Genomic DNA, 144,179 nt, shown 5'->3' with positions numbered 1-144,179 from the left:
CTCCAAAAATAGAAATATCAATGCCTGCCTCTACCAAATGCCACTTCACCCAGCAAGTTAAGTCTTTGAAAAAAATTGGACAAATGGTTTTTGAAGGGACACTAATAATTGACCTGCATGGTCTTTGCGCAATTCACGCGTAAGATCTTCACTTTAATGCATTTAACCACACACAATTTAGGATTATCCGGAAAAGCAGGATAACTTATACATTTATATTTGGTTTTGGTACACTTAGAAATATGAAAAGATACTCCTAAAGGTGTAAATACTCTACCTGCTGTGTCCAGAGCCTTGGCGTCAGATCTCGTTGTCAAGAGATTAAACAGAGTAAAAAGGTCAGCTTGTCAGGCCCCTGTTTCTTAGAGGGATCCTCATTGGCAGGCCAATCTCATAAAAACCTTAGAACCACATCAACATCCGAAAGAACTGAATACTTAGGACTTGGGGAGTGCACCATCCTGACCCCGCAAAGTAATTTACAAATCAGGGGATGTTCTCCAATCAGTTTACCATCTGTCTGGCGATGTGGTGCTGAAATGGCTGATCGAAAATTATTGACCCTCCTATAAGCAATGCCCCGAGCTGCCAGATGAGATAAAAAATTAACCACCATCTGCACTGTTGTCCTGAAGGGATTCATACTCCATTCACTGTATCAAACAACACATCACCTCCATGCTGCTACATACCTCTTGTGAGCACTGGGAGCTCAAGATTGAAAGAGGAAAATTTTGCTTGATCTGAAATGCCAGGCATTTGTCAATATCTCCCAAAAGTCTCCATGTCATGAGGGAAAAGCGTTCCTCCAAAACTAAGGGATGAGGAAGGCCCATCGAGTCCAAGAGTAGGTCCGAAGATGAAAGGATCGGCGGGGCACAACATAGTGCCATCGCTACTGGAAACCAAGACTTCACTTTCCAGCAGAACCACCTCTACCAATTTATTACAGACTTGGGACAGAACTCTGTGGATCATCGCAAAGGGGGAAAATGCATACATCAACCACCGACCAAGATTGAAGAAAGGCATTTGAACTAATCGCTAGGGGATCTGGTCTCCAGCTGTAAAATCGTAGGAGATGGGAGTTCAGGCGAGATGCAAATAAATCTGCCTTGTGAGGGCCCCATAACTGGTTCAGAAATTGGAATATGCGAGGGTGAAGCCTCCAGTTGCTGGAGTTGCAGAGCAATCAAGAGTTCCAGTCCGCTACAATGTTCACTCTGCCCGGGATGTACTCTGCCATCACCAAAATCTTGCGCTCCAGGATATAATGCCAAAAATCTTTGTATGTCTCTGTTAGAAGAAGGGTCCCAGTTCCCCCTAGTTTGTTGATATATCTCACAGCTGAAATGCTGTCCATCTGAAGAAGGATGCAACACTTCACTTTGACGCGGATAGAGTCTTCACCACAAAGGAGCCCGCTAGAAGCTTGAGACAGTTGATATGAAATTTGAGTTCCTCCGGGGATCATCTGCCCCGATCTCCACTGGACCACATCTCACTCCCCAACCCAATCTGCTGGCATTCGACTATATGATCATCTCAGGGAACAGAGGTAAGCATTACCTTGCAGTTCCAGGCGTCCATATCAGTTAGCCACCAGGAGATCTCTGCCCTCGCCACCAGGAGTTCTCTGCCCGGGTTTCCTGAGACAATGTTATTTGTTCTGCATATGATAATCCTATGCAGAGATGCATAATTTTGAGACCCTGAAGAGCCCAATAATAGAGGGGGCCAGGGAAATGGCCTGAATGAGGAGGCTAGGAAGACCATCAACTGGGCACGGACCCTCAAAAATATAGATAGAGCTGACAACGCTTTCCTCAGTTCTTTCTTTATAGTAAGTCTCTTTGTCAAAGGAAGTTTAAGCTGGGCTGCTCCCGAACTACTGGAAACCCCAAGAAATCTAATGATTGGGTTGGAATTAATTGAGTCTTCCTGTTGTTTATAACAAACCCTATGTCTTGAAGGAGCTGCTGTCCACGAGAGCACTGTTTTTTGCTATTGGGTCATGATGAGGGTATCATCTAAATAAATGATCAGACACACTCCTTTCTCTCTGGGACATTGCACAATTGGGTGCATGAACTTGGTAAAACACCAAGGGGCCAACAATAGACCAAATGGCAGAGCTGTAAACTCATAGCACTGGTCCCGCCAGAAAAACGGAAGGAATCTCCTATGAGGTGCAAATATTGGGACTGTTAAATACACGTCTTTCAGGTCTAGACGTACCATCCAATCCCCCTCTTGTGACAAATCTCTTAAACAATGTATGCCCTCCATCTTGAAAAGCCTGTAGACAATCCAAGAGCTGAACTGACAGAGGTTGAGAACTAATCAGAAAACCCCACCCTTCTTTTGGACAAGAAAAATGGTACTTACAAAACAGTTGGGATGTTCGCAAGACTGAGTTATTGCTCCCTTGCGGAAGAGAGACCCAATTTCCTGATCCATAAAAAGACTCTCTTGTTGGGAAAAATGGAGAAGGAAGGGGGGATTCTCCTTAACAGGAGTTGCATAAAATCCCAGATGGAACCCCTGAACTGTTTCCAGGACGAAGCGTCCTGTGTAATCAGTTTCCAATTGTGTAAAAGCATATTCACTCTGCCCCCCAAAGAGATCACTGTACAAGGAATGACTGTTACCTGAATAAGAGGAGTCTTGAGCTGATTGTCCTCCTCTGGCATTGTTTCTGTGGGAACGGCCTCTTCCTCATCTGTTGCGGGATAGGTAGAAAGTGTTGGAACCTGCGTAGTTAATTGTTCCTCTTCCCCTGCCAGAGTGATAATTTCTGGGGGCAGTCTGAGTGGCAATGCAGCCTGACGCACGACCTCTGTAGCATAAACCATTAAATACCTTTTTAATAGAAGACTGGCTTTATCGAAAGCCGAAAAGTGGCCACAGATTTACCTAAGTCCTTAACAAATTTATCCCCAAGGAAGAGAGCGTTTGCCAATGGACCTGCCTCAAAGTGGGCCAACTCAGCCAATTTAGGATCAATGCAGATGAAAAAGGATTTGCGTCTCTCTGCTGAAATGTCACAATTGCTGTTGCCAAAAAGGCAAATGGCCCACTGTGACCATTTTAAAAAGACATCTAGATCCACCATGAAATTTGAATCATTAGCTTGATCTGCCTGGTCCAGAGTTTTAGTAGTAGTCTTTCAATACTCTTTTTTGGGTCTTTGGTGAATTTTTTGAGGAAGGTAGCCATATTGGGGTCGAGTTCCAGAGTATCAGCCACCTTACCAGGCAGGGAAGTCCGAGGGCACTCGGATCACAAGGTACTACTCACCTCTCTTTCAAACCCCTTTCTCAAGTGTGAATGAACAAAATCTGCTATCTCTTGGCACGGAACCCATTCTGGGGATCTAGGATGAATGATCTTGTCTGGGTTAAATTGTACATTTTTCCTTTGCGTGGTACCAGACACCTCATTAGGAGTGTGACTGTTGCATTTGCCGCAAGCTTGTGGACCCATTTGAGGCTGATCAGAGTATTAGGAATATGAGTCATCTGATGTGGGATGGGGTTCTTGATATGAACCAGAAGGTCCCTGAACTACTGTAACTCAATATCCATGGTCAAGAAGGGCTGAGTCTGTCACCTTATCTAGGGGATCTCTGTGAGAGGGGCCAGCCACTGCTTGTTTTACCTCTACAGGGGGGGGTTCCTGAGCCAGCACCATATTTCCTCCTGACAGAATTAAAGATGGGTTGAGCAAATGGCCAAAGGGCTCTTGTTAAAGCGTTATTCACTGAATCCTGCACTTGGAAATCCAGAGTCTCTACCAGGCTTTCCTTCATGTGCTGGTCATAAAAAGCCTCAACGTAGTCTCCATATTGGTCATCACCATTGCAGTTCTGAGCCATAATGCTGAAAAACACAGCAGAAACTCCAGAAGAATGTAAAAGTAGAGGTAAGGTGAGGAACTAATGGGAGTGGGCCCAGCAGGTGAAAAAGAGCAAAGGGATTGCTCTGGTTGGCTTAATTCAAGCTGTCCGCTGTTGGGGGGACCCGGAAGAGATACACAGCTTTTATGCTCCAGACCAACTTTCCTCTGGTTGCAGCCGAGCTCGCGAAGCCAGCATTCTGAAAGCAGCTGAATCGAGCATGCGCAGCATTCTGAGATGGAGAGAGGACAGGTTTCTCTAATCTCAGATGCCGGACTGCTGCCACTGTCCCCACTCCACGCTGACCAAATCAAGCAGGAACGTGTTCCTCTGAGGGTTTTATATGTATGGACAGTACCTGATTGGTGGGTCACTAAGAGGGTGGACCTTGGTTCATGGAAAATGTAGTGTTTGTTTTCCTTGAATTAATTGGCTGCTGTTTTTTGGCAGTAAACGAAAAAGAAGCATAATCCGAAGGCTCTGTTCCTAACATATAATCTGGCCATTACGTGGAAGACGCTTACGACGAATATGTGGATGACGAGTATTTTATGGAGGATAACCTCATTGAGGAATTAGGCAACTCTGTACAGCAGTCCATGAATAGAGCAATGACAGTGGCCCTACAGCCTTTTACCTGATAACTACACAAATACACTTTAAATGTGCCTTTAATTGTACCCACGACTGATCCCAGTGTGCAATCAAACAAAAAGGGGAGTGACCTCTCCTTGTCCATCACAAACCAGGGGTGGTGCCTAGAGCTCCTCCAGAGGGTCCCTGGGTCCTGTCATCTTGTTTCTAAGGTTGGCAGGGAACTCTGGGAGTATCTGAGTGGCCAGGCCAGGCAGGTGACGTCAGAGTCCCCTCCTGATAGGTGCTTACCTGGTTAGGTGACCAATCCCCCTTTCAGGGCTATTTAGGGTTTTTCTCTTGGACAGGCCCTCAGATTCGGCTTGCAAGATCCACAGTAAATGGAGGCTGAATACAAGAATATTTCAACTCCCTTGAAGAGTGATGGGTCTCAGGCAACACAGATCTTTTTACCTCTGGCTTGAACAAACAAATAGACACATTTTTCAGTTGTAGTCCGGATCTGATGAGTCTTGCCAAGAAGGCCTTTCTTCAAGACTAGCACACCCTCTACAGTATGTATTTCCCCCATTTGTAATGACTCCTTGGGTGACAGCTCAAGTGAGGATTTAATAGGCGGTGATGATTTTGGTGATAGCTTAATATAAGGGTTTCCGGTACTTCTAGAGGTGTCAGGAGAGTCACAGGTGGAATTTCCAATAGTTTCAGACCTATTGTTGGATCCGTTTGGACATTCAGCATCAGTTGATACTTCAAGGCCACTTACGTTTCATGGCATTGAGAGTTTCAGACGTTTCTGTGCTGGTTCTTGCCAGGACCACTGCAGCAGTCTGAATCCTTCATCAGGCAGTCTTGGTTCCATTCTAGCCATAAATGTATGCTTCAGCTGGGAAGGAATGAATGGGTTGTTGAGACAAATGGGATTTGAATCCCATGGGAGGACCATTAAAACTCGTATTTAATTTTTGTCAGAGTTAGCCTCGAAAAGCTTGGCCTACACATCAGTGAATAACTTTAGTTTTGTTTTTCAACTGGACACTCTTCGCTGGATGGGGGCTGACTGGAGAACATCCAGTGCTTAGCTTGTGAAACAGAGTGCCGGTGTCCAGGGCTCCACTCAGAGGCCTGTAGCAGCTGAAGTAAAATGTCAGTGTGCCTAATACCAAGGCTTCGTAGTCCTAAATGCATTTCATGCTTATTTAATCCACTATCAGGTAATCCCTATCCATTTTGTTTCACTCTTGCAGGTTCCTGCTTTTTGCCATTTGTGATGATTTTTCCATCCTTCTCTTCGTTCATCTTTCCGTTTTGTGTGTTTTTCCCTCTCTTGCTCTCATAAATGTCGGATGCTTTAAACTAAGTGCAGATCCCCAAAAAAGAGTGCCAATGGCACCCACCGGCAACCACCAGCTCAAATTAAGCACTGAGAAGATCCTCTGGTTAATAAAGTTATGCAGGCGATATGTCTATCTAATCCCCCTCAACCACTGTACACTCAGCTATGGGATGTGAAAACTGTCTGAGGTTCCTTCATGGTTGGCCTGATAATTCATATTTATCAAGGGAACAAATTCCTGCCATATTGACGATGCTACACTGTTTGAATTCATGCAGACGTTTGACAGGTGTATGGGCTTTGGATTTAGCACATAGGACATTTTCCTCGAATGGGGTCTCTCTTGCGATTTCTAGACATGCTAATATGTTTTCTAAGCATGTGTCTTATCCCAGATTCCAAGAAAGTGTGCGTTTTTCAATATCAAAAAGTGTATGAAGACTATACAAGAGAATTCAGTCAAGATAATGGGGGTCAGTAGTTGATTGCACTGCGAAAACCTTGTAAGCCAGTTTTGTCAGCTGCATTGGCTAGATGGATGATAGAAGCAGGAATCGATGTCAGTAGATTTAGAGCACACTCAGTAATAGAGACCTTGGCTTCTAAGACGTTTCTGCTAGAGTCCAGGTTAGAAAATATTATGAGGTCTATAGGCTGGTCTGCAAATTGTACCTTTAAGACTTTCCATTACAAACCAATAACAGATGCTGCCTCTGTGGCGATAGAAAAGCTTAAAACCTGCCAAATCTGAGAATCTCATCAAGAAATTTCGATTTTATAAAGTACTTAAAGACGTGGATTAGCCTACCCAGAGAAAGTGTATACGACTATGCTTTTTCTTACTTATGTTTGATTCTACCCACCCATTGATTATCGGATGGGCTTATTTGTGATGAGTAACTTATTGTTATATTTGAGTCAAATGATATTATGGTGTCAGAACAAAAACAAGAATAGAGTCTCCTGCACAATGGGTGTTGACACTGATAATTATGCCAGCAGAACTGGTTGAAAATATAGAATTGATCCAGGATCTCTGGGATGATTGGTATCAAACAGTGTTGGTGTGTGCTCAGCCATTACAGCGCACAATGGTCTGTTGCATGTTTCTTCTTTGATATTGGCACAGTTAAAGTTTTGATGTTCATGAACAAATAAGTTGATTCTTATGATGTAACCACGGTCTGCAAATGAATTGACACTAAGATGGTTGGGGGTTATTTCATGAGCATGGTTCAAGGTGATTGCTGCATTGGACAGTGACTCATACAAGGGTTAAGGGAGAGATAGGCCCTCCTTTTAACCCTGGTGGTCTTTTGACTGCCAGGGTTGACATGGCGGTATTACCACCAACAGGCTAGCAGTACATACCGCCACATTATGAGCGTGGCGGGTCGGCTGCAGCCAACACGCCACTTCTCGACTCATACCGCGATGGCGGTATGAGCCGCCAAGCTGGAGATGTCAATCTCCGACCCAGCAGCCCACAGTGTACCGGCGGCAGCATTATCAGCTGGCCTATCGCCATAGTTTCTGTGGCGTTAGCAATGCCACGAAAACCATGGTGATAGGCCCTACTGGTGACAGGGAATTCCTTCCCTGTCACCCGTAGGTGGCTCCCTTACTCCCCAACACTCACCTGTCACCCCCCACCCCCTCCGATACACGCATTCAGCCTCCACCCCCATAAACGCACACACACATCACACCACCTCCCCCTACCCACACTATAGTCACAGCGCCCCTCCCCACATACACCCATACACACATCGCATCACCCATTCACGTACACTGGCATACACGCATTCACATACGCATTCATGCAGACATACTCACAGACATCGTTACACACAGACACACTGACATGCAGACATGCACTCACTTCACCATTCTTACACGCGTTACTCACACGCATACAACACAACCAGACGCGGCCCGCCATTTGCGCAGACTTCTGGCTGCCTGAGCTGAACTTTGCTGGGCTGAGGAGGTCACAGCTCCTATGGGCATGACCTCCTCAGCTCAGCAAAGGTGCCTCGAGGCCCTCCCCTGGGTGACGAGGAAAGCGTCACCCATTGACTTCGCCCTGGGCGCTTCAGGTTTAAGCCCTGAAGCGCCCAGGGCGAGTGTCAATCAGTGACACTTCGTCACAGAGTGGGGTGGGGTGGGTTCAGCAGTCTCGCTGACCCCATCTCACTCTGTGACAAGGCTGGGACTGCTGCCTTCCCTCAGTGGCTGACCTAAGAGCAGCCAATGAGGGAAGGCAGCAGCCCAACCCTCCTGGGACCTCCGAAGCTGAAGGTAAGTGTGTGTGTGTGTGTGATGTTTTAAAATGAATGTTTGGTGCGTGCATGCATGTTTGAATGTTATGAGTGTTGTTAATGGATGTGTGTGAAAGAATGAGTGTGTGTGATCTTTTAAAATGAATGTTTGGTGCGTGTGTGCATATTTGAATGTTATGAGTGTTAATGAATGTGCGTACGTGCGTGAAAGAATGAGTGTGTGTGATGTTTTAAAATGAATGTTTGGTGCATGCTTGCATGTTTGAATGTTATGAGTGTTGTTAATGGATGTATGTGCGTGCGTGAGTGCGTGTGTATGTGAAAGAATGAGTGTATGTGAACTTTTAAAATTAATGTTTGGTGCATGCGTGAATGTTTGAATGTTATGAGTGTTGTTAATGGATGTGCGTGAGTGCGTGTGTGGAAGAACGAGAGTGTGTGTGTGTGTGCTTCCCGCCCGCCCCCCCTCCCTCACAAAAGCTGCCAGCTGCCAGCTGCCACTGAATACAACACACAGACGCATTCACACATGCACTCACACACACACACAAAATACCCTCCCTTGTCGAACGCCCGACTTACCTTGGGATAGGAGGTTGTCCAGCAGGGAAGGGGCGCTGCTACTGCCAGCAGCACCCCACCAGCAGGACACCGCCAGGCTATATTTCTGCTCAAAATACGGCTGGCGGCGTTCTACTGGCAGGGCGGTGCAGGTGGTAGCAGCGTCAGGTCACGACCATCCACCAGTTTGAACACTGCCGGATTTCCGCCTTTATTGTGGTGGAAGTCAGGCAGTGCTCATAAAATGGCAGACGGATGGTATGGTAGAGGGCGTTACCTCTAATGTTAAAATGAGCGCCATAGTTTTTTATTGTTTACTGTGATAGGCTCGAAAATAAACAGCAAACAAACAGAAGTACAAATCTCCCCTCCGAGTCCTTAATAGAATTGAAAATTCTTGATGCAATAGGTAGAACATTTTTATTCCACTTCCAGTTGCTCTAGTCAGCAATAGATTTGCTTTTTTGATTTGTGGAATGCAAGAACCTAAAGCAGAAAATCTAATTCTCTAATTAATAGTTAAAATAGCTAATAATCATTTGGGGAGTAATTGAGACCTTAACTATTACCTTAGCAATGCAAATGGCCTCTGCAGAAGGCTCTCAAAAAATCTGCATAAGGCTCTCAAAAGTTTATTTGGAAAGCTACAAGCAATCCAGCACGTGGCAGCCAGACAAATACTAAACGTTAACAGAAGAGACCAAATTAGCCGTACACTGTCTACCCGAAGCAGGAAGAATCTCTTACAAACCACTCTGTGTTGCATGCCAGGTGATCCATGGGTCAAGACCTGGCTTCTTACAGTTGAAACTCAAACTGTACAGGCATAAAAAACTCCTCAAATTTCAAACATCTTCTCTTAAACAAAGACAGGCATTGGTGGGAACTCCTCCATTACGAATGATCAACAGCGATCTAGAATTCAGAAAAATCATGAAGGCGTGGCTGCTCACAAAACCACAGCTCTCCTACCACACAGACAAGAAGTACCTCCAGTTTGTAGATGCAACATATGAAACTATCCTTTACATTTAATTCACATACTAATTCAGATGTAGGATGCTGCTACGTGTTGCTGCATTAAATCTGGAATACATATTTGAGCCTCTTGCGTGACCAAACCACACCACTCACAACTGACTTATTCTCTTCCAACAATGCTCTTCCAACAACAGAAGCTACTTTACCAAAAAAAACAAAAAGCGCTTCGGAACCTCATCAGCGGGTCGCAAGAGCTGTAGTAATGTTATCTGTAAAACAAAAGGTCGTGATCAATCATTTACTGGATCCCAAGGCTATACCAGTTCCAAAAAGTAAATGGACTTTAAGGCTAGGGACCAGCAGTGACTTTAAACAATATTGTGTAGATTTTTTGATTTGTGAAACGTAAGGTTCTGTATATGAATGTATGTTTGTTGGTATGTTTTACGTGTATGCCACTTGCACGGAGGAGGCACCCATTGTTAAGTGTTCGGCATTTTCAGTGGCATTTGGAGAAACTCATAATGACAAAATGCCAGAACTGCCGTAGCCCTGAAATATTGAAATACTTGCTGATTTTACAGGACATGACTACATGGATTGGCATTAGTCACGAGACTGCTGCCTTCAGGTATGGAAATAATATGGGCATGAGACGGAGATGAACAGGCTTAACTAATTTGGTTCATGAAAAGACATTCGCATATTTCCACAACAACATTGAGTTTTCATGCTGAAAGCGCGCCGATTACAATGACAGTATGAATATGCCCAGAATCACTACTGCAACTGGGACTTTTAAACTATAAACAACACATGTTAAAATGGCAGCGCTCTGAGCAGAGTGATTTATGGATGAATTGAAGTCCTTTCTCACTGATGACTAATATCGAAACTAACAATGAAGGGAAACTATTTAAACAGCCAAATACGAGTGTCTTTTTATTTAGCTGGCATTTGAGAAAGGCATTTAGCTGAAACGCGTCATGCCGGGGAAATGAACTTAGCTGCAACCTGGAGAGTGCCCCTTTATGGCTTTGAAGGAAAGCCGGTTTTGTTGGTATATATATATATATATATATATATATATATATATATGGCATTTCCACAAGGTGTACAGTTCCACTACCTTACGATCTGCTGCATTATTCCAATCTGCCATTATTATGGGTTTGTTATCAAAGATTATTCATCCCTTATTTTCTTTCTACTGAATGCAACTCGAAGAATTATTTTACAGTTATTTTTATAATCGTTTATTTTATCTTAAATAACACTGATTCAAAAATACAAATGTTGTCTGTTTTCTGTATAAACCTAATAAGTTTTCCTCTTTATTTTCACCATGTTTGCATTTTTTTCATTCTATTTCATTAGTGTTTATTTCTGTGACTGTTGTAATCATCGCTGTTTCCTATTCCAACGTTTATTTTTGACGGGAGACAGAAAAAAGTATTTCACCCATTTTCTGTGTTTAAGGGCCTTAGATATTGGCGGATGAGTTACTCTGTCACAATAGTCATGGATATCCTGTCCACCAATATCTAAATCCCATTATATCCTATGGGATTTAGATATTGACGGACAGGATATCCATCACAGTTGTGATGGAGTAACTCGTCCGCCAATATCTATTTTCAGGTCCTAAATCTCCTTCTGAGGTCTTTGCAAATATTGGCATATATGGAGAGCTACCCTAAGTCGAGTTGGGGGTTTACTTTAGGTGAGCTTTTTACTCCCCCTCCCCGCAAACCCGTCAACAGACTAACACAGAAAAGGTTTTGAAAACATAAAGCACACTAGCAGATTATCGAGTACACGCAAAAAGAGGCCAATGCAGTACAACATCCATGACAGAACGGCACAGCTTTTCCAAGCCATGAGGATGACTTTCAGTCCAGCACCTCTCCAAAACACACATTGAGAGACACTGTCTCCAGACCCAGAACGACTGTCCTTGGCCTTAAACTTCCAGCACGAGTGTCTGCACTACACCTGTATTACAACTATACATTCTGTCTATTTATCCTCCATGTGAAGTGAAGATATAACATGGGTCTCCTGGTGACTATGGGCCACATGTAGAGTATGGGAGGCAGGAAGATGTACGTCACAGTGACAGAGACACACCCTGACTAGACTACCACCCACCATATTTCTAGATCTCAGCCAGTCCTGTGGAGATCTCTGTGCCTTCAGAGGAGCCACCGCCACCATGGGAGTTTGTTTTTGAAAAACAATAAACAATTGATCCTCTGAGTTTTTTCCCAGGGTGTGGGGGTCATTTCAGGTTTTTTTTGTTTGGGACCAACAGAGTGTCCCTGGCGTTTCTAAACTGAAAAAAATTACATCAGACTTCAAATAGGGCAGTTAGTCATCAGACCATCTGCTCTACATAGAACAGACGGTCTGATGTATCTACACCAAAAGCTCCAAGTCCATGGGCCAGACTGTGTAGAATTTCTTCCAGCAGAGGCACTGCTGTCAAAAACATGACGGTTCATCGACTCTAAATAGAGCAGGCGGATCGTCAGTTTGGTGGATCTGGTATGCCACTATGTTTGTGACAGAATACCATGTTACCCAAACTCTAGGTCAGGACTTACATTCTCATTATCGTATATGCACTCCATTACTTGTGTATGAAATGGCCACTTCTCCATTTGTTATAATGGACACTCCATCCAGTTCTGTGCCTTTTCACCTATAAATCAATGCCCGTACATGTGTTTGTCTGGTCCAAGAGAGGCAAACCAAATAAAAGCACCAAGAAAGCATCAGGATGCCGCACAACAACTGAGGGCTGGAAACATGGTATATGCAATGAAAAGGATTGAGTGAGATGATCAGCTCTTGGTATAGCCCTGGGCTGCAACAATGTAAACTCCATCAACCCAGAGGACATTGTGCACCCCAGGTCAGCAGATTGTGTTTCTTGCCCTGCATTTGCACCATATGTTACAAAGGCTTTTGTCAAGGAGGCGTGAAACAGACTCAGGGCAGAGTGCCCAAGACCTTCTTTGCAAGGCAAAGTGTCGGATACCTCTGCCATGGATCGGAACATGATCACGTTTAGGCGAAAATTCACAAAGTAACCCAAAAAAAGTATTGACGGGTTGTAGGGTCAGCAGGTTGGTTTTACCTATTTTTTCTGATCCTCACTTCCATTTTTTCAAACTTGTTCTTTTCCTGACAGCTTCTTTCTAAAAGTGTATTTTCCGGTCACTATCATTTTGCCATGTTGTTTCTTCCTCATCTTGCATTTTCTGGTTATCAACCCCTTTCATATACCTCTTCTGCTTTCCCTATATTTCTCACCTGCTTTCATTCTGGTATGTTATCCCAGCTCTTTTATTATTTCCCTTTAGGTGTTTTCCAATCTTTTTCTTTCTCCTTTCTCTCCCCCTGTGACTCTCTGTCTAAGCGCGAAGCAGGAATAGAGCAAACTTCTTGCTCATAGAATAACCCAGACAGGGTCAGTTCAAGTTTCTCATGCTCACAAAAAGCGGTGCATAAGCAGCAGCAGTGAAACCTTCACTCACACACCCAGAGAAGGTACTATACAAGTAGTAGGATTACAAAGGAGAGAAAGATTTCCTCGTGCAGGTTATGCAAGAGCAGGACCAGTGTAATTTTCCTGCAGGCTGAAGAGAACTAGCACACAGAGCAGTGCTGCAAGCTTTTTCCCTATCATGGCTGTATGTCCTTCCTATGCCACATTCACCAATTTATATCTTAGTGACACTGGTGTTATCACGGCATCTCCATGCACAACCATCTTCTATTGTGAACTCCTGGTTATCTTACAATAACGTTGCAGATTCATGTTCAATGTTTTCTCCTTAGGCCAATCTTCCACAATCAGTTTCATATTTTCTGTGTGCTCAGCATCTTCCTCGAAGGCATGTGCCCATCTTCTTTCGCTAACTGTTTTACTTCTGCGTCATCATCTGCCACCAGGCCATAGCTACATCAATATCATTCATTTCATTCTCACAAGGTGCAGATGACAAGCAATCCACTACAACATTTTTTGTCTGGTATGTATTTCACACTGGAAGTATATTTGTGTAACTTTCATGTGAACTTGGCAATCCAAACAGACACATTCCTAGTACCACTACTTTTGAAAATAGGGTTTCTAGTTGGCTTGGGTATGCACCTAAGTCATGCAGAACCCACTACTCTAGTCAGGGCAAGTAAGTTACACACCAAAGATAACATGTGCTGTCCCCTGGTAGCTTGGCACAGAGCTGTCAGGCTTATCTCCAGAGGCAATGTGTAAAGCTTTTGCGCAACACCATCACACTAGTAATAAATACACTACAAACGAGACTCCACACAGGATCTATACAATTATGTTTCTATAGTATATATATCATCAGACCAAACAACAGAAATCATAAATACTGTGCCTGATATGCCACGACTGTAGTAAGACTCAGCACTCTGATAATGGATAGTGTCAGTATGATTGGCATCAGAAGATCAGGAAATAATTTGGTTATAACCTGCATCAGGCTAAGAATAGAAAGATAAATAAATCATTGCATTAGCGTATACGATGTGCAAAAACTATGCCTGGTATGCAACCACTGTGGTAAGCCTTTGTACACTAGTAGAGCAAGATACCATCATGCGAGACATCAGGCCATAGAAATCAGGTATATGTATCACCACACTAGGGTAAACAAGGCAATGTGGTTAGGGAAAACACATGAATCACCAATCCGCATAAAAATCATAAATATGTTATAGAAAAGGTTGATTTGTGTGGTGGTTAACACCTGGTATCGACATATACACATAAGACCCTAGAGCCCAGTGCACTTGCGCTCCTATCAGCAGAAGTATGGTGTATTTCGGTGACTCATTACAATGGAGGGAGGTATATATAATTCAAGCGTAGGCAGCAGAAAATATGGCCAACTGTGGGCGAGGGAGAGGCCTCCCGCGGTCCCTCCTGGTGTGGAAGGAAAAAGAAGGCCGCCTGCTGGGAACAGTCCAGCCTGAACCACCAAGCCATAGTGAGCAGGGTCAAGACTGGTTTGCATATTGCTGGGTCCAAACTGGAATGGCATAGCAAGCAAACCCAGATCTGTGACTTAGGTTGAATGTTTGATTTGTTACGCATTCCGTTTATCATCTGTTTGTTTTTGCATTTGTCACCCTAAGTAGGAAGGGTATCCTCAGACGTAGCCCTGTGCACGCTATCCCACCAGATTCAAGCTAGCCTTGTTGATGAAATGTGATACCCTGAAATCGGTTCCAGGCTATTTGTTTCTGGTCCAGGGGGGGCCTGGCCTGGTAGTTTTGGCTGGACTGTTCCCATGGGGAGCAGCATCAAGACTGGCATGGCATGGTGAGCAAAAAAACTGATAGATTAATCCAGGCCTGTGACTGGTGATGAATGATTGATTTGTTCTGCATTTCATCCATCATTTGTTCTTTTTGCATTTGTTGCCCTAAGTTTGAAGTGTATTCCTAGATGTTGGTCCAGTACTTGCTAAGCCAACACATTCAAACTAGCCTGGCTGATGGAGGGATGATACCCCAAAACTGATCCCAGAATCCTTGTTTCTGGTCCAGGCAGGACTTGTCCTGGCAGTTTGAGCTGGGCTGTTCCCATGGGAAGTAGGGTCAAGACAGATTTGCATATGGCTGGGTCCAAACTGGAATGATGTGGTGAGCAAAAAAAACGGATGGATTAAACCCAGATTTGTGACTGGGGATGAATGTTTAATTTGCGCCACATTCAGTCCATCATCTGTTCCTTTGGCATTTGTCTCCCTAAGTGGGAAGGTTATGCCCAGATATTGGTCCTGTGCTTCCTATGCCACCAGATTTAAGCTAGCTTGGCTGATGACGGGTGGTACCTTGAAACCGGTTCCTGGATGCTTGTTTTTGTTCCAGGCATGACCTGGCCTGGCAGTTCAGTGAGAACTGTTCCCATGGGGAGCAGGGTCAAGACTGATTTGCATATGGCTGGATCCAAACTGGATTGGCATGGCAAGCAAAAAAACTGATGGATTAAACTCAGATCTGTGACAAGGGGTGAATGTTTGATTTGCTCTGCATGCATCTGTCACCCTAAGTGGGAAAGGCAGGCCCAGATGTGGGTCCTGTGCTCGCTATGCCCCAGATTCAAGATAGCCTGGCTGATGAGTGTGGATGTCTGGAAACCTATCCCAGGATGCTTGTTTCTGGTCCATGGAGGACCTGGTCTGGCAGTTCGGGCAGGACTGTTCCCATGGGGGGCAGGGTCACAACTGATTTGCAGGTGGGGGGGGCGAACTGGAATGGCATGGCAAGAAAGAAATGATGGATTCAACACAGATCTGTCACTGGGGGTGAATGTTTTTTTTTTTTTCCGCATTCCGTCCATCATCTGTTCTTTTTGCATTTGTTGCCCTAAGTGGAAAGGGTATTCGCAGATGTTGGTCCTGTGCTTGGTATTCCACCAGGTTCAAGCTAGACTGCCTGATAGGGGTGATACCATAAAACCAGTCTGGGGTGCTTGTTTTTGGACCAGGGAGAACTTTGCCTGGTATGTCGGGCTAGACTGATGCCATGAAGAGCTGGGTCAAGACTGATTTGCATATGGCTGGGTCGAAACTGGAATGGCATGGCGAGCAAAACAACTGATTGATTAAACCCAGATATGTGACTGGAGGTGAATGTTTGATTTGTTCTGTATTTCATCCATCATCTGTTCTTTTTGCAATTGTCACCCTAAGTGGGAAGGGTATTCCCCAGACATGGGACCTATGCTTACTATGCCTCCAGATTCAAGCTAGCCTGGCTGATAAGGTGTGATACCCAGAATCCGGTCCCAGACTCTAATTTCTGGACCAGGAAGGACCTGGCATGGCAGTTCAGCAAGGACTCTTCCCATGGGGAGCAGGATCAAGACTGATTTGCATTACACTGGGTCCAAACTGAATTGGCATGGTGAGCAAAAAAATGGATGGATTAAACCCAGATCTGTGACTAGGGGTTAATGTTTGATTTGTTCCACATTCCGTCCATCAGTTCTTTTTGCATTTGTTGCCCTAAGTGGGAAGGGTATTCCCAGAAGTGGGTCCTGTGCTTGCTATGCCACCAGATTCAAGCTAGCCCGGCGGATGTGGGATGATACCCCAAAACCCATCTAGGGTGCTTGTTTCTGGTCCAGGGTGGACTGTTGCAATGAGGAGCTGAGTCAAGACTGATTTGCATATGGCTGGGTACAAACTGAAATTGCATGGAAATAAATAAAATTTAAGGATTAAACCCAGATCTGTGGCGGGGGTGTATGTTTGATTTGTCCTGCATTCTATTCATCATCTGTTCCTTTTGCATTTGTTGCCCTAAGTGGGAATGGTACTCCCATATGTGGGTTCTCTGCTTGTATGCCATCACATTCTAGCTAGCCTGGCTGATACCTTGAAATCGATCCATACCTTGAAATCGTTCCAAGGAAGCTTGTTTCTAGCCCAGGGAGGACTTGGCCTGGCGGTTCAGCCTGGATTGTTCCCATGGGGAGCAGAGTCACGATGAGTTGCATATGGCTGGGTCTAAATTGGGATGAGCATGGCGAGAAAAATAAATTATGGATTAAACATAGATCTGTGACTGGTAGTGAATGTTTGATTTGTTCCACATTCCATCCATCATCTGTTCTTTTTGCATTTGTCGCCCTAAGGCTCATATTTGTAGTTTTTGCCACAAAACTGTGTAAACCCAGTTTTGCGGCAAAAAGTATAGCGCTGGCTTATGCCATTCCACAGTGCCAGCCGGGTGCTGTATTTATGGAATGGCGTATGCTGGCGCTAAACTTGGGCTAACGTTTTAGAAGAAGACGCTAGTCGGGTGGGGCTGGCGTTAGGGAATGGAGGGGGCTGTGTGCCAGGAAATCGCGCTAGCCTGGTTTGAGGCAAAAAAAAGATCTGTCACTGGGGATGAATGTTTGATTTGTTCCCCGTTCCGTCCATCATCTGTTCTTGCTGCCCTAAGTGGGAAGGGTATGCCCAAACATGGGTCCTGTGTTCCCTAAGCCACCAGATTCAAGCTAGCCTGGCTTATGAAGGCTGATAACCCCTAAACAGGTCCCAGAACACTTGTTTCTTGTCAAGAGAAGACCTGGCCTGGCAGTTCGGCAAAGAGTATTCCCATGGGGAGCAGGTCAAGACTAATTTGCATACGGCTAAGAGTAAACTGGTACGGCATAGTGAGAAAAATAAATGATGGATTAAACATAGATCTGTGACTGGGGGGTGAATGTTTGATTTTTTCTGCACTCCGTCCATCATCTGTTCTTTTTGCATTTGCTCCCCTAAGTGGGAAGAGTATTCCCAGACATGAGTCCTGTTTTCGCTATGCAACCAGATCAAAGCTAGCCTGGCTGATGAGGGGTGATATTCTGAATTTGGTCCTAGGATGCTTGTTTTTGGCCCTGAGGGAACCTGGCCTGGCAGTTTGGCCTGGATTTTTCCCAGGGGGAGAAGTGTCACAACTGGTTTGCATATGGCTCGGTCAAAGCTAGAATGGCATGGTGAGAAAAATAAATGCTGAATTAAACATAGATCTGTGACTGGGGGTGAATGTTTGATTTTTTTCTGCATTCCATCCATCATCTGTTCTTTCTGCACTTGTCGCCCTAAGTGGGTATTGTATGCTCAGACGTGTGTCTGTGCTTACTATGCCACCAGAATCAAGCTAGCCTGGCTGATGAGGGGGTGATACCCCGAAACCAGTTCCAGGAGGCTTGTTTCTGATCGATGGAGAACCTGGCATGGCAGTTCCACCTAGACTGTTCCCATGGGGAGCAGTGTCAAGGCTGATTTGCATATGACTGGGTCCTACCTGGACTGGCATGGTGAGCAAAAAAAAATTTGCCCATATCTGTGACTGGAGGTGAATGTTTAATTTGTTCTGCATTCGTGGAGGTTGGTTTTGGCGGTGGCGGAGTCCTTGGTGAGGGAGAGGATAGGCTGGGTGTCGGCGGCGTATGAGATGATGTTGAGGTTGTGTGATCGGATGATGTTTGCGAGCAGAGCCATGTAAATCATAAAGATGGTAGGACTGAGGAACGACCCCTAGGGTATGCCGCAGATGATCTTGGTGGCTTCAGAGAAGAATGGAGGGAGGCGGACTCTCTGGGTTCTGCTGGTGAGGAAGGAGATGATCCAGTCCAGGGCTCTGTTGCGGACCCCTGCGTCGTCACGGCGTGTGCATAGGGTGTGGTGGCAGACGGTGTCAAAGGCAGCCGAGAGGTCCAGGAGGGTGAGGGCCGCGTTTACACCATTGTCGAGTAGGGTCCTGAAGTCACCAGTGGCAGCGATGAGGGCGGTTTCGGTACTGTGGTTGCTGCGGAATCCAGTTTGGGACGAGTCCAGAGTGCTGTTCTCCTCGAGGAATCGGGTCAGTTGTTTGTTGACAATTTTCTCTATTACTTTTGCCCAGAAGGGGAGCACGGAGATGGGCCAGAAGTTCTTGAGGTGGTCTGGGTCCGCCTTGGATTTCTTAAGGAGGACGTTGATCTCGGCATGTTTCCAGCTCTCTGGAAAGGTGGCGGTCTTGAAGGAGTTGTTCATGATCTTACGGAGTTGGGGTGTGATGACGGAGCTCGCTTTGGTGAATATGTGGAGAGGGCAGGAGTCGGATGGTGAGCTGGAGTGGATGGTTTTCATGATTTTGGTGGTGTTATTGTTGTTGACCTGGGTCCAGGAGAGCAGGAGGTTGGTGTGGCTGGTGGGCGGTGAGTCTGTGGTGTCGGTGGTTGACAAGGGGGTCTTAGTACTTTCTAAAAGTGACAATTCTAAAATAGTATTGTAAAATTCACATACACCAGTAAGCAGGATTTCTCACTACCATTCCAAACATACCCACACTGCTCCTTTCAGAACAGACATTACCACTTAAAAATATATATAAGGGAATTCTCAGTGTTAACCTATGAGAGGAGCAGTCCTCACAGTAGTGAAAAAACAAAATAGGCTGTTTGTCACTACTAGGACATGTAAAACTTAAAAGTACATGTCCTACCTTTTACATACACAGCACCCCTCCAATATGGCTATCTAGGGCCTCCCTTAGGGGTGACAGGTGTCGTAGAAAGCACTGATTACCAATAGTAAAGTACCAAAGTCCTAAAGCCAACAAAAGAGGATCAGGAAAATAGGAGGACGGCAAAACGTTTGAGGATAACCCGGCAGAAAGGGCCATTTCCAATAACTACATAGAATATTTATTAAAGGCTTGTGTCAGAAACTTTTTTTTGTACTGGTTGATAGCCCAAATACACAAAGTTGGTTTCCTTTGGATTACTGAATACTTTTGCTCTGCCCCTTTATATTCTCTTGAAGCAAATGTGATGGTATGTGTGTGCCTGCCGTCTTTTTGACCCACCATTGCCACTTCCCCAATTAGGCTACCATCCAATTCACCACAGATCTCAGTGTTTCGTCAAATGTGTATCGTGATTGTGCTGCTTGTAACTCTTTCTTTATTTCATCTATACTGACATCAGATGTATTAAAAAATCCACACCCTTCTTGACCAACCTGTTCAAAGGCTCAAATGTCTCTATGTATTCCTTAATACACTTCCTGTAAAATACACATCAGGCAACGTCATTAATCTTCCTTGTTATGGGGTGCTGAAGAATTAGCAAACTCAAGGAAAGTCTTTGGATATCCACCAGCAAACAAGATAACATGCCATTAAAATATTATACTTAAATGCATATGTGTCCTTCTTTTACTCAACTGACTTTGTTCAGTCTTTTGTAAGAATTGGTTTATTTCAAAATATGCTTTCTCAGTTTCACTTAATATTAGTACATGATGCTGGAAGGTACAGACATACCCCTTTCATTCCTTCAAACATATTATTCATTATGTGTTGAAATAAAACCAAGTTCAAACAAATCCCAAAGGCAAGTTACAAAACGTATTGAATCCTTGAGGAACTTATAAATGCTATCAGGTGCCTCTATTTCTGATCTACGTTAATTTGGTGAGAGGCTGCCTTGAAATCCAGGGCAGAAAATATGGCTGGCTCATCGCGTTTCATAACAATTTTCTCTAATAAAGGTAAAAAATTGCCAGTTTACAACCACTTTGTGAATTATGTGTCACAAGACTATGCACAAATGAGTTCCCTTCCTTTCTTTCATACCATGACAACTGGAGAAAGCACCAGTCCCCCAACATGGCCTTCACTTTTCACACAAAGGTGAATTTTGCACATCTTATGTTTTATTGGTTGTGCTCTTCCTCCAACATTAACCTGTGCAGGAAACATTTAAGCAATCCCAGTTATGTTCTAAACATTGGACATTTGGATACAAATCTTGAGAATGACTTCCGCAACACTGAACGCATAAGCCCTCAGAGAATGTGTAGCTTGCTCTTCTCGTATCTTCCAAGGATGATAACTACATTTTCTACCATGTTTTTTTTTCATCCTCTGATGCCTTTATTTTTTGGAAATCCAAGGATTCAGGGGCTGGGGGACACTCCCATTTTTTCAGGCACCGTTGGTTTCGAGTGTCTATGTCTGTTCCATCGATCACTCACACCTGTGACAGATTAGCCATGCAAAAAAACAAACTAAACTCAACACATGCCCAATTCCTGCATACCTAGGCACATATTTATACTTAATTTGCACCGAATTTGCATAATTTTTTTACACAAATTTGACGGAAAACCAACTCCATATTTATATTTTGATGCTAGATCTGTCTTATTGGAGTTTGCACCATTTGAGAGATTCATTAACCTACCTTGTGTCAATAAGATGCAAGGTAGGTGTTCCCATCTAAAAAATGGTGCTATTCCCTCCCCAAGGCCCAGGAACACCCCCACCACGCCAGAGGGACACCAGAGGAAGGGGGATCCCATCCCGGGTAAGTATAGGTAAATATTTGTTTTTTTAAATTAAAATGCCATTGGGGGCCCAATTTGGAGCCCCCTGCATGGCACTGGGTGCAATGGCCATGCCCAGGGGACCCTTGTCCCCAATGCTGGCCATTGGGGTGGTGGGCATGACGCCTGTCTTTTATAAGACAGAAGTCATGTGGTATGGATGGTTTTGCGTCGGGAAATGACGTTACGCTGGTTAAAGGCATTTGTTGCCTCTAACCAGCCTAAAGTTATTTTTTGGTGCAAAACCACCTTCTCCCACATCACCACCCCCACCCGGCTAAAATCGTTTTCCCAGATGCTAGCCCACCCTTTGTACCGGCTTGCAGGATTCCAATAATTTGGCGCCTGGCTGGCGCTCTGGAATGACGCAAACCAGCGCTATACTTTTTTACGCAAAACAGCGTTTTCATAGTTTGGCGTCATAAAGTATAAATATGGGCCCTAATGTCTTTCTCCGAAACTCCTGGAGCAATTGTTTATCTCTAGCTCAACTGCTGTGGTGTTGATGGATGGGTGGGGTTCTGCAGCCCAAAAAGGTGTCAAATGTAACCCAGGCTACTTGCCTACACTATATTTTGAGTGACCGGTCTCTGTGTATTGGAGAACTGGGCCCCCGCCCGCTTCTTTTGACCTGCCCAATTGCTGGGGTGTTTCTTTCACAGACTTCCCTTAGGCTTGACCCCCCCATCAACTTTTGGATATTCCTATAAGAGAACAAGCTGAATACCCCTCCTCCCACCCCCTGCTTTTCAGGATCCCTGGCCATCATTAGGGTTAAACTCCCATCCAGGGCGTAACACTCCCTCCTAATAAATGCATTTTCTGATTAATAGTTCGGTATAGGTGCCTTCAGTCGGGTAAAGTTAGGTGTCTGTTGGATTTCACCTGAGATTGTTATATGCAAACACTGACAAAAATGCACATACACTCTCTTCCTCTCTGTTTTGAGAGTCCTTGTTAATGTTGATTATTTTACAAAATATTGTGTTCTCTCTCTTTGTACTCCTACCAATCCACATTCCTTTCCCTTTCCACTGCCTTTTAAGCCCTCTCATGCATCCTGCTTGTCGTATAATGTATTTTAACTTTATATGCCAGCATGATTGTCGGGAAATATGAAGTTCACACCCACCCAACCTTATTGACTAAGCTACGCCCCTGCTCCCACCCTCAATAACCCTGCTTCACTGGCCTGCCAAGGACAGGATATGAAATAGGTCAGTCAAGCATCCTTCAAGATTGCCCAAGGAAAGAGGAACTTGTCTCCGTTGTTACTCCCAGTAGTTCTTGTTTACCCATATGTGAAAAGATGACAGATGTCTCCTTTAGATTATCAAGCTAGGAGGCAACCACCCCAGAGGGCGTAAATTTCCTTTTGCAATGTATGTTGTTATTGATTGAAGGTATAGACTGTGCTGGTGAAATCATCAAGGCTTCCCCTGACATCATGAAGGTCAAAAGAGTTGAGCAAGGTACCAGTTCAGAATCAGACGATCCACAAGGGAATTGATCCAAACTGTTTGAGAAAAAATGTCAACAGTAGCAAAAAAATGCTAAGCAACACAAAAGATAAATAGAATATTCCAAAAGAAGGATCCAATCTATTAAAGAAAAGACAGACAAAAAAGTACAAGGCAGCGAAGAGTGTCATGGCAAATTAGCGACTTAGGGCCATATGTACGAACACATTTTCCCATTGACACAGAATGGGAAAAACCCTTTGCTACATCTGGCCCCTAGTGTGTTAGGGCACATCTTCCATAACAGATCTCATAGGGACAGACTATGCCCCATCTAGGATTGTGAAATCTCAGTAACTCCCATTAGAGAAACCACACTCTTGCAACAGCACTTTGACTGGTTAAGCTACACCTTAAAACAAGAACGTGTGGCATGAAATACGCACAACTTTGACATTGACATGTGGGAGGGCTGCACTCAACGCCATCCCCATTTGTATGAGAATTCCCCACTTCTCTCGGGGTTTCTGCATGAGTGGAGGCATGGGAGTGGCTCAGTCAATCAGAAGCCCCCACGCTCAACATGGCACACATTAAGCAGTGTGGATAAGTAGCATGTAAGAGACTTCTTCCCTTACCAAAACTGCATTAATAAGCTCTGAACTTTTGTTTAACTCTGGGCATGAATGTGAAAGGGCTGGGTGCACACCATAAGCCAGCATTTGTGGCACTGCCACCCACCAACACCACTACCAAAGGCGACCATTCCAAAAAAAACAACAGAGCCCAGATCTTTATTAGTGGAACAAAAAGGCTGAAGTTTTATTACATATTTGGTAAATTAACAAAGTACAATTAAACCTGCGAACAGTTGGTCAATTAGCATTTCAGCACAGAAAGCCTTAGAAGCAAGTGTTGGTTTAGCAAGAAAACCCACTCGTCCACCATTTTGTGCTCACAAGCTTGACCCTTCCATCACAATATTTGGCAATCCATTCAGGTGTCCCATTGTTGCTGACTCTAGGTGCGAGTGGGAGTGCTATTCCATTAGTCCGTAGTGTGATGCTCATATCCATCCTTCGATATTCCTGCCATTTAGCATACCAAGGAGCCAGGGGCATGTGAAGAACGCCCCCCACCACCTTTTCCAGGCTTTGCTGGTTCAGAATGTCCCCCATATCAATTGGAGTAAATGTCCTGTTATAACCCTACTCTCACCCACACCCTACTAGCTCTGCAGCTGCAGCAATGTACGGGATAAACAGGTCTGGCCCACATTCAACAGGTGCACCTCATCCGTGAGCAGTTCCCTGGATAATTTAGGCTGAACAAACAATGGCTGCACAATTAATTCCCCCGCAGAACTTCGCTTTTGCTATGAGGTAATCGGCAAAGTGTTAAAAAAAAGTTACCAACTGACTCCTTATCATTATTGGGCACATAATGTTCAAGCCCTGGACTTTCTTTTAACAACCCAATGGATCATGGGATTTAACGTGGTTATTTTCTTCTGAACCAATTGGACCACCTGGTCTGAAAACAATTGTTTACAAAAGGTTAGCCCAGGACTGCACCGTGTTGACTCTGATGACAGTCATATGGTAATGTTATATTTCAAACCCACAGTATTTGCAAGTATTTAGGTTACACTGTAAATAATCAGGACCACTGTAATTATGCAGCGGGGAGGACCAAATTATGTGGTCGTGTGACTATGCGGCAAGAAAAGGCAAATTAAGGGGGTTATTCTAACTTTGGAGGAGGTGTTAATCCGTCCCAAAAGTGACGGATTTACCACCAGCCGTATTACGAGTCCATTATATCCTATGGAACTCGTAATACGGCTGGTGGTATATCCGTCACTTTACCGTCACTTTTGGGACGGATTAACACTCCTCCAAAGTTAGAATAACCCCCTATATGTCATAACAGGGCCTGTTTTGTGCAAGTATCACCTAATTATTTGGCACTTTTACGCATTAATCATATCAAGGCAAATGTTTTACCTAATTAGTACCAATGTGACATCCAAATTCTTAAGCAAGCAACAGAAAGGTGATGAGCAGCGTGTTGCTGCATATTTAATATTAATATTTAATATTGTTTGATCCGTTGGAGGTAGAAACACATTTTTGGGATGCCATGTGACGTCTACAAATTATGCAGTAATGCATTTGATCGTTACACTAAGGACCATGACAGGCAAATAATGCCTCGTGGCTAGGTGACGTGGAACAATTCGGCAACACGAACAAGGGCGTGGTTAGATGCTCTCTTAATTGCCCTCTCTATTCTCACCTAACGATAACACTCCATGCGCGTAGGTTTGATGTACTGTGGTGGTCTAATGGCCTTACTGGCTAAAGCGCATGCCATTCTAAAACCTTGTCCATCTTGGGACAGGTAGCGAGGGGAGAAGCTTTCCGTTTTGTTCTTGACCGTTGGTGGAGGAGGCTCGGTTTCCGTAAACTGACGCGACTGTATAGTGTTCCAGATGGCTGTCTCTAGCACACCAATAGGACAATATCCCAGTCAGTAAGGGTAAGGTATTCCTCTCTGATTGGGTTAACTGTTTCCGGTAGGAGGGATTTCCGGTGGGTTGTTGTGGTGACGCGACCGAGAATGGATGCGCGAAGTGTCCGGTGGCTGCTGACTGGCCCTATAGGACTCCTATTGCTATTCTTCGGTGGTGTTACAGGACGGAAACACCAGCTGCATCTTACGGTTAGTCCCGAAATTGCTCTTCAACATCACTCCCGGCCTCATGGCAGGAATGGTCCGCTTTAAGTCTCACTTCCTGGTTTTGATGCGCTGTCTTCCGGATACTGTGGCTGTACTTCCGTTTGCTAAGTCTAAGTTCCGGGTTTCAAGTTTTTAGTTTTTCACTCTGTATGCATAGCCCCCTTCTGGTTGTTTGAAGTTATCTGTGTATTTATGTCTCGATGCAATATTTGATGTCACTGACCTCTGTATTCTGGCTAGGTGTTACAGTCATGGGTGTGGAATTAAATAAAATATCTACTCGTCCATGGGACAGGTTGCTTCCTAAATCTACTCCTGTTAAAAAAAAAGTCTGCTTGTCCCTTTGGTGCCATGTAGTGCAGCAACAAATTATGGCAGCTTTCTCATTATATTATGTAAGAGCTCTGGTAATAGCCTTTCTGAATAAACGAGGGCTAATACTATAGTAGGGCTTGTATAATAGCAATTCCAAGCCCTACTATAGCAGTTTGCTTATTTTGCCACTTTTCCACAGATCCACACATGGGTTAGAGGATGCAGTAAGCAATAGTTCCATGGCTGGAATACCTCTGAGTCTGAGCAAACCTACTAACTTGCATGTTTTAAGGATTTTCACCAGCTCTTCTCTAATCTTTTCCCATACTGAGAAAGGTTAGAAATGTACGTTTGACAAGGGCAGAAGTATAAGTTCTTCCAGGGTTGGGAAAAAAAGTGGTTGGAGGGAAATTGAACTTGTAAACGCTAAATACATTTTCGCATGAGTAAATCTGCACATGCATATATACTCATGCTAAAATACAGTTCACAAATATTTGGTAAGAATACGATTGCCTTGCCTACTTCTGGAAATTCTTGTGAATTCACGAAATCCACTAATTCAAAGACCTATACCAGTGGTTCCCAACCTTTTGATTCCTGTGGACCCCCACTTTAACAATAATGGAACCGAGGGACCCCCACTGAATCATCATGAGAATCCGGGGACCCCCGTCTGAGTAATTACTGGAAGCTGGGGACCTAATTTGTTAATATTTTTTAATTTTCTAGGCTCTCGTGGACCCCCTGAGAAGGCTTCGTGGACCCCCAGGGGTCCCCGGACCACAGGTTGGGAACCACTGACCTATACCATGGGTGCACTTTTTGTGACTTTCTTTAGGAAATGGGCCCCTATTTAGATATGATGTTAACCAAGGCATTTTTATACTTTTTGGTGAAAAACTGTGCTAATGCAGTTTTGCGCCAAAAAGTTTACCGCCAGCATGCATCATTCCAAAGCGCCAGCTGGGCGCCAGATTTATGGAATGGCGCAAGCCGATGCTATGCTTGGGCTAGCATTGGAAAAAAAAAGAAGCTAGCCGGGTGGGGTGGCAGTAGAGGAGATGGAGGTTAAGCGTAAAAAAAAAAAAAAATGCCGCTAACCAGCCCAGTGTCATTTCCTGATGCACAGCCATCCATAACACATAACTCCTGTCTTATAAAAGACACGAGTCATGCCCACCACCCCAATGACCAGCACAGGGGACCAGTGTACCCTGGGCATGGCACGACCATTGCACCCAGTGCCATGGAGGAGGCCCCATGTCATAGCCCCCAATGACACTTAAAACATTTTTTACAAATATTTACCTATACTTACCCTTCTTACCTGGGATGGGGTCCCCCATCCTCTGGTGTCCCTCTGGTGTCCCTCTGGTGTGGATGGGGGTGTTCCTGGGGCTTAGGGTGGGCACTTGTGAGCCTGTGTTCACCCCATGACGTTTAGCCATGGAAATGGGTACACAGGTCCCCTAACGTCTGCTCTGACCCAGGCGTTAAATAATGGCACTAAGCAAGGTTAGTGCCATTATTTGGGGGCGCCTCCCACGCGTACGTCATTTTAGCACAGGGGATAAATATGGCGCAATGGGGATAGTGTAATTTTTGGGATGAGAAAGCCTACCTTGCACCTCATTGACGCAAGGTGAGTTCATGCATCCAAGAAATGGCGCAAACTCCAACATTTTGACGCTAGATGTGTCTAGCGTCAAAATATAAATGTGGGGTTAAGTGCGTAAAAAAAATGACGCAAGTGAGGCACAAAGAATAAATATGCCCCTTTTTTATATTAAAATTCTATTTATCTCTCTATCAGCTGGCTTTACTATGAGCGATAGCATTCTGCTCTTCCACAAGGAACATGTTGGCACATAAAGTAGTTTTGCTCAGTGCCAGAAACTACTGTAGCACTGTGTGCTTTTTTAGATCAAAAACCTTTTTTTTGTGCTTTTTCCCAATGTTTGTTACAATGGTGAAGGCCTGGGAGCTTCTACACCAATAAAGTGTTACAAAAGCCATGTCAAAACAAGATACATGTTGACAAAATCAAAAGACTGATAACTAATGTTGGATCAGTTGGCTTTGCCAGTGCTTGTTTATTTTCATGTTTCCCACAATCTTGTTGTAAATGTTGACACTGATTTTCCAATATGAATATTGTTTGGAAGCACTAGCATGCATCAGCACATCTTACTTAAGGATGCTTCAAAGAAAGAGTGCCCACAATTTCACAGTAATTTAGCAACACCTTTTTGTTCATACTTGCATTTTTTTCTAGACATTTTATTTTGAAATCAAGGAATCAACAATCTTCCTTACCAGCTTCTGCAAACATTTGCATCTAATCAGAGAGCATTCTCGGAGCATTATACAAAGCATCAAATTGTTAAACTTTTCAAACATGTTTGTACGCTTTTTTATTTACTGCAACCACTGTCCGTAGTAGTTACAGTATTTATTTAGAGTGCTCACCCTAGTAATAAAGGCTTTGCATTAACCCCTTAGCTGCTGGGCTATCACCCAGTGCTGAGCCATTATTTGGCTATTTGGGGTAGTTCGCACTTAGGCCTTCATAACTTTTTGTCCACATAGGCTATCCACGCCAAATTTGTGTCCTTTTTTCCCCAACATATTAGGGACTCCAACGGTACCTAGAGTTTGTGGTTTCCCCTGGAGGAGACAAAGAAATTAGCCAAAATACCGCAAACATTTTGTTTTTTTCCCAAAAATTGGGAAAAGGGCTACATAAGAAAGCATGTGTTTTTTTCCCTGAAAATGGCATCAACAAAGGCTTTGCAGTGCAAAAATCCTTAACTTCCCAGCTTTCAGGAACAGGCAGACTTGAATCAGAAAACCACATTTTTCAACACAATTTTGGTATTTTACTGGGACATATCCCATTTGTACTATTTTTTGTGCTTTTGGCCTCCTTCCAGTTATTGACAGAAATGGGTGTGAAACCCATGCTGGATCCCGGACAGCTAAACATTTTGGAAAAGTAGACAAAATTCTGAATTCAGCAAGGGGTCATTTGTGTTGATCCAAGGTTTTCCTACAGAAAATAACAGTTGAAATAAAAAAGTATTGATATTCAGGTGAAAAAAACAGCAATTTCTCTCCACGTTTTACTCTGTAAAGTTTTCCTGCGATGTCAGATTTTCAAAAGCAATACCCCGTTGTGTCTTCTGGAATCTTCTGGTTGTGGGGATATATAGAGCTTATAGGTTAATCAAGAACCTTAGGTACCCAGAGCCAATAAATGAGCTGTACCTTGCAGTGGGTTTTCATTGTATGCCGGGTATACAGCAATTCATTTGGTGAAATATAAAGAGTGAGAAATAGGTGTCAAGGAAACTTTTGAATTTCCAAAGTGGGTACAAGATAAGGTGTTGAAAAGCAGTGGGTATTTGCACATCTCTGAATTCAGGGGTCCCCTTACTTGGATATGAATTACAGGGCATTTCTCAAACACACTTCTTTATTACACACTGTCTTACATTTGGAAGGAGAAAATGTAGAGAAAGAAAATGGGCAGTAACACTTGTTCTTCTAGTCTGTGTTCCCCCATGTCTCCCGATACAAATGGTACCTCTCTTGTATAGGTATGCCTAGTGCCCGTGACAGGAAACGCCCCAAAAAGCAACACGGACACCTCACATTTTTACATTGAAATCTGACTTGTTTTTTGCAAAGTGCCTAGCTGTGGATTTTGGTCTCTAGCTCAGCCGGCACTGAGAGAAACCTAGCAAACCTATCCATTTATGGAAAGTAGACACCTAGGGGAATCCATAATGGGGTGACTTGTGGGGCTCTCACCAGGTTCTGTTACCAAGAATGCTTTGCAAACTTCAAAATTTGGCAAAAAAACAAACACTTTTTCTTTCCATTTAGGTGATGCAAAGTTCTGGAATCTAAGAGGAGCCACAAATGTTCCTCCACCCAGCATTCCCCCAACTCTCCCGATAAAAATGGTACCTCACTTGTGTGGGTAGGCCTCGTGCCTGCCACAGGAAATGCCCAAAATCACAATGTGGACACATCATATTTTCCGAAAGAAAGCAGACCTGTTGTTTGCAAAGTGCCTAGCTGTGGATTCTGGCCTCTAGCTCGGCCGGCACCTAGGGAAACCTACCAAACCTGTGCATTTTTGAAAACTAGACACCTAGGGGAATCCAGGATGGGGTGACTTGTGGGGCTCTCACCAGGTTCTGTTGAGCATAATCCTTTGTAAACCTCAAAATTTGGCAAAAGAAACACGTTTTTCTCACATTTCGGTGATAGAAAGTTCTGGAATCTGAGAGGAGCCACAAATTTCCTTCCACCCAGCATTCCCCCAAGTCTTCCAATAAAAATGGTACCTCACTTGTGTGGGTAGACCTAATGCCCGCAACAGGAAATGCCCCAAAACACAACATGGACACATCACATTTCCCCCCTAAACAGAGCTGTTTTGTGCAAAGTGCCTAGTTGTGGATTTTGTCCTCTAGCTCAGCAGGCACATAGGAAAACCTAGCAAACCTGGACAAATCTGAAAAGTAGACACCTAGGGGAATTCAGAATGGGGTGACTTGTGAGGCTCTAACCAGGTTCTGTTACCCAGAATCCTTTACAAACCTCAAAATTGGCAAAAAAAACTATTTTTCCTCACATTTCGTGGTGTAAAGGTCTGGATTCTGAGGGGAGACACAAACTTCCCTCCACCCAGCGTTCCCCCAGGTCGCCAGATAAAAATAGTACCTCACTTGTGTGGGTATACCTAGTGCCCGCGACAGGAATGGATCACACAAGGGTCAATGGTAGTCCTTGCATGAGGGCTTCTGTTGACCCTGGAGTGATCCATTCCTGATGCAGACACTAGGCACAGGCACACAAGTGGGGTTGTGTTTTTATCAGGACAAGTGGAGAAACACTGGGTGGTAGGAATTTTGTGGATCCCTGCACATTGCTGTAGTTTCTGTGATGAAAAAGCAAGGAACAATAAGTGTTTTTAATCAGCATTTCACTTTTGCAGGGTATTCTGGGTAAGAAAACTTTGTGAAATCCAAACACGTCACACTTCCGTGGACTGCCTCGGGTGTCTAGTTTTCAGAAATGTCTGGGTTTGGTAGGTTTCCCTATATGGCCGCCAAGCCCAGTACCACATACTCAGTCAGGTGAGTCTTACAAAACAAGGCTGTCTTACAAAATGAGGCTGTTCGTAACCTGCACCAGGGAGGTAGTGTGGGTGTTGGCCAGTGCCCGGCGTCCGCACCAATGAGGTTAATGAACCATAACTACAAGTTCGAAGAGCATTACCATATGGGCACAAATATTACCTCAGCTGCAGACAGTTCCCTTCCCTGTAAACTGACAGCCAAAGGGTTTATTTTAAAGGGCGTTGGGCCTACTTATCCCAAGGATAAAATAAACATGAAAACGTGTTGTCCTTGACTCCAAACAATATGTCCTGGGCGACGGGCTATATGAATTCGACACCCCTATACAGTGCTTTTTGTTGACAGATGACCCTTGTGTGGTTTGGCCATCTGACTTCTACCTTACCAGGTCATCTATTTCCAGATATTTTTAATCAAACTCACAACAAGTTTCTTGCTAATTGAATGAGTTAGACTAACCAACACAATAGTTTAAACTCCTTGAGTGGAAGCATGATTTTCCTAGAATTGTTGGATCCTTTAGTTTTTTGAGTTTTTAACACATCTATGGAAACAACATAAAGAGGCAGCAGTTGGCGATTTTTGTTTTTGTAGACATGAGGAGCCCACCTCCTATCTCCATGAACTCCAAGCTGCAACTGACTAGAGCAGTGGTTGGAAACCATGGAAAAGGAATGCTGAACAGAGTTTCAGTTTTTTGTGTGAACATAAGGAGCCCACGTCCTGCACCTCCCATCTCCATGAACTCCAAGCTGCAACTGACTAGAGCAGTGTTTGGAAACCATGGAAAAGGAATGCCGAATGGAGAGGCCCCTCAAACTTAAATAAAGTGCGATACAATACCAAACATACAAACTAACTTTAAATTGTGCAACACAAAAGAAGCACCAAACATAAGAACGTTACATAAGGCAACCATTACTTTACATACCACTATGTTGGTTTGTTCACCCCCATGTGCCAAGCCTTTATTTTGGCTATGTGGGGTAGTTGAGCTTATGCCCCCATAACGTTTTGTCCACATAAGCTACCAAATTTGTGTACATTTTTTCAACCTCCTGGGGATCCTATAAGTGCCCAGGGTTTGTAGATTCCCATGGAGGGGACAGAGAAATTAGCCAAAATACATCTAGATTTTGGGGTTTGGGGGAAAATTGAACAAAAGTGCTGCAGAAGAAAGCATCTGTTTTTTCCCTGCAAGTGGCATCAATGAAGAGTTTGTGGTGATAAAATAACCATCTTCCTAGCTTACAGGAACAGGCAGACTAGAATCAGAAAAACACATTTTTCAACACAGTTTTGGCATTTTACTGGGACAGAAACCATTTTTTCTATATTTTGTGCTTTCACTCTCCTTCCAGTTAGTGTCAGAAGTAGGTGTGAAATCAATGGTGAATCCTGGAAAGCTATACTGAAAAGTAGACAAAATTCTGAATTCAGCAGGGGGTTATTTGTGTAGATCCTTCAAGGTTTTCCTACAGGAAGTAACAGTTGAAATAAATTAAATAATGAGTTTGAGTTGATAAAACAGCCACTTCTGTCTACGTTTTCATCAGTAACGTTTGGCAGATTATCGAAAGCAATATACCGTTACAGCTGCTGGACCCTTCTGGTTGCGGGATATATAGAGCTTGTAAGTTCACTGGAGGAAAGCACCCTTTTTGGCTTGGTTAGCCCCCACATTTTGCCTGGTATCTGATGTAATTTCGACTGAAAGTGTTCCTCCTAACAAGGTTCCCAGTGGCAGATCTCTTTCCCCAAAACTGCACAGTCATTTCCCCCAATTGGTAAAACCTTTAACAGCCTCTGTAAGTCCCTAGTAAATGGTACCTCTGGTACATAGGGTCTGTGGTACTAAGGAGGGCTCTTAAGGGCTGCAGCACGAACTGTGCCACCCTAAGGGAAACCTACCCAAGCACATGATAGGCTGCCATTGTTGTGCCCCCTGAAAACATACCAGCTTCTAGTGTGTCGACTGACCGGCCCTGACCAGTTCAGACATCTGAGCCACGTTTCTGACCCCCTAGGGTGAGAGCCAGCGCTCTCGGGGTCCAGAGACAAAAACCTGGACTGGGTGGGGGTGATGTCACTTCCTCCAGGCAGGATGGACATTCCAGGGCGTAAAGCTTCAAAGGCGTAGCTGCCTTTGTAATGCGACGTAGGTCTTCAATTGTTAGCGATGACTAACCCCCCTGTCCTATTCCCACTTTTGGTGGCAAGACAGGCGGGAACATTTGTCAGATTAGGAGGTGTGCCCACTTCATGCCAGTCCCACCCCTAAGTTGGACGAGTAGAAGTGGACACCACTTTTTAAATTCCTCCATCTTGTTTTGGATGGAATTAGACCTTTAGGGTCAGGGTTACGCCCACTTCCCAACGGAAGTGGTCATAAGAAGGTTGTAGTCACCTTAAAGGTGGACAACCCATTGGCTGCCACTTGGCACTCCCTGTAATGCCCCTAAGTTGAGTATTTAGGTGGACCCCCTGAACCCAAGGACTCAGATCTTGACGACCTAAGAAGACCAAGGACAAAGAAGAGTTGCACCCTCAGAAGGGGAGAAGAGAAGCAGCTGACCTGAAGCTGAAGCCAACCCACCAATGAACCACTCCGACCGCCATGGCGGTAGCAGGCGCTGGGCTGGAGATAAGAATCTCCAGCCCGGCAGCTGCCATTGTTCCGCCAGTGGTATTATGTCCCTGCCTACTGCCATGGTTTTCGTGGTGTTACAAAAGCCACAAAAACCATGGCGGTAGGCCCTATCAGTGACAGGTAATTCCTTCCCTGTCACTGATAGGAGGCCCCCTCCCTCCAAACCTCCCCAGACATCCCCACCCCTCTACAGCTACGCCCCCCAAAACACACACACACGCATGCAGACACACACTCATCCACACATACATACATGCATGCATACTTTAATTTACGCACACACATCCTAACATACATGCCAGCAAGCATACACATTACCATACATACACTCACACACATCATACACACCCTCACACACACATTCATACACGCACTCACACACATTCATACACGCACGCAAACAACACTACACACACACTCACATTCACGCACACACTCACATATACATGCACACCCCCCCCACACACACTTATAACACCTCCCACCCCCCTCGGAGACCTGACTTACCTGAATCCAGTGGGTCTTCTGGCAGGGGACGGGACGGGGTGCTGATCCCGCCAGTAGTGTCCACCAGCAGAACACCGCCAGGCGTATTATTTGTCATAATACGGATGGTGGCGGTCTACTGGCATGTCGATGCTGGTGGTTGCAGCGCCACCTTACCGACATCCACCAGTATGGCCACAGCCGGATTTCCGCTCTTCTTGTGGCAGAAATCTGGCTGTGGTCATATTATGGCAGACAGATGGTAGCGCGGCGACGGTCTTTTGGCGGCCGTCGACGCGGCGGTAGGTGGTTTTTATCGCCACTGTCAAAATGAGGGCCATAGTCCCTTACACGTTTTCAGACCTAGCAGGCCTACTGCAGTACTAAGGCCCTCCTTACAACACAGACTACTCCAAGCTGAAAAATAACGTTCCAGCCATAAGAGAGCTTAAAAAGGGACTGAATGGTGGTAGGGATTATTATTTTGGGGTCCCCACAGTAATCACACAGAGATGACATAAACAGAAAGAGTGTGATCATGTTGAATGTTTTGGTGGTGGTCCCGTTGTCCTAAGAGTTATGGGCAAAAATGTTTTGAAAAAGAATGCTTGCAGAGCGTTATGGGGCGACTTTTCCCAAGTGCAGTGGATAGTGTAGTATCGGCTCTGTGAATTTTTGTGTTTTTTACATAAAGCATTTATCAACTATAAGTGTTTTTTTAAAACTATTGAGCGTGAAGGGGACAGCCAAAAGAAATGATTCTGATTAGGCAACAGTGTGAACAATGTGACCAGCCCTCCAATACCGCCAATGGAGTTTGTGCTATTGGCTGCTATGGAGCACGAAGGGGAGAGACAAAAGATAAAAATAGTTCACCCGTGCTGCAGTAAATAGACAATTGTGCAATTATCCATGTAATATGGTCAGTCTGCAAGGTGGTAACAAAACCGCCCCAGGGCAGGACAAACGTAAAGTAATCACCAATGACATCAAGGGAGTTTTGAAAGCCAAGCCCACAAACGAGTGAAAGTAATGGGTGTGAGTTGGGCATGGTTAAAAGCCCACAGTACTTACAATGGGTCAAAGCGTCTGCATGCTTGACCTAAAAATCACAAAATAATTAGCTAACACTATCATAAAATGTGTCGCATTACACCACATAATTTGCTTTTTCTTGCCACATTATTCAGTTGACTCTGCCACATAATTTGGCCCTCCCCTGATGCATAATTCCAGTTGCCTTGGCTATCTGTAATCTTACTGGAACATTATACTTGTATGGCAAATGGGCAAATGCTGTGCAGGTTAGATTAATAGAGCGCTTTCTGAAATTTTTCAGTTGAATTAAGGTATTTAACAACATTTTAGTGAGGTGTAAATCAACTGTTATGACTAGGGAACAAGCTACACCCCGTGGTTGGCAACAACATGACTGTAGCACTGTTGTGAACAGATATGGATGTGATGTGCAGTAGCTGTTCAGTGCTAGTTTCATCAATAGCCAGTCATAATTTCAGCAATCTGTAGAGCACAAATGTCTACAAACATATGTGATGCAATAACAACAACATGTACTAAATATCTACCTACCGAAGTAGCTGCATGGAAAGAAGGTAGCAATCTGTCGTAAAGTCACCCCTACCCGGGCTCCCTCAAATGCACTAGGGCTGAAGGCAGAAGTGTAAATTAAAGCATTTCTAGAATAAGTGCATTTTTTTGTAGCTATTTTAAAACTGTTCATATGTTGATTTACTTGATGAAATATAACAAGTGCATTAAAGTGCCATGGGCTACATAGCTTTCACAAGGTGTACCCCCTTGTTTTTTTCATTTCTATATCTTGTTGCCATGGCTGCTTTGGATTTGCAATGCCACAGCGATATAATGCTTTGCTCTGACAGACTTGTGCTAAATGGCGTTGGCAGCTGTCTGGGCAGAACATTAATAACTGTTGAGCCACCTGTGGATGAATCCTGTAAAAGGTCCAGCTTGTACAGCCTCCTACTGCTTAGTTTTCCTTCTCCTGTAAGTTTTTCTCCTTGTGAAAACATTGTTCCACATTTAGTTTGTCGCACTGACAGCTGCCATTAAGATTCAAATTTCTTTCATCCTCTCACACTTTTGATTTTTAATAATCGATATGTCACGACTTTTATTAATCCAAATTAGTTAATACAGTTCTCCTTACATCTATTTTTTACGAGAAATTCAATTTGGAAAGTAGATGAAACAAGGAGCGACATGGAAGAGGTGGTGGGGACGGCAGACATGAACAGGAAACTAAGGGACGGGTGGAAGGTACTAGGGTCGGTAGTGCAAGCGGATTCAAAACCCCATGGCCACCATGAGCGGAAAGGAGGGACACAAAAGAAAAGTAGTTTGCTCGCCTCAAACATATCAGCGATCAGGCAATAATCCATGTAACAGAGGCAGTCTGTAAGCGGGTAACAAAACCGCACCAAGGCGGGACGAACATAAAGCATTTACGAACACCCTCAAGGGATTTTTGAAAGGCAAGTCCACGAACGAATGAAAGTGATGGGCATGAGGTGGGTGTGGTTAAAAGCCCACAATTCTTACAACAGATCAGAAGCGCTTGCGCACTCACCCTAAAAACTGAACCGGTGACTCACAGCTCTTGAGCTGTAAAGCCCTGTCAAGGCACCAACTGCTTTACAGTCCATTCCCACACCTTTCATACGTGACACACACAAGACCATTCACGGCACCAGCCGCAGGCCCAGCACATTCAACACTCACATCAACAGACAGCGCCATTCAAGGGCCCATCACTTTCATATGCCAACATGCCTGGCACAGCAATCCGACTGGCTGACGGAGTGTGTAACTGAGCTTTGGCTAGCAGTGTGTGTAGTGACCAGCAGCAAGTAACTACTCACACACACCACCAGCCAAGCGCCAGCTCACTGTTAGCCAAGCACCAGCTCATGCACACTGCTAGTCAAGCGCCAGTCCACGCACACCACCAGCCAAGCGCCAGTCCACGCACACCACCAGCCAAGCGCCAGTCCGCACACACCGCCAGCCAAGCGCCAGTCCACGCACACCAACAGCCAAGCGCCAGTCCATGTACACCGCCATAATTTTTTTTTTTAAACAAAAAATAAATACAGATTAGTTGTAAGTAAGTGCAAAACTAAAAACACCAAACGCTAACTAAATACACAACACTAATGCAAACCATGAAACTGAACAAACATTATAGAACAGGCAGTTTACTTCTACGCTCACAGTAGCTCCCAAATATTCTTTTGGGTGTGCTACATTCTGAAACAGGCAGGCATACACAGCCCAGGTTTGGGACAGTAGGGCAGTACATACGACTCTCCTTCCACACACTTCTTTGCATAAAGACTCTATATCTCCTACTGGTAACGTCTTTTTTGGCCGTGGGAGGTATGTGATCAGCAGATTGGTGATCTTTCATTCTAGCCACATCCTTCACCACTCTAACTCTAGGAACGCACGCCTGTTCCACTACAACAAGGCTGCCTATCGCAGACTGCTGAAACTGAACAAATGTCCGCTTTGACTCTGGAGAACAGTCCTTGAATACACAAAAGCATTAGAGGTTGCTAAGTAGAATAAATGGATAGCCAATGTTTTATACCAAATGGAAGCCTTACGAACAGCAGTATAAGGTTTCAACCTCTGATCTACTTTATCAACACCATCCATGTGCCTATTATAGCCTAAAGTGCACACAGGTTTGCACACTTCAGCGACCTGACCCCAAACAGTCGCAGGTGAAGTACTTCATCATGGATGGTAGTCAGCATGTACACATCACTCCTGTCTGCAATTTTCACAACAAGATGTTCATCACTATGCAAAACGCTGCACTGTCCCCTTTCAAATTATTTTTCTTAACAAGCTCTCTTGGGTCCCCTTTACAGTTAGAGGGGATTATGGCACAAGAAACAGTGTCCACTTTGACCAATTTCCTGAACAATTACTCACCAGTGTATTAGTTATCTACATATAAATGGCGGCATTTGTTAAAAAGACCTCTACCAAGTTCCCACACAATCTTCTCATTAACTCCAAAAGTGGACGGACAAATGGTGGGGCCAATACTGCAATCCCTACCAGTGTACACCCTGAAATTATAGACCTATCCAGTCCTGCTCTCAAATAGTATATACATCTTAATTCCATACCATGCTCTCTTGCTAGAAATGTATCGCCTAAAAAACAAACAGCTCTTGAACAGAACCAAAGAATCACCTAAAGCTAATGTTTTCTCTGGAACATAGATCTCTGAAAAACAATCTCCAAAGGGATCAAGGACAGGCCGAATCTATAAAAAACGGTCACAATCAGGGTGATTTTGTGGCAACGCCAAAGCATTACCAACAAAATGCAGCATCTGAACCAGAAGCAAATACCGATCATGAGTCATGGTTTCAGAAAAAATAGTTGTTGCCATCCAGGGACTAGTAGACCAATATGAACACAGGGACAGCTTCCTTCCCAAGCCCATCAAAAAAGTTAAACCCAAAAACTTCTTCATCTCGTCCAAATTTGTCAGAGTGCACTGGGTAACTCTTGAGTGGGGCCTATGCCTGGCACTGCTGTCCCTCAAATAATGTTCAGCATTCAAATGAGTCTGTTCAACAATCTCGTCCAAAAATACATCACCCATAAACAACTGAATTTTATAGGCAAAACGGTTTCAGTATTCACTCTATACCCTGCGACACCAGTAAAGGCAGGCAACGCCGGCTGCACAATGTTTGGGGCAGCCCAAAGTTCAGCTCTTCCATTGGGAAGCTTTTCAGCTCAAGGCTGCAATGCAGATGCCTCTTGCTGCACATCAGTGTCCTCCTCTAAAAGAGGCTCTTCATCCACACTGAGAATGGCTTCATCATCAGATGATTCTTCTTGGACACAAAATTAACTGCCAGAATCTTGCACTTTCTCCTCTGCTTCAGATGCAGAGTAAGTCTCATAATCATGGTCTGAGGAAGATTCAAAAAGCATCCCAACAACCTACTGAGTGGTCATCTTGTGGTTAACCATAATCCTGACTAATAAAAGTAACTTGACAAATAAGTCCACAACCATCAACTCTGTGTAAAATAAGTAGTAAGCAAAGTGTGCCTTTAGCACAAAGACATATATACTCAATGATACCACTCACTTGCCAAAGTCAGCTAGACACATCAGCACCTACTCTACACAGACACAGCAAGCACCAACGATATCCCTCTAGAAAGGAAAAACAAGAATAATTACTTACAAAACAACACAATACGCATCATGCACAAATGGAAGGAGAATTTCACACCAATAAAACAGAAGCTAAACATGCAGTTATTATGACACAGTTTACAAAGAACACATTTACGTAGGGAAATGATACTCATTTAGAGTAAATAGTAAAAAAAACATTTCCTTACCAAACCCATGTAACTCCACAAACGGCAGATCTACCAGTGACAAAACCGCAAGCAGGAATCACAGCAAAGGTAATCAAAAGCTTTTCACTAGAATACAAAGGAGAAATTAAACATTACAATCACAATGCAAATGACAAGAATTAAAACTTTTAACATTATAAAATGCTATGTAACTACCCAAATGCCAGTCCACACACACCGCCAGCCAAACGCTAGTCCACACACACTGCCAGTCGAACTCCAGACACACACACACATACTTTCTCTAGTGTCTAGTGCTTTTCTGTCCACCTTGGGGGCAGATGGGCCTAAAAATATTGGCCAATCTGCTACCAAGGGGGACAGAAAAAACAGCCAAAATTAATTTTAAAAACTTTTATTCCCCATAGAGGTGACCTTTACCCAAGGGGCCACCCCCAGACATAATACCAAAAAAATCGCTGGCTCTAGTGGGTTATTTGCCACCTTGGGGGGCAGAAAACGACCAAAACATTGGGCGACCATTGCCTAAGGGGCCGCCCCCAAAACATAATCTTAAATAATCTCTGGCTCTAGTGGGTTTTCTGCCCTCCCGAGGGCGGATGGGCCTCAAAATAGGTCCAGTCTGCCCTTGAGGGGAGGGGGGCAAAAAATGGGCAAAAATTGCCCCCTTTCATTTGAACAGCTCTTGTCCAAGGGGCCGCTTACCATTCTCCAAAACAAATCTCTGGCACTAGTGAGAAGCATTCCTGTTACACATTTATGACCCCATGGGCTATCATGCAGCAGGAATGCCCTACAGAGAGACATCGGGGGAGAGGAAAAACTGTTTCCTCTCCCCCAATGCCTCTGTGCACCAAGAAGCCCCCAGAGGGAAGAACCTACCTTGTCCGATGCGGCTGGAAGCCAAATGGCTTCCAGTGGGTTGGGCTGCTTTTGATGACGTTGGCACATGTTGTGCGTGCCAACCTCATCAGATTGCTGGGGTGGGGAGGTTGGGGGTGGCAGCGGAAGAGCTTGTGCTGCCATCCCCTGTGGGAGGTGAAAGTGGGCTGCCCACAAGGTGAACACCAGTGCTTCCCTCGCGGGCCAGTGTGAGGACAGAAAGGTTCCATCTTCCACACACACCTACCAGTGCACATGATGAAACCATTCCGTCATGCACACCGAAGGGGTTAATACAAAGCCTTTATTATTAGGGCAAGTGCTCTAAATAAATATTATAAGTTCACACTGCACTACTGTTGATGGTTCCAGTAAAAAAAAAAGTGTGGACACATTTGAAAGGTTTAGCAATATGAGGCTGTGTATAATGCTCCCAGAATTCTCTGATTAGATGCATATGTTTGCAGAAGCTTTTAAGCAAGATTGATGGTTCTTTGCTTTGAAAATAAAATTTCCATTAAAAAAATGCAAGTCGGAAAAAAAAGGTTTTGCTAAAGGACTGGGAAATTTTAGGTACTATTTCTTGGAAGCATCATTTAGTAAATTGTGTTGATGCATGCTGGTATTTCCAAAAAAATATCCATAATGGAAAATCAGTGTAACCATTTTCCACAAGATTATGGTAAACATGAAAATAAACAAGCACTGGCAAAGCCAACTGATCCGACATCGGTTGTCAGTGTTATGGTTTTGTCAATGCTTGTCTTGTTTTTACATGGCTTTTGTAACACTTTATTGTTGTGGTAGCTGCCAAATCCTCACCATTGTAACAAACCTTGGCAAAAAGCGGAAAACGTTTTTGGGGTCTCAAAAAGCACACATTGCCACTGTAGATCCTGCCACTGAACAAAACTACGTTGTGTATCAATAAGCTCCTTGTGGAAGGGCAGAATGCTGTAATTCACAGTAAAGCCAGGCAATAGATAGAGAGAGAAATAGAATTTTAATAAAAACAAAGGCCCTGATTTGTACTTTTTTGACGCAAAAAGTATAGCGCCGGCTTGTGCCATTCCAGGACGCCAGCCGGGCACCATATTAATGGAATGGTGCAATCCAGTGCAAAGGGTGGGCTAGCATCAAAAAATTGATGTTAGCCGGGTGGGGGTGGCAGTATTATGAGAAGGGGGTTTAGCTTTAAAAAATGACGTTGGGCCGGTTAGAGTAAAAAATGAGGACTCTAACCAGCCTAGCGTCATTTATTGACACTGAATCTACCATACCACATGACTCCTGTCTTATGAAAGACAGGAGTCATGCCCACCACCCCAATGGCCAGCACAGGGGACAAGGGTGCCCTGGGCATGGCCATTGCACCCAACGCCATGTAGGGGGGCCCATTTCAGGGCCCCATAAGGCACTTTAAAAATTAAAACAAAATACTTACTTCTACTTACCTGGGATGGGGTCCCCCATCCTCTGCTGTCCCTCTGGTGTGGGTGTCCCTGGGGTCTGGGGAGGGCACCTGTGGGCTCTTTCCAAGGTGTTCTACCATGAAAATGGGCCCACGGGTCCCCTAACGCCTGCCCTGGCCCAGGCGTTAAATAATGCCCGCCTTCCTCCCGTGCACCATTTTTGTACGGGAGGATAAATAAGGCGCTAGGGCCTTAGTCATTTTTTGGGCGGGAACGCCTACCTTGCATCCCATTGACGCAAGTAGGTTCACGCATCCAAAAATGACTTTAATTCCAATATTATAATATAAGGAGTTAAGTTTGCTCTGAATTAGCGTCCAAAAGATTGATGCTAATTCAGCGCAAACAAAGTATAAATATGCCCCAAAATGTCTTGATAACGCCAGACCTAATAAGGGGCCCAATTCCTAAAGAAAGTCATAAAAGTGGACCCATGGTAGATGTCTTTGAATTCGTGATGTGCATGACTTCACAATAATTTACAGTAGTAGACCAGGAAATTGTATTTCTAGAAAACATTTGTGAACCGTATTTTAGCACAAGCAAATATGCATGTGTAGATTTGCACATTCAAAAATCTATTGAGCATTTACAAGTTCACTTTCTCCCCAACTACTTTTTTCCTCAACCCTGGAAGGACTTCTACTTCTGCCCTTGTCAGGAGTAAATTTCCAACTTTTTTCAGTATGGGAAAAGATTAGAGAAGAGCTGGTGAAAATCCTTAAAACATGCAAGTTAGTTGGTTTGCACAGACTCAAAGGCATTCCAGCCCTGGAACTATTGCTTACTGCTTCCTCCAGCCCCAGTATGTAGATCTGTGAAAAGGAGGCAAAATAAGGAAATTGCTATACTAGGGCCTCTAATTGCTAGTATTCAGCCCTTCTATGGTATTAGCCGTGGCGTTATTAGAGAGGCTATTATCAGAGCTCTTACCATAATGCAATTGTGCCATAAATTGTTGCCGCTATACACTGGACAAGTAGGATTTTTTTACAGGACAACTAGATGTAAGAAGCAACCTGTCCAATAGACAAGTAGATGTTTTATTAAATTCCACACCCCTTCCCATCCACCCAACCTTGGTGCCATAAAGGGGTCTGGCAGTCCTGACTTCTCCTGTTTTTTTGTTTCTTGTGATGGGATGAGGAAGTCCCTGCTGGGCTGGGGCCTTGCATGCTGTGGGGTCTGTCTCACCTGTCCTGCTGGGGTTGGAAGGTGGCAGGCCTCCGTTGGGAAAGGGTCCGCCTCTGGGTGTAAGGACCTGTTGCAGAGTCCTCTCCTGTACCATCCTTGGATAAAGCCTTTCCTGTAGGGCAGGACTTTGGGATGGAACCATCTGGGTTCTTCAGTGTTCTCTCCGGTAAGGTGGGCATCTGAGGGAGCATTCGGGTAAGTGCCCGGTGTGCGTTGCATGATTAAACCTTGCCCATGCATGATTGGTTGGGTTCGTGCATGTGGGTTTAGTGCTGTTCATGTATGCATGGGTAGTGTCAGCATGGCACATGTGTAGCAGGCTCTTCTCTATGGCGCAAATGCGGAGCATGAGCATCCCTGAGGTCCGCATGTGCATTCCTTACAGCTTGGACACGCAAAAGGCAGCTCACTTCTTTTCAAAGATATGAAGAGCCCAAGGTGAGTGGCTGCTCCAGCTGTGTTGGCTGGTTGCTGATCTAGCTTGCTGTGTTTGCTCTGGTGAATATTGGGAAATGACTAAGAAGAGGCATGCTTCCCCCTCTCTCTCTACTGCATCTTCCTCTCCTGGGCAGTCCCCTTTACCTAAACATAGAAGAAAGCATGAAGGGACAGAAGAGGACAAGATAAGGTGGATTGTATTAGAGACCCTGCCTGCCTTTAAGGACAAGTCTCCCCCTTCCTTCTACTTAAGCCAAGGGGGTGCAGAGAAGCTTTCCTTGTCTTAAGTCTCATCTGCTGATGCACCTGCCCCCTCTGATCTAAAGAGGAAATATTTTTCAAAAGACATGGTGGGGACTTGTTGACCAATATAAGAGAAAATACAGGTTTTCCTCCTATCTACAAGCCTGGATCCTCTGATGAATCCCTGCTGAGGCAATTCCAAAGGCCACCCAGTTCAGGGCTACTTCAGGATTACCTATTCATCAGTTTGTTAAAGATGTTATCAAAAAGGAATGGAGGTATCCAGATAAGATCATGTTGCCCAGGTTTATTTTGAAGCTGTATCCTTTTGAGGAAGTGGACTCTGTGTTACTGGGCACTGTTCATGTTGATTCTCTGGGAGCCAGCCTGGTGGGTCGCTCTTCCATGGCAGAGGAAAACATTTTAAAGGATGCATCAGATAAAAACAGAGTGCCTTGAGATATGTCTTTTCTGGGGCCCATGTGGCTAGGAGAGGAGGACATTATGGGGCATACACATCGCAGTCCCTCATTACTGATTTCAAAGCTTTTTTTTGGCCATTCAGCATGGAACATACTGTCTCCCCTTGTTGAAAACCCTGTAAAGTCAGATTGAATTTCTATCTGATATTTCTTTTGATGTGGTGAGACCATCCGCGCTCCCAGGGAGGGGGGGGGGGAATTGATTGCTGCAAGGCATAAAGTCTATTTGAAGGGCAAGAATACTGATGTCATTCTAAAAGCTGTTGTTTCTAAGATGCTGTTTGATAGACTTTATGGCTCCTCCAGTATCTGCATGGATCATATGTACTCCATTGCCTCAAAACCAGATCAAAAAGAAGGCATTGTTGGAAGGGATTTCACTTCCTTAAAAAAGGGCATAATGATTCCTGTCCCAAGAAAAGGAGTGAGGTCAAGGGGTTAACTCTGTTGTCTTCCTTGATCCAAAGCCTTCAGGGGATTGCTGCCTGGTCATCAATTTGAAGAATCTCAATTCCTTCATTCAGGATATCAAATTAAAAGAATTATTCCTCTGATCTCACTCAACCACTTTCTGACAACCTTGGATCTTATGGACGCCTACTTGCACATTTACATTGCCACCCAACATCACTGGTTCGTGAGGTTTGCGGTGCGGGCCCTTCATAGACGGTTCATAGCTGGTGGGATCCATGGGCCGCCCCAATGTCCCCGGCCCGACAAGTACTGCCATGGGGCCTGGAGGCAGAGCCTCTGGACCGCTTACCCAGATCTCACGAGACACCCCTGAGATTTGCTTGAAGCCCCGTCTATAGTGGACCTCATATAGAGGACTTGGTTATTGTTAGAGGAGCACCTGTTATGCCACCCTGTTAACAATAGTGTTCGCCTCCCGCATGAGATGCCATAAGACACAACTGCCCGCAGACTCCTACATAGCCACACAATACAATATTACCCCTGGATCCTGGCTACCCACAACACACAGATGTCCTAGCTTTCCCCCTCACACTTCACACACTTGACACTTAAGTGCCTGAGCCTCAACATCCGAGGCCTCAACAACCCCTCAAAGCGGCTAGCGATCCTCTCCTTCCTCAAGCGGTAAGAGAGCCACATATGCCTACTACAAGAGACACATTTGCTATGCGCTCCAAGTGGTTCCCTCAACAATACTGGTCCTCATCTTCCACGAAACACGGGGGGGTTAGCGATCTTAGTTTCCAAAACATTCCCTGGGGAATTCCTCACCAAAGTTCATGAGATAAAAGGTAGATATTTAGCCTACAGGGTGCGGATAGAATCATTCCATTTCACAATAGCTAATATTTATGCGCCTAACACACATCAAGAGGCATTCATGACACAGGCTCTCTCTCCACCGTTGACCACCCCTGACACAGCAATACTTGTGGGAGGTGAATTCAACCTCATTATGGACAATGATCTAGACCGGTCAGGGCACCGACATGGGCAGACGGGCACTCTCTCCCCAACAGGACTTCACTGGCTCGCAGACTGTGGCTTAGTGGATATATGGAGGAATGCACATCCAAACCTCTGAAACTATACCTTTTACTCAGCAGCCACAAAAACCTATATGCGCATAGACTACTTCCTAGCCTCTTCAGCGTTCCGAGCTCACGTCCAGGCGACTGCAATAGAGCCATGCACTTTGCCAGATCATGCACCTATAACTTTAACAACCCAAATTGATATGAATTGCACCTGAGGCGTTGGATGGAGGTTCCGGGACACAATCCTACAGACGCAGGATACAGTGGACTCTTTGAGATGCACGATCACAGACTACCTTAGCCGAAACGATGATGGGTATACCTCCTGAACCACACTATGGGAATCTCTCAAAGCAGTGGTGCGCGGAGAGGTGATCTCTCTCTCTCTCTCTCTCTCTGCGATGGAAAACAAAGCCTGGAAAGAACAGAGGGTGCTGCTAGAGCAGAAGGTAGCAGAACTGGAACATTCCCACAAACGCACGGAGCCCCAAGAGTCTGTAGGGAATTCAAGAAAGCCCACCTCCAACTGAGACAATTGAATTGTGATCGAGCTGAGTATGCCATAGCGCGGCTTAAACATAAATATTATGTTGGGGGCAACCGCTGTGGGAAGCTTCTTGCCCACAAACTAAGAGCACAACTCCATGCCAACACCATCAAGATGGTACGCTCCTTATCTCAGGGAGAAGCGCGTACAGATTCGCAAATCGCAGAGGTGTTCTCCAAATTTTACCAAGCACTGTACACAACGGACACCTCCATCACCACAGATCCCTCCACATACCTCAATAATTGCACATTCACTCCTCTCTCACAGAGAGACACAACTCTTCTCGACAAACCAATCCAGACAGAGGAAGTGATATCGGCCATTTTCCGCCTCAAGACAGGGAAGTCGCCGGGCCCTGATGACTACACCCCCCCTTTTTTTTTTTTACAAAACTTTCTGCCCGAGGTTGTCCCAATACTCACTAGGCTCTTTAATTCCTTCTCAGAGACCAACACCCTCACCCCCAGTATGCTGGACGTGACTATCACTGTAATTCCCAAGCCAAGCAAGGATCCGGAGGAGTGTGGCTCCTACCGGCCCATCTCACTCCTAACCATAGATGCCAAGCTGTTCACTGGCATCTTGGTGCAACGCCTCAACCCCTACATGCCCAGGTTAGTGGACCCTGACCAAGCGGGTTTCATACCACACCAACAATGTGGGAATAACACAAAGCGACTCGTACACCTTATAGACAAATCACATGGGTCGCACAGAGAGGCTCTACTCTTCACTATAGACTCTGAGATGGCGTTCAACAGAGTGCACTGGCCCTACCTCTTTCAGGTGTTGGAGCGATTCGGTGTTGGACCGACACTCCTGAAATGGATAAAATGAGTATATAAAGAACCCAAAGCGGCTGTCCAGGAAAATGGTATGCTGTCTTTGCCATTCTCGTTTCAGCAAGGAACAAGACAGGGCTGCCCACTCTCCCCACTTCTCTTTGTTCTTTACATGGAGCCCCTGGCACAGAGACTATGGGCCAGCCCCTTGTAACTGGCATTAAATTCGGGGGCGATTACCACCTCAGCCTCCATGCAGATGACGTGATCCTCACGCTGTCAGAACCTATGATCTCACTACCAGCGCTAACTGACGCTCTACACGAATTCGGATCCACATCAGGCTTCAAAGTGAATATACAAAAATTGCCAATTTTTAATCTTTCAGTCCCGCCCACCCATGAAGCGGAATAACACTTAAAACTCCCCTACGTTTGGACGTCATTGCATGTCCCGTACCTTGGTATTGAACTAGCCAATACGACCACAAAAACAGCTCACAGGAACTACGCTGTCCTCTCCAATGCCGTATTCAAGGACTTGGAGGTCTGGAGTAAACACAAACTCTCATGGTTAGGCAGAATAGCAGCAATAAAAATTACAATCCTACCACGCATTCTCTACTTATTTTAAACAATTGCCCTTGCCCCGCCACCTAAAACCCTAGCTATACTGCAGTCGTCGATACTCAAATTCATATGGGATTGGAAACCTGCCTGCATCTTGCGCCGAACCTTGTATCTTCCTAAGACAGAAGGGGGGGCTGGCGATCCCTTGCCTTTTGAAATACTACCAAGCAGCCCAACTGCGGTTCCTGCTGGAATGGAGCCGCCCACTCACCGAGAAACACTGGTGTTTCATGAACCAAGCAGTTGCAGGGTCACATATATGGAAAGAGGCCTGGCTGCAGCGCAGACACAGTGCTGTAGGGCTGTACTTCTCCCCTATCACTAGCATGACATTCCGGGTCTGGGACTTAGTAGCGACTAGGAACGGTTTGACGTCCCTTCCCTCCCCCTGACACAGATTTGCGCTAACCCAGACTTTGCCCCCGGCCTGAAGGCTAAGGGCTTTCAACAATGGCATGACATGGGATGCAAGAGAGTGGGGAGCCTATTTGACCCAGATGGCATCATACCCTTTGACTGCCTAAAAGACACTTACGGGCTCACGGAGGTAGATAGAATTACATACTACCAGGTTAGACACTAGGTGCTCCAACCAACGGTCAAGCCCCTAGTGACGAGACCACTCACAGCATTCGAGAAGTGGCTAATGCTTAAAAAAGATGATAAGCGGCTGATTATCCGAGCTCTATAAACACATTACAACCGCCACATCAGTACCTAAAACCAAGGGACAAAAAAGATGGGAGGCTGTAGTGGGGAGGGATCTAACAGAAGAGGAATGGTAAGAAATACACTACAGGGCACCTCACACAGCATGTCAGGCGCTGAAACAGCATATAAGGTAGCAACATATTGGTACTACACCCCTGCGAGAATTCATTCATGGAGTCCCACTAAATCTTAACTTTGCTGGAGAGGGTGTGGCAGCACGGGCACACTCATACACCTGTTATGGTACTGTCCCATGCTGAAAAGATACTGGAGTAGCTTCCTAGATGAAATTCACAGAGTATTCCCCACAGAGATTCCCAGACTCCCAACATAAACCATCCTTGGCTTATCCAGCCCTCTCACCTTCCCTCTCCGATCTTTAAGAGGACGGCAGATTGCTCTTGCCCTCAATGCTGCCCACCAGACAATATTAGCCCATTGGGGCACGGACAGGATTCCAAACCACACATCATGGCTGCACAAACTGTGGTTCATTCTGGGGATGGAGAAACTTTCTCTGGCAGCGTAACCGCGAGCAGCAGAAGTTTAAACATTTTGGGAACCCTTTATACAAATCTTGGCTACAGAATTCAATGAAATCACTTGCCATGCATACCTTGCGTCTGCTGAGGGACAAGTGATGCCCTTGATTACAGCTAGAGCTACCTGCCTACCTTCTGGGTTGTGAGGGGGTCCGGACAAAATGGCTTACATACTTGTGGGGGTAGGATTTGGGGAGATTCTTGACATACCCATAGGGAGGAGTGCTTAATTTTCACCACTTGTTCTTGTTGATTGTTTTGTATCTAAAATGCTTACGGGACAATGGTTATAACTTGATCCTCTGAAGAAACCTTCACCAGATTACATGTGGAGGGAGTGCTATTGACGCTGACGGCCTGTAAGGTTGTAGGCATATAGCTGTGTAACGTTTCTTTCTTTAACCAAAATATCAATAAACAGATTTGATCCATAAAATACAGTTCACGAATATTTTCTTAGGAGTATGATTCCCTGGTAGAATTCTGTAAGTTACTTTGAATTCATGAAAGCCACTAATTTAAAGACCATACCATGGGTGCACATTTGTGACTTTCTTTAAGAATTGGGTCCTTAATTAGGCCTGGTGTTAACAAAGATCTTTTATTCTTATTAAACTTTTATTTCTCTCTCTATCGGCTGGCTTTGCTGTGAGTGACCGCATTCTGCTCTTCCACAAGGAGCATATTGGCATACAAAGCCGTTTTGTTCAGTGCCAGGAACCACTGTAGAAATCACATTGGTTGCACAGAGAGGCTCTACTCTTCACTATAGATGCGGAGAAGGCGTTCAACTGAGTGCACTGCCCTACCTCTTTCAGATGTTGGAGCGATTCAGGGAGTGTTGGAGGGCCCCGCCTGCAAAGAACATGGAGGGCCCATCCCTCCAGACTCACTCGGGCAGGTGCTGTGCTGAGGGGCCCACTGTAGGGGGCTGCTGGGCCTTTGTTACACAACTGGTGGCAATGTGTGTTTTTTTAGCAAAAACTTTTTTTCTTTTTGCCAGTGTTTGTTACAATGGTGTGGGCCTGGTTGCTCTCACAACAATAAAGTATTACAAAAGCCAAGAGTCTAAACAAGACATGATTGACGAAACCAAAAGATTCACAAAAAATGACATATTGGTTGGTTTTGCCAGTGCTTATTTATTTTCATGCTTCCCATGATCTCATTGAAAATGGTTACACTGATTTTCCAATAGGACTATTTTTGGGAAATACTAGCATCTATACTATGCATCAACACATTTTACTAGATGACTCTTCAAAGAAATAGCACCTAAAATTTCATAGTAGCAAAAAATAATTCTTCCTGAACCTTTTATTTTGAAAGCAAAGAATCGTCACTCTTGCTTACAAGCTGCTGCAAACATTTGCAAGTAATCAGAGAGCGTTCTGGGAGCATCATACTTAGTCTCATATTGTTAAACGTTTCAAACATGTGTGTATACTTTTTCATTTTTTTACTGGGATCACTGTCAGTAGTGCACTGTGACCTTAAAACGTTTATTGACAGTGCTCACCCTAATAATTAAAGATTTTAATTAATGAACCATAAATAGAACTTCGAACAGAATTAACATATGGACACACATAACCTCAACGGCAGACAATTCCCTTCTGTGTAAACTGGCAGCCAAAGGGTTTGTGCTGCAGGGGGTTGGGCCTACTTGTCCCAAGGACAAAATGAAAATGAAAATGTATTGCCATTGACCCCAAACAATATGTCCCGGGCGTCGGGCAATCGGAATTCCACATCCCTGATGGCACCAGTGGTGGCTCACCTGCATCTTCAAGGAAATTACATGTTTTCCTTACTTAGACGATTGTCTCTTACATGTGCTGAGCCTGGCCAAAATTAATCTCTCCTGAGATCAGACAAAGGGGGTTTTCTCCAGTTTGGGCCTTCTCCTGAATGTTCCTAAGTGCCAGCTGTCTTCCTCAAATACTTTTTTCTCCATAGAAGGTCTTTTCAGAATAGAACTGGGGAGAGTTTTTCTGCCGAAGATAAGGACTCTATGCTTGCAGTCACCAGAATCTTCTGTCCAGAAAGCACGCTCCAGTGAGGCTTTGGCTGGAGGTTTAGTTATATTGGTCGGCCACAGTGTAAACAGTACAATTGGCAAGGCTTTATCTCAGGCTTCTTCTGTGGCATTTGAACAGTCATTGGTCAGTGACACTTCATTCCCTGGACAAGTTGATTCCTCTGTACCAGGAGGTCAGACACAATCTTCTTTAGTGGTTGGACATGGAGAATCTGTCCAAAGTAGTACAGTTGCATCTGGATCCTCCCGCAGTCTTGACAATAGATGACAGCAAACTGGGCTGGGATGCTACCCTATCGAACAGTTCCTGACAATTAAAGTAGTCCTTCCTGGAGAGTCGCAGATCATCAAATTGGAGGGAGTTGATGGCAATTTGTAGGGTGTTGAAGTTTTTCTATCACCATCTGTATCAGAGGAATGTGCTGGTAAAAAAAGGACAACACCGTTGCAGTCCCTTACAATAGCCATCAGGGATACTTTCAAAGTCCCTCAATGCAATAGCAATGCAATTGGGCTCCTGGCAGAAGTCAACTTATTGCATTTGGCAGCATTTCACATCAAGGGCTCCGAAAATGTGACAGCAGACAGCCTCAGTAGAAAATGTCAAAACTCAGAAGAGTTGACACTGTCCAAATCCACATTTCAGAATATATGCAGCCGGTTCAGGAGTCAATTTCTGGATCCCTTTGCGACCAAAGACTATGCTCATCTTCACAGATTCTGCACCAGATTCCTTGAACAAGGAGCTTGGCCAATAGACACATTGGTGATAAAATGGTTGCAACGTCTTCTCTGTACATTCCTTCTTTTTCCGTTGATCCAGAAGGTTCTCTCCAAGTTTCAGAAGGAGACGGGGGACTTGATACTTGTGGTTCCTTAGTGGCCACAGAGGTAATGGTTTCTGCTTCTAAAGTCCCTTGCTCTTCTTCCTTGGGTGCTGCCAGTCTCTGTCTCTCCTCAGAACTTCATCTCTGGCCTTCCGATTCCAACCAACTCCATTGGTTTGCAGGTTGAGAAGTCTGGACTTCTAGCAAAGGGTCTTTCCTTTTCATTGGTGAAGGTAATTCAGCACTGCAAATGGCCTTCCACTCTGAAGTCCTGTTCAAAGCACTGGAAGTCTATTGACTGTTGTTCTGCTCATAATCCCTCAGCACCCAAATGTGGTGTGTCTGATGTACTGCACTTTCTTCTGGATGGTTTTCACTTGAATCTTTCTCTTTTCATTCTAAGAGCTCAATGGTTTGCGATCAAGGCATTTAAGGACTTCTCTGTACCTTCTTTGATGTTACAGTTGCTGGTATCTAGACTATTCGGGAGTTTTTCAGTGGTGAGACCAATGGGAAAAAACATTTCTTCCACTTGGGACTTTCCTACTGTTTTGCAGGCTTTGCAGTCTCATCCCTTTGTACCACTAGACACAGTAGGCTTAAAGTTTCTTTCCTATAAGGTTTTTTTTTTTCTAGTAGCCATCACTTCGGGCAGGAGATATGGGGAGCCGGGATCCTTAAAATTCTGCCATCCCTTCAGTTGGGTTTTGGTTAATGGGGCTCTTTTGAGACCTGATCATGACTTTGTTCAAAGTTTTCATAGAGCCCGTGAAAAAATTCTCCCTTCTTTCTTTCCTTCTCCCTCCTTTGTGGTGGAACATTCCTGTTCACGTACGGTCTATAAGAGGAATAGCCACCTCCTGGGCGAGGTCCAGTGAGTATTGATCCAGGAAATCTTTAGGGTGGCTATTTAGCCCTTAGAAAATACTTTTGTTAAACGTTATTGCCTTAATAATACTTTATATTTGACTTTGGGTACATATTTTTTAACTCTGCATTATCATATTTTTTTCATGTTTTTTCTGTTTCTGATATTTGCAGTTATTAAACCCGAGTTGGTGCATTAATACCATGATTCATTCCTTTCAGTTTGTCAAATGACTTTTGGCTTTGGTATACTTCATGGTGTAATGACTGGGATGAGGACGAGGGATGTAGGGGTAATGCCCCGGTTACTTACTGGTAATCTTCATTACCTTTAGACCTTTGTGTCCTTGTCACAGTCATTACTTCCCGCCCACCCTCCATCCTCTGGCCTTCGACGATAGCTTGGATATATACAGGAGGAGGCAGGAGTGCCTGCTCACTTTATGGCACTCCGATTCGGTGGGTGGGGATACCCTTCAAGGATCCTCCTGTTCTTTGTTCCTGTCACGAGGTGACATCACCTCATGTTGTAATGACTGTGACGAGGACGAAATGAACTAGGGGTAATGAAGATTACTAGTAAGTAACCGGTGCATTTAAGTTAATCCAATTGAATTGTCACACCAGAAAACAAACGATAATTTGTATTAAGAAAAAACTCTGGCTTGAATGTTGTGCCGTTGGCGACATGGAGACATCTTCTAACTATATATGTATATGTAATCTGCAAGTTGCACTTTTTAAAAAGGCATGGAAGCACCTATCAGAGGAAGAAATATTCCACTTTTTTGCTGCAATTGGAGACATTTCAGCTGACTCTAATTTAGTGATGCCTTGCTTGATGAGCAAACCTTGCATTATTTATTATTTTTTGCTTTGCACTGTGTATACATATTTCTTTCCTGCCACTTTGCAGGGCCTAGTATTACATGTGGAATACTTAGAAAGTCTTGGGTTAGCATGGAAATAATATAGGTCAATGTCTCACATTGGTGTATCCACTGCTTATTTTCTAGATTACGGTGTGCGTTTTTGAACGGGTCAGCATTGTTATGAAGTTAATTGATTAGGTTAGGAAGAGTCTTTAAGTACTAATTCAGTATGTTGAAGCTTGGTGCTCACCTGCACCATAACTCTCCAGTGTTTCTTGCTGTTCGACTGGACAATACGCTTGTGTTTTTATGTGGGGCATAATTGTCAAGTGACATCATTTGCCAGTCCATGATTTTGAGCCTGGAACACTTTGCATTATGGACATTTTGAAACCATATTTAGAATTGTAAACACCAAATAAAAATAATCCAAGTGCAACATGTTTAATGCTAAAAAATATAGTACTGCCTGAAGGTATAACTCACAACAACAGACACCCCCCCTGGCAGCCGTGCTTGCATTGTAGAATGGGGTAAGTTGAGGAGCCACAGCAGGTATTGTAGTTGACATCTTTAAATTCAGGCATAGTATGACTTCTAGCATTTTAGATTCTTTAGACTTTTCTGATCTCTTATGTTTTTGGCTGCATTGTAGATTATTTTGCACTCGGTCATTTGGGGGTGGTAGCAGAACGGACGAGTTTGAATCAGTGCTTCCTTTGGAAGGCATGTAGTAACTTTCTCAGCACCATGAGCTGTTAGCGCCCTTTGTGCCTTTTGTAAGTAGGAGAGGCCCTGATTTCTGTGCTGGGGATTATTGTACTCCTGCTGGTTTTCTTGTTTAACAGAAATGCTCCTTGTGATACACTAGAGGAAACGTGGATATGGTCATATATGTTTCTGGTATGGACGACCTTAATTTCTTTGCTGCTAATGGCATTCCCGTGAGTTGAAGGGATCTGGACATTCTTCTTGTCGGACCAATTACATTTTGAGTGTGAAATGGAAAGGTTCTCAAGTTTCCAAATTCCGTATATGAGGAGGTTATCCACTTATGGTTTTTTGTAATTGTAACTCTAAAATCAACACTCCTAGCAACCGTCTGAAAATAAAAAAAAAGTAGTCTTTCTCTTTGAAGAGAATTTATGTATGGTATGAAGTCAGGCTTTTTATACTTTGAAAGAGGGGCATCGCTGGTATTTTGGTTGTAACAGTGGTGTAAGGTGGTCGTCATCCTTAGAGATGCACATACATAAATAGTTTGGACAAACTGTCAATAGTATAGTACTCCTGTGGGTACAATAACCCCAAAATCCTGCTCTGTGGTGCCCTAATATTCCCTTCAGTCAAGTGGCTGTTCAATCCTGCGCAACATCATAATCTGCCTAGATTATCTGATGGGATGTACAATCACCGATCATGCTCTTTAATGTCGTAAACCCATTGGAGTTTCTCACATGGGTCACTTTGGATATCATTACCCACGTGTGCACTCTGCTATGGTTCACAATATTTGAGATCCTTCTCTGCATGATGTTCTTATTAACCTGCATTGTCTCCCATGGTTCCGATGACTTCCAAATTATGTTGCATGTTGTCATAAACCACCTGCATAATGTCTCATGTGACCACCAAGGCATGGCCTGCTTTCGGTGACTTGACTTTGCAATCCTGCTACATGATGTTGTAGTATATCTGCATTAGCTCCCATTTCTCATGGTACCATTGAGTCATTCTCTTTTACGTGATGACCCACCTACATTGAACCTCTTAGATTATATGAACACCCAAATGTACTCTAACTTTATAATCCAACAGCACTGTCTCCCATGATCCTGAATTGTAACTACGTTGTCATAATCTACGTGCATGATCTCCCATAGGTTAGATGACATCTGACTTCTGGTCTGTGATTTCCACTTGTATTGTCTCCCATGAATACTTAGCTTGAAATGAAATGAGTCCCTGCATAGTAAGGCCTAATGAAGCTCCTATGTCTACCTTCGTCTCTGCTGTGGACTAAAGCACGCCTGTTTCTTCACTATTCTGGCTCTCTCATTATTTTCTCACCTCACTATACTCTCCATTACAGGACGAGAAACGCTCCATTATTCAGGTCAACAGCTTTGGCTTTTTTGCCAATGGAACACTGGAGGTAAACATGAAACTCAGGCTCGTGGGGCCTCACATCAGCCTTCACCCGGTAAGTTTGTTAATTAACACTACATAATTTGTGGCAATGTCGGAGGGCTATGAGGAGGGATAAGGGTTTCTGGCCATCATTGAATGTCCTACTTAGAATATGAGCCATAGCAATCTCAAATGTAGTTTAATATTAGACACGCAGGTAGGATGTTTTCGCAGAAAAATGCACAGCTTCTCTGTTTGTCAGTTGGCGGTGTTGTTTGAGCCATAACATTGCACATGGCAATTTACGGTGCTCAGAAAGTACAGTGGATGCCATCTATCTTCAGCCTTCCACCAGGAGTATAACTTTGGTTTCCCTTAGGGAAGTCATGCTTGAATTTTAGCAATATGGGTACTTGTCTTTTCCCATCTCATATGCCCCACCAGTCTTAAAGTCTTATACCGTTATGTGTTCTTCCCATTGGTGACATGTGGATCACCCCTCTCTTAATGCCTGTCCACAAGAAGGGCAGTTCTAGGACCAATCTCATGAATTAGTGCCTGATCCCTACGATCAGTAAAGTGACAGTGGTTTACACTGAACTCACTCACAATATGATAAAGTATACAAAATAGAAAAGTTACTGTGGGTTATATGATTTACCATAATGGCATCCTGCAGGCTCCAGTTACAAGAATTGGTTTGTTTGCAGCATAAACCACATACCTACGTGGGTATTTCAAACGCATAAGTGCAAAGTGCCCCCCCCCCGCCCCCTTGTGAGGAAACCGCATAACAGTGACTAAGCAGTGCACACGGATTCAATGCTATGATGTTATACAACCAACTTCATAATAATTAGTCCATTAAAACAGGCCCATGGTTCCTTTGTACATTTGAATTATGAAATGACGAACAGTGTGTTTGTAGTAAATGTCGACCATGTTTCGACCCTTAAGAATCCAAGGTTCTCATTAGAAATTGGGAAAGCTTGGAGGACCTATAGTGATGCAGAACACAAATTAAGAAGGCAGAACCTGCTACAAAGGGTATTCCCAATTTGTCAGTTATGGATATCTTAATACCTGTCGGTGCCCAGAATAAAATGAAACTCCTTAGGCAAGCTGTGAAATACAGCATGCAGAGCATGATGCGAATAATCACCAGTTATGTGAAGGTAGGTTACAAATACTCACAAGTATTGAAACCTGGTGACAAGAGTAAAAAGAACAAATGTTAGAAAAGAGAAACAATTCTCTGGGTATAACTTAGCACAATATGGATCAGGAATTATAGTACCTGTGAAAGTGATGAAAAATGGCCTATGATACTCAGTTGTGACTGAATCATTGGAATGGGCCTGCAGGGACCGGGGATAATGGTAATCATTTTACTCTGAGCATCAAAAGGTACTTAGATAGCCATAATTGACAAAATGAGAATTCCCTTTCTAGCAGGATCCACCTTCTTATTTTTGTGTTTTGCATCCCTCTAGGTCCCCCAGGCATTCCCAAGTCCTGGTGCGACCTTTGGATTCTCTTAGAAGTCGAAACGTCATCGACATTTACCACAAACACGCTGTCATTTATTGAGTCAACTATACAGAGGCAACCGTGGGCCTGTTTTATTGGACTGATCATTACGCAGTTGTTTGTATATCCGCATGCAGTTTAACTTTTGTGCACTGCTTATTCACTGTTACTTGGTTGCGGTTTTCTCATACATGGGTCACTTTGTACTTGTGCCTTTGAAATACCGACTTGCGTATGTGGTTTATACTGTGAATAAACAAATCTCGTAACTGGAGCCTGCAGAATGCCTTTGTGGTAATTCATATCAACTACAGTAACATTGCTGTTTTTTATGTTATTATGAGTTCGGTGTGAACCACTGTCGCTTTACTTGTGTTAATTACCCAGGTTCACACAGACATTCAAGTTGCTCTTGTTTGTAAAGAATATGATCCCTACTGGGGCAACTTTATGTCCAATGTGAATATTGTGTACTTATACTGTTCTTAAGACAGTGCAGACATGCTTTTACTGAGTTTAAAACTTGTTATGCGTGGGACTCCCTGCTGCAAGTTTAAATCAAGCAGTGACTAGAGATGGTTTCTTAGGAACTGAATCATGCATGTGTCATTAATGCTGTTGACTGCCTCCTATGCCATTCTCAGTGCACCCGAGTCTTAATTATCTTTGGATTCTCTCTGTAGATCGGCCTCAGCCTGTCCCATGCCAAGAGCGGCCAGTTCCTCTCCTCTCCGGTGAGATCAGTGTGCCAAAATCAACCTTGGGCATAAGTGTGGGGTACGAAATGATTTGGCATGAGTTTGTCACTCAGTCACTCCTTGAATAATGTGTGGGTACGTGTTTTGTTTCACTGACAAGCAATAGTACTCTGGGTGTAAGTATTGTTTCTGTGTGTATGGAAGTATTATTGTTTTGGTCATGTGTATATGTTCTGTTTCTTAATTGTATGTGTAAGTATGTTTTCTTACGTGTGTGCATTCATGTTTGTTATTTATCTTCGTTGTGTATGTGATTTATTTGCCTTTGTATTGAAAGGCAGTACCTTGTCTTTATTATATGCTGGTGTTATATTTTGGCAGTGCACGCCAGTGCTTGTCGTTGGTCACCAATCTGTGTTTAGTTTCCATGCAAATTTGTGTTCATGGTGTTTGTTTATGTAAGTGCTTGGTCGTATTTTTAAACACTTGTTATGGTTTCGAGGTATATTCCCTTTGCTTCACTTGCACTACATCGGTAGTCATTACATACAATGCAGGAGTTACATCAGGAATTTTGACACCTCATGTACGTTTTCAGTCTTAGTTTTAAGGTTTGTAACCTTATCTGTCTATCTAGCCACACACACGTGCGCGCACACACATACACATATATGTACATGTTTATATATACACACACATGGATTTATTTACTCCCATATATAGACATTTATGTGTATGTGCCCACATACATGGACATTTTAAAGATTTTCACTTACATAAAAATTATTTTCATTTTAAGTAATTAGATGTAAATGAATGCATTATAATTCTTTTACACAAATTAACATTAAAGTATGGTTTTATGATTTTTATTTTTTTAAGTATATCAGGGATAGTAATGTGGTTTTTAGTTTTCAGAGATGGCTATAATATGCTGTAATAAGTAGTTTTCGAGGTTCAGGAATGGTTAGAATATAGGGGTAGTTATGAGGTTTTTGGGCTCAGGGATGGGTTTTGCATAGGGGTAGTAAATGATTTTTAGGTTTAAGTGAATAGTAGTAAAAAATTAATTAATTAAACATAGAACCAATCCAGTTATTAGAAGATAAAACTAAATATAATATATATGTATATATTCACTTAAAAAAACAAAGGTTACAGGGACTTTATAGTTAGGTTCCGAATTTACTCGCACAAAGCCAGAGAAATTCAGTAGTTATAGTTAGAGTTATTTCAAGTAACTATAACTCGCGGCCTAAGGTTACTATAACTCACGGCCTGCCATGCACAGTTTTTTTTCAGTAATTTGTCTTCTAAAGTTTTATTGATGTTATAAAAGTTGTGATGAGTGCTGTAATATCTGGGGTAATTAGCAGTGCATGGCGAGGGCACAAGTTATAGTTACCTTAGGCAGCGAGTTATAGTTACTTGAAATAACTCTAACTATAACTGCTGAATTTCTCTGGTTTTCTGCAAGTAAATTCAGGACCTACCTATAACATCCCTGTAACTTTTGTTTTTTAAGTAAATGTCTAACGTTTTTTTAATGAAAAATCATTTTCATTACTACACCTTAATCCAACCACCGCCATGCATGGCCTTCGGCGGGGGTTTGCGGCCGAGCCTGTCTCCCTGGGTGTGAGAATAGGTGGGAGAGGGTGTCTCTGGGTGTGAGAGTGGCTGTGAGAGTGTCTGTCTGGGTGTGAAAGTGGGTGTCAAAACTCCAGCTAAGTCACAGCAAATAGCTTTGTCCCGGAGGGTGGGCACCCAGGTTCATAGCAGGAGCCGACCCTAGGGGGTGGCGGCACTCCGGGCCATTATTGGCTCCATGTGGGGGGGGTGCGCCACCCCACTCTAACCTTAAGCTTTGCCCCAGGGAGGTGGTGGTCCGCAATGGAAAGCCTTCATTATCTTTTTTTCGGCTCTGGGGAGGTTGCAGTCCCTGGGGCTGCACGAGGACCACATGGGCCCCGCTCCCCCCACATTAATTTCTTCCTTTGCCTGTAGAGGTGGCGATCCCCAGGGCTGTGGGAGGGTGGGGGGACAGGGGGCATGTTTTTGTTTTTAATCTTTTGCCCCAGGGAGGTGGTGATCCCCCCCTCATTAATTTCATCATTAGCCCCAGGGAGGAGGCGGTCCCTTTGGTTTTGGAGGAGGCCAGGGCTGTGTGGGCCCTACCAGTGTTAATTTCATCTTTTGCCCTGCGTAGGTGGTGGTCCCTGGGACTGCTGGGATGTTGCACGGGGCCTCTGCATTAATTTAATCTTTTGCCCCAGGGAGGTGGTTTGCCCTCGCTTGCTGCAAATTTGTCATAAATTTGCAGCAAATTCTTTTTTTTAAAGTGCTTTTTTGAACCGGGAGGGTCCTTCTAGGACCCCCAGCACCAGAGCTAATGGATAGGGTGTCCCTACCCTGGCCTCTTATTTATTTATTTATTTTTAATCTTTTTTTTCTGCGACAAGGCTGAACGCGAGTCCCAAGATGGCTGCCAATACTTCCTGGTTGAAGTGTTGGTAGCCAAGCAGAGCTCTGCAGATCTCTGCACGAGCTTGTTATTATTCGCAAAGCCTTTGCACCTCTAGATATCTATATTTCTTTTTCTTTTAATATATCAAAAACTACTGAACAGATTTACACCAAATAACAAAAGGCACTCTTTCTGGACCAAGAGCTGCCTTCCTGCCAAATTTGGTGTAATTCCGTCCTGCAGTTTGGGCTGTAGTCGTGTCTAAAATCTCTATAGGAATTAAAATGGGAATCACATTTTTTTTTAACCCTCCTGCTCCTTTTTTTCTTCGGCCCCAGCTTGATGGATCATCTCAAAATTTCCCAAGTACCTCAAGATTCTTGGAAACAATTTTTTTTTAAACTTTTGTGGAGATTCGTCAAACGGCACCAAAGATATAGGCAAGTCAAAAAAAAAAAAATTCTGTGGAAACATGGTCCTAACTATAACTACCTACTGGTGACCACCAGTAGGTAATATATTTGTTAAAAAAAAGTACACCTGCCGAAGTAAAACACTTCCGATGCGGTAATGTGATTTAAAGGTATTTGTGATGTACTGATGTCCAATGCGATGAACTGCAAATTAACAACTGTCATCTGATTTTAACCTTCTGGCCCTCTGCTTTATTTTCTCTATTATTGGCCGTCTAATGGTTTGTCTACTTTTCAGCACATAAGGTTCTTGCACTGGGGTTTGTGAGAGTTTTTTCATCACGAGATTGTGTTGATTTGGTTGCCCTGCGAGTAGATTCTTTTTCACTTTGCTGTCATGAATGTGTTGCTTTGTGAATTGCTGAATTGGCTAGGATTTGTCTTTTCTCTAATCTTGAGCTTTCCTCTCACCTAAGGAACAAGAATCCCTACGTTGCATTTTCGATACAGAGCCTGTGGACAAAATGTTCCTCATCCTCAATTTCACAAGCAGTTGGTAAGTAGCTGCAATGGAGCTACTTAAGGAGAGCCACTCCTTGTGGTGGGTTTTTGGGACACCCCTGGTGCACTTCAAAATGCATCTGTGTGGTTGGGAAACAGGCAAAAAAAACAAGAAAAGGAAATTCTATCATTAATGGTTATGTTAAATGATGTTATTGAGATGGCTGTACTGAGTGCAAATGCCTTGATTAGTATTTTGAGTCCGGTGTTTGGGGGTCAGCTTCTTTTCTGTGGCAGACCAAAAGGGGATTAAGTGCTAATTTCTCTTCCTTTTACTGTCACAGCGTCCATGTTAAGATGTCGGGAAATTTAAAAGACGTGAAAGTTTCAGATTTCCTCAGTGATGAAGAAAAGGTGGAATCCCTGAAAACTACCCCAGGCCATACCACTCCGTCCCTCAGCACAAGTCCATCTAATAAAGGTATGAAACTCAAAAGCTGCTGTGTGTGAAAGAGATCCAAAAACTGCTCTAAGAGATGGAGATGCATATTGTGTACCTTGAGCAAGATGCCGAAAAATGTCTGTGTGAGAGAAACACGTTAAGTGTGCTGTATGCATAAATAGCAATGCTGTATTTCTCAGCTGTAAACTGGACTTAGTGAGATGCAGAAAGAACTCTGACAGAACTCCGAAACTGTTGGGTTTGAAGTACAGCCCCAGCTCTGCTGGACACATGCTTTGCTCTGTATCTGAGTACCTGGTCTGGGAGACAATGAAACTAAACAACTGTTCTGTGTGGGTCAGATGTAGGTGTTAATGTGTGTGTAAGATAAGTGCCTAGAAACATCTCTGTATGAAGGATGCCATAAATTGTTCCCAATACTACATGAGTTGAGTAATGATAAGCGTCTTTTTTATAGTGCATGTTTTTTATGAGGATATGTTTGGCAGTTACCATGAAACCGATCTGTGCCTGAGACCAATATGGCTCCATACGTGTGACAGAGAAAGTGCTGTGTGAGGGAACAAGAAGTACGCTTAGGGATAGCGATTCCTAAAATAGGGGTGCAAGGTGGTTGTTGGGGTGTGTGTGTGTGACCCAGAAAGATTGTGTGTGTGTGAGATCGAGGTTGCTCTGCGTATGAGACCCAGAAACTTCTCTGTGTGAGGCTCTACAAGCTGCCGTTGTGACAGACATGCATTCTTTGCCATTTGTGAATTAATTTAAAAAATCCTCTTTAGGAATGAGAACTGTACAACTGCTCTATGTGCAAAGCCTGAATCTGATCTATGTGTGAGGCCCTCAAAGCCGATGTATTTGAGAGACCAGAAATTGCTGTTTCTAAAGTAAAACAACAAAATCTGCTGCCTCTAACAGAGATATAGAAGCTGCTTTGTACCCACAATGCTGTTTTGGAGACCCAGAATAAATGTTGTGGTCTATATACCTAGTGGGTGATCTGGTTATTGAGTGTCACGCAGTGCTTAATTTGTAAGTAAAAAGGTGCCGGTGCCCAAAGTCCTCCTCTTAAATTCGCGGCTGCAGCAATTAAATATTTGAACACGGAAAACTGAGGCGGCTTAATCCTGCAGCCATCTCGGCCCTCTTCAGTACACATAAAGCCACTCCCCGCCCCTTCAGCTCACTCTAGCAGCTTTCTACTTTCTCCCTTTGTGACGCTTTTTCGTTTTTCACTCCCTCCGTCTGTCCCATATGTGTCTTTTGCTCTCAACAAATGCTTGAGGCAGAAGAATAAGCGCCGGCCCTCAAAAATAAGTGCCGGTGCTCAGCACCAGAAACAACAAGCACAAATTAAGCATTGGTGTCATGTGTCTTTGAGGTAGGGATGTCATGTGAACGTCCGGAGTCCCACTCATCCTAACTCATGGGTCTCCCATTTGATTACGTGAGGCTCTTCTGTGGCAGGAGAACTGGCAATTTATTTTCTTTTTCGTTGGTGTCTTCACTGTTGGCTGTTAGCAGGTCCCCTTCCTTTAATATGCTTATGCCCATTAACTGTTCCTGCTCTGCTGACTTGTTCACAGCTGGTTTTTAGCCGTTTTCCCTTCCTGGATCTCTATATATGTGTACTGTTGTTTGTGATCTCATCGTTTTTCCTTGGTATGTTCATGTGCGCTGGTGGGCGACTTCTCATTCCTTTATATGTTTACAGCTGGCTGTGAACTATTTCTTCTGGCTCAGCATGTTTATTGCTCACCGTGTCGTTCTTCAGACTTTTGCATGTTTAAAGTTGGCTACAAGCACTTTGTTCTTATTTAGTTTACTGCTAATTGTTTGCCTTCTCCTTTCTTTTTAGTGTTTAATTTTGTCGGAATCGTGTTACATAATTTGCTAGAAGTTAATTCAACTTCCTTAAAATGGGCATGCCCGTGAGAAGTTTCCCCTTCATGTATTAACAGCTGGCAGAAGGGCAGCTGTGAACATAGGTTCTGTTCACAGAATTTCTGTTTTTTTTCTTCTTTTCTTGTGTTCAGTGGTGACTGACATGTTTTTGTCCATCCCTGACACTTTTACCTCTCGTACACCAGAGTCAGACCAGAAAAAGAAAGCACCACTGCAGAAGCGGGACATTGAACAGCCAACGCCTGGGGAAAAGTCAATGCAGGTGAGAAAGTTGTCATAAGTCATAACAGTTACATTGATAGGGGAAATCACTCACTGTAGTCTTTTCTTAGGAAATCTGAGCTTATGACCCCTGCATCGCTTTAGGGTTCTCCTTAATCGGGTGCCTCATAGCCCACACCCCCAGGAACAGCTTTTGGCCCTTCTTTTAAGGGGCGGACTGATGGAGCCAGTGGTGTCCACCGTGGTTGACGGTGGTTGAGGGTCTGTGCTCCAGATAATGGTTTTCATTTATTTTAGTAGCTGCCACTATGGCCATGTGGACCTCCAGTTGTGAAGCGAGGGTACTGCTAATGGTTTAAGTAGAGCAATGGCAGGTGGGCAGTGATGATCGGAGTATGGTAAAGTGAATGTCGTGCTCTTAAGAAGAGCTGGCTGTTTTTACTGGTGGTTATCTCATGACTGCCTTTGCTGACTTGTATTAAAAGCAGTGTCTTTGGGTGGTTGCAGGGCTTTGACAATGGGCACTGAGGGCCTCTGCTTAAATGTTTATTATCTGTAAAAGGTGCTTGATAAGTTCCTTGCTTTGCAGATCTCCGCATCATCCACAGCTGTTAAATCAGATGGGCCTACAAAGGATCTTTTCCTGTCCCTGGAGTCATCGCCTCCAGAGTATCGCCTCAGTGTAAGATAAGGACTCTGCAACAGGAGCTTTTTGTCCATTTTTTCAACAGTCTTACTGTTTCCCCTCTTTTGTTTTTCTCTTTCTACTTCTTCATCGGTTCTAGCTTAGATTATGCTTCTAAAGTTTATCTTATTCTGTCTGGCGTTCTTTTTGTCCTATATCCCTTTGTTCAAATTCTTTTATTTTTCTGCATCTGCTTTTATTTTCGTGGTCATTTTCTCCTTGCTTCTGTTTTCCTAAGGGTTTCTCATCACTGCCTTTCCTATTTTTCTAATCATATTTGTCTTTTCTTTCCTTTTATTTTACAATTATTTGTTTTATTTTCTTGCCTACTGTAAATGTCTTCCTTGATCTGCTTTTTTTAAATTTTTTATTATGATGGCATTTCTCCTCTCTTTCATAGTATCCTATATAGACATCTTCTCAGATATTGTGGTTAAATATTAATCTGGCTGTCTTTCCATATCAAGCTAAATCTGGGTAGATGCTGAGTGTAGGACATAACAATCGGGCATTTATTTATGAACCGATGACACACAAGTATGTGTTAATTCAGTGGCATTGCAGAAATCTATTTACAAATGTATAGTACGTACTGACCCATGTTGTAAATAACAACATTGGTTGAAAAGGGATTGTAACTGTGATGTCCAGCAGCTCATGAGTGAATCTGTAAGATATATTCATACAAAAACTTTATCATAACAATTTGAGTTATTGATAATCACATTTCCTATTTAATATCGGCATCCTAGTTACCAGTGACCAAAGAGCAGAATAAATGTACTCGTCAATCATGTTAGACTATTACATACTATTAATTGAGTGAGCAAGTCAGTGATGTCTCTGTGGAGGTTAGTCACACACACAGGGAAATTAAAGTACACACTGTAGTTGAGGATAGCAATAAACCATTATTTTCCAGTGGTTGTCTGCTCTTGGTTAAACTGTGTTTTTATTCTACTGCCCTACATGATCACAAGCAGGTGATGACAAATTTGTTTCAGCCTTGCTCAGATGGGATCTGCTCTCTTGGCCTTTATCAGGGCAAAGGAATGTTTGGTTCAAGCACTGTTAAGTGATTTGATCATGGATCATTTAAACAAGACTGAGTTTTAGTGACAGCAGGCAAGTTATTGTAGCTTCCTTGCCACTTGTTTAATCTCCCTCTCACTCGTTGTCTTGTACCTGCCTATTCCCTGGTCTCATGCCTTACCTTTTGCACCTCCTTCCACGTGCTTCGTTACCCTACAATGTTGATCTTTATTTCTTTGAATTATAATGATTGACCTGTGTGGAGAGCTTTCCTGAAGATGGCATGTGGAAGTGCTCTTTTTCAATAAAGTTAAATCTCACATCATTGAACCTTTACCAGTTGTCTTTGTTGCACATGTTGTCACTCAGAAATTGAAGTCTGCAAGAATGGAATCCCAGAAGCATGTGAGCAAACCGGAAGAATCCTGATAGTAGATTTCAGGGTCTTTATTGCCACGTTACTCTGTGATAGTACTGGAATTCGATAGGAGTATGTCTTGCATTTGCATACAGCTAAGAATGTTATGACACATAAATCCCACAGCACTTACACACAGCTTCTTTGTATGTCTGACACATGAGGAATGCAAGGGCCACCAGTTATGGGGATCTGATCGACCTTCAGCTGGGTAGAGTGTGTAGGCATCCTCCCCACAAGGTTACAGGTAGAAAGACCAGTGTCTGTTAGTATTTTGTGCTCCTCCCACCAGAGACCCAATAGCTTGGGCTGAGTGGGTAGTAGCTAACCTCACTGAGAACAGATGTACACTTTGGTTGGGATGTCTCATTCATTAAAGCCAAGCTTTGATGACAGCCAGAAAAGTAAAAGTATAAGACCCACCAGTAGACTCACAAGAGTGAAAAACAGAGAACTAGTCCAGAAAAATGAACAGGCCAAGGTGGCACAGTTTATTTCAAATCATGGAATCATGGAGAGACTTTCATTTCAACACCTTTTTCAAATGAATGAGGTTATCTTTGACTTACTTAAATATGTTTTCTGCAGTCCTTAATAAACATTTGAAATGTGACAGTACAATAACGTACTCTGCTTGGTTAGATACTAATAATTGTTTTCCTCTCTCCCTAAGTTCCGAGTAGTGTTTGGTTCAAAGGAACAAGGTCTCTATAACTTGTACTTCCACAACTGCAACAATCTCCGAGAGCAACCCACAGGGTACAATATCACTGTGAGTATAAGCTGGAGTAAAGCTTTGTTGGTGTGAGTGTGAGACGCTTTCTGAAATACCCTCTGTTCTAAGGTCCTGACCCCTTTGTGGTGGGATACAGTGGTTCTGGGTACATATGCAGAGCCATCTTCATTTGGGTAGTGGTTGGTGGTTTATTAATGCTTTATGTTTGTTATGGGCCCTGCTTGGAGCATTATCATCTGTTCTGCAGATGCTGTTTTTCATATGCGCATAGAGTTATGAGTTAATTTTGTGTTTATGGAAGCAAGTGTAAGGGATTACACTGAATGCCTTGAAGGGTCTATGTTTGAAGTAGCTAGGGACATGGGCAGGTTGACTGGGCCTTTCATTCTTCATCTGTCCTAGAATTGTGTGATTTATGGGCTAAGAGAAGTGCTTTTTGGTTGGGTATTCATGTCAGCAGGATGTGCAGAGGATAGCTTGCTGTATACGATCCAGTCGGTAGCTCTATGTGCTCACCTCCTTGACATTCCGATCTTCTTTTGGTTGCATAGATAGATATCAAGGAAAAGAATCCTGGTGGCTACCTGTCTGCTGCAGAGATCCCTCTATTCAAACTGTATCTCATCATGGCTGGGAGCTTCTTTACTGCTTCTATCATCTGGGTCTATATGCTCCACAAGCATAAGTAAGTGAGTCACACATCGCTTCTTGAACTGCCGGTCCTTAACAAATGTGAGCCAGTCTTTTTCACCACAGCCCACCTTTAACCCAAATAGTGAAGGACTTCAGAGATTCATACAAAATGAGTCTTCAGGTCCAAATAAACTCAGCCATAACACAACATAAGTATGTTGCTAATTTGTGGAGCGCAGACATAGTTATATAGCACTCAATGTGAATTAGAGAGGAGGGGAACAATTCAGAAGATTACAGAGGTCAGTTGTGTTTTAGGCTGTGGAACAAGTAAATCAACATGGCATAGTAATTCATAGACCTGCATTAATGGAGATAGCTTGTGTTCTGTATTTTTATTTTTAGGTTGTAGCCTTCCAGACAGCACAGCTGTCTGGTTTGCTAAAGGCATCGTTGGGACATTCAGAAAACTGACCTAAGAATGCAATCTACCTGTTGCTTACCATTGGCTTAGTGGTCTGTAACTCGCATGTTCTGGCTTTCTGTTTGCTGGCTTTATTTGCTTTGCTGTTCAGCTTGAGTTATTCCCTCCTGTTGCCCAAACCTTGTTTACTCTATTCTTCCCACAAACTTGTTTTCTGTAAACAGGCCTTTAAATCCTCTTATCTTGTCACATTTACTGTGCATTCAAGGACATAGGGCAAACATCAGGCTCTCTCTTCCAGGGAGCTTGGTGTTTATTTTTCTTTCTCTGACTTCAAAGTGAGATAATTTATGTGACCATTCTGCTGAGTACCCATTTAAGATGAGAAGGGATATTCTTTTGTTATTCTAGCACACAACAAAATAAAAAGAACTGTTCAGATGTTTCAGAATATGTCAGAATTATTACACATGAAGCACATTTTTTTGTAATTCTCAAGTGTGGTGAAAACAAATTTGTAAATACGTTCAAAACACATCAATACACTAGGTGATGGCAAATGCACACATTATTATTTCTGTGCAGTAAAACCATATTTCGGTGCAAATGTAATGGTCATGTCAATTGAGATGTGTTTTTGTAATGGCAGTGTGCTACCACACCATGCATGCTCCAAACAATGCCACTCCACGTTATGCCCTTCCAGTCTATGCTACTTCACTCCATTCTGCGAGACTCCACTCAATGACATGCCACTCCACTCTTAAGACACTGCGACACACCACGCCACTCGACTCTATGCCACTCCAATCTACACCACACCACATGCCACTCCACATGCCACTCTACTGTATGCCCCTCCACACCACACTGCCTATCCCACCCCACCCCACTCTACCCTACTGCACTCCACTCCAATCTATCCCACTCCACCCTATTATACCCCAGCCTATCTCACCCATTCCACTTCGCTACAATCTCCCCCAATCTACTCCACTCCAATTTACCCCACTCCACTCAGTTTATCCCACTCCAGTTTACTCCATTCCACCCCACCACAATCTACTCACCCTACTCCACCCCATTTCAATCTACCCCACTTCAACCCAAGCTATCCTACCTCAATTCAAGCTATCCTACTCCAACCCAGTCTACCCCAATCCACTCTACTACAGTCCAATCTATCATACTCCACTAAAAACTTCCTCACTCCAATCTACCCCACTTGACTCTACCCCACTCTACGCCACTACACTGTAATCTGTCCCACTCCACGCCAGACTACTCAAGTCCATTCCAACCCAGTCAACCCCATCCCACGTCACCCCAATCTACTGCACTCCACTCAAATCAACCCCACTCTGCTCCTATCCACCCTAGTCCACTCCACTCTGCCCCAATCCACCCAATTTCAGTATACTCCAATCCAACCAACTTCACTCTATCCGAATCCACTCCAGTCTACTCCACTCCAATCTACCAGAGTCCATTTTACCCCATTTCTTTCCAGCTTACTCCACTCCAAAGTCCACTGCAATCTATCCAACTCCTCTCCACTTTATTCTACCCCACTACAATCTACCCCAGCCAGTTTACCACACGCCGTTCCAATTTACCCTACTCCACTCCAAACTCCACTGCAATCTATCCAACTCCTCTCCATTCTTTTCAACCCCACTCCACCCCAATCTAACCCACTCCAATCTAGACCACTCTAGTCTACCCCACTCTAATATACCCCACCTCACTCCAGTCTACCACGCCCACTCACATCTATCCAACTCCACTACAGCCTAACCCACTTCACCCCAATCCACCTCATTCCAATCTACCCCTCCACCCCAATATACCCTACTCCAATCTACCCCTCCCTAATCAACCCCATCTAATTCACGCCAGTCTACCCCACTTCACCCCGCAGCATTCTACCCCACCCACTCTACACCACTCCAGTCCACCCCACTCTACTCCAGTCCACCCCACTCTACTCCAATCTACCCCACTCCAAAGTACCCCACTCCAATCATCCCATTCTATCCTGCTCCAGGCTACCCACTCCAGTCCAATTTACTCTATTCTAATCCACCCAACTCCACGTCACTGTTATTTATCATATGCCACTGAGATCTACCCACTCCAGTCCAATCTAACCCACTCCACCCCAGTCAACCCCACTCCAGTCTACCCAACCCTTTCCAAACTACCCAACCCCATTTTACCCTATCCAATCCGCCCCTCTTCAATCTACCCCAATTTACTTTACTCCAATCTACCCCACTCCACTTTACCCCATTCCAAACTACCCCACTCCTCTTACTGTAATCTTCCCTACTCTACTCAGATCTACCCCAGCATAATCAACTCCATCTCTCTCACTCTAATCAATCCCACTTCACTGCATTCTACTCCTTTCCATTCCAATGTACCCCCTCCACTCCAATCTGCCCTACTCTTCTCCAATCTACTCCTCTGCATTCTACCCCACCCCTCTCCAATCTACCTCACTGCAATCTACCCCACTCTACTCCAGTCTATCCACTCTTCCCCAGTCCACTCTCCCCCACCCCACTCTGCTCCAATCTACCCCCTCTGCTCCACTCCACCCTACTTTACCCCACTTCACTCCAATCTACCCCACTCCTATCTAGTCTACCCACTCCACTCCAATGTACCCATCTCTATCTCAGTCTACTCCACTCCCCTACTCCATTGTACCCTAATCTACCTCAGTCCACCCCAACTCCCCAATCTATCCCACCCGACCCCAATCTACCCTACTTAGTCTACACCACTCATCCCTCTTAAATCTGCCCCACTCCAATCCACCCCACTCCATTCCAATCTACCCCAATTTAATCCACCCAATTTACCCCACCACAATGCACTCTTTCCCAGTCTATCTCGACTCTGCTCCAATCTATCCAGCTCCACTCCACTGTACCCCACTCCAATCTAACCACTTCAATCCACCCAATCTACCCCACCCCAGTATATCACACTCCATTCTACTCTACCCAGTCTAACCCACTTCACTCCATACTACCCATGCCACTCAAATCTACCATACTCCAGTCCAATCTAACCCACTTCACCCAGATCCACCCCACTCCACCTCACTCCAATCTACCTTACCACACTCCACCCTAAACCTACTCTAATCTACCCCTATCCAGCCTGCCCACTCCAATTTACTCTAATCCACGCCACTCCAATCTACCTCATCCCAGACTACCCCACACCACTCTATCCAGCTTCACTCCAACCTACTCCACTCCAGTCTACCGCAGTCTACCCCACTCCTATCTATTTCACTCCAGTCAATCCCACTTCACTCTGGTGTGTCCCACTTCACTCCAGTCTATCCCACTCCTCTCCAGTCTGTCCCACTCCACCCCAGTCTATCCCACTCCACTCTACCCCACCCCACTCTACTCTACCCCACCCCACTCCAGTCTACCTCAGTCATGTCTACTCAAAGCCAGTCTGTCCCAATCTCATCTACTCCAATCCACTGCACTCCACTCTTCCCAATATATCCCACTCCATTCTACCCCACTCCACGCTAATCTACCCCGATCTACTCCACTCCAGTCTACCCCACTCCACCCAGTCTACTCCAATTCAGTCTACCCCACTCCAGTCTACCCCAATCCACCCCACTTCAATCTACCCAACTCTACCCCCTGCACTCTTCACCAGTGTACTCCACTCCACACTAATCTAACCCACTCCACTCTACCCCCAACCTACCCTATTCCACCCAACCCCAGCCTACACCACCCCAGCAATTTTTAGCCATGCTGAACAGCAGCCACACTGGTGTACAACATGGCTAAAACACAGTAGCATACGCAAGACCTATAGGCTTTGCCAGTGCTCGTTTTTTTCTGGTAGACACTCTAGCTGCAGATTCCTTACCTTTGAATTTCCCAGGTGTCAGGCTGGATCTGTAAACTTTTGCTTGAGCAATACCCTGCACATGCCTTCGGGTGGCTCTGTTCGGTTCTGCATGGCGTCGTTGGCACCGAATGCGACATCGAGGTCACCTATATAGGCGCCACCCAGGCTCGCGGACGTCAGTTCTTTTCTTTCCGTGCCAGTTAGTGCAGATCTGGAGAGAGCTACTCCTCTCTCGTTTTTTGATAGGCTTTTTTCGATGTTTTGTTGAAGTTTTTTGTGTAAGTGTGTCAAGATGACTTCTAGGAAGGTAGGGTTTAGGCCGTGTGGCATCTGTCACAGCGCTGTCGGTTACAGACCCACACCTATTCTACCTATGGTGTCTCGAGCAAGACCACAACTCCAAATTGTGCTCGGACTGCTGGGCCATGGCGCAGAAGGCTTTGAGGGAGCGGTCCCTAAAGCTGCTTGCGACCCGGCAGTCGATGCCATCCGGCGTGACTCATAGGAGATCATGGTCCCGGTTGAGGAGAAGGGAGTGAGTCTGTTCCAGGAGCCCCCAGACCTCTTCTTCCCATTTGAGGTCCTCGGGACACTCCGGAAAGAGGCATAAGAAGAAGTCTAAACAGACTTCAACTTTGCCATGTCCAATGACTGACACGACGACTTCCGAACATCAGCGTTCCGGGCACGGTTCTGCGGAATCAATGCCAGGTCTGACTCTGCAACTCCCTCCATTTCTGGGTGCCAGCCCCATACTGATTCCGTACTATCCAGAGCTGGAACGGCATCACACAACACCAATTCCTTGAGCCAATGCGCCTGCAGGTGCCAGATCATTGCTAAGTCTTATTTTCAGCAGCCAGGCATGGAAGAAAAGTGTGGGGGCGGGGGTCACTGGACTCTTTGGAACACCAGTTTGAAAGGTTTCTGGATTACTATGAGGATATAGGAAAGGCCAGTGAACTGGACACCTCTCCAGATACTGGTTTGCTCTCTCCCCCCACTGTGGCTACAGCGGAGGGAGCTTCCCATGCAATAGTGGTGCATAGGGCAGCGGAGGTCCTTGACTTCGAACTACTGTTGGTGGCTGTCGAGATAAACATCTTGACTGAAATGCTTCAACCTGGGGCTTCCACTTCCAAACCACTTCTGCCTTTTAATGAGACACTTACTGACATCTTGTTGGGAACTTGGTCCAAGCCCAGCCAAGGGGCTCTTGTAAATAGGACGATTGCCCACCGCCATCACCCTGCCCCAGGCAACCCTAGTTTCCTCAGCCAACAATCCACCCCTGAGAGCTCGGTAGTCCAAGCCACAACTTCCTATGGTGCGTTCCCTTTCGCTCCCCCGGACAGGGAATCCAAGAGGCTGGACCTGCTTGGGAAAAATATGTTTTCTTCCACCAGCCTGGCATTGAGGTCAGTTAAAATCTCATGCTTATTGGGCTGTTTCTCGCACACCTTATGGGATACGGTTGCGTATTTGCTGCCACAAGTCCCAGATGAAGCCCAGGCCATCATCTCCCAAACGGTAAAATATGTGAGAAAGAGACGCAGCGAAGTTCACCATTCGGTATGGCCTGGATAAGATTGACTCGCTGGTGACCTTACGGCGTCATGCCTGGCTGAGAACATCTGGCTTTTTGGGGATATCCAGGCAAACCTTATGGACATGCCCTTCGACAGGACTTGCTTGTTTGGCGAGAAGGCAGACTTGGCGCTAGGGTGTTTTAAGGACTCTTGGGCTACAGCCATGTCCTTGGGCCTCTCTGCGACCCCTCATCCACCGTCTGCCTTCTGCCCCTTTCGTGGCCATGGAAGGGGTGTACCATTGAGCCAGTCCTGTGCCAGCCACCGTCCCGCACAAGCTCCCAAAGCTATGCAAGGATGTGGGTGCAGTGTTTTCAAACCTAGAGAGTTTGGAAGCCAGAAGCCATTTGCCACCCAGCCCCCAGCAGCTACAGCCTCAAAACCCTCCTAATTTGGTTCTGCAGGACCATGCTTGACCAGTTGGAGGAAGAATTTAACATAATCTCATTCACTAGTAGTCCATTCCATCGGACGCTTGGGTACTGCAGATAATTCGAAAGGGCTTTCCTTCCACAGTATCGGCAAACATTTGAACAACTGGCAGAGGATCATTTGTCTCTGCTCGAAAGGGAAGTTACATCTCTCTTGGCCAAGATAACCATACAAACGGCCCCAATATCAAAAGTAGGCAGTGGTTGTTATTCCTGCTTGTAGGAGGCTGGCCGAGTGTGTGGTGGCACCTGTGATGTTACACCTTATACTGGGTCCAGGCAACCCTTATTAGATAGTGCTACACTGCCTATGTAGCCAGGGCTCTGTAGTGGTAGCAGTGGTGAATAGCCAACACTTATCTAGGAGGAGTTGAAGTACTTGCAGTACCACTGTAGTCACACAGTAATTTATCACACAAGAAAGGAACCGCACAGTGTTGCAAAAATAAAAGTACTTTATTACAGGAAGACCAAACTAGATTACTATAGGCAAACTCCCTCTGGCGGTAAGTACACACAAAATATACACAGGTAAGTATTAGGAAATAACACAAAATAGCAAGGGCCATATAGGGGGGCCAAACCAAATACTAAAAAAGTGGAACTCGAGAATGGGTCCCCCACCAGAGGATATGGAATAGTTAGCCAAGTGCTGGGAGAGAGTTGAACCCCAAGAGGTATCTAAAGACCCCCAGCGACTAGCAGAGCAGAGGTAAGTTACCTGGTTGTTCCATAGGCTAACATGGGGACTCGTAAATGGAATATTGCAAGAACAGACCCAGACCAGTGGAACTCAACGGTGGATTTTGGATAAAGAGGACCTGCAAAAGAAGGATACAGAATTCAGTCCATGCAGGATTGTCCAGGTAAGGCAGGAATCAATGCCACCCTTCTGTGGGTGACGATCCAGGTCGACGGTGGTGGATGAAGTCCAGCTGCAAAGTTCAAGAGCTGCAGAGGAGTCCCTAAAGTCACCTTGGAGCTGATTGCAGACGGGTCAGTGGCCAGGAGGACCACCAACAAGCACAAGCAAATGCAACTGGAGCTGTTGGAGATTTGCAGAGCAGAAGAGGACCAGCAAGGTCCTGGGGACTCGACCTTAGGAGGGGGAGTCTGGGCTGACCCTGAAAAGAAAGGAGAGCTAGAAGAAGCAGTTGGAGCCCCCACAAGCAACCTACTGGCAGCAGGCACAGTAAGTTGCAGTGAGGCCCAGGCAGCACACCTGAAGAGGAGTCCAACGTTGCTGGAGCAGCAGGGGGGAGACTGTCCTTGCAAAGGTACAGGGCTGGGGGCTGGGGCTACTTGGAGCCTGAAGATCCCTCGAAGCAGGAGTCAACAAGCCTTGGGTGCTGCAAACGTCACAGTGCACAGGGATTCTGTCTTGAAGGAAGTGGCAAGGACTCACCGTCTCCCAAGTTAGACAGAAGGTAGAGAGGACCCAGAGGACCCCTCAGAACCCCCACCTGTGTTGGAGATTCTTCACAGGTCCAGAAGACAGCAGATCCCAGCAGCCGGACGTCGTTGCCTTAGGTGCCTTCAGATGCAAAGCAGTGACTCCTTCACTCCAAGGGAGATTCCTTCTTGCTTCATTGGTGCAGCTGAAGTTTTGCCAACCCCAGAGGATGCACACCCGTGGAAATGTTGCAAGTCGCTGACAGGAGCTGTGAAAACAATGTTGCAAGGAGAAGTCGTTGAGGTGTTGTAGTCTTGTTCGGTTCCTATGAAGTCCAGCAACGGTTCTGGTGGGCAGGAGCAGAAGAGGTTGTTGCAGAGGAGTCCTGTGGAGTCCTACACACCGAATCTGGGGACCCACCCGTAAGGGAGTTCCTAAATAGCCCAAAATGGGGTTTGGTCACTTTGCAAGGTGACCACCTGTCAGAGGGGGTAACTTACATCATCGGCCTACCCTGACCAGTCAGATGCTCCCAGGGGCCTCTGCCCATCTTGTTTTCAAGATGGCAGAATCAGGTGGCCGCCTGGAGGAGCTCTGGGCACCACCCCTGGGGTGGTGATGGACAGGCAAGTGATCACTCGCCTTTCCTTTGTGCAGTTTTTCACCAGGGCAGGGACCGGGGTCCCTGGACTGGTGCAAACCAGATTATGCAAGTAGGGCACCAAATCTGCCCTTCAAAGCAAACCAGTGGTGTGGTGGGCTACCCCTTCCCAGCCTTGTAACACCTATTTCCAAGGGAGAGGAGGATGCACCCATCTCCCACAGGAAATCCTTTGTTCTGCCTTCCCGTGCTTGAGCTGGTCAAGTAGCAGGAGGGAAGAATCCTGTCTAAGGGACTGTGGCAGCATGGGCTGCTCACAGACCCTGGAAGACTGGTAGGAGCAATACTGCAGGATCCTCTAAGGAGTCCACAGAGTGCATGGAACCATGCCACCAATACTGGCATCAGTATTGGGGTATGATTCCAACATGGTGGATACCAAACATGCCTAGTTTCGGAGTTACTATTATGTAGCTGGACCAAATGTAGTGACCTGCGGCCAGTACATAGCTAAAAAGGGCTTCCCCGCACTTACGAAGTTCAGGGAATCGGAACTGGATTTCGTAGGGACACCTCTGCTCTTACAGGGGTGCCCACACATACAGGGATCTGTACCCTGCCCTTAGGACTGGAAGGGCCTACCATAGGGGTTACTTACAGTGACGTGGTGTAGTGACCAGCCTTATACCTGTGGTGAAAGACTTACATGCACCTTTTCAGGCAGGCTGCAAATGGCAGGCCTGCAGACACAGTTTGCATGGGCTCCCATGGATGGCATAATACATGCTGCAACCCAAGGGGGACCCCTGGTGTACCAATGCCCTGGGTACCTAAGTACCACATACTAGGGACTTTCCGGGGTATACCAGTATGCCAATTGTAAGATGTAAGGAGTACCAAGACAACCAAATTTAGAGAAGAGAGCACAATCACTAGGGTCCTGGTTAGCAGGATCCCAGTAAAAACAGTTTAAGCACACTGTCAACAGGCAAAAAGTGGGGGTAACCATGCCAGAAGGAGGGACTTTCCAACACCGCTACTTTCTGATACCCAAAAAGAACAAGGGTCTTTGCCGTATTCTAGACCTACAGACAGTAAATCTCTCCCTCACAAAGGAGAAGTTCAAGATGCTCATGTTGGCTCAGGCCTTGTCTGCCCTAGACTTTGGAGATTGGTTTCGTAGTGCTGGACTTAGAGGATGCGTATTTTCATATTCCCATCCTACCTGTCCACAGGCGTTACCTGCAGTTCAAGGTAGGCCACGAGCACTTTCAGTTCACCTTGATGCCATTTGGCCTTACCAGTGCCCCTTAAGTGTTCACCAAGGTGATGTTGGTGGTCGTGGCTCATCTGCGCAGGTCAGGGTTTTTTGTCTTCCCGACCGCGACGACTGGCTGTTGAAGGCGAGCTCGCCCCAGGCTGTCGTCTCCCACCTCCAGACTTCAGCAAATTTTCAACATTCGCTATGGTTCACTATAAACATGCTGAAGCCACACCTGACTCTCAGATACTCTCTTTCATAGGAGCTGTTCTGGACACTGTGCCGTTTCGCGCTTATGTTCCTGAGCAGCGAGTCCAGGATATTCAGGCTATAATACCGATGTTTCGGCCTCTATCCTGGGGTTTGGTGACACGGAGTCTGAGGCAGCTGGGCCTCATGGCCTTCTGCTCATGCTGGTAAATCATGCCAGATGGCATATGTGGGCTTGGCAGTAGGACTCGAAGCTCCAGTGGGCACAGCATCAAGGAAATGACATGGTCTAGATCTCAGAGGGAACTGCAAAAGACCTGCAGTAGTGGATTATGAACCGTGATTGGGTTAAAGGGAGATTTCTCTCCCTTCCCCAACCAGACCTCACAGTAGTGACAGATGCACCTCTTCTGGTTTGGGGTGACCATCTGGGAGAGGTAGAGATCAGAGGACTCAAGTCTTGGGCGTAATCCAGGCGCCACATAAACCTGTTGGAATTCCTGGTGATCTGACTAGCATTGAAGACATTTCTTCCCCATGTTAAGGGGAAGTTAGAGCAGGTGTTCAGGGACAACACTATTGCCATACGGTACTGGAACAAGCAGGGTGGGGTTGGGTCGTGGACCCTTTTGCAAGAGGCTGTGTGTTTCTGGACAAGGCTGGTACAGCAGGGCATAACCCTGGTGGTTCAACAACTGGCAGGTTCTCTGAACACCAGGGTGGACAAGCTCAGCCGTCGATACCTAGTGGATCACGAGTGGTGGCTCCTGTGGGAGGTGGCCCAATGACTCCTTTAGTAGTGGTGAGAGCTTTGATTAGATCTGTACGCCTCCGAAGAGAATGCACAATGTCAGCAGCATTGCGCGTTGGTGTTTCCAAAGGGGCAATCGCTCGTCGGCGCTTTTCGTCACGAGTGACGCTCAGGCCTGCTGTACGCCTTTCCGCTCATGCCACTCAGATCAAGAACATCCGGGTCCAAGTAATCCTTGTGGCTCAGGCATGGGCAAGGAGAGCCTGTTGTCCTGAGCTTCTGAAGATGAGCATTGATCCTCCGATCAGGCTGCCCCTTTCGGAGAATCTTCTGACACAGCAGCAGGGAGGATTCTCAATACATACTTGTCAACTCTGCGCCTTCATGCGTGGAGATAGAGCAGTGACAGTTGATAGCTTTTGACCTTACTCCCGGAATCTCTAATGTTATTTTAGCATCCAGGCGTTCCTTCACAAAAACTGTATGCACCTGCTTTTGGCACAGATTTATAAAATATTGTACAGAGTAGTCTTTAAATCCTCTTTCTGCTTCTCTCTGATGTTTTTCTTTTCATTCTGTCTCTTGCCCAGCAGGGTTCTGCTCTGGGCACTTTTAAGGGCTATCTGTCTGCTTTATCCGCTTTTCTGCAGCTGCCTGACCAACCCTCATTTTTTAAGTCCCCTATTGTAAATAGGTTGTTTCCAGAAGGGCCTTTACATATTGTTCCCCCTTTCACCCTTTATCATGCCTCAGTGGGACCTGAACCTAGTTCTCACGTACCTCATGTGAGGTCCTTTCAAGCTGCTACACAATTGTCCCCTGTGGCTGCTCACAATCAAGACAGCCTTCCTAGTGGCAATAACATCTGTCTGGAGGATGAGTGAGCTGCATGCCTTGTCATCCAAGCCTCCATATCTCAAAGTGTTTCCTGACACAGTGGTGCTTCACACCTGTGCTTCTTTCCTCCCAAAGGTGGTGACACCATTTAATTTGGGACAGACTGTCATCCTGCCCACCTTCTTAGCCCCCGCATCCTTCTAAGACGAGGAGCGTCTCCACCGACTGGACCCAAATATAGTGTTGTTGTTCTACCTTCTACCTTGATCGCACAAAAGAGTTCTGGGTTTACGACCAACTCTTTGTGGGATATGTGGGAACAAAGAAAAGTTGGGCAGTACAGAAACAAACCATTTCACGCTGGTTCATTCTCTGTATAAAAATCTGTTAGGCTCTGGTTAAGTAGCAGCCTCCTGAGGGCTTACAAACCCATTCCACCAGAGGAAAAGCTGCAACCACGGCTTTAGCTCATGGAGTCCCAGTCCTGGACATCTGTCAGGCAGCAATATGGGCATCCTGCACATGCTTGTCAAACACTACTGCCTGGACAATCAGGTCTGCAGGGATGGGCATTTTGCCTATTCGGTCCTGCAGGAATTCTAGTTCAGTCCACCACCAGGAGGATATGGCTTGGGTATTTTTGCAAAGGTAAGGAATCTGCAGCTAAAAGTCTCTATCAGATGAACAAGTTACTTACCTTCGGTAACGCATTATCTGTTAGAGATTATATCTAGCTGCAGATTCCTTACAGCCACCCATGCCTCCCTGTAAACTCATTTGCTCATGTGTGATCCCTTTTCAGGTCTCTAGATTTGACACACAATTGTCAGTATGCTTCATGGCATTGTGCTCCTGGTGTGGAAAGTTGTGAAGAAAGTAACTGATGTCTGCGCACCTGGGGGGCACCTATGTAGGTGACCGCGACATCACATTCAGCACCAAAAATGCCGACGATGCTACACAGGACCGAACGGAGCCACCCAACAGCGCACGCAGGGGTAATGCTCAAGCAAACGTTTCTGGATTCAGCCTGACGCGTGGGAAATTCAAAGGTAAAGAATCTGCAGCTAGATATAGGCCCTCATTACAACCCTGGCGGACGGGGGAGAAGTGGCGGTAATACCGCCAACAGACCGGCGGAAAAAAAAATTGAATTATGACCATGGCGGTTGCTGCCATGGTCATCCGCCACTTCTCCACTCCGACCGCCAGGGCTGTGACGACCGCTGGGCTGGAGACTTCGGTTTCCAGCCTGGTGGCCGTCACCAGACCACCGGCGGTATTAGGACCCAGCATACCGCCATGGATTTCGGGTGGTTTGGAACCGCCACGAAATCCATGGCGGTAGGCACTGTCAGTGCCAGGTAATTATTTCCCTGGCACTGATAGGGGTCTCCCCCACCCCAGAGTCCTCCCCCCACCCCCTGCCACCCCCAAAGGTGGCAGGACCCCCCTCCCCACCCCAACATCAAAATACACACACCCCCTCCCCACCATGCACATATACACACACCCCCTCCCCACCCCCAACATGCACATACACATACCCCCACACGCACACATACACTACAACACATACCCGCACACATACAAACAGACATGCACACAGACCGACCCGCACACACTTCCCATACACACAACACACCCCCCTCATGCATACACGCACTCACACACCTCCTCTACATACACACACACACACAACACCCCCACACCCCCCTAACGGACGATCGACTTACCTTGTCCGTTGATCCTCCGGGAGGGGACGGGATCCATGGGGTCTGCTCTGCCGCTAGCACCCGTCACAAGAACACCGCCACACTGAATCATGGGACGTGATTCGGTGGGCGGTGTTCTGATGACGGGCGGTGGAGGTGGAGCAACCTCCACTTCCCCGCCGACCGCCAGTATGGGTGCTGGCGGCTCTCCGTCCAAAAAAGGACGGAGGGCTGCCAGCAGTCATAATATGCCGCACGGAAAACCGCCTGCACTGGCGGTCTTCAGCACGGCGGTACCTCAGCAGTCTTTAAAAAAGACCACTGAGGTCGAAATGAGGGCCATAGTCTCTACCAGGTAATGCGTTACCGAAGGTAAGTAACTTGTTCATTAGGTCTCACCAAAGACGGCACATGAGCGGTCGCTTGCAAGATCTTTTGTTTTCTATACAGTGGGCTTAGAGTCTGCCCATTACTCACCTTTGTTTGGCTTCTTTGTCACTGTTATTTCGTTGCTTCGTATTCGGCTTCTGCTGTAGGCTTCCATCCTCTTTGCATGTTTGTCCTCCTGAAACATAACTACTTTACATGTGTCCTTCCACTGCTCTTTTTGTGGGGGGGTGTTATTTGTTTTTTAAACACTGTAGAAGAGTATGTTTTTTTCATCTGGCTCCCTCATGTACTTCTCCCCTGTCAGTGTTCCTCCCTTGTCAGCGTTGGCGTTGCCCCCACCTGCCGTTTTTCTGCTGTATATGTTAGCTCGGTCCCTACTGCTGCCTGTGTAGGTTTTGCCCCCTGCCTCGATCGCGGTGTCTGTGGTAGCTTTGTCCCTTCCCTCCCGCTAGGTTGGCTTTGCACCCTTCTTCCTTCATGCTGTTTGTGTTTGCTTTTCCCCTTCCTCCTTCCTGTTGTCTGTGCTGCCTTTGTGCAGCCTTGCCTGTGTCTGTGTTGCCTTTGCCCACTTCTTCTTCCCTCCTACCCATCCATGTTACCTCCCTGACCCTCCATGAAAAATCACGGTGACATGCACTGCTGGCCACGTCCTAGTGCTCATCCCTCCTCCATGTTACCTCCCCCTCCCTCCGTGTTGCCAACCCGACTGCTCGCCCTCCCGCAATAAAAAAAAAAGTAATTTGATATAGACATGAATGTGCTTCTAGAAAGCCATCCTTTGGTGTTCGCCAGATAGTTTGATAGCCAATATGTTTTTCTATTTTACCTCAAAAAGAACGTCATAAATCTTGTGGCATTGGCATGCGTTTTCTAAAGAATCATGCAGGAATTTCATACCTTCCATGTAAATAAAATTAACGGAAACACTTTTAAATGTAGTGAAAAGCAACCATTGAATTGAACTTTTGTTAATGGCTGTTCCGTTTCCCAACTAAGAAACTTAGCATTATTTTCTACCATTGTTCTCAATCTGTGCACATTGAGCTGAACAACATGGGAGCTAGTAGGAGTTCACTAAAAAGTGAGCGTTGAAGGGACCTTTAAAGAAATGTATGCGCACTCCATGATCATCTAGATGACAGCACAAAGCGACCATGGGCAGCATTACTGTTACTGCATTAATGCATCCTGCTGTCTTAAAGTCATGGCTTAATATACATCCCTCGCAGTACAGAACCAGACAACATAGGTGACACTAGGCTACAGGGCTATGAACAACTCTATACCATGTCTTTCCTGCTGACACAAACCTCAGATTAGACCAGTGTAAGAAATCTGATTATTATTTGGGATGGTGACTACCCACTTTGAGGAATAAATGCAACCCTTGTCAAGGTGAACCCTTAAAGTCACTAAATTAACCTGAGCTCAACCCACTGTTAGGTATGGCACAGAATAGATAGGTTTAACTTAGGGGGGGGGGTGTAAGGTGTTTATGCAGTGCTGAAACAGTAATACAATTAAAGTGCAAAATAATACAAATCCCACAAAAAATGAATATAATTTAATAATCAAAATGACACCCAAATGAGAACAATCCAATAAGGGGAACCAGCAATATGATTTTTTGAAGTTTTAGGTAGGAATAGTGCCAAGAAAAACAAAGTGCCATTGATAGTCAATGGTCACGGTAGACTGAGACCTAGGCACGATTTGACACTCGACTCCATGGAGTGCAGATCAGATACACCAACCAAGCTCATCCTGGCCAACAATTTTAACATCTGGATTCGTCCTGGATACAAGAGAGAGCAGATTAAGTCCTTCAGGGCTCTTCTCAGGTTGCAGACACAGGCTTAGTCTTCTTCTGATCTTCCTCTACCCTAGTCGTGTTCTGAATTGGGTGCCTTGAGATGCCACATTTATGACTGGCATAAGCCACTAGGTGGGAATGACTCCTGGGCATGCCCTAACCAATGGGATAAATGTTCCCAGTGCCAACCTACACATTTTGGGAATTTCCAAGGTGGCCAAAATCGTTGATCACACTAAATATGGCCCAAAAGCATGTGTGTGTGTGTCCTTTACTAATTACAGTGTCCTCCTACATCTAACACTAAATCCAGTTTGGGATAGCCACTGTACCCCATTAAACCCAGAGATAGAAGTCTTGTACTACAAAAGTAGGATTTTCCAGCAATCAGACTGTAGTTACTTAAGGATTGTTTGGGCATCCCGTTTCCCTTGCCTTCATCTGTGCCCCCATTGTAATATGTAAACCCAGCATACCTGTCTTGCGGGATTTGACACTGTTATGACATCAGGATGCTCACAGGACCCGCCCTGCATATACTGTGAGGTTTAGAAGAGTCATCTCTGGCAATTCAGTTCAGCCTATTTGCTCCTCGGATGCATTTCACATCTATTTTCATACCTATTCAAATGCTAATTACTGGCTGGCAGAAGTAAGAGAGCAAATGCCAGTTTAGCCTCCAGGAACTTCAGGGAGAGAAAAAGATACATTTCTTAAAGTTACTTTTCCTTAATTTATTAAAAATTCAATTTTCTCATTTAATAAGATTTTTAATAACTATTAAAAATAGTTGTTAAATTCTTTTTCTATGTAGTCCGTTCGTAAGATACAGGATTACGATTTTTAATCTGTACTCTGATTTTCTACATAGGACAACTAGACCTTTCACAGTGAAAAATAGCTTTTGGTTCCTAGGCATTGTACGGCCATGTTAAGATTACGTTTCTACATGTCCTACTTTTAAATACCATACACCCTACCTCATGGTCCACAAGACCTACATAGGGGTGACTTATTAATGATTAAGAGACAGGTTTTGACCATTCAGAAGTTTTTTTTTGACAGGTTGAATTGCAGGTTTTACATTGCCACAGTCAGGCTATACTGGTAGGCCTGAAGCCATGTCTCATGTACTGGATGGCACAATATGTGGTGCAGTCCACTTGTGGCATTTAACTTACACTCCCTGGCTACATTTTGTACCAAATACTAGGTACTTGTATGTAAGTTAAGTCTACCAATTAGGAGTATACCAATCTCATCATGTTAAATGAGGAGCGCAGTCACTTTACCACTGGTTAGCAGGAGATAAGTGAAGTTTTACAGCAAGCATAAAAATAGGGTCAAGCAAAAGGCCAAATATTTTGTACCAAATACTAGGGGCTTGTACATAAGTTAAATCTACTAACTAGGAGTATACCAATTTCATCATGTTAAAGGAGGCACGGAGCCACTTTACTGCAGGTTAGCAGGAGTAAAGTGAATATCTACAACCAGCATAAAAATAGGGTCAAACTAAAGGCAAAACATACAGGATGACCATGCAGAAAAGGTAGTTAGCCTACAGCCAGTGTGATAGGTTACAGAACAGCGCCTGACCACAGAAAATAACCCTTAAGGTGCTAAAAAAAAATAAACTAACAAGACATAAATTAGTACAGTTGCATAATTTACCATCCTGGTTTGTATATGCAGGTCTGTTTTAGTAGAGATTTAAGTCCCCGACACATAGACCAAATAAGAATTACAATAGTGAATATCTGTGTCTTTAGGAGTATCGGAGCTCATCTTGTGAACAACAGATAACAATGGTTGCATTGTCAGTTAATCAGTGCCACATGTGCTCCAACTGTGCAAGATGCCTTTGCCTCTCTCCCCCTCCCCCCACGCTGTCAGTATTGCCTTTCCCTCCCGCTATCCATGATTCCTTACCGCCACCTGCAGAGTTGCCCCCTACCAGACATAATGAAACGCTATGACGTAGACACTGCTGGCTGCATCATGGTCTTTTTTAACACCTCTCTTGCCCACTTTGTTGGCTCCAGTCTCCCCCCTCCCTCCTGCAGTGACAAAAAGCTCTATGGTGCATGCAGCCTGCGCTGCCCCCGTCATAGTCTCCCCCCCCCCCCACCATCTGTGTTTTGTCGCGCTGTGGTAACTGGCATTACCAACACACAGGAATATTAACCAGTTCAATCGTTCACTTTTAAAATGATTATACATACATACATACATACAATACTGATTCGTTCTGCATTTGGTTAGGAGATGGGGGTGCTTGATTCAAGGCAGGCTTATTATTACTGTGTTGGTTTCTGGTGGGAAGCTATTACTTTTTCACGTTATTAGCACAAAGCTGGTTCTCTGCCAGCTATCACATGCTGCCTCTCGGTTTTTTCCACAGTGTGCTTTGCCTCCAGGTTTATTAATAAAGGGCTCCTGCAGGCAGCAAACCTTCATCTGTGCACCCTCAGGAAGCAGTCTATGTGCACCGAGTTCTTTTCAAAAGTTCTATTAATTTCCTCGAAGAGTGGCCGACCTTCAAAGACCCAACCGCTGTTAGATGTCATTATGATAAAACCGCCACCCATATGTGAGACCTTTTGGGTGTGCTACTGCTTATTTCTTTTTTTAATTTATTTTGTATATGTGGTGAGTTGCATCTTCAAGTTATGCATTTTCCTAGAGAGGTGGTAGCTTTCTGAGTCAGGCAGATCAGTGAGCTGTTCATGACTGCATTGTATGTGATGAAGCAGACCTTCAAGATGATGCAGGCATGAAGGGAAAGCCATTGCAGAATGACCATGGTTGGGATGATGTGGTCTACTTTCTTCAATCGTTTGCTTGTGGCTGCTTGTAGGATGCTCTGTAATGAAGCCATAGTGGATTCCATGATGCTGGCAGGTGGGATGTAACCATGCATATGTTGGAAGAGGATCACAAATTGAACAGTGATTCTACATTTTCTTCTGAGATCTTGAATATGATCCTCAGTAAGAGTGGTGGCTGGTACCGGGCACTTTAGTTCTTCTTCCCAATGTGTTCCATACTGGGAGAAGTCATTTTCCAAGATAAAGTTTTTGCAAACATGGCAGATAGTGGATGATCACTTGGCATTATCTGAGATACAGAAAGATTGATAGATTTAAAGATAGATAGACAGAGAAGGTCTTAACATTTAGCACATCTATGCATTGTCCAATCCATTTTTGTCCAGTTAAATTTGTCTGGCTGCTTGAAGTCCCGCTAAAGAAAACCATAACTTAAGCTTACTAAATGTGATACAAATCTTAAAGATTATTTAAACCCAACCAAAGCTTATTATAAAGACTTATTTTAGTCCATTATCTAAACCCAACCAAGGCTTATTGTGCTCACCTAACTGCAACCTTAATTATTCATAACAACATTTCATAAAATGTGGTTATTCTAAGTGGCCCTGGAGTGGTTACTAAGGTCCCTGCACAGAAAAAGAAAAGCAAACACGGAATTCAAAGTAGAAGAAAAAATATTTGTAGCAAAGTTTGTATCATGAGTAACTGCTAATGCAATCGGATACCACCAGGTTGGAATGCTTGTATTCTGAATTTGTGGCAGAATTCATTCGTTCATTCATCAGGAAAGGACCCTATGTAGTCTTTGAGGGCAGACTTGAACCGTACCAAGCACTTGCAAGCAACAAACGGCAAAGTGATTACAGTTACACATGACAGGACAACTGTTAAGTTCAAACTAAGTTAAACAATCCTATTGAGTCACACAAAGCGAAACCCTTCATGACGTAACAAAATACTGGTAAACCACAGTGTAGATGAATAGATCACTAGCATAAGCAAGTGTTGTGGAATCCCAGGTGGGATGGGCCAAAGAAAGCTGGTACTGCAAATAGGGGTAACGCAGTTGCTTGCCCATAGAGTATGGGAAGGTCACTAAATTTGAGGGGCCACGATTTGGTGTATGAACATTCCTATGAGTGCAAAAAAATGACTGCCCACATTACACTCACACACTGCACCTGCATTACTGTAGAAATTGAGGTCTCAGTTATCCATTTTAACTCTTGTTATCCTTCTTTCAGGTACAGCGTGTTTAAGATCCACTGGCTAATGGCAGCTTTAGTTTTCACCAAAAGCATTGCTCTTCTTTTTCATAGCGTAAGTAAAGACATTAAACATGTCCTCATTTTCCTTTCTCCTTGAGCTTGTGGAAAAAATGGATACCGCATTCCACTGTCCCTCGCTGGCCCAGAAAAGGATTTCTCTATTCTTGAGACCACATTAACAGGTAGCAATAATTGCTCCACTGCCACACCCACGAGGAGGAGTTTAACATTGAGTTTGTAGTTAGATAATGGGCAGAAATAGCTGCCAGCTGGAAAAAAAACAGTAGAAGAGGAGCTGTAGTGATTGCATCAACCCTAACCACAGTGACCTCCATGAGAAATGATCAAAACATTGTTTTATGGCTGTAGATCAAGAGTCACTAAGAGAGCAGAAGCTGGCCAATGCAGCTTGTCAGGAAAACCCCAATCCAGGCTGTTCTTGGACCCCATGCCTCCCTTCCTGGTGTACAGCTGGTCCACTGATAACTAACACTGAGAATCTTTCTCCTCAGGTCAACTACTACTTCATTAACAAAGAGGGACATCCACTCGAGGGCCTGGCAGTTATGTATTACATCACACACGTGTAAGTACCAAATACTGGCTTCAAATTATGGATAGTGCAGAAACATTTGTTTTTGGTGGGTGATGTTTTACAGATGCATTAGGAATAACATTGGCGCACTGGCTGTGGGGTGTGGTACTGGTTCTTATGATATGAAGGACTGTGCTGGAATCCTGCTCCAAATGCTGTGTTTGGACGATACAGGGCTGAAGGTGCAATTTAATGTTACAGGATTGGGTGGTCATTTAATAACCCGAGAACATTTGATTGCAGCATGAGATTGGTAACTCTCTAGCGGTCGGGCTCAGCACCTTGATCTCCTTGCTGCTGACCTCACTCTATCTGTACCTTTCTGTACCCCTTCTTTCTAGGCTGAAAGGCGTTCTGCTCTTCATTACTATAGTCCTGATTGGTACCGGATGGGCGTTTGTGAAGTACATCCTGTCTGACAAGGATAAGAAGATTTTCATGATTGTCCTCCCTCTGCAGGTATTTAGGGACAAATGTAATGTAATTTCTTGTTTGATTACATGCTGCCTTTTGGGGTGTCATTTTCCTCCCCTTAATTGCGTGTTGCAACTCATGACTCCTGCATTACATAGCTAACGTTTGTGATGTAATTCACTCTGATTCGCCTTTGAAGGCTATTTTCATATTTGCTCTGCTACAGTGGATTTGAAAGCTTGTGATGCCACTTGAGCCTGTCAGTTGCATTTCAAAGCTTGTGATGTCATCTCCTTTTTAAAAGCTGTGCTGACTTTCCCTTCCTAGCTTGATTGCTGTGTTCTGCAGCTGTTTCATTTCTCGTTTGTGTTGCAACTCGTATTGCAGTTTTCTGTGTTATATATTCTACTCTAGTTATGTGATTTCCTGATTCTTGATTGCCTTCTGTAGCTTGCCTGGATCCACTGGTTGAAAAATATAATCTTTCGTTTGAGTTTTTGAATGTTGCATTCTACATTTTCAGCCTTTTTCAATTGCCACACGCTGAAGACTCTGGTCTCATTTTGTATCTCCTGTGCAGGTGCTGGCAAATGTTGCTTATATCATCATGGAGTCCTCTGAGACGGGAACAAGTGATTATGCCCTCTGGACACAGATCGTCTTCCTAGTGGATTTGATCTGTTGTGGAGCCATCCTCTTTCCAGTGATATGGTGATGAAAGGCCCTCTGTATCCTAGCTTTCTGTAAACTTGCTTGTTTCTTAGCACACTTGGCTGGGCAGGTTTCTGTTTTATGCGTTCTTGAGTTTGAAGCGCTCTATGATGATGCGTTGTGAGATTCTCAGGGCTATTGTGCTGTGGTTCCTTGTGGGTATTGGGGTGGCCATTGGCAGTTTGCTGTAGTCTGTTATTGTTCATTGTAGTTATGGGATATAGGATATTGATCTTTCTTAATATGTGTGGGCAGTTGTGGTTTGTTGTAGTTAGGGTGGTTTGCATTGATTCACTGCTTCTTTGGTAGGGGCAGTGCTCATGTATTGTTCTTTGGTGGTTGGCTCTAGTTTTGGGCTGATGCCTAGTGATTCACTGTGATCATAGAGCTTTGGTTCACTGTAGCATGTGGCATTCTCTTGTGGGCTGCGTGTGTTCATTGTTTGGTCTGTAGCACTTTGTGGCTGATATGAAATTGATCTCCTACTATTCATTGTTTGCAGTGGGGTGGTCTCTTGTGGTTCACTCTGGGGTAAGACTTGACCTTCTGTGCTCTCCTGTGGTTATTGTTCATAGTTTTCAGTGATCATTGTATTGATGGGGTCTGTAGGTTTTGTTTAAGGGCACACAGCTTTCTGCAGTGGTTCTGTCTCATGTTGTTCATTGTGGTTATAGGAGTCATCACTATTGGGTGGGTGTTTGTGAGTGGATGCCTGAATTCTACAGAGTTGGTCGCCAACCCCCTAAAGAAGGGGTGAAAATTGTTGGATTTTGTATCCTCTCACCATAAATCGTTAACATAGATCTCTGTCTATTTCCTTAGGTCTATTCGACATCTCCAGGAGGCATCCAGCACTGACGGCAAAGGTAAAAGTGCCGACAGCATCTGCTCAGACTAACATTGGCACCTTCTCCTGTACATACAAAGCCCGCTTTCCTTAACTCCTCTTCAAACATGTGACCTTTAGACCTAGGGGGTTATTACAACTTTGGAGGAGGTGTTAATCCGTCCCAAAAGTGACGGTAAAGTGACGGATATACCACCAGCCGTATTACGAGTTCCATAGGATATAATGGACTCGTAATACGGCTGGTGGTATATCCGTCACTTTATCGTCACTTTTGGGACGGATTAACACCTCCTCCAAACTCGTAATAACCCCCCTAATGTTTTGTCATCCATGTTTTCCTGTCTCTTTTTTTTATAACTCTTTAGCACTTTTTTTTTTTTTTACTGCCCCTCTTTCCAGTCTTTTTTCTCCTTGTGTTATTCATACTGACAGTGCCTAGGACCCTTTACCTTTGCAGCTTACCTAATGGTCATGCTGGGAGCCAAATTGACTTGTCTGTCTTTCTTTACAGCTGCCATGAATTTGGCAAAGCTAAAGCTCTTCCGGCATTATTACATTATGGTACGTTTGGAATTGCACAATTGTATCTTTGTCGTTTTAAATCCACCATATTATTTGTCATTGTTCATATAAACTACACAAGGTCAACCCATTTTGGGAGCACTGTAAATTTCCTTGCTCCACAAAGAGTCTGTACCTGCCATGCTTCTTTCAGAAGTCTTTCTTAGCTGAGTTTCTCAGCTAAGTTTCTCAGTTAAGTTTCTCAGTTTATCTGCTCAAGCCAGATCTTGTAGTGTCCCTTATCAGGAGAGGAGGTTGCATGTCCCCAGGCTTGTTGTTCCATGTTCCTCCTTGTGGGATCCAACTGCAAAACCTCACATAGTTCTTCCTATGTTCCTTCTCTGTGGGCCTTGTGCCTCCCCCAAAAAATGTCTCATTGCATCTTCTCGTGGTGTCCTTTATATGAGACTTCTCATATTGCCTCCTCAGGGGGTATTGTGGTTTTCCTTTGTAGGACGTTTTCTTCCCTTTGACACTTTGCATTGGGTTTCTAAATAGCCAGTCTCATTGATCTCTTGTTGTTCACAGATTGTTTGCTACATCTACTTCACCAGAATCATTGCCATTTTGCTGAAGGTTACAGTCTCCTTCCAGCTACAGTGGCTTCATGAGGTAAGCAAGGCCATCAGTCAGTGGTGACCAAAATGTACTATTAGGTGTGGTAGTGGTTGGCTGGGGAACACATGGGTCCAATTACAGTGAATTCAATTGGTGTGGTGGTGGATGATTCATTTACTCTAGTATTGGAACTTTCGTAGATTCACATACTTGAATCATTGATGGTAGTCCCCATTACCTTTTATCAAGTAGTATTGACATAGGCTTAAACCTAAAGGCCCCAGGCCTCTCGGTTTAGCATTCTATCAGAGTCACTTTGAGAAAAAGAGCCAAACTTGAGAGCCCACCAATCAAGTGACACCACCCTTAAGAACCCTCCTGAGAGAAGCTCTAGTCCCTCAGATTTTCTACTGCATGTCATGCTAGGGAGTCTCCACAGAGCTCTGCTCTGCTTTTCACAATTTTTTGGATATCCAAAAGAATGTAACTCTTCTCAATTGACTACTACTTCTACCTACAAAGGCTGTCACCATGTCTGACAAAGAAAGAAAGGGTTTATTCAGATCTTGTCAAACCTGTGGTAAAAAAAGGTTGCATTCTGAAGGCCCACACCAGAACTGTATATAGTGCCTTTATTCGGACCATTTCACAAAGGATTGTAAGGTATGCCCTCCAAAAGCTTAAAGAACAGGGAAGGGTGAATATTGATATGGCTGCAAAACCTTAAGTCAAGGGATAATCCAGTCTCTAAGTCTGATAGTGACGACTCTTCTAAAAGATCTCAGAAAAGAGCGAGGTCACCTTAGTCAAGGTCCTCCTCAAAGCAACCAACAAAGGCCTATAAAAAGACCGCTTTAGGGTCTTACAAAGGCCAAAGCCATTCATCATCTTCTCATAAACCCTCTTCTAAAGATAAAAGCAGACAGAGTAGCAGTTCCGAAAGGGCTAGAAAATCATCATCTGAGCTTCCTACACCCTACACTTCCTATTAAGGTGTCTCATTCTTTTAAGAAGCCTTTCTCTGCTTCACCAGTCGACAGACCATCTATTAGATCCCCACAGTCGATGACAATCTCGTCAATGATGGTAATGGCGAGATCTTTTCCACCGTTGATGTCCGCTTCATTGTCGATTCCAGTGACGACCCTACCGCCTCCAACGATGAGTTATCCACTGTCTACGAGGTCATCAACAACATCGTCGTCGATGAAAACGTATACTACAACGTCATCCATGACGGTAACCATGGTTTCCTCATTGCTGTCATCCTCAACGGCGACCTCGTTGACGGTGGCCTTATCCACTAAGCCGTCAACGGTAAAAATAGTCTAAATTGTCGACGATGAAAACACCAGTGATGAGTGCACCTGTTACACCATCGACAAAGTAATCTACAACACCGACGACTAGCTTGTCGACAATCCAGTTGACGAGCGAAAAATTTGAAAAAAGGCAGGAAACTCGAAGAATTACCCCAGAGCACAATTCTCCAAGTAAAGTAACCCCTTTGATACCACCCCATCTGCTTGAGGGGGATGACAAATCTGATGATGAGGGACCCTTCGGAACAGCACCTAGTCCCTCACAATCAAATGGAAAAAATCAAGACGATGACAACGAATACTGTGAAGCATATGATACACAGTGTTATTGAGCACAGGAACAACCTTACCAGAAGGGATTCTATTTAAGTACATTAATAACAGACTTGCAGGCCATGTTGACAGACTATAGAAAGCAGTTTCCACCCACAGATGAAGTACCGCCACAGTCAGTATCATCAATAACGTCGCCAGCTCCTCAGGTAGGCTCCCCCCGTCAGATGCCCTTGGCTGTACCAATGGCTAACATTGTCACTCCAAATATCACCCTTTTACAGGACACGGGCATCTCTGAAGGAGAACAAGAGGAAGGTGAGCTCCTCAATAACCAATCAGAATGGGTTGAGTACATAATTCCAGCTCCATCATCTCCTTCACCTTTAAAGGTAGACTCACTTCTAGATGACATTGGAGGATTCCATATTCTTATGGAAAGTGCCCACAAGCGATTTGCACTTCCCATGCCATCCAAGCAAATGGATTGCTTTCTCTATGACTTCAAGGAGCCATTCCAAAAGTCGGTAAGCTCGATGCCAATGGTCAGTTACACATAGGAAGAGGGTTTAAAGACCATGCAAAACCCAGCGACAGTCACAGCAGTGCTTCCATGTTTGGACAAAAAATATAAAGCACCTGAAGATGCTCCAGCATGCTTAACTGGTCACCCTCATCCAGACTTGGTGATAACACAAGCAGCCCAGAGGAGGTCCAAAAATCCCTCCACACCAATATCTTTGCCTCCGGATAAGAAAGGAAGATGGTTAGACAATATTGGCAAAAGATTCTCTTCAATGTCAAGTCGAACAGTAAGAGCAGCCAGTTCTCTAGCGGTTCTAGCGAGATACAACAGGCAATTATGGGCTGACATCACCCCATATATCAAACAATTGCTGGAGGACGCTAAACCAGAGGCTAAGAAAATATTACAAGAAGGGGAACGCAAATCAGCAGAAATTATTGACTGTGCGATGAACATAGCCACAACTACATTCTGTCAACTGGCAGAGGCTGCGGTCCTCAGGAGACAAGGTTGGCTGAAGGCCACATCAATTTGCCCGGAGGTACAAAATAAAATACTAGACCTTCCGTTTTATGGGAAGCTCTCTTTGGAAAGCATATTGATAAATCTCTTCATTCAATAAAACGGACACAGAGAAGGCTAAATCACTACAGTTTCGGAAGTTTTCCCTTCGTGGCACGAGAGGACGTGGAATGCAGTCATATAGGGGAGCATATCAACAGTCCAGATATTCATCGTATGCATCCACCTCAGCAATTTCGCCAGCAATATTCCCAGAGGCAACCTCCACAAGCAGCTTACTTCTGGAGGACGACCGTCTCGTCAAGCAAAAGACTCATCTTGCAGGCTATGATCCATCCAGGGCTTCGGCTATCCCCAAACATGCGCCTTTCAAACTAGGGGGCAAAATCTCCTCATTTCTCCAGCAGTGGCAATCCATAACATCAGACCAGTGGGTCTTAAAACTGGTGCAATTAGGACACACGCCAGAGTTTGTCCAAATACCTCCTCCCAAGTATCTTCACCAACTCAAACTGGAGGTTAACAAAATGCTTCTCAAGGGCGCAATAGAGAAGGTTCCACCGTCGCAACGGGGGAAAGGATTTTGCTCCAGATTCTTCCTCATTCGCAAGAAATGGAAAGACTGGAGACCAATCCTCAGTCCCAGAGAGTTAAACATCTATCTGAAAAAAAAATCTTTCCGCATGATAACTCTCTAGGACATCCTCCTCCGGTTGCACCACGGAGACTATCTATCCACCCTAGATCTGAAAGACCCATATTTCCACATCCCAATCCATCATTCTCACAGACAGTACCTAAGATTCATGGTAGCCAGCAACCATTTCCAATTTCGAGTCTTCTGTTCAGGTTAAAATCAGCCCCCAGGATATTCACAAAGTACCTACCACCTATATCAACTTTCCTGAGGAGACAAAGTCACCAAGTATTCGTATACTTGGACGATTGGCTGATAAAAGCAAACACCTTCTCAAGTCAACAAAAAGGTGCATTGCCTTTCTCAACAGGTTAGGTCTAGCCATAAATCGGGAGAAATCCAATCCTTAACCATCACGTATGATCACTTTCTTAGGGGCAAACCTGAACATCCAATCCAGCATAGCCTGCCCCACTATGGAAAGACAGCAAAGACTAATATCTCTGGTAAAGTTAGTTAAAAAAATAACGTTATTTCAGTATGCCTTTACAAGTCGTTATTGGGAATGATGTCTTCATGCATCCCACTAGTACTATTTTGCAGACTGAAAATGCGCTCCCTCCAAGAACAACTCAGCCCGCAATTGATTCAAGGCACAGGAAGCTTTGACGACCACATCAAGATCACTCCTGCCATGATAAAAGCACTGGTCTGATGGTCTCAAAAGCATCATCTATCTATCGGTCTCTCTTTCCAACATCGGCCATCTCAATAGGTTACCACCACAGATGCCTCATTAAAAGGCTAGGAAGCGTTTTTGCAGGACCTGCAGATCAGTGGCTAATAGCCACCACCTCTTTGAAAAGTACACTTTAATCTACTCGAACTGAAGGCAGTTCATCTAGCCTTGCAGGCGTTCCTTCCGAGAATAGCCAATTCAGAGGTACTAATAAGAATAGACAATACCACTACAATGCATTACCTCAACAATCAAGGAGGTACAAAATCCCTTCCCCTCTCCAAATAGCCACAGGAGATTTGGGACTGGGCCGTACAACATGGAGTGCTACTACAAGCAGAACGTGTCCCAGGGAATCAGAACAAGATAGCAGACTCTCTCAGCAGACTAAAATCAGTCTGCCATAAATGGGAATTAGATCAGTACACAGTCAACCACATATTCTCCCAGTGGGGGACACCCATCCTCAACCTTTTTGTCCACCAGTCAGACACCAAATGCCGATACTACGCAAGTTGACATCTCCAACGGGGACCATGGGGGAATACGTTTTCATGGCATGGTGTGGAATCTTTTCTTACGCTTTTCCTCCTATTCCACTGATTCCGATGGTTCTAACCAAAATGAAGCGGGAATCCTGCATGCTGATATTAATAGCTCCAAATTGGCCTCATCAGCATTGGTTCACTGAGCTTCTCCTGTTCTCATTGAAACCTCACATCTCACTGAAAATATATCTGCATCTGCTGACAATGAACAAAGGACAAGTCTTGCACCTGAATCCTCAGTCATTGCATTTATCAGCGTGGCTCCTGAGCACAATGAGATCGTACATCTAGACATCCAGCTGGAGTGCAGGGATATACAATCCAAGGCCAGAGCAGTTAGCACTAATAACACTTACTCTTGTAAGTGGAAGAGATTCTGTCTATGGTGCCAGCAGCAACAGATACATCCCATATCCTCGTCACTGGAACAAATATTACCTTATTTGTTGCATCTATCATACTCCGACCTTGCTCACTCCTCCATTAAAGTTCACCTGGCGGCTGTTTTGTCTTTTAAACGCTCAAGCAGTTCACCTTCATTGTGGTCATCCAGAATAATTAAACCATTTCTAAAGGGCCTATTCAGAGCTTTTCCTCCTCTCAGACCTCCTCTTCCTCCTTCCTGGAATCTCAATATTGTCCTTGCACAGCTCATGAAGCAACCATTTGAGCCAATTCATAAAGCTTCTATAAAGTTTATTTCATGGAAGGTAGCCCTTCTAATAGCTCTCACATCAGCCAGGCGAGTCAGTGAGATCCAAGCACTGTCTAGCCAAGATTATTTTTGACAGATTAGGCAGGATAAGGTAATCCTACATACAAAGTCATGATTCATACCAAAAGTTCCCTCGGACTTTCATATAAATGAGCTGCAGGTCATGAAAACATTCTTCCCAAATCCGGCAACTGCAGCACAAAGGGCTCTACACTCATTAGATATAAAAAAGATGCATAAAGTTCTATCTGGACAGGACCAAATCCTTTCGCTAAACTAGCCAAGTGTTCATAGCTTACAGCGCCTAGAAAAGGTTAACCTCTGTCCAAACAGACCATCACAGGATGGATGTCTTTAGCAATCTGGTTTTGCCCTCAAGCAGCAGGTAAACCGCTACAAGCTTCTGTTCGTGCTCACTCCATACGGGCAGTATCATATCATCCACAGCACTGTTTGCAGGAGTGCCTCCCCATGACATTTGTAGGGCAGCAACCTGGAAAAGTTACCACACATTCACCAGACATTACTGTCTAGACGCAGTGTCTAAAGGAGAAGCATCTGTTGGTCAGGCGGTCCTAAGACATCTTTTCCAGTAAAGGGGAGCTATGTCTACAATTCCGCCATCCTAAGGTCAGATCAGATCTGCACATTGTTTATTTTAAAAATCTATCCAACATAAGAAGACTGATATACAGTATAGTTTCAAATAACAAATATATGTGTCTAGATTTTAAACTTTAATATGTACATATGTTTACCTAGACATTTTTTTCATATTGATTGGAAAATGTTATACTTTATTCTATAATGTGCATCACTACTGCTTACTACTCTGATTCAAGTGTGTGAATCTATGAAAGTTCCAATACTGGAGTAAGAAAATTAGTTACTTACCTGTAACTATAGTTCTCCAGAATTGGAATCTTTAATAGATTCACATGCGACCCACCCACCTTCCTGGAGAAGCTCACCATTACCTCTCCTATTCATTGTTATTATGACTATGCACTTGTGCTAAGAAAATCTGAGGGACTGGAGCTTCTCTCAGATGGGTTCTAAAGGGCGGTGTCACCTGATTGGTGGGCTCTCAGGTTTGGTCCTTTTTCTCAAAATGACTCTGATAGAATGCTAAACTGAGAGGCCTAGGGCTTTTAGGTTTAAGACTATGTCAATACTACTTGATAAAAGGTACAGGGGATTCCCGTCTCGTATTGTTGGTGTTGTTGGTCTTTATTGCTGGTGCCCTTAAAAGTGTATTTGATAGTAGATGGCTGTGTTTGCTGCTGCTGCTGCTGTGTATATGTTTACGTGCACACCTGATAATAGTTAGATCTAGTTTGTGCTGTTACATTTGCTGTTACTTTTACACTTGCTTAATTAGTATTATTATTAGTATAGTACTGAATTTTAGGTCTGTAGCATTGGTGCTGATGTGTGTGTATTTAATAGTAGATGGCTATCATTGGTGCTCTTGCTTGTGCGCTTGATGATAGCTATTTATCACTGGGTATTGTACTTGCATCTGATTAAAAACAAAATGCTCATATTTTCCATGCTTTTTGGTGTGATCATAGATGGCTATAGTTTGTGCCAACATTTATTTTTATTGGTGCTGACTATGGGTGGCTTTTATAAGGTCTGACTCTTTGACAGCTCCAATCCTTTGCTATCCTGAGGTAAATCTTCATCAAATCTTTCCTTTTGTCTTGCAGATGCTGTTGTGTTTGTGTTGTTGCATGTGTGTCTGTTATGATATTCTAACTGGGAGTGGAGCTCCAGATAACTTTCTGAAGATCCTAGAGGGACCGATTTCCTCTTTTCCCTCAAGTTAGACCTAACACTTTATTTGCACTTGTGTATTCATTGTGCACTGTGCCGTCAGCTCTATAGACATACTCAATAAGCCTATGTATAGGCATTTTTTTATATATTTTACGATTTAAGTCTTTTGCATGTCTGTGAACCTGAAGTGGTTCTAACATGCCTACACATTATATAATACTTTCATTCTTCTCCACAGATGGAAGATGTGTCATATTTCTGATATTATAAATACTCTGGATCAGTTCTTCTTTCATTTACACAGATTTGGTTGAATGATTTATTGACTTAATTCTTGTGAACCAGTGTTTACTTTTCATGTTTTGTTTGTGTCTTTAACACTCTCCATTGTTATCAGCACTTATTTCATTCTAATCCAAGGTATCTCGTTAAATTCTTCCTTTTGCGTTACAGATGCTGTTGTGTATGCTGTTGATGATTCATTATGTATTGTTATGCCTGTTATAAGTGCGGCTTTAAAAACACATTCTTTCTTCAACTCCTTTTTGAATCCTGTGTTAGATGGCATGTGTGGCTGTAGATACACATGCTCTGCATACTCCTGCCATCTAGTGTTGGGCCCTGAGTTGTTCATGTTGTTTTTCCTCAAAGAAGTCTTTCAAATCATGAGGTTGAGTGACTCCTCCTCTTGGTGATGTTGCGCATTGGCATCAACACCATTGTTAGATTGTTTTCTCTCCACGGTCGGGTCCAGATGTGTGTGCCTTCACTCTGCGCTTCAACTCCATTTGGCATGCTTCTTTGGTTCTTTACTGTCCTCGACAGTATTGTTTTAGATCATGCTTTGCCACATCGGTTCGGGCTTCTTTGACTGACCGTCCCTTGGGGCACCCGCCCAGTCGGGCCTACACTTCTGCGTCTCACCAGCCCCATTGAAAATTTGTTTCTGGTGATGGAACACACACCTTTCAGATTCTGCCCGCATTGTCATGCGTAATATCTGCTCACTGACCTACACCTTGTGTGCAATTTGTGCCTTTCACCTGACCACAAAGAGGTCAACCTTAGCGCCTGTAAATCATTTCGATTAAAGAAAATCCTTCAGGATTACAGGGTTCATCTACTCGAAATGTCGAAGAAGGCCATGGACGATACTTCCGACCTCTTCGGCGAGGTACACGCCCAAGAACAGCCAACCGCCAAGGAAGAAGAGGCCTTCTCGATCAAGGATAGCTCCCGCTCCAACGTCGAGGTGGAGATGCAGGAAATCCCATTTGCCCATTGCGTGAGTACTGTGGCCCCTGCTCCGCCGCCCCAAGTCGACCAAAAAATGTGGTTTCCTCACTATCAGAGGTCGCCAAACCATCACTGCCTTCTGGCTATAGTGAGATCTGAAAATCTGGTTCAGCTGCCCTGCTGTCGGGCCTGGCGCCATAGATTGCTACCATGGCTAAGCTTTCAACATCAACCTCCTCGGACTGACAGCATGTTTTGGCACCAACCCAACCTTTCGTGCCAACCCGGTAGCTGACTCCATCTCCCTTGGCGCCGACAAAGTCTCAGCCTTCGAAACGAAAATACTCACTTCACCACTACCTACATTCCCACCTCATTCTCTTCATCCATTATCACCAACACATGATCCACTGGATGCCTCACCTCAGGGGTCACCACAGTCAGACACCAGTGGCTTAGGGGGCCATTAGCAGATCCTGGCCCATGATACATATATGATACGGATCCCACTACACCAAACAACCCGGATTTGTATCCAGCTTGTCCCTATCCTCCTGAAGACGCAACCTCCTACCAAGAGGTGATTGCGAGACCGGCAGCTTTTAATAATGTTGAATTACACAAGGAATCCCTAGAACAGGATTTTCTATTCGATATTTTAGCATCTACACATGGGACATACAGTACCTGCCCCTGTTACCAGGGATGATGAGACATGTTGATGATATCTTTATGGATCCTGTTAAAGCCAGAGTTATTACTCCGAGGGTGTACAAAAATATAAAGAGGCACCATCTGAGCCCTTATTCATTCGGAGTCAAGTACCACCAGGCTCCATTGTCATAACCACCGCACGCAAGAGGTCTTTTAGTCAGGCTACCGGGGATGCCCTCCCCCAAGAAAAAGAAAGTAAGCATATAGATGCTACTGGAAGGAAGGTTGTTAAGCAGGCTGCTAACCACTGGCGCATTGCGAGTTCTCAGGCCATGTTGGCCTGATATTATAGAGCCCATTGGGACGAGATGGAGGAACTTTTACAGTACCTCCCGGAAGAACATAGAAAAAGGGGCAAACAGATCATTACAGAGGGGCAGGCCGTTACTAACAATTTCATTCACTGCGCCCTCGAAGCCGCGGATACTGCATCTAGAGGAATTAATACTAGTGTCCTTCTTAGGCGACATGCTTGGTTGAGGTTCTCTGGTTTTAAACAGGAGATCCAACAGGCTGTTCTAACCATGCCCTTTGATAAAGAACACCTCTTTGGCCTGCAGGTAAATTCTACCTTAGAAAAAAATGAAGGACACGGAAACAGCCAAAGCAATAGGAGTGTTACAAACTGATACTCCCTGGGGCTCCTTTCGCTGCCCTAGCTACAAGGGTACATATAAGTCTGCCTCCACAGAGAGTTCCGCCTCGCAACAGAAACAGCCCCAGACCTCTTACACCAAGTTACTATAGAGGATCCTTCAGAGAGAATATTAACAGGTAGGAGAAAAGATGCATCTACTCGCAGAGCAACACCCACTGCAAAAAGTGACTACCCTATCCTTCCCTCCGACCACACAACACCTGCTGGGGGAAGACTACTGTATTTTCACACAGTCTGGGTTACAAGCACCACAGGCAAATTAATAGTAGCCACTATCCAACATTACTGTTGTCTGGAGCTCATTACCACACCGCCCAACATTCCACCTCACACTCCCAGGTTATCACAGGCATCATCAGACACTACTCAATCAGGAAGTCCAAGCCCTTCTCCTCAAAGGGCCCATAGAACCGGTTCCACTTCAACAGCAGGACACAGGAGTATACTTCCTACTCCCCAAGAAGGATTGGTCTCTAAGACCAATCTTAGGATGTACTGGTTTAGAAGCTTGACATCTATCAGAACACTTCCATAATGGCACCTTACAGGATGTCATTCTACTTCTTTAACAGGGCAACTTTATGGCAACCTTAGCCCTAAAGGATGTTTACTTCCACATACCAATACACTGTGCTCACCACAAATACCTAAGATTTGTCATAGCCGACAAACACAGTCAGTTTAGAGTTCTTCCAATTTGAGTGACTACTGCACCGCAAGTGTTAAGAAAATCCCTGGCGGTTGTTCAAGCAGATATGCGAAGACAACATTTTCATGTATTCCGCTACCTAGACGATTGGCTAATAAAAGCCAGTATACATCAGCAGTGTCAACAACACACTCAGATGATAATAGAGCTCCTTCACAGCCTGGGGTTTACTAGTAATATCCCCAAGTCTCACCTCCAACCTCTACAAGTTCAACCTTACTTGGGAGCAATTCTAAACACACAGTTAGGGTTAGCCTACCCCTATCCCGCTCAGATTCAGAACTTTCAGGCAACCTTACCCTAGTTCCAAACAAACCAGACTCTCACAGTGAGGTCAGTTATGCATCTGCTAGGAATGATGGTATCCTGCATTGCCGTTGTTCCAGTTGCAAGATTGCATATGCATCCCCTGCAGCAATACCTAGCTCATCTGTAGTCTCAGTCACAGGGTCAGTTGGAGGATCTAGTGTTGATAGACAGCCACACTCACTGATCTCTGCAGTGATGGAACACAAACAACCTTTTAAAAGGGCAGCCTTTTATGGACCCTGTACCCCATATCATTCTCACCACGGCCATATCACAGATGGGTTGGAGTGCTCATCTACAAGACGAGTACAAGGTCTTTGGGATGTCAGGCATCAATCTCTACACATCAACTACCAAAGGCTTTAGGCGGTCTACCTAGCACTGACACCTTTCCTTCCTCACTTGTCTCACACGGTTGTCCTAGTCTGGACGGACAACATGACAGCCATGTATTACCTACAAAAACGGGGGGAGGGGACATGGTCTTCACAAGTATCACATCTATTTCAGATCATATGTAAGTGAACTCTTCTCCACAACATTCATCTGTTGGCGGAATACCTTTCGGGTGACAGGCAACAACTTTGCAGACCCGCTCAGCAGAATGCAGCAATAAGTCCACGAATGGAAACTCCACCCACAAGTCCTCTTACCATACTTCCAAAAGTGGGGGTTCCTTCAGATCGACCTTTTTAGTCACAGCAGAAAAACACCAAATGCCCAAACTGTCTCCAGGTACCAACACCCACTATCCATGGGCAACACACTATGGATGAGTTGGTCAGGGATATTTGCTTATGCTTTTCCACCTTTCTCACTTCTTCCCTTCCTGGTTCAGAAGCTCAGGCAAACTTCTCTACGATGATCCTGGTACCTCCCACAAGGGCATGCCAGTCTTGCTTCACAACACTCCTAAATCTCTCTGTAGTTCTACAAGCACATTCTCACTCACAATCAAGAACAAATCGGACACTCAGACCCGAAAACTCTCAACCCAGCAATTTAGCTCCTTAAGTCATAGTTTGGCTTCCTTGATTTACCACCAGAATGTATGGATAATCTAAAGAAAGCATGCAGACCCACTACTAGAGCCTGTTATGCAGTAAAATACAAGTGCTGTTTGCTATTGAAAATAAAAACAAATTGATCCTTTAAAAACCACAGTGCAAGACATTTATCTGCTACCTGCTTCACTTACAAAAAGCAAATTTAGCGTACCCTTCCATACAGTTACACCTAACTGCAGTGGCTGCCTATCTCCAAAATAGGCAGCACCTCTCACTTTTCGAAATTTCAGTTATCAAAACCTTCATGAAAGGACTCAAATGAGTTATTCCACCAAGGGTTCCACCAGCACCCTCATGGAACATTAACATTGTTCACACCAGACTCATGGGTCCCCCAGTGGAGCCTTACACTCATGCTCCCTTCAATTTCTTTCAGGGAAAGTCTCATTCTTGGTTGCCATTACCTCACTCAGGTGTGTTTGTGAGCTCTAGGCTTTAACCTTAGAAGAACCCGTCTTTCAAATATATAGAATCAAATTGGTACTTCACACCAACCCTAAATTCCTATCTAAGGTAGTCTCTCAATTTCACCTCAACCAATTAATTGATTTGCCAGTTTTTCCCCCTCAACCAGATTCAGTTGCAGCAATAACTCTTCATACACTAGATGCCAAAAGAGCATTCATGTTCTACATAGATAGAACAAAAACTTTCAGAAAATCTAAACAACTGTTTGTTGCCTTTTCCTCACCTCAAGGCAACCCTATATCCAAATCAGGCATTACCAGCTGGATAGCCAAATGTATTCAAACCTGCTACCTTAAGGCCAAAAGACCTTCACCTGTTTCTCCCAGAGCACACTCCACCCGTAAAAAGGGAGCAACCATGACCTTTCTAGGAAACAATGCGAAGGCTGACATTTGTAAGGCAGCCGTGTGGTTCACACCACACACCTTCACCAAGCACTACTGTGTAGATGTTCTAGCACACCAACATGCCAGTGTAGGACAAGCAGTGGTACATTTTCTTTTTCAAACTACTGCAACTCCCACAGGCTTGCCGCCACTTCTAAGGAGGGACTGCTTTACAGTCTATGCAGAGCATGTGTATCTACAGCCACACATGCCATTGAACGGAATATGTTACTTACCCTGTAAGCATCTGTTTGTGGCATGTAGTGCTGTAGATTCACATGCACTCGCCCTCCTCCATGGATGCCTGTGGCTGTTGCAGTTACATTGTACATTTACATTTAACATGGTCATTGCATTTTTTACACATATTTTACAGTCCTTACCCGTCTGTGGGAAAACAATCTAACAATGGAGTTGATGCCCATGTGCAGTATCACGAGAGGAGGAGTCACTCAAACTCGTGACTCAAAAGACTTCTTCGAAGAAAAACAACTTGCACAACTCCTGACCCGACACTAGATGGTAGGAGTATGCTGAGTATGTGAATCCACAGCACTATATGCCACAAACAGATGCTTTTAGGGTAAATAACATATTCCTTTTTGTCATGCTAATACAATTATTGCTTAGTCATCAATGCTATTGTGTGTCGTGTTACAGGTGTATCTTTTAGTCTTTAGTATGAGTATGTGTTTAGGCTTTCTCTACTCAGGTTTCCTATTATCCTGAGGGAGAGACTGACAGAATATTCCTTCTTTCTTGCAGATGCTTGTGGAAGTTTCCACTCTTGTGTTCTTCGTTCTGACCGGATACAAGTTTCGACCGGCCTCCAATAACCCATACCTCCAGCTCCCACAGGAGGACGAAGACATACAGATGGATGAAGTGTAAGCTTTGCTGTTGCTTTAACATGTTATATTTTCCTTCTCTCTGGGCTCATGCTGTGCACCTCATGGCACCTTATTTTACAGCTGGGCAGCTATGCACCTTCCTTAAGTCTTGTCTCTACAAGGGATGTGGTTTAGAGAATTCCGTGTACCTATGAGAAGCACCAGAAGGGCGCTTACAGGGATTCCTGACATTCACTTCCGGGAGTCTCTCTTTCCATTCCTCTCTGAATTGTTTGTGCCTTTCTGTTAATTCTTAAATCCCAGAGAACATTTTCTCACTCTGCAGGAACTTCAAAATCACCTAAGCACTAACACACTCACTAAAGGATCACTCATTAATCGGCTCATGCATCACTCACTTGGCCTTACACATTTTAGGTTTTGGAACACAGTCCAACTTCCCTCAATTTCTTGTTGAGAACCTGGAGTGCTGTACTGACTTCTTCAACTAAAAATAAAGTTGTTTCATTGCCAAATCGCCTATCCTGCCCGACATGTTAGATCAAAGCAGGCATTCATTCCAGACTTGGCTGCTTTAAGAATTCAACGTCTCAAATAACCTGATAAACCTCTCAAATAACCTCACCTCTCAAATAACCTGATCTGAAGCCACCAATAAGTTTTAGAACTTGGTCCCCATGTAACTGCTTCCTGTCTTTTGATGACTGTATCACCCCCACCTTGACTTTGAAGTCCTCAAAGCAAAAGGCTAAGAGTTAGCAACTGTCTCGCTGTATCTATGATTGGTTTGTGATGTCATGATTTTGGCATCTAAATTTGGGACTACAACTTAATTCAAAACTTTGACAGCTGTAGACCCAAGGAAGTAGAATTTTCTGCCACCCATTATTTATCATGAAGACCTTTAAAGTGTAGGGGGAAACAACAGACTGCAGTGATTCCTCTCTCTTCTGTTGTTGTCCACTTTGGGCGCTTGAATGTGCCTGTTGGAGGACTTCATCAAACATGTTGACAGATGTAGCACAGAGCTAAATCCTTTTTCTTCCTGGCATTGTTGTGCTTTTATTAATCTCTGGGGAGTCTTCTGAAACCAGAAATGCATGGACTATTGCTTCTTTCTCCCAGAATACTGATGATGTTTGGTTGTTGACCCACCCCACAAATGGGTCATGGTCCTGTGATGAGGTGTAGTGGCCTTAAATGTGATTTAGGTTTCTTGAGAGGTGTACTCCTCTGTTTGCCTTCACTAAGGTTATTTAGCAGAGCAGGTTGCTAAAACTGTTTGCGGTAATTGAATGGACCCTTGAAGTTGACCTGATATGTCTGCTTGTGAGAATCTTGAATGGGTCAAAGTTGCTATTAATGCCAATTTACTCTGCTATTTTAGGTGAAGCATCATGCTGTAGTGTGTGTTTTTTAATTGAGGAATAATAATAAAAAAATAATAAAACCATGAAATCCATAAATCATCCCTATTATGCACTCATATAAAATATTGTAAATCAACCTATTTTGTATTTGCACTTCATGAAAGCATGACAGCAAAAGAGGCAATGCATGTGTTAACAATATACTACTAACATTGAAAATACATCAGCCCCAGGCACCTACGACAGTCTCTAGAGATGAAGCCAACTAAAACATATTGCTTTTTATGATTTTCCATTATCTGTTGTGTTTTGGTTATATGCACTAAGATATCTACAAAACTGTTCCCGGGTGTCTTTAGGCTTAATTGTGCTAGCATCATTGTGGCATATGCTTCAGCATTAGTTTTGCACCAAAGAGCGTTATGCATCCAGACTTTCATCCTCAGTGGCGGTCTTAACCACTAGCTCATTACCACCCATCTCTTTGCCAAAAGGGTATTAAACATACTCACACGCTTTGGGACATGTGCTGCATAACTAAGCAACGTGAACAAAGGGATAACAGATATTACAGATGCCATCATTTTGTTAAGTCTTCCTGCACGGCATGCCAAAAACCCAGAATTTCTGGGCATACCAATGTCAAATGCATAAATATACTACGTGGCATCTCAAGCCTCTTATATGCATGATCTTTACTGAGGTCTGTGCAATCACATGGAAGTTGTGTATACTCTGTGATGAAACATAAAATGTATCAGTCTGTGTCTATAGTTGGCTGACATGAACACTGTTTCTGCTCAGCAGTATGAATATTTATCGTCTGACCATTTTTCATCTATATCGGCAGCCCATTTCTCCATTGCCAGTAGAATAACGTCCATTCTGTTTCCAGCAAACTTACTATATAATCTGGTGACCCATCCCCTCGTGCCTTCCATCGCTATCACTGTGGTGAGTGGGTCCAGGTCTTCTGGGAAAGGATAGGTATATAGCTTCCACAGCATTGTTTTACCAATAGTATGTAAAGGCTGTTGTGTATTTAACAAGGCTTTCTCTGGAGACATTAAGACTGCAACTCCTCATTTGAAGTAGCTACTATATGTTTGATTTTGTTGGGGTCGGGTTAACATAAGGCTCGGATCCTTCTGGGTGTGGGAAAGCGCCCCACCGCCCACTTGAATTTGCTGGCTGGCTGGATCGCTCATTGATGTTTCTCAGCATGTTTTAGAAGTGAGTTGATGTAGGGACATCTTGATTTGGTGGCATGCCGTTTGACAACTGTACATGGGATTTGGGTAATGGTAAGACTGTGCTTAAAATCGTTCTCTTGATTGTCTTTGTGAATTTTTAGTCCATTAAATAGGTCCTCTTAACTGTATCAAAATGTTTTTGTAGCTGTTAATAGTGACAAGACTTGCAGATTTTTTCTATTTTAGAATTTTATTTTTATGGAAGTATGTCTTGCATTACAGCCTGTGTTAGTTCTTAATGTAGCAACTGATTGGGAAGCAATTATTTGAACCGAACCTTGGTCAATGAAGTGGAGAAACAGTGACCCTTTCTCCTAACTGAGGTTCCAACTGATAGATTTTCCAAGTGCATAATGTGTTACATACATGAATAAGACTCCCAGATTTTGAGAGGAGGATGGGTTGCATGTGAATTTATGAAAGATACCAATACTGGAGAACTATAGTTGCAAGTAAGTAACTTGTTTTCTTGTCCAGATTTGGATCTTTCATCAATTCACATTCTTGAATACAGAATATCAAAGGAGTTCAATACTTTAGTGGATGGTGGGAATGATGTTTACCTTAAGCAAAAAAAAGTTTCTCAGCATTGCTCGCTCTATCACTGTCTCTTCTTTTGACTGTACGTCCAAGTAGTAGATTAGTGATTAGAGAAGTAGTAGGTGTATTCCAAGTTGTGGCCTTGCACATGCCTTTGACATCTAGGGCCTGATCTAGAGTTTGGCGGAGGGGGTTTGTGACGGAAATCCCGTCCGCCATATTACAATCCCATAACAGTTTATGGAGATCACAATACAGCGGACGGGATATCCATGACGTTTGTGACAGAGTAACCCGTCCGCCAAACTCTAAATCATGCCCCACCCCTGCAAATAGGACTGCATAGCTGCCATCACTCTGGTGGACTGAGCTCTAACACTGCCTTGTAATTGATTTCCTCTTTAAGCATAAGCAGTTTAAATGCAAGACAGAGCTCATTTGGAAATCATTTGTCTTGAGACTTTACCTTTGTGGAATATCCGAAGGCCACAAAAAGTTGATCTGATTGACATAATGCTTTTGTTCTACCTATTTTGCACTTAAAACACTGTTTGAAATCCAGGGAATGCAACATTCTTTCTGCCGTTGTTTGTGGATATGGAAAATAAGTAGGTAAATTGTTGCTCATTTAAATGAAAAGATTACAGTGTTTTAGTCCTAAATCTTGAGTTGGTTCTGAAGACAACTTTACCCTTAAGGACCCATAGGTAGGCTTTGCTTATGTTTTTTTTAAAAGCCAGAATTGCACTCTCCTGGCTGACGTTATTGCCATTAAAAAGACAGTCTTCCACACAAATGTAGAATTGTAGATCTGTATACAGGTTCACACAAGTACTTCATCAAGCAGCCAAAAATGTATTCAATTTACAGATTGGTGCTGGTTTGTACTAAATAAACCTTGTTTATATACATAACTTAAAAAACATATATATATAACTTGATAATGATTCTGGTTTAGAATGAACATGAAGTTCTTGGTTTTCTCAACTACCTTGATATCGCTGATAAATGTACCTTGATGGATGGATGATTATTTAAGGCCTGATTTAGCAAGAAACAGTAAATATGTGAGGAAGTGATGAGATACCATGGATTTAAGTTGCTGACTTTTGCCCAATTACAAAATTGAGTTCCTTTGCAAGTATATGTTTAGAGTGTAGATGCAGCCAAGCTATCAGATGTAGTGAACTTGGATCCAGATGAAGGACTTGTCCTTGATTTCTGGACAGCAATGACTTATCCATCCTGAATTGATTAGTACTGTCCACTGGCCTGTTCCATAGCTCTGGCACCTAGTGTGGCCTGGGCCATGCTGGAACAATTTGTATCATAAGACACAGTTCCTTCTTCATTATGCACTGTCGCCTGTATGTTAATGGAATTGGCAAGAAGGCCCTGAACATTCTTATGACTCAACTTGTCCAGAAAGCTTCTCCGTGAGTGCCGGACACAGCCACCTGCTTATGAACAAAGGGCATTTCTTGCATTGGGTTGCAAACAGATCCCATTCATTCACAGTAGCCACTCCATCCCAACCGCACCAAACCCTGCAGGGATAAGAGACGGGCAGGATGCTCCCTGGAGTTTAGGCACTTTTGTTCTGAGCCTGTGAGTGGCCTGACTTCTCATCTGCCCTGTTGAGCCTTGCCCTGGTTGTTATCTTGATGATTGATAGAAATACTATGGCGTATAACTCTTGAGTAACTTGTCTGTGTGCATGAAAACCTTAACCCCTTTTTTGGGATTGTCATTATAGTGAAATTAACGTTGCCTTCTCTGTCATGATATTGAAAATCTAGTAGTCTTCATGCCTTTTTTTTTTGTATTCAACTTGTTTACCAAGAGGTTGTCACCATCAAACAGAATAACTAGAATTCGCAATTCAGTCCTGAAGGATACACTCTTAAGCAACCATATATACGCATCACAGCTACTTTGTTGGAAACCTAGACATAAGCAGAGTCTCTAGCAGAATCAGGGAGCAAGGCTGAGGCCTGCCCTGCTTCTTTCAGTATCACCAAATCCCGAGCGTTGTCTTCATTCAATATATTTTTCAAATATGGAGCTATGTCATTCCATAGCTACCGTTAGTAGCACATCTCTGCCCTGCTGCTTATATGATAGAATGGGTCTTAATCAGATTCTCTAGACATGCAGGTGTTGTGTATGCTGTTTTGTTTATCTTCTCTACCCACACAACGTTCACTGAGGAAAATATAGGATTCTTAATAACTTGATATCACTCTTCTCATATGTGATCCAATATGAGGTGGATCAACTTTCCTGCATTGACGTTTTGTTGAAGTCATACTAGAAACACAACCTCTCAACGGCAAATGTTGGAAGGAAAGCATGTTTGACTCTTGTTCAATACTGTTAATCCACATTGGTCTGCATTTACCCTCAAATATTCCACAGAGCATGGTCTTGTATTTTCTTTAGTTCCATGAGGGTGTCCCAATCTCCTGTCTCTGTAAGTGTTTGTGTGGTTTCCCTATTAATAATGGTGCCGCTAAAATAGATGAGATAATAATATCATCAAATGAAAGTCCTTCCGTTGTGGCTCTGAAATAAGAGTCTGTATTCTAATAGTTGGGGCAAGGTGCTACCAAGGATGCTCTGCCCTTGAATCTCGCAGCTGAATCGCTGTACGGATCTGGTCAATCACAGTGAGAGAGATGGAGGTACAAGTATCGCTTGTCCTCGCAAGAACAGACAGCAAATCACAAGATGATGCGATTGTGCAGTGCGGTTATGCCGTCTTTGGTTTATAACCTATTACCCTAGATAATCCATATTTGTGCTAAATATTGGATCAGGACGCCTCACCCAGAAATGTTGGCAGGCTTCATTATGAGCACCCTCTTCCCACCCTGACAAAGTTATACTGTTAGGACTCAACTTCAGCATGGGGGAGTTCTTGATAAAAAATGCATTGGATAAATGGTGGGATTCAGATAATTTTAAAATGCTTCGAGGTAAACCCAAAGGAAATACCTTTATTGATGGGTAGCTGTGGAATGGTTAAAAAAGGTCTAATAGTGGATGACAATGTGGTGTAATGGCCCGTTCAACCATCACAGTGCCAGGGTGTCAGCCGCTCCATATGCAAATAAAAGGTCAAATCCTTTCATCAGGGCCAAAGTGATCCCTGCTGCAGTGATGTCATAAATTATGTCAAAGAACAGATCATGGGTGATGTCATAAGTATTGAATGGCGGGGCACAAGTTAAAGTTAGTACTGCTAGCTATAACTGATGAATTTATGTGTGTTTAGTTGAAATCGTCAGCGTTTTCACTGAGACATTCACCTATTTATAATGTTACTTTATCCCTTGTTTTTGTGAGTGCATTTCTAGGGTTTTTTCAAAGAAAATTAATTATTTAGGTGAGTGTAGGTATGGTAGAATGATTGTTTAATATATGTTGTGCTTAGATATTTTGCAAAAAGAATGTTTTTGTTGTAACATAACAGGGTATGATTCATACTTTGCAAAATGTTTCTAAAATGTGTGTGAGTATTAAAACCGAAACAGATTCCCTACTGAAATACTGAATATTTATTTGCCCAGTTCCTGTAACTCTCATATGGATACACAATACTAGCAATCTATTTTTAAGGTGGCATTACACTTGCAAGAGCCTTGGGAGGCAATTGCAGGCCGATAGTAGAGTGTTAAATTTCATTCTGCTCTATTGCACAGAGTTCTTTATCCTGTTTTCCTTTATTATTTAATTGTAATTTATCACACAATAGTAAATAAAAGATGTTTGGATATTTTTTTTGAAAGGGATGGCTCACGTGAGATGTTCATGGAACTTGGATGCACAGTCCCCTGCATGGACTTTGAGGGGGCTGTACTTCTTGTTCGGCTCTTGTGAGACACTCGTGAGCTCATATATTTAGATTAAATTTATTTACAGTGTTTTATTGTAACTTTAAAGAAAGTAGAACATTAGACATGTTGATTAAGTTAGAAAAATTAATTATGTATTGTTCTATTGAAGATATAAAGGAAGTTTTTTTTTTTTTTTTTTTTTTAACACAATCTCGAAAAACACCCGTGAGACTCTCGCAAGAGGGTCAGGGCAGGAAACACACCCTAACGAAGAACTGTGATTGGGCGTAAACAGTAGACTCTGGTAAACACCATCTCCAGTAAAACTCCTGCCCAAAAGTAGCAAGTGTGCATCCTACAGTGTATTCAAAGATCACCTACACCCTCCTTTTTTTCCACAATCCAACGCGATAATGACTTTTTTTTTAAATCACAACTAACCATCTTTTCATCACGGAACTTATCTCTTACACACTTATTCTCAAAACCAAGGACCAAGAAACGCAACAGACTGCATTGAGATCTCATCCACTGCTTTTTACTATTCACGATCCCACGAGATCGCAAAAATTTGTTACAAAAAATATAAATTTATTTTCTTCACAGTAGTTATCTCCTCTCTAAATCTAGGAGGAAAAGCATGCCTTTCTCCTGCCCCTTTATATGGCTTTTTTTTTTTACTTCACTTCTACAACACCTCCAATTTTTCACAGCGTACAGTAGTGGCTGGCATTTCATTTCTAAAATTCCAGCAGCCAATCAGAGCGCTCGTAAGACTTGAAGGAGCCTCTCGCTCCCGCGAGAAGGCTCCCGGAAAAACTGACCTCTTGAACGAACACAGGTCTCCATTTTCGAATTTGCGCTCTCGCTGGAGGCTTGTGAGACTCTTGCAAACCCAACTGCCAAAATATACAATTATTTTTTACCCTTAATTTACCAAAAACTACTGAATGGATTTAGACCAAATCATAAAAAGCACAATCTGTGTAACAAGGTCTAGCTTCCCAATTCCCAATTTTGGTGTAATTCCGTTCAGCAGTTTTTGTTGTAGCTCTGTTTAAAGAAGTCTATGGGAAAGGCATGGGGATTTTACATTTTGGGAGCCCCCCTTTTTAGGTTTGGCCTGCATGCGCGCACTTGCGGGCTGAGCTTGCGAAATCTTTTGTTGTTTAAAAAAAAAAAACGTAAGAACGGTCTTGGAAACCGCTCCTTACTTACCTGAACTTACCATTGGCTTGGTCCAACGTTGCTCTAATTTACGTGCTTCTGATTGACCTACACATCGTCTGCTTCACTTCTTGCTGTCTTTGCTGTTCATGCCATCGTGTTGTCTTGGTACCAAGTACTCCTTCTGGTCACTTGCCATTGGACACTGGCCAGTGTCCTTCCTCTGTGTACGGCGTTGAAGGTACTTCTTTTTTCTTTCTGCATTTGGTCTTCTTTCTTCGCTGACATCTTCTTTCTTCTTCACTGCATGCCGTCTTCTCTGTCTTATTTCTTCACTGCAGTCTTCTTTCTTCGCTGCATGCCATCTTCTGTCTTCTGTCTTCGCTGTCTTCTTTCTATGCATGCCATCTTCTTTCTTCACTGCCGCTTTCTTTCTTCTTTACTGCACGCCATCTTCTTTCTTCACTGCTGTCTTCTTTCTTCATCACTGTATGCTGTCTTCTTTCTTCACTGACGTCTTTTCTTCTTCGCCGCATGTTGTCTTCTCTGTCTTCTTTCTTCACTGCCGTCTTCTTTCTTCTTCACCGCATGCCATCTTCTCGGTCTTCTTTCTTCACTGCCGTCTTCTTTCTTCCTCACCGCATGCTGTAAATAGCTGTTTATGTTGTTGTTTAATAATTCAACATACATCACAACATAAACAACTACTAATGGTTTATCAAATTTAAAACAAACATTATTATAACATTTTTCTAATCTTTTGTAATCCAGTTAGATAGAAAGCAAAAAAAGACACTTATTGGCTTTGCCTATGCTTGTTTTTTCAGCTCCCACTTGACTATCCTCCCAAAACTTTCCAGGAAGGAGCTGGGGTGGATGCACTTTTTTGGGGGAAAGTTTTTTGAAGAATCATCAAAAGGGGCCAAAGTTATTAGTAAACCAAAAAACGCCAGTGGGTAATATATGCTAATAAAACAAAAATGTATATCTCTTGCACGTACACATATCTCACAAAAATGCAGCCCTGCGTGGCTGTCCCACTGTACTCACGCCCAAGAGGTGTACTGGCATTTTTTGCCTACATAGCCCTCTAACAGCCATAATGGTGAGACCTGCTATGGAGGCGGGCTGCCTCTAAAAACTTACTTGCCCAAAGGTCTATTTCTTTTTTTTGTTTTTTTCGCTGGAAATCTTTTTATTGAAAGTTTTCACAGATCAGAACAGGACAGCAGTTGCTTAGCAATGCATCATCCTCATCGCCGTTATTGTAGCTCTATAGCAGTGGAAGGCAATATGACACTAAAAACAAAAAGCAACCAGCATTATTCAGTCACAACAAGTTGAAAAAGAGGGTGCATCAAGCTTGATGCCTATTCATATTGCTTCTGGAAGTGGAAAAAAGAAATATAAACAAACAGACCAAAAAAACGAAGGAGCTGTACATTTCAGGGTCACTCGAGCACAGGAGTGTACGGAGGCTGTTTGATGAGAGAGAGTCCGGAGGTCAGAAAGAGGAGTGGAATGGTAGGGCAGGCAGAGTGCGAGGGGTTCGGCGTACTGCTGCTATGAGGCCTAGGAGGCTTTCCGAGTGATCATCTAAGTAAAGAGTTGGAGAGCTTGGAGCCTGTGAGGTGTAAAGCAGGAGTGTCCCAGGCGAGTGAAGATATCTAGAAGTGGTTGCCAGATGAGGGCCAATTTAGTGTCAGTGTGTGCTTTCTTGTGAAAGTGAAGCTAAATGGTCATCACATGCCACAGCGGCGTAAACCACTGGACAATGGGAGGGGTGGAGGGTTTTTACCAGTGGAGTGCTGTGAGCTGCTTGGCAACCCATAACATGTGGCTTATGAAGTGCCAATCATTGTGAGTCATTGCCTCTAACTCAACGAGGCATATGCCTAGGACAGCTGTGTTGTAGGAGGCAGGGACGGTAAAGCCTAGTGCGCTTTTAATATGACCAAGGACTTCCTTCCAGTAAGTTGTTATAAGGGAGCATGGCCACCATATATGAAAGACGTCCCCCGGAGCCGCACTGCCAACAGAGGTCAAAGGTGGCAGAAGATCCCGCAAAGGCTGGTCGGTGTGCAATGCCACTGGGTCATCACTTTGTATGCAGTCTCACGCTGTGGTATAATTCTATAATTTTTAGGAATGTCCCTCCAGAGTGTTTCCCATTGCTTCTGGGAAGTGCCCTCCGTAGTATAATCCTGCCATTGTGATTGGTATGGATGGGTCCTGACCTTCACTGAGCGTTGGAGCACCTGATAGGTACGCAATATGAGTCCCCTAGTGCCATCATAAGCACTCACTCGTGTCTCAAATGGGGTGTATGGCTATGTCACTCTCTGGACATTGAAGGGGTGAATCGCCCAGTGGTGTAGTTGAAAGTATTGCATCAGGGATTTCAGAGATTTGGAATTCTACTTTGCATCGCTCAAATGTCTTAATTGACTCGCCCTCAAAAAAACTGAGCAAGGTGCGGCATTTGCCTCACCCCAGCTACAAAACGACTGTGCCTGGAGGGCAGGCGTAAAGTCCGGGTTGCAGGCAATCGGGGTTATGGATAGGGAAAAGTGGCGAGTCCCCTTTTGGTCACTATCTTGTCCCATATCTCCAAGACAGTTTTGGTGGGAGTGGCCGTGTAGGTGCTCCGACATCTAGCTTGTTTAGGGAGCCAGGCAAGATCCCACAGGGGCGGCAGGCCACAGCCCAGCCATGTGGAACTAATGCTTCTAAGTTTCATGGGCTACCCATTCAGAGATGTAGCAGAGGTGCACTGCAAATAATATTTGAGGAGATTAGGGCAAGCCAGGCCCCTCGTTCCCTTGGGAGCAGCAGCAAAGTGTTTGAGAACCAGGGTAGCTTGCACCCTCAGCTGAAGATGCGAATGTCCCACTGAAGGCGCAAGATGTCATCCTGGGGGATGGAAGTGGGCAAGGTCTGGACAAGGTAGAGAATTTTTGGGAGGACAGTCATTTTAACTGCATTGAGTCGGCCCAGCCATGACAAATGTAGTGGTTCCCACGAGTGGAAATCCTCAAGAATGGACATTTCAGAGTCCCATCCAGTTAGCTTGTGTCCAGGTGGCTAGGGATGGGATAAGATTGAGGCCAAGGTAGCGGCTAGTTTGCGGAGCCTACTGGAACAGGGCTTGGGAGTGTAAGGCGGGTGGTCCATCTTGGGAATCGTGAAATTCAGGACATGATTTGGACATATTGACCTTAAGGCCCAAGACATGTTCAAAGGCTATTAGGGTGAGAACCATCACAGGGAGTGATATGGTTAATCATGCCTAGACCAAGGACAAGCTTCTCAAGGACTGCCCACAAAAAAAGTACCAGCCTTCCCTGTCAAATGCCTTCTCCGCTTCGAGCGAGAACGGGCAGGAGGGATGTTGTGGCGGTGGGGCTTCTCCATCAAGTGTGAGGTATGACAGATATTGTCTGATCCTTGTTGATGACGGATAAAGCCCACCTTATCTAGATCTATGAGACCGGGTAGGTACTGCTCCAACCCATTCATCAAGATTTTGTTGAAAATCTTAGTGTCCATGTTCAAAAGTGCAATCAGTTGGTAGGAGGTGCACAGGGTGGGGTCCTTACTGGGTTTGGGGGTGAGGGCAATCTCAGCTGCCATCATTGTGGGTTTAGACCTGAGTCCGATGTGAGTGAGTTGAATAGTTTCAGCAGTTGTTCTTGGAGGTGAAGTAGGATAGCTCTGTAGAAGGAGACTGGGAGACCATACGGTCCTGGTGTCTTGTAATTGGGGAGTTCCTCTATGGCCCGCTGTATCTCAGCAAGAGTGATGAGGGCTTCCAAGAGTTCAGTATGTTGGGGCTCTAAAGTGTCCCATTTACAGGCTTTGAGGTAAGAGTCAATAAGATCTCAGGGGCATCTTCCCCAGTGTACAAGGCCTGATAAAAGCTATGAAATGCTTGCTATCTGATAATGACTTCTAGTTGGAGATTCCTTACCTTAGAATTTCCCCCAGGCGTCAGTCTGGATCTGGAGATTCTTCTCAAGCAGTACCCTTGGGTGCTGTTAGGTGGTGTCAGTCAACTCCGCATCCGACGTCGGTGTCGTGTTCACCAGATATGCCGTCGCGGGTCCTATATGGGCACCACCCTAGCGCGCTGATGTCAGTTCTTTTCTTTCCGCGCCAGCCTACGTGCAGATCTGAAGAGCTTCCCCTAAAGTCACTTTTTGACTTTTGTTGAAGCTTTTTGACGTTCTTGTGCATCGAGATGTCGTCATGGATGACCGGATTCAAGCTTTGCAACTCCTGTCACCAGATTATGTCTGTGATGGATCCGCACTGTAGGAGGCTGGCCCAGTGTGTGGTGAACACCTATGATGTTATCCTTATACTGGGTCCAGACAACCCTTATAAGATAGCGTTACAGTGTCTAGGTAGCCAGTGCTCTCTAGTGGTAGCTGTGGTGAGCAGCCCAGACTTATCTATGAGGAATGAGAAGCACTTGCAGTACCATAGTAATCACACAGTAACTTATCACACATGAAAGGAACCACACAGTGTTGCAAAAATAAAGCTACTTTATTACAGGAACACCAAACTAGACTTTGGAGGTAAGTACACACAAAATATGCACAGGTAAGTATTAGGAAATAGCACAAACTAGCAAGGGCTCTATGGGGGGGGGGGGGCAAACCATATACTAAAAATATGGAATGCGAGATAGATTGGGTCCTCCACCAGAAGATATGGAGTAGTTAGCAAAGGGCTGGGAGAAAGTGGAACTCCAAGAGGTAAGCATCTAGAAGACGCCAAGCAACCAGAGAGCAGAGGTAAGTTACCTGGTCGTCCCATAGGCTAACATGGGGACTCGTAAATGGAATATTGCAAGAACAGGACTAGGCCAGTGAAACCCAATGGTGGATTCTGGAGGAAGAGGATCTGCAGAAGAAGGGGACAGAGTCCAGTCCACGCAGGAGTGTTCAGGTGGGGCAGGAGGCAACGGCCACCCTTCTGTGGGTGAAGAACCAGGTCATGGTGGTGGATGAAGTCCAGCTACGGAGTGCAACAGCTGCAGGAGTTCCTGAAGTCGCCTGTGAGCTGTCCGCCGACAGTCACTGGATTGCAGACGGGTCAGTGGTCAGGAGGACCACCAACAAGCAAATGCAACTGGAGAGATGGAGATTTGCAGAGCTGAAGAGGCCAGCAATGTCCTGAGGATGCGACCCTTGGAGGGGAGTCCGAGCTGACCCTAAGAAGACCGGAGAGCCAGCAGAAGCAGTGGGAGCCCCTATGAGCAACCCACTGGCAGGAGGCACAGTAAGTCGCAGTGAGGCCCAACGAGCACACCTGAAGAGGAGTCCCGCGTTGCTGGAGCAGCAGAGAGGAGACGGTCCTTGCAGCGGTAGAGTGCTAGGGGCCATTGCTACTTGGAGCCTGAAGATCCCTCAGAACAGGAGTCAACAAGCCTTGGTTGCTGCAATAGTCGCAATGCACAGGGGTTCTGTCTTGGCGGAAGAGGCAAGGACTCAAAGTCTCCCAAATTAGACTGAAGGCAGAGAGGACCCAAAGGACCCCTCAGAACCACAACCTGTTTTGAGTATTTTCATAGGTCCAGAGGACAGCAGATCCCAGCAGCCGGAAGTCGTTGTCTTAGGTGCCTGCAGATGCAGGGAAGTGACTCCTTCACGCCAAGGGAGATTCCTTCTTGCTTCTTTCGTGAAGCTGAAGTCCTGCTGACCCCAGAGGATGGACAGCCATGGAAATGTTGCAAGTTGCTGACAGGAGCCACAGAAACAATGTTGCAAGGAGAGGTCATCTCAGTGTTGCAGTCTTGTGCGGTTCCTGTGAAGTCCAGCAGCTGTTCCGGTGGCCAGGAACAGAAGAGGTCGTTGCAGAGGAGTCCTGGTGGAGTCTTGCTTGCCGAATCTAGAGACTCACCCGCCAGGGAGGCCCTAAATATCCCCAAAAGAGGCTTGGTCACTTTGCAAGGTGACCACCTATCAGACGGGGTCACTGACGTCATCTGCCTACCCTGACCAGTTAGATGCTCCCAGGGACCTCTGCCCATCTTGGTTTCAAGGTGGCAGAATCAAGTGGCCACCTAGAGGAGCTATGGGCACCACCCCTGGGGTGGGGATGGACAGGGAAGTGGTCACTCCCCTTTCCTTTGTGTAGTTTTGTGCCAGAGCAGGGACCAGGGGTCCCTGGACTGGTGCATACCGGATTATGCAAGGAGGGCACCAAATGTGCCCTTCAAAGCAAACCAGTGGCGTGGGGAGGCTACCCCTCCTTCGTCTTGTAACACCTATTTCCAAGGGAGAGGAAGTTGCACCCCTCTCCCTCAGGAAATCCTTTGTTCTGCCTTTCCCTGCTTGAGCTGGTCAAGCAGCAGGAGGGTAGAATATTGTCTGAGTGGCTGCAGCAGCATGGGGTGATCGCAGACCCTGGAAGACTGGTAGGAGCAATACTGGGGGCCTCTCTAAGGAGTCCCCGGAGTGCATGGAATCATGCCACCAGTACTGGAATCAGTATTTGGGTATGATTCTGACATGTCTGATGCCAAACATGCCTAGGTTTGGAGTTATTATTATGTAGCTGAACCATAGGTAGTGACCTATGGCGAGTACATAGCTAAAATGGCTTATCTGCACTTACAAAGTCCAGGGAATCGGAACTGGAATTACTAGGGGCACCTCTGCTCCTGCAGGGATGCCCCCACACAGGGACCTGCACCCTGCCTTAGGGCTGGAGGAACCTACCATAGGGGTGACTTACAGTGACCTGGTGTAGTGAACAGCAGTGAAAGAGTGCATGCACCTTTTCACGCAGGCTGCAAATGGCAGGCCTGCAGATAGTTTGCATGGGCTCCCATGGGTGGCATATTATATGCTGCAGCCCATGGGGGACCCCTGGTGTACCAATGCCCTGGGCATCTGAGGACCATATACTAGGGATTTACAGGGGTACACCAGTATGCTAAGTGTGGGGTGTAAAGGGTTACAAGTCAACCAAATTTAGAGTAGAGAGCACAATCACTGGGGTCCTGGTTAGCAGGATCCCAGTGAAAACAGACTAAGCACACTGACAACAGGCAAAAAGTTGGGGTAACCATGCAAGAAAGAGGGACTTTCCTACACGCACCTTGTTTGTCTCGGTTTGGAGCGCAACCACGACCCAAAGTCGTGCTCCGTGTGCCAGGACGTGAACCCGAAGACTTTGAGGGAGCGGTCCCTAAAGCTACTTGCAACCCGGTGCTAGGCTCCGCATTGCTCCTGGTCTCGGTCGAGAGGAGGGTCCTGAGACCCCTTGCGGAGCCCACACTCTTCGTCATCCCATTGTAAGTCCTCGGGACATTCGGGTAAGTACAAGAAGAAGTATAAGAAGAGCAAGCGTTCTTCGACTTCACCCCGACAGTCAGATGACACTGCACAGGAGAAGGAGCATCATCGCTCTAGTCCTCCATCCTCCGGGCCGACATCTGGGTCAGCTCTGTGCCTTCCCAAGTTTCTGGGAGCCGGAACCACCCCTGCCCAAGTGTGTGAATTTTACGAGGCCATTTGCCTCATCTTTGGGCAGTCCGACCGTGTTGGTGTGCCTTCGGGCCCCAGAGGGCCAGCAGGAGCCCACTCAGGTTCTACGCCAGCGGCTTTAGCCTCAGCTCTGTAGGGCACCCAGGGATCGATGACCGGATCCGAACCAGCGTCGCTCGACACCGATTCTGACTTCTACGGGAACCTCGCTCCCTAATTTGGATCTTGACCCTTATTCCTATGGTTACAGGCACGGTGAGAATATGAAGGGGTCGCTGGGCCCTTTGGAATACCAGCTTGATGACCCCATGGACTGGGCTCAGGACCTGGATGAAGCCAGTGGTCTGGACACTTCCCCTGATGCTGGCATGCTTTCCCACCCTACTGTGGCTACAGAGGGAGCTTCCTATTCAATGGTGGTGAGGAGAGTGGCCGAGGTCCTGGGCCTCGAGCTGCATTCGGTGGCTGTCAGGACTAACCTCCTGACTGAGGTGTTTTAGCCTGGGGCTTCCTCTTCTGAGCCCCTTTTGCTCTTTTATGAGACCCTTACTGATGTTCTGCTAGGTACTTGGTCCATACCCAGCAAAAGGTCTCCTGTTAATAGAACAATCGCCCGCCGCCAGAGGCCAGCGCCTAATGACCCAGTGTTTCTGATGCAGTGACCCACTTCTGAGAGCCTCTGCATCCCCAGGCGCATTCCCTGCCGCACCTCTGGAAAGCGGATCCAGAAGATTGGATCAGCTTGGGAGAGGATGTTTTCTTCCTCCAGTCTGGTGTTGCGGTCCATGAACACCACATGCCATGGTTGAGGACATCTGGCTTTTCGTGGGATGTCCAAGCCCCACTTCTGGACATGCCTGCGATGGCACCCGTCTCTTCTGAGACCTAGCAGACTCGCTCTCGGGCACTTTAAGGAGTCCCAGGCTATGGTCCGGTCCTTGGGCCTCGTGACTGTTCCGCGACCCTCTCAGTCTGCTTTTCTCCTCTTTTGTGGCTACAGAAGGGGTGTCTAACCATTTTCTTTTCCCTCCAGCCACGGTCCCGCGCATGCTGGCCAGCCTCTGCGTGGCCAAGGACGTGGGATCCAACGTCCTCGTGGATCAGGAAGTCAGTGGTCTGCCCAGTCCATCACCCCTCCAGCTGCAGCCTACAAACCTTCCTACTCTGATGCTTCCTCATCAGTGACTAGTTGGAGGAGGGATTCGTATTGCCTGCCCCACTGGCAGTCTGTTACGTCAGACAGGTAGGTTTTGCAAATAGTCCGAAGGGGCTACTCCCTTCACTTCAAGACTACTCCTCCATCCATGCCATCATCCTATAATCAGATGATGGAGGATCACCTGCCACTTCTCCGCGAGGAGGTTACGGCTCTCTTGGCCAAGGGAGCCATAGAGAGGGACCCTGTGCCATAAGTAGGTCGTGGTTGTTCTGGTGCGCAGAAAGGACAAGGGCCTCTACCCTATCCTAGACATCCGGGCCCTCAATCTCTTCCTCAAGAAGGAGAAGTTCAAAATGATCACTCTGGCTCAAGTCTTATCTGCCCGGGACCAAGGAGGCTGCATAGTAACATTGTACTTGCAGGCCGCATATTTCCATATTCCTGTCCTGTTTGCCTACAGCCCGTACTTGTGCTTCAGGGTAGGACACGAGCATTTTCAGTTCACCGTGCTTCTCTTTGACCTTACCAGCGCCCCTCAGGTGTTCGCCAAAGTGATGGCAGTAATCGTAGCTCATCTGCGCAGTCTTCCCCTACCTCGACGACTGGTTGTTGAAGGAGGGCTCTCCCCAGGCTGTCATCTCCCACCTCCAGACTATGGCGGACCTCCTGCATTTGCTGGGGTTCACTATAAACATGCCAAAGTTGCACCTTATGTCCTTTCAGACGCTCCTTTTCATCTGAGCTGTTTTAGACACAGTGCAGTTTCTGGCTTATCCTCCTGAGCAGTGAGTCCAGGATATTCAGGCTATGATACCGATGTTTCAACCTCCATCCTGGATTTCAGTGAGAATGGCTCTGAGGTTGCTGGGCCTCATGGCCTCCTGCATCCTGCTAGTCAATCATGCCAGATGGCATATGTGAGCTCTGCAGTGCGACCTGAAGTTCCAGTGGGCGAGGTATCAGGGAAATCTCTCTGACATGGTTCAGACCTCGGAGGGAAATGTGCAAGTTCTGCAGTGGTGGCTTTTGAACCTTGATTGGGTGAGAGGCAGAAACCTCTCCCTTCCCCAACCAGATCTGACAGTAGTGACAGATGTGCACTCCTGGGTTGGTGCGGCTACATGGGAAAGGCGGAGATCAGAGGCGCCTGGTCTCCTGCGGAGGCCTGATTCCACATCAGTCTTTTGTAGCTCAGGGCAATCTGACTAGCACTGTAAGCATTCCTTCCCTCTCTCAAAGGGAAAGTGGTGCAGGTGTTCACAGACAACATGACTACCATGTGGCACTGCAACAAGCAGGGCAGGGTGGGGTCGTATACCCTTTGTTAGAGGCTCTGCGCCTCTGGACATGGCTGGAACATCAGGGCATATCCCTGGTGATTCAACATCTGGCGGGTTCTCTGAACGCCAAAGCGGACGAACTCAGACGCCAATGCCTGGTCGATCACGAACGGCATGTTGTAATCTATTCTGTGGACTTTTATCACGCCCATCACTTTCATTGATTCCTGGGCCTACCTTTCAAAAAATCCCATGATGTTGTTGGTAAATGCTTTACGTTTTATCCTGTCTTGAGGCTGGTTTGTTACCGCCTTAGAGACTGACCCTGTTACATGGATTATTGCACAATTGTCCAAGTAACTTAGTGTGGTGCACTATATTTCTCTTTTTTCCTCGCTGCTTCGCAATGCGTCGCCGTATGTTGTTTCTTCCTTTTCCTTGTTTTCGGGCATCTAGCTGTTTCTTTTCGATGTCAGCAGGGTCTTCCTTTTTTTTTTTGCAGTTTTATGTAGCGCAAACCTGACACAAAGGTATTGGAACGCTTTATTTATTTATTTTGCAGTTTTATGTAACGCAAACTCTACACGAAGCGCTCTATTTATTTATTTATTTTTGCAGCTTTATATACCGTGAACTCAATACAAAAGTACTACATCACTTTACATTACACAAGAACACATTCATTTTTGGTAGCAAGGGGAGTTTAAGTGATTTGCCCAGAATCCCAGGATGTTGAGCTGGCGCAGAGACTCGAACCGTGTTCCCCAGCTCCAAAGTCAGTAGCTCTGCCCCTTACACTACATCATCTCCCCTAGGGGTCTTTTGTCTGGTGCGTGTTGGAGCAGTCTGGGAATAACTAATTTTGTTTTTATATGGAGCTTGGTAATACAGGTTCTGTCATTTTATAGTGCTGCAAAGCAGGTGCCATTTTAAACAAAATTGCAATAATTTGTTTGCATCGACCTTATAGAGATGAAGAGGTGAAAAAACAATGTCAGGATTGTAATCTGGGGCGTTCTTGTTCTGTCAAGACAACTGCAGTGGGTGCATTAACCAACTGGCTTGAGCAGAGCTTAACACTAGGTGATAGCACGTGTTCTTATTAACTTCTGGAGGGTCACTAACTAAGCACATAGGATAGTTCTAGGCAAGGAGATGGCAAAAAAGTGTTGTCTCCAAAATGGTGGAAAAGGATATTGACTCCAGATCCAAGCACTTCACAGCCTGAAGCTTGATAGCAAAACACATCTAGCCTTTTTATGTAAATTTGGACTCTTCAAATAGAGTTCAGCTAGTAGAGGCAGCCATTTTCCTAACCTTGTAGTGCAAAGAAGCTAAGACAAGGGTGCCACAGTGACAGGAGCAGAGTATCATAAGGCACAAAAGTGGAACAAACTCCATCACTTCCTCTTCTCAGAATTCCTTGTGTCATGGCTTTGATGACAGTCCCCTCACAGCTACTGCGACCTTGCAGATGCCACTTCCGGAAGCGCTGTCTAAAAGAGCTCTCAAAGAGCACTGCTTCCTGTTTGAAGAGGCCCCACCTCGAATACCGCCCACTGTCGCTGTCACAGGCGCAGAACGCTTCCCCATCACCCTCTGGACTCCTGTGTATATTATCACAGCCAGTCTGTAGGAATGAGGCAAAAACACTCCCAAGATGATGGCCTTGTTGTGTCCTCTCTCTATGCAGCAACAGGCCTGGGAGGGTTGCAGTGGCACCTGGCATACATCCACTACACTCTAAACCAAAACACATACGTAAAAGACATTGGGGGTCATTCTGACCCTGGCGGTAGACTACCGCCAGGCCAACGACCGCGGATGCACCGCCAACAGGCTGGCGGTGCATCCATGGGCATTCTGACCGCGGCGGTACCGCCGCGGTCAGAAACGGAAAACCAGCAGTGTCCCGCCGGTTTCCCGCTGCCCTGGGGAATCCGCCATGGGGATTCCGACCCCCTTACCGCCAGCCTGGCTCTGGCGGTTTTGACCGCCAGAACCTGGCTGGCGGTAACGGGTGTCGCGGGGCCCCTGGGGGAACTTGCAGTGCCCATGCCACTGGCATGGGCACTGCAGGGGCCCCCTAACATGGCCCCACCAAGATTTTCAGTGTCTGCCAAGCAGACACTGAAAATCGCGACGGGTGCAACTGCACCCGTCGCACCCCTTCCACTCCGCCGGCTCCATTCGGAGCCGGCATCCTCATGGAAGAGGGTTTCCCGCTGGGCTGGCGGGCGGCCTTCTGGCGGTCACCCGCCAGCCCAGCCGGAAACTCAGAATTACCGCGGCGGTCTTTTGACCGCGCAGCGGTATTCTGACGGCGGTACTTTGGCGGGCGGCCTCCGCCGCCCGCCAAAGTCAGAATGAGGCCCATTGTCACTTACAACACCAATAGCTCTAACTCTCACAAGTGCAAGACCTATTGCATTGCAAATACTTGTTACCAAAAGTGGTCTTGCCCTTTCATGTAGGCCAATCCATCACCTTGCCTACTTTGTACATGCCCCCACATCCTTCTAAGGAACAGGAGAGACTCCACCGCCTGGACCCAAAAAGAGCATTGGTGTTCCACCTTGATCGTACCAAAGAGTTCCGTGTGGATGATCAACTCTTTGTGGGTTATGTGGGTGTGAAGAAAGGTCAGGCAGTGCAGTAGAGGACTATCACCATGAGGGTTGTTCTCTGCATTAAAATGTGCTACGCATTGGCTAAGAAGCAACCCTTGGAGGGTTTGCGTGCTCACTCCACCAAAGCAATAGTTGCAACCACAGCGTTAGCACGTGGAGTTCCAGTCCTGGACATCTGCCAGGCAGCAACGTGGGCATCATTGCACACGTTCACCAAACACTACTGCCTGGACAGTCGGGTCCAAAGGGTCGGTTACTTTGGCTGTTCGATCCTACAGGACTTCCTAGTATGATCTTGGTTTTGCAGACCCACCTCCCAGGATGGTATTGCTTGGGTATCTATTCTAAGGTAAGAAATCTGCAACTAGAAGTCCCTATCAGATGAACAAGTTACTTACCTTCGGTAATAAATTATCTGGTAGAGGAAATTCTATAATAAGGAATCCTGCAACGAGAATATGTCGCTACTAGTTAAAGTAAGTAACTTGTTCGTTTCAGTTGCTCAGTGGTCTTCCATGTCGTGTCCCAGATTCTGATTTTGGCTATGTGGGCTCAAGCCAGGTGCTGGTGCAGTTTGTGGGCCAGGAGTACACTGACCTTTTCACTTGCTCATAAAACTGTTCCATTGGGCTAGGAGGGACCGTTCAGCTTAATTTCTGCTGTGGGCCCGCAGCAAGGCTAGTTGCTGTTAGTTGCACCGGTTAGTTGATCAAGGTTCCCAAGAGTTTTGAACTCAGCAGTCAACCCCTCTCCACCGCCTCCCTCGTGCTTGCAATGGATGTTATGACCCCTTTGAGGTGGCTTTGAAGTAATCCCAGAAGTCCCCGCGAGATCATTTAGTTCAAAATAGTCTGTGATTCCCTTCTAAATCCCAGCTGCATCGACTGGGTCCCTGAGCAGGTGTGGAGGAAGCACCAGCGCGTCCGGACCCACTCTGGACCCCCACGCAGGTTCATAGTAGGTCCAGATGGGCATGGTCTGAGGTGGAGATGTCTGAGATGGTAACAGACTCCAGATCACGAAACGAGGAGTGGGTGAGAAAAAGGTAAACTGTGCGAGAGTACAAGGCATGGACATGTGAGTAGAAAGAGTGGTCATGCATGTCAGGGTATGTGTAACACCATGCATCTACCAGCTCCATATCACTGAGGGCTTGTTTTATTGTGGCTAACATTGCTCTAGTACCCTGGAACGAGGTGCTATTGCGATCAAGCTCAGGGTCCCAAACCAGATTGAAGTCTCCACCCACCACTAGATCACCATTCTTGTTTGCCAGCTGTTTCCGGAGGAGGATTCCAAGGCACACATCTTGCACTTGGTTTGGGGCATAAACATCGAGGAGGGTAAGTGGGCAGGTGCCTCATTGAAGAGTTAGTTTCAGATATCGCCATTCCTTGTTGCGTACGGTGTTCTGTACCTTGGTGCAACAGCACACCTTGCACATGATCGCCACCCCCTCTGTTTTAATTGAGGCGTGTGCCCAGAAGCATGTTGGATATTTCATTTGAGACATGCGATGAGACTCTTCCTGCAGGAGGTGAGTCTCCTGAAGGAAGATGGCGTTAGGATCCTGCAAGAGATGGCAGTGCCATATTTGCCAACGCTTAGTGGGCAAATTTAAGCCCCAGGCATTCAGAGAGAGTAATTGAGGGGCATATTTATACTCCATTTGTGCTAAATTTGCGTCATTATTTATGCAAATTTGGCACAAAGCTCACTCAATATTTATATATATATATATATATATATAGACCTGTCTAACGTCAAAATATTGGAGTTTGTACCATTTTACAGATGCGTGAACCTACCTTGCGTCAATGAGATGCAAGGTAGGCGTTCCCATCTAAAAAATGGTGCTAGCCCCATATTTATTTCCCCGTGCTGAAATGACGCATGGGTGGGAGGACGGGCTAAATAATGGGTCACACCAGGCGTTAGGGGACCCGTGGACCCATTTCCATGGTTGAACACCATGGAATGGGTCCACAGGTGCTCTCCTCAAGCCTCAGGAACACCCACACCAGAGGGACACCGGAGGATGGGGGAACCCCTCCCAGGTAAGTATTTATTTTTTATTTTTATTAAAGTGCCATCGGAGGCCCAACTTGGGTTAAGGACCCTTGTCCCCTGTGCTGACCATTGGGGTGGTGGGCATGACTACTGTCTTCTATAAGACAGGAGTCATGTGGTATGGATAGTTTTGCGTCAGGTAATGACACTAGGCTTGTTAGAGGCATTCGTTTTTTTTTGCCTCTAACCAGCCTAATGTCATTTTCTGGTGCAAAGCCTCCCTTCTCCCCTTCTCCCAAACCCCCACCCGGCTAACGTCATTTTCTTTTACACTAGCCCACCTTTTGCGCCGGATTGCACCAATCCATAAGTTTTGCATCAAAAAATATAAATAGGGGCCTTAGTGTGTTGGGTATTAGCTATAGCGTGGAAAGAAGCGTGCCAATTGTGTCACCCAATATAAGCAGTTTGATAACACAGATCACAAGTCCCAGAGAACCCACCAAGGGGGCACACCCCATGTGCCTGAAGTCTATGAGCTGAAGCAGAGGTTGTGGCCAATCATGGCTGAGTAGGCGAGCAAGAAGTGGCGCCTTGTAGGTGGTGTCAGGGCAGGAGAAGCTGGAAGTGCACAGTGTAGGATAAGGAGGTGTGAGGAGGACTCTTTGAGGAGTGTAGCTAACCTAGGCAAATTAAGAAACAAGTGAGAAAAACACTCAACATAAGGCCAAAAGGGCTTAACAACCCCATTCAAGTCTTAGGATGACCAGCTTAGGGGCACACCGGCCACAATGAAGAAGTCAGAGAGGGAGGTGTCCAGTGAAAAAGATAGTTCCACAGCCGCTCTGGCACCGCGCCGCTGAGAAGGATTAAGGCTGGCATTAGTTAGGAGGCACCAAGAGGCCAGTTAAATGCCCAGAACTACCTGCCTCTGTAGATCTGTCTGTTAAAGAAGCTGAAGGACAACACACAGAGAAGTCTGTAGTAGCAAGCCAGGTAGCATGTCCTCCAGAAAAGGAGCAAGGACGTACCCGCCTCCAGCCCACAAGGGTCTTCCAATGCTGTAGATACTGCATCTGCCTCAAGGAGCCAGTTACAGTAGATGAGAGAAAGTAGCATTCTTTGTACTGGATCAGGGTAGCATGGAGGAGGCTGTCTCATGAAGGGCCATTAATTGAAGGGTTTGGACAGGGGCTCTTCCCCATATTGCGGAGAAGTTGACTAATGTCTCTTTTGGTTTCATGAGAGGCAGCTGCTTTAAGATGCTTGTCAGAGTGTTGAGATTTCACTGTATTCCAGATGGAGTGCAGTGGGTCATGAGAGGGAGATCGAGGTGGGGTTGGGCTCTTCTTCCAGGTACTCGTTGTTATTTTGAAGAGCTATTTGTCTTCTGTCAGAGAACGGAGGACTCAGCGCTTGCTTTCTCATGTAAAAATGATAGCGAACGGGTGACCCCACTGATATCGGATGTTGAGTTCCCACAGTTTGTCGATAATAGGTCTTAAGTCCCTGCGGCAGCACAGAGTGGCTGGTGAAAAATCTTGAAAGAGCTGAACTGTGTAGCCTTTGCAAACCAGGTCAGCTTTGCTCTGCAATGCTTTTAGGATAGCTTCCTTTTCAGTGAAGAAGTGCACCTGTGTTAAGATTGAGTCAGGCGCTCCGGTATAGAGACCATCTGTGAGCTCTGTTCAGCGCAGCGGGAGAAGCATCTGCGGACAGTGTGGAGTAGCTCGGCTGTGAAGGACATTTATATTGAGGCCCTCCATGTCCCTGGATATCTCCCTGATCTGAATATTGTTCCTTCAACTTCTGTTTTCAAGGTCTTCGACCTGTTATTTTTCCAGTGCCGCGACTGTGCGCCATAGTGCTTCTTGATCTTCTGATCGAGCGTCTGCCCCCCAGTTCACTGACGTTGTGGCTAATGTCCTGAGTACAGGACTTTAAGGCCTTCATTATGACATAGGCGGTAATGACTGACTACCGCCGCGGCGACGTCCGCCACAAGACCTTCACCCTGGCTACCTACCGTCCGCCATATTATGACCGTAGCCGGAATTCCGCCATAAGGATGGCAGAATTCCGGCTGCAGCCATGGCAGCGGACGGCGATAAGGTGGCGCTGCTGCCAGCAGCAGCACCACGCCAGTAGACCGCTGCAGACCGTATCATGACCCATGTTTCTCAGTTCAGAACATCTGTGCAGTGTGACTGTGAATGGTTGAACCTGGGATAGCAGAAGCAGAGTAGGGCACCATTCAATGAGGTATGGCCCAGAGGTTGAAAACGGAACAGAGCGTTGAGGATGGTGGAGGTGTCATAATGTGCTCAGGGGGTCGGCTGAAGGACAGGGCCTCAAGTAGGCAGAATCACTGAACACTGGCTAAAGATATATTGGCCCCTTCTAAGGGTTTGGTAGTGTCAGGTACAGGCTGAGGGATGACCAGGTTCTATCCAAGAGTGCAGTGGAGTCCAGTGCTTAGTCAGTGGGGCAGTTTGAGTTTGTGTGGGCTACGTGTCGGTGTGGTAGTGCACTCTGTTGAAGTTTCCTTAGCAGGCGGCTAATTGCAGACTAGAGATGCTCTCAATGTTATCACTGGGGGGGTGTAAGCACCTAGGGAGGCTTGGCGCCGGGGTAGACTTGCAGCCCTTGAACGACACTCAAGGGCTCCCCTTGTTGGCTATTCAGCTCAGAAAAGAGTGGTGATGATCACAGAGACGCAACAGGGCATCGCACTAACAGTCTCACTCACCCCCAGCAGCTGAGCAGAGAAGTGGCAGAAGAAGGCCCTGGTGAGCGCTTTCAGTGTAAGAAGGCGAGTGTTGGATAGTCCCCTCAGGACAGTGCGAGGTGGGCAAGAGCACTGGGTCTCAGGAGAATGCCTCGCAGATGATGGATGTCAGTCTGGGTGAGGGTGGGGGGCCATACAGAACGGGTGTTGAAGGGCAGCTATTACACAAAAAGAGTGTACTGTGAGTATATCAACCCCGTGCAATCTCCCTTATACATGAAACTATAACACAACGTGTATGGGGAATGCTAGGAGCGGGCCCCTCTGGCCTGTTCCATAGGTGAGTAGGTCACCTATGGAACAGGCCAGGCTTAGAGAAGTTGGGACGGGGAACCTTCTAGGTGTACACGAGAGATGCCGCCTTAGGAGTAAGTGTGACTACAAGGGGCAATTCCCCTGCCTGTGTTCCCAGACCTGAGGCAAATTGCCTCCACACCACAGGGCCTCTCTCAGACACTTTAAACAGGTAGGCCCTGTGTGCATTTCAATGCATGCGCTCATGATCTAGTTTAGTTAGTTAACCCCATACTTAGGAGAGATCCTAGGCCCTGACGAATGCCCCCAGACCAGTTTGGCTATATACTAGAGGGCAGAAACATGTTGGCCATAGAATTCTGTAGGACACCTTGAACCATTATGTTCAAGATTGTCTCATTGTTTTTAATCTTACCAACAAACACCGCCATTAAAATATTGAACGATATAGGTGATTTGTGAGGTAATTTTAGTATTTATTTCTCTTCAACTGGATCCCTGCTTTATCCAGAAAGATAACATTTCAGCACTCCCTCATAGTTCATTAAAAAACGAGGTTGAGTCCGCCCAGGTGGTATCATCTGACCTGGGTGAGGCTAAGTGGTCAAATGATGAAGCATGACACTACAATGTGTGTGAAACCACCTAGTTCGTAAAGGGAATTCCCCCACCCGTCCCTGAACACTCGAACGTCACTACCATTTTCCATGTCTATGATTTAGATCACCTAGTCGGTGACCTACTCACCTATGGAACAGGCCACAGGGGCCCTCTACTAGCATTACCCATACACGTTGTGTTATAGTGTTGAAGGGCAGCCCAGTCGTGAGGTCTATGACAGCCACAAGGTCACCCGAGCCATGGGAATAACTCTGTCTCAGTTTTTAGCTGGGTGCAAGGACAGGTCAGGACTGGCAGTTACGAGGGCTGGGGGAGACTTATCACACCCAAAGTCTCACCTTGTGCCCGAGGTTGAGCAGGGTACAGTGAATGTGTAGGCCCAGCGGGGTCCAATCCACCACTGTAACTTGTGATGCCTTCCTTTCCTGAGGGGTTTGTCGAGCAAGAGTCACTCTCCTTTGCAGGCTTCGCTCCGTGCTACCTCAGCAGGAATCCACGTTAATCCCTGTAGCCCGCCTTCAAAATGTCTCGCAAATAGGCAAGGTGCAAGAGTTACTTTTAGGCAGCCCTCTACCCCCGAGCAGGAGAGGGTCTGGGGCACCAGTCAGGGCTACGGTGGCCGCAGTGAGAACTGGATGCCGGGTAGACCATTTCCAATGGCTCCAGCCCTCAGGGCTTTCCTGAAAAGGACGTAGATAGGATGGTGGCTTATGTCAGTCTGCCACTGGGAGTCTGAGCTGCTGCCGCCGGAATCACTCTCTCAGGGTCGCCATAGGGCTCTCCCCGATACAGGGTGTGTGCAGCGATGTTTCCCTGCTTTTCAACCATACTGATGAGGTCCTGGTGCCGTAGATAGCGCTGGAAGGTCAGCAAGGGTCCGTAGAAGAGGCAGAACGCATCTCACTCTGTGCTTCCCTTGGCCACGCGCCCATGTGGGCGTGTGATGCAGAGCATGACCGTGACGCATCACCACCCTGGCATGCTGAGAACTGTAGTCCGCAGTTGCCCAATTCAAAGCAAAGAGGATGGCTCTGGCATGGGATCAAGAATAGAGACTGCTTAAAATGCTGCTTAGGGCGGTATATCAGCTTGGAGGCAAGAGCTTTGTGGGGCTGATGACAGGATGCTTTTGCCTATTGACCCACATAAAGTCTTGAGAAGTTAATTAAGTCAAAGTGAAACCAATGGACTTGAATGTCTGCTTTTGGACATATTTCATTATGGTGTGCAGCTCCTAATTTTAAAACGTAATCAGGTCACTTCATTGTTCCCGAATTTTACACCCTTTGGTGACAGGTTGTCCAATATTTTACACCTGTTTATTCAGTCAGTCAATAACTCTTTATTCAGTTAAAATATAACCATAAAAAGTTTTAAAATGCATGAACCAACACATACGTATACTATGGGATAGATACCACAACACTAGGTAATACAAATGTACATTTCATAAATTGTCAGTATTAGAAAAGACCCGCTGACCACAAAAAAGAGAAAACACAATTACAGGATAAAAAAATATCAACATAATCAATATGTGTGCAAAAAAAAACACAAACATTCTCATTATAAAATGCTTCTATATTTAACAGACTGCTGACTATAATTAACCACCCCAAGAAGATATAAACAAAATGTAGATGTAGTATATACAACATTGCGGGTCTCCACTGCCTGAGATTAACTGATCTTAAAACAGGAAACACTTTCTAAAAGGAATATAACATTTAAAAAAAAAGCATAAAGTGCATCATAGACTATGCTGAGCAAGAATCACAGGGGCACGAAGGAAGCTTAGAAAAATAAGCTCCAGGCGCAGGAAATGCAAGGTCGCTAACCTAAAGCGTTTAAGGAAATATCTGTGCTGGGTATTAGTTACCCAACTGAGGCATGGATGGTCCCATACCTAGTGAGATAACAATAGATAAATAGTCCACCCCATATGTTTTAAAAATTCAGCACGTTCTCTGTGGCCGTGACACTTGGAATTAAAACGGGCCTTATTCTTTTTTTTTTTTTTTACAAGAAAAAGAAATAGCATTAGATGTGCTATATATTTCTGGCAAATCCACTCAAGAAAACATTTTCTTTAGATAGACTAACCACAGGACCTTCACTACCATATCTACTTTCATGTATTCTGAGTAAAGCCGGTTAAAGCTGGTTTCCTGTTGGTCCACAGTGAGATCTGCAACGTGAGGGAACGCAATTCAAAATAACTATCACCCTTTATCCATAAACACATGTACATTTTGAAGTTACTTACCTTAGTAGTTTTGTGGTGCAGCTCATTTGTTCCTCTGTTGCCCATTTCATTTTCTAATATTAATTATATAAATATCTCTATCGATCTTCTTACAGAATTCCTCTTGCTGGCTGTGACTGATTTAGTTTTTAAACAGGGTTTTGTTTCATGATTCACCATGGTTCGTTCTCCTACCTTCATTTGGTTCACTTCTTCTGTGGGTTCTCCTTGACTGCTTTGCACTCTATGCCATAAACTGAGGATGCTTCTCCCCTGTGCCACCAGCAGCCTGCTGTCTCTCAGCTGTGAGCTTCCATTGAGGCCTTTCAAGGGCCATACTTACACCTTGCTACATAACCTCATATCTGATTCTCTCTTGAAAAGAGAGTCAAGTCGCCATTTTACATCGCTTGTCTCAGTTACGATGTGCCGCCTGTATGGCTAGCTGTTCCTGGGAGGTATGCCACCAGACTGGTGCCTTGCTCTGTAAAATAGTAGACTTGTTTTATTTTAACCCAATTGGGACAGGAGGGTTCAGCTAGAACTTAGTTTTCAACAAAAGTAATGATCTTCATCTTTTATCTGCAATTCATTAAAATTAAACTGGCTGAAGTTGTCAATTGTAAGCGATCAGTGCCTGTTCTCCGCATTTTACAGGCAGTGTACTCTGCCATGTAAAATGTCAGGTCGGGTGGCTTGTTGTGTGCTTTTCTTTTGGTTTTGGCACTAAGACCAAAGTTCATAGGCTAAACTTGGTATTGGGCTGGGATCTCACTTACCCTAGCACCAGGGACATAGTGATCCACCACCAACTAAGCAGCATGGACAAAAAAAGCATGAAAGAAAGATAGGAGAGAAAAAGCAAGATGAAAGACAAAATATGGTTAGATAGAAAGAACGCACGGAAGGTGAAAGGAATGGTGGAAGGAAAGAAACATGAAAAGAAATAAGGAACACGTTGAAAGGTTGGGTGGAAGTGTGAAAGGAAGGGTGAAAGAATGAACAGATAGGGTGAAAGGATAGGTAGATGCAAGTAGTGAAAGGATTGACAAGTCAAAGTAAATGGATGGAAGGATGAAGAGTAGATGGTTGGATGAAAAGATGGATACAGATACACAATGATGTGTGAAATGATGGATGTGTATATGAAAGGGTGAGAGGTGAATGACTGGATGGACAGATTAATAGATATTAGGATGATGGGATGGGTGGATAGATAGAAGGGTGAAGGGAACTCTACTAAGGAGGATCAGCTTGCTTGCTTGGTGTGATCTGAGGTATGATTGATGTGGTAGGTACTTTAATTTTCTGGCTATTCCCTTGCCTAACACTACTTGTGGAATTTGCAGTATTCTGCCCTCTGTGCTTCGAGATTTAGGAAATCCTGGTGCAAGTTGCATTGGAATTGCCAACAACTGGAATAGATGCTTGGGTTTCGAAACAGCAATGCTAGGCTGACCTAGGACAGGTTTTTGCCTGAGTGTCGCTCTTACCTGGCTGTGGCTGGAAGTTTTCACTGGTAGGGTGGCCTACGCGCAGCTCTATGCAGACTGCATAAATATAAACATTTCATTCTGAAAAAGACTTAAGATTTATGGATTTAGTTAGATTTGCAACTTAGTTTCTTTTGATTGATCTATTCATGACACATCCAGCTTCTCCTTGAGATAAAGGTAATACAATTTGAACAGTGGATCATAAGCACCTTGTAAAAGAAGAAAATCTGACAGCGTTTGACTCAAGCACGAATCTTGGCATCTTGTTGACCGCACTAGCAGTGCCTGCTCAAGTCTGCATGTTGCTAACAGATTTTTTGTAAATGTTCTCTGTAGGACCGCTCACGGGCAGGAGTGTGCTAAGCGAGTTAACCAGTTACCCAAATTCAGCTTGAATACAAAGTTTAAGAGCAGTGCTGGAATTGGAAAAAATGTACTCCAAAAATCCATAAACTGGGGGTCACTGTGTAGCAACAGAAATGGGATGGGGCATTAGAAACGGGGTCTGACAGTTAATGTATACATTTGTTAAACAGACTGCTGTGAAGAAGTTGGCAACAGTGGAAGATGTGGCACTAAATCTGTTCCAGCTTAATTGGCCGCAAAGACTGCAGTTTAAAATATCTAATGAGGTCTTCGTGTGACCATCACACCTCCGGGGATGATGATGATGATGATGATGATGATGATGATGATGATGATAATAATTGCAAGCGAAGTCTGGTTGTTGTTCAGTTGCTGGAGAGATTTATGTTTCGTCTAGTCAGATTTTTGACTCATAAAGTAGCATAAATGGTCAATATGTCTCCTGCAAAGCTCACTGTGTAACATGCGGATCCGAGATTTTTATATTAGGTAGATGCAGCAGAAATCATTTTGTTACTTGCAGTTCATAAATTGCAATCCTCCTGATAAAGTAGTCATAAAGGAGCAGCATGAAAATTGCAAGGCATGGGTTTAGAACCTTTTTTGTCCCGTTCTTCCATTACAAGGCTGCTAAAAAGGGTTCCTTTCAGTAGTAATAAAATGTTATTACCTCCCCAAGCAGTCTTCTGAAAGGGTACGCTTGATGTATAATGCCCATCATTAAAGACGATATGTGACTTGTAACTTTCACTGTCATAGGTAATACATCCCATGCTTCGATTTTCACATGTTTGATTTTTATTGTCCACGCATACGTGTGATGTAAAGCGGTCTGACAGCCCTACTTTGCAATGAATAGCACTATTAAAGAGTTAAATTAAACATAAAAACACTAGTAACTGATACTACTGACATTCATACCATACATGCATATAGCTTACATAACTGGGTTAAACAAAGTCAAAGCCTGCTTCCAGTGTTTCTCCTAAGTACTTGTGCTGTGATAAGATGTTTGCCTTTGTTTCCTTCATTGCATTGGCATGTGATTGATAAGCTGTAGACAACTCCTCTGATGATCATAATCAAGCAAAAGGAGGACTGATGGTGCCTTAAATGTGGCTTTTATTTTAGACCCCTTCACCGTCTGCACATTGCTGCTTGGAACAGTGCTGCTGAATGTGTTTTGCTGTTTGCAAATCGCACCTGGTCAAATTCAGCATATTTCACGTGGTCCAGCTCCTGCTCCCAGTTCCTGCTCAAAACAGCTGTCAGATCGGGCAGGAACGCTCTCATTTTCTGTACTACTTAAAAAGCCAATTAATTATTCTTGCTCACAATGTGGTACACCTAAAGTACTGAAAGCTATTCAGAGTACACTGCAGCTGAAGCAATAAATACACACTGTACACTGCAGGTGTATTGCAAAGATTATTCACTTTCTACCTCAGGCAAAGCAGAGATTACAGTTCACTGTGGGTACAACAAGAACACAAGGAGGAAAGCAGGTGATGACACAGGGCCAGTGCCCCACTAGTCAGAATGATATGTTTTCAGGAGGTTTCTAGAAACACAGAGGTCGGTTTTCTAGACCTCCTGGCACCAATGATTTATACAATGTGGCAAGCTGAATCCGCTAAACGAGTCTTACTGCAACCATTCCACAACTAACTGACCAATATTTGAGCTAGATACATTTCAGTTAACGATCAATCCATAAGACATTCAAAGGACAGTTAGTGGAACCCCAAACCCTTCTTCAGAATTACACACTCCAGAACAACAGGGATACATTTTAAATATGTACTGAAAATCAGAATCCAAGTCCAATGCACACAATATATATTGTAACCACAATGAAGACAAATAAAATGGCAGTGGCAACATTTACTTAAAGCTTAAATAGAAAGAACCACTCCAGCATGATTGCTGTTCTGAATGTATAGCAAACCTACCTTAATTTTATTATTTCGAAGCTCTAATCTAATTCTAGCACATCAGAATATAAGCCCTGTTTCGAGTTTAAGAGGTGATACACATCTACATACCTGTTTGAACAATAAATCTTTGTTCAATGCAATCTCAAGTTCTGCTACTCTCATCTGACGAGACCAGCTGCATTGATCAGTCAGCGAGCGAAAGCGAAGTGCCTGCCATCTCAGTATCTTTTAATTGGAACAGGGGATATGATTCTATACATTCTGTCCCACTGTTACCTGGTATGAAGATTCCGCACTACCATTCACTCTCGGTGGTCGTCTTTTATAACCTTATTTCATTTTCAACATAAACCAAAAGCTGCCTGTTGCCTTTTCATTTATTTCCATTCTGTAATACTGTTCTTTTGATTAACAACAGTAAAGATGACACATAGTTGTCAACCTTCTAGATACAATCAGAAATCACGCAATCAGCATTTTCTAATAAATATGGTTACATCTATTAATGTAAGCTTGATTATCATATTGCAGAATATAATAATATAAATTCAGTGTGTGTCACACATTTACATTTGTGATTTATTGACTAGCACATGCAACTCAAGCAGAGGAATACCCAAAGTAGAGTAAACATACTATTCATAGCAAAAGGGTGAATACTTGTTGGGTGAGGTGGGTTTTTCTGTGTCTGTATTCTCTTCCTTGTGTTTTTCATTAAACCTGTCCCTTGGTTCCTTTATTTAATTTTTCTTGGATGACCCGCATCTATGGATGGGGCCTATGATTTAGAAGAGCATAATTGAATAGTACACTGTTGTCTTGCTAAACTGTCCTTATGCAAGGGGTTTGCTAAGAGCTTTTTTCTAAAAATTTCACTTTTTCCCCCTTCCAGGCTCACAGAATCAGGGGTTCTTGGAGGCGTGACCAGGGTGAATAAAACCTTCAATGGACCAGAGACAGTGTGAGGGTCTGCATTGCTGGAGCTGTCCCCATTCAGCTCTTGGACACCCGTGCTATGGTTCTTCCGTCTATGCAGCCTTGCTCTGACCAAAGATTTCTTGTGAAACGTCACAGACTTTGAGGCCAGTCAGAAGAACTGTGGCAAGCATGTTCACACTTTTTGAGGACCTGTGAGAAGTGACCGTCAGTTTTTGTTGAACCAGAGTACATTTGGGTATCTGACAGTGCTTCTGCGAAAACAGAAGAAAAGGAACATATCGAAATTCAGGGAAATGTGTACATTTTTGCTGCTTCTTCACCTAAAGCCCTTCTTTTCTCTCCAGTGTTCAACCGCTGGGACCTGCTCGATATTCTACATGTACATTTATTGAATCCCTTCCAGTTTTCTTCCTGATTACAACCCTGTGTCCCAAGTGTGTCCCTACATGTTGTCTTCCAAGGCAAAATGTAGCTTGCATGAGCAGCTGTGAGTCCCTTACAACACCATTGCTTTCTTGACATGCTCAACTTGACTAGCTTCCAAGAAGAACAGACACATTGTGCAGCTTGGTTTACCTTCCCTTGTGGCACATGTTACAAAATGTTACTTTCAGGGGGACAGGCAGCCCCCAAAGTGTTACAGTCTCCTTAGCACATGAGCCCCAACAGGTTACATACTCCATGTTGAATTAGCCACAAATTGGAAACTTCAGGTGACAGCAGCCACAACTGGTTTCTATGGCTGTATCTCAGTAGCCTCATATGTTACAATCTTCATGGCACAAAGATCCTAAAATATTACTTTCACTATGAAACATGGACTCAAACAGACTATGTTTTCTACGACAGACCCATCATGTTACTTTCACTGCTACACCAATTACCAACATATTGCAATTTCTACCTTTCAGTGGAGTGTCCTTCAAGACACGGACTTCAATAATACATTCAATTTGACACACATTGGCATTACACTCTTTGTGTCAAAGATCCAACTGTACATTCCTTCTTAGCACACCCTCCTGTGTGCAGATTAATTGGTACATTCCTCATGAGACATGGTCCATTGGTACAATCATAATTGCACATATCATTTAATAGTGCATTCCTGCGTTACATGCAGTGTACGCTCTCTGTTACTGTGGCCTTCTCACTGCCTTTGACATTGCCAGACCCCTCAAGCCTTTATACTGGGAGTATCTCGGGTGCGGGAGGGGCCGGGAGTGCTTATCTTCCAGGAGCAGAGCATTCTGGGACCTTCGTACTATGATCTTTGCTCAGTTCTGCTAACTGGGTCAGCGCATTTCATTTCTTCATTTAATTTATTTTGACTTGGTTGCTTAACTCGTGTTCTGTACACAGTACTGATCTGAGTGGTGCCGCACTGGTAGCGGCATTCCCATATCTTATTCTGGACTCTGGTTGGACTCTGCGTATAGACTGAGAAAAATGGACTTACGAAAATGTAATGCTCTTGTGTTTGCAATAGAATCAACTTTGCTAGAAACCAGTCTCTTGTGCATTATTTAATAAGGCATTTCTGTGAGCGTGTGTCAGTTACTGTCCACCAACTCTGGACTCGGACTGCCTCCCCGAATGGGCTTACCAACAGCAGCACGTTTGTTCCACCAGTACCAGCTTTCGTACAGCACGTTATTCAGTGCTTTACATACCCTAGCCATTTGAGGGTTGTCTCCAGAATAGGTTAAAGCTTTAGTTGAACAACATCAGAGGCATCGACTCCACTATTATAATCCCTCTTTTGGACGCAATTTCCAGATTTCTTTTTTCTGTCCCAAGCGTAGAGACAGAAGAAAACAGTAGTGTAATTATTTAAAATAAAAAAGCTGTATAGTTCCATGTCCTGTGCATTCTCGCCCCCAAATACAGTCAGTACCACCATTAAAGACTATGCCCGTTCCTGAACTAGTTTCATGCTAGGGCTGGCCATATGGTCATACCTATTTAGTGACTGTTTTGCTTTTTTAGTTGTTCTCTTATGTAGGTCCTAGGAAAATATGTCTGGTTAAGTCTGGCCTGTTGGTATAAACATGCAGTTGGTGATGCCACACTTTTTGTGCTGACTGCTTACCGTCTATCTGTACTGAGCAATATTGGATAGGCTGCATGTTAAAATGTTATAGTGAGATAGTACGTTAAAGTGATTAGCCGTGTTGACTTTGAAGGACAAAGAAGCAATGTCTGCCAAGAAAAGTAATGCCAACTATTGTCAAGGATGTGTCGAGGATTTGTGAAAACGGAGACAAAGGAAAGAGAATATTGGTGACCAAGCTGTTTAGTATAATGCAGAGAGTCAGAGGGCTGCAACGAGTAAGCCCAACACAAGATATCAAGAAAAGTCAAAGGTAAAAAAAGGACAAGTCACCAGGAGGCAATTCAGCATTCTGGTTGCATGGTTGCATTGGTTCACGCAGCGAGGTTGTATTGGTTCCCATACCTGCTTACCAGTTTTGCATCCACCACTTTCTATTCCTTCGTTATTGTTCTCCTTCTAGGCCCCTCTGAGTGTTGTTTCCTTTTTTATGCTACTTCTTGTCTCCGTGTGTGCTTATCCTTCATGTTACCAGCTTGAAGTTCTCCAGTTCCCTCAGATGCTGGAATGTTTAATGGTCTCCTTATGTTTGTGAGGGTATGATACCACGTAGGAACCAGTAAAACATTTGGCTATATTTGAATTCCTTATGTAGCCAAGTATTGTGTAAAACATCACATTGTGCTATATTGTGAAGTCCCAAAAGTAGTTGAAGTATGATTCACCTTCCTGCAAGATGATACTAACATCACCTGAACTTAGGCCAGAACTGTGTTTTGTCTCATCCCTTTCACCCATTTCCCCAAAAGTCCTGCTGTTTTTATTTGTAAGATAGTCTGATGGAGTAGGGTGACGGGGAATGTGTGGAAACTTGTTGAGTCTTTTTTTAATTTCAAGGTATACCATACTGGACAAGTTCTATTCATCTGCTAAGCAATATAGGAATACTGACTGGTTGACACCTGAAAAAATCCTTTAGAGAATCCAGAAACTCTCTGAAAATAACAAATGTGTGCATCAGTGCCATTCACAAATTTATATAGCTACTACCCATAGTCATTTACAGCCCATACATCTATCCTCAGCAAGCAGAAGTGATGATTATAATTTCATATTGTGCGCATAAGTCACAAAAACATAAACAAATGGCAGGAAAAGAAAATATACTCCCGCCTAAATGTGACAACCACGTGCCTACAATTTAAAAAAAAAAAAACGAATTAGCCATTGCAAATAATTTGAATAGAACAATGTATGTGCTTCCAAACAAGGTAGGTGTTTCTAGAACCAGTATATAAACACTTTTTTAGTTTTAATGCACTTAACAGGAAAAAATATTAGTACTGTTGCTTTGAAATTACTGTAGCCTGAAGATATTGCTTAAACAAAAAAAAGGATAGGTAACCAAAAGTATAAGGCATAAAATAAAAAAATCAGTCCAGGTGGAAAAATAAGTCTCTTAGTAGGATATAGTAGTTGGATTCGATAGTGAGGGGGCGACAAATTCAGCAATATTGGTGAAAATGGCTTGTGGTCCCACAGGTTGGTAGACAAGGGTTTCTCTTAGGGTGTAAGATGCTGAGATTAATAGCTTGAAGTGTAGGTGCTCCATGTAGGTGGTTGAATTCTTTATTGTAGTTTTGCAGTTGAAGGATTCTAGGAGTATTATCACATTTCTTTCTCCTCCTGATCCGTGTTGGCAGCCTAAAGGGTGAGCTTGCATCCTACCAGGATAGCAGTGGCAATGTTTGATGCCGATTCGGAGGTCAGCAGGGTTTCCATAAAGAAGAGGAAGCCTGGGGCATCAGTGTCCAGTATGTCCCAGATTTCCGTGGCATGTTTGCTGACTGGTCGAGTGTTGAGAAGCATGAATGAAAATGTGTCTCGGCATGCATGTTTGGTGGTGGGTATGGGAAGTGTTCTGGGTGTGAGTGGAGTAGGCGGGGTGGGTGTGGTGTTGCAAGCGAAGCAACAGTGAGTGAAGGTGAAAACTCCCTCTGTGTAAAGTGATGCAGTGCAGCTGCAGCTAATGGAAGTTCGCCTGGGTTCAGTAACTGGAGAAATGCTGCAGAGTAACACAGGGGGGCGGAAGGGCCAGGGCTTTTGACGCTGGGCGCAGTCCAGGCACTGACAGATACAGGTGGACGTATCCTTGGTGCGCTGCTGCGTGTGTCTGCCATTTAGTAGGTCCTTGGAGTGCAGAGGAGCATGTGGGTGGTAGGCAGGGCTTAGTGGGAACACTTGGAAAGGAGTGGCAACACGTCAACGCAGGAAAGGAGTGGGGGGGCATGGTAGGCAGGAAAAATGGGCACCACACAATGACTGAGCAAGAGGGCAAAAGCTCAAGGCAGAAGAAGTCAAAGAAGGGCAAAATAGTTGAAAGTAGAACAAGAGAAAAAGAGTAAAACTAGGGCAGAGTACAAAATGAGCAAAGAGTGAAGAGCAGATCACAGAGAGAAAAACGGGGCAAAAAGAGCAGAAACGTAGTGTGAAAGAGCACAGTGAGTGGGAAAACGAGCAAAAGTAGAAAACGAGCAGAGTGAAAGAGAGATCAGAGTGAAGCAGGTCATTAAGAGTAGAAACATGCAACGTATGAAAGAGCACACCGTGAGAAAATGGGCGAAAAGCTGAAAATCAGCAAAGAGAGCTCAGAGAGAGAGTACAGGGCAGAGAGAACCCAACGAGCAAAGAGTGAAAGAAGAGAGCACACAGTGAGAAAAACGGGCTCAAGAGTGAGTCCAGCTGGAGAGGCGGGAGCAGAGGAGGAAGCCTCAGGCATGGGAGCCTGGTCCATGATGGCCTTGTCCAGGTAAGTCCAGTAAGTCCAAGAAGGGCAGGACCTGGGCACTTGCTTAATGCCAAAACAGGAAAGGAGGGCTTATATTGTGGGAGATTTTATAAAATAAATGGTCCTGTGCACAATACTCCCATACAAGTCACAAAAGAATGAATGCACAGTTCCACAATTGAGACAATGGATCTTCCCTCAAATTGGGAGAGACCAATAGGTCCCTGTCAGTATCCAAAATCACGAACAGGAGCCCTCACTCACCATTTGGTGACATGCTTCATCATCGGGCTTTGCTCCTTGTCAGACCGGCACTGCAATGCGTGACGGGCCCCTCAAGGGGGCTCTTTGCCGGAGATCTTTTTAGAAATATTTGCCGGTGGTGAATGCAGTTATGTAGGTTTGGTGAAATGAACTGTTAAAATTGACAAAAGGGACCATGTAATAGAATATTTATTGAAAATGTGGGCCTCTGTCAAGATTAAGAACAAAAAAGATTAGGGGAAGTAAGAATAATGTCTATCTTACCCTATTGAAAATATGGTGTCTAATGTCAACAAACCCTGACGTCTAGGGATTTTGTATGTAAAGGGCAGAGTTGGATATCCCTACACTGCCTAAACTGAAAAAGGCCAACATGGTTTTCACTAAGTAAGTCTATAAAACTCTAGGTACGATTCATCAGGACCTAAAACTGACCATACCTAATCCTCACTGTTGTAGTAAACTAAGGCCCATATTTATACTTTTTGACACATACCTGTGTTTGCGCAGGTTTGCGTAAAAATGTATAGCTCCAGCTAGCGCCATTCCAGGAAACCAGCCGGGTGCCAAATTTAAGGAATGGCGCAAGCTGGTGCTAAGGCCCGATTAGTGTCAAAACACATGATGCTAATCGGGTAGGGGAGGCGTAGGGAAAACTGGAGGTTGTGCTTGAAAGAATGGCACTAGTCAGGTTAGAGTCAAAATAATGACTAACCTGACTAGTGCCATTCTTTCAAGCACAGAGTAAAAATAATGACTAACCTGACTATAGCCATTATTAGACGCACAACCCCCCATGGACATGACTCCTGTCTAAGTAAAGACAGGAGTCAATCAATCAGAGAATTTATAAAGCGCACTACGTACCTGTGAGGGTTTCAAGGCGCTGGGGGGGGGGTGCTTCTACTGATCGAAGAGCCAAGTTTTGAGGAGTCTTCTGAATGCGAGTAGGTCTTGGGTCTGGCGTAGGTTGGTAGGGAGGGAGTTCCAGGTCTTGGCGGCGAGGTAGGAGAAGGATCTGCTGCCGGAGGTCTTTCGCTGGATGAGGGGGACGGCGGCCAGGGCGAGGTTTGAGGAGCAGAGCTGGCAGGTGGGGGTGTAGAAGCTGAGTCTGCTGTTTAGGTAGGCAGGTCCGGTGTTGTGGAGGGCCTTGTGTGCGTGGGGTGAGTAGTTTGAAAGAGTCATGTCCCCCAGCCCAATGGCCATACCCAGGGGAATTAAGTCCCCCGGGCATGGGCATTGGGCACAGAGCCATGTAGGGGGCCCAAGTTAGGCCCCCCTATGGCACTTAAAAAAAATATACTTACCTATACTTAACTGGTATGTAGGACAAAAATCCCTAGGGGCCAGGAGACTAACTAACCATCAATTGACCCAAGTCCAACAGGGTCCCTAGTCCTAACAATTAGATCACCCATGTCCATTGGGATCTCCATCAGCCACGGAGCAGGCGGG

The 144,179-nt window shown here is 44.8% G+C and overlaps 1 protein-coding gene across 6 annotated transcripts; it reads left to right on the top strand.

Moving 5' to 3' along the window:
- Nucleotides 1-25,616: 25,616 nt before the first annotated feature.
- GPR108 (G protein-coupled receptor 108) lies at nt 25,617-139,126 on the top strand. Of its 6 annotated transcripts, none has more exons than XM_069230475.1 (18): nt 25,617-25,748; nt 55,917-56,027; nt 58,168-58,218; nt 61,539-61,618; nt 61,908-62,044; nt 64,114-64,190; nt 64,740-64,832; nt 66,959-67,057; nt 67,573-67,706; nt 87,048-87,123; nt 87,584-87,657; nt 88,008-88,125; nt 88,661-88,791; nt 89,614-89,657; nt 90,153-90,202; nt 90,731-90,814; nt 104,137-104,258; nt 137,573-139,126. In XM_069230475.1, exons 1-18 carry the CDS (start codon nt 25,647-25,649, stop codon nt 137,643-137,645), a joined length of 1,656 nt encoding a protein of 551 aa, XP_069086576.1. In that variant the 5' UTR covers nt 25,617-25,646; the 3' UTR covers nt 137,646-139,126. The 6 variants fall into 6 exon arrangements, with proteins under 6 accessions (XP_069086576.1, XP_069086575.1, XP_069086580.1 ...); XM_069230474.1 differs by having other exon boundaries at nt 64,060-64,190; XM_069230479.1 differs by having other exon boundaries at nt 25,621-25,748; nt 58,168-58,261.
- The last annotated feature ends 5,053 nt before the right edge of the window (nt 139,127-144,179 follow it).

Source organism: Pleurodeles waltl, chromosome 4_2, assembly GCF_031143425.1.
Source record: "Pleurodeles waltl isolate 20211129_DDA chromosome 4_2, aPleWal1.hap1.20221129, whole genome shotgun sequence".
NCBI lineage: Eukaryota > Metazoa > Chordata > Amphibia > Caudata > Salamandridae > Pleurodeles > Pleurodeles waltl.
The sequence above is the reverse complement of the archived record's forward strand: the minus strand, read 5'-3'. Positions and strand labels throughout refer to the sequence as shown.

Bases quoted from the DNA above. Each gene is read 5' to 3' on its own strand.
- GPR108 (XM_069230474.1), top strand. From the start codon at position 25,647: ATGGATGCGCGAAGTGTCCGGTGGCTGCTGACTGGCCCTATAGGACTC. The intron at 56,028-58,167 runs GTAAGTTTGTTA...TTCTCTCTGTAG, and splicing joins CTCACATCAGCCTTCACCCG to ATCGGCCTCAGCCTGTCCCA. The intron at 64,833-66,958 runs GTAAGATAAGGA...TCTCTCCCTAAG, and splicing joins CTCCAGAGTATCGCCTCAGT to TTCCGAGTAGTGTTTGGTTC.